The sequence below is a fragment of the Rhopalosiphum maidis genome, chromosome 1 (assembly GCF_003676215.2).
Source record: "Rhopalosiphum maidis isolate BTI-1 chromosome 1, ASM367621v3, whole genome shotgun sequence".
NCBI lineage: Eukaryota > Metazoa > Arthropoda > Insecta > Hemiptera > Aphididae > Rhopalosiphum > Rhopalosiphum maidis.
Window position 1 is genome coordinate 79,081,660 of NC_040877.1, and position 130,442 is coordinate 79,212,101.

General features: G+C 31.0%; 5 protein-coding genes and 1 non-coding gene across 10 annotated transcripts; 2 read left to right on the forward strand and 4 right to left on the reverse strand.

The window, feature by feature from the left end:
* Positions 1 to 7,208: 7,208 nt before the first annotated feature.
* On the reverse strand, positions 7,209 to 8,096 carry LOC113556897 (E3 SUMO-protein ligase KIAA1586-like). The gene is made up of 2 exons (XM_026962115.2): positions 7,785 to 8,096; positions 7,209 to 7,687 (listed from the first exon to the last, which is right to left on the reverse strand). Exons 1-2 carry the CDS (start codon positions 8,064 to 8,066, stop codon positions 7,256 to 7,258), a joined length of 714 nt encoding a protein of 237 aa, XP_026817916.1. The 5' UTR covers positions 8,067 to 8,096; the 3' UTR covers positions 7,209 to 7,255.
* A 39,968-nt stretch (positions 8,097 to 48,064) lies between these two features.
* On the forward strand, positions 48,065 to 96,084 carry LOC113559434 (homeobox protein prospero). 2 transcript variants are annotated; one of them, XM_026965259.1, is made up of 5 exons: positions 48,065 to 48,429; positions 85,528 to 88,795; positions 89,759 to 89,913; positions 92,487 to 92,631; positions 93,084 to 93,263. In XM_026965259.1, the coding sequence occupies exons 2-5, from the start codon at positions 85,577 to 85,579 to the stop codon at positions 93,261 to 93,263; spliced, it is 3,699 nt and encodes a 1,232-aa protein (XP_026821060.1). In that variant the 5' UTR covers positions 48,065 to 48,429; positions 85,528 to 85,576. The 2 variants fall into 2 exon arrangements, with proteins under 2 accessions (XP_026821060.1, XP_026821061.1); XM_026965260.2 differs by lacking the exon at positions 48,065 to 48,429 and having other exon boundaries at positions 85,577 to 88,795; positions 93,084 to 96,084.
* Positions 96,085 to 101,338: 5,254 nt separating this feature from the next.
* LOC113557848 (signal recognition particle subunit SRP72) lies at positions 101,339 to 108,437 on the forward strand. The gene is made up of 12 exons (XM_026963388.2): positions 101,339 to 101,649; positions 101,737 to 101,851; positions 101,918 to 102,055; positions 102,653 to 102,770; positions 102,835 to 103,031; positions 104,200 to 104,470; positions 104,531 to 104,740; positions 105,159 to 105,320; positions 105,394 to 105,552; positions 106,168 to 106,313; positions 107,419 to 107,625; positions 108,248 to 108,437. The coding sequence occupies exons 1-12, from the start codon at positions 101,553 to 101,555 to the stop codon at positions 108,366 to 108,368; spliced, it is 1,941 nt and encodes a 646-aa protein (XP_026819189.1). The 5' UTR covers positions 101,339 to 101,552; the 3' UTR covers positions 108,369 to 108,437.
* Positions 108,392 to 109,781, reverse strand: LOC113557849 (flavin reductase (NADPH)). The gene is made up of 4 exons (XM_026963390.1): positions 109,421 to 109,781; positions 109,150 to 109,314; positions 108,958 to 109,047; positions 108,392 to 108,881 (listed from the first exon to the last, which is right to left on the reverse strand). The coding sequence occupies exons 1-4, from the start codon at positions 109,491 to 109,493 to the stop codon at positions 108,592 to 108,594; spliced, it is 618 nt and encodes a 205-aa protein (XP_026819191.1). The 5' UTR covers positions 109,494 to 109,781; the 3' UTR covers positions 108,392 to 108,591.
* A 4,313-nt stretch (positions 109,782 to 114,094) lies between these two features.
* On the reverse strand, positions 114,095 to 114,213 carry LOC113559495. Its single transcript, XR_003405995.1, has one exon. It is a non-coding gene; the product is annotated as a 5S ribosomal RNA (ribosomal RNA).
* A 2,573-nt stretch (positions 114,214 to 116,786) lies between these two features.
* On the reverse strand, positions 116,787 to 121,101 carry LOC113557122 (N-acetyltransferase ESCO2-like). Of its 4 annotated transcripts, none has more exons than XM_026962441.1 (11): positions 120,982 to 121,056; positions 120,133 to 120,160; positions 119,714 to 120,057; positions 119,079 to 119,476; positions 118,782 to 119,011; positions 118,376 to 118,511; positions 118,123 to 118,320; positions 117,728 to 117,923; positions 117,485 to 117,652; positions 117,210 to 117,418; positions 116,787 to 117,124 (listed from the first exon to the last, which is right to left on the reverse strand). In XM_026962441.1, exons 2-11 carry the CDS (start codon positions 120,152 to 120,154, stop codon positions 116,995 to 116,997), a joined length of 2,031 nt encoding a protein of 676 aa, XP_026818242.1. In that variant the 5' UTR covers positions 120,155 to 120,160; positions 120,982 to 121,056; the 3' UTR covers positions 116,787 to 116,994. The 4 variants fall into 4 exon arrangements, with proteins under 4 accessions (XP_026818242.1, XP_026818241.1, XP_026818239.1 ...); XM_026962440.1 differs by having other exon boundaries at positions 120,899 to 121,049; XM_026962438.1 differs by having other exon boundaries at positions 119,714 to 120,160; positions 120,982 to 121,101.
* Positions 121,102 to 130,442: the final 9,341 nt, after the last annotated feature.

Sequence of the window (130,442 nt, forward strand, 5' to 3'; positions counted from 1 at the left end):
TTACCGGTGATTTTAGTCTGAATATTGGAACCTTTCTTCTTAATACTGTCATTATCATTAATATTTTTTTTGATATTATCATATCATCTATATTGATATCATAACCATTAATACAGTTTTTCTAGTCCTAAAATTCTTTTTTATATAATTATTATTTCTTTTAAACACTTTCTCTGTTGCATTTTTCACATTTTACAAGTATTACAACAGCATATTTTTTTATTCAGTGTACATTTTGAAATTAAAAAATGTTAAAAGGCAGCAGCACCAAGTCAACTGTTTTATTATATAATTCTACTTCATAGAGCAGAGCAAAAATAAGGTTTTGTTTTTACGCATCTCATTTGTGAAAATATTGCTTAATATCTACATTACTTATTGTATTTAAAATATAATTATAATTTCTTATTTGACCTATTTATAGCAAAATATATCGAAATCACATCCTGAAGTCTTGGGGATAATTTTGCTTGGCGTTCTTCAATTGACTAACGATGATGAAGAATCGATAAAAAATATTTTATAACGTATAAATAGATAAACTTCAAAAACGTCACTGATTGCTAACGAATTCCTAATATTTAATAATGAGCGTTTAAATAACGCAGTTACTTTACTTGTTGTGCGGAGATTTATACATTGGAAACGCATAACATTATAATATTTCATAGTTTTTTCTATGTAGAATACACCATTATTTATATATATTTACTATTTAAAATTATTATTATTTATTTAACTTATTTTTAACGAAAACATACTTTCATAATTAATTATTTCAACTTATAGTTATAGAGTTATATAATAAACTTAAATGACAGATTTAACATCGAAATAGTCTTACACTTTTGAGGTATCTAATATTATATTTTTATACAATGTTTAATATCATTTCATTTAAATATTTCATAAAATACTGTAGTATTAATGAAATAATATAAATATAATAACATTGATGATTTTTAATTAAAATAACTATGTAGATAATAGGTAAAATATTGTTGAAAACAGTGGATTAGATAAACTGTTGAATATTTAGATTGTATTTCATAAATACGAATTTAATATCATTATTGGATCCTATATTAAGTTTAACAGAACCATATATTCGACAATATGTACTAATAATGGATGTAGTTAATTTATCTTCTATAATATAGTTAATTATTTCGCATTGTACATAATATTCAATTCAATTTTTTCTTGAAAAAATTTAAAAATTTCGATATCATAAAAAATTAAAACTATTCGCGTAATGAGCTCAACAGTATATATTTAGACTTCAACAATACACTGTGTTATATTAATGTTTTATTTATCATCGTTGGCCGCCTCTATAATAGACAATGCGCTGCTTTCAATAAGCCATGGCTGTAACGTTAAGTCATAAATAATATACTAGATAAAATAATAGTCTGACAGTGATGGCTTACGCGTAATCATAACACCGCTTAAAAAGAAACATTATAAACTGATTAAAATGTTACGAATATATACACTAAAAATGATAGTATATAGATTAAGCACGATTTATAGAATAAACGATGACTTATTAATAAAATAACAATACATTCATATTTTTGGTATACAATATGCATTCAAATAGCGGTATTGAAATTATATTTCATGAATGTTATATAAATAATTTATACATAGATGAATATCTTTTTAGCTTATTAATTTCACTAAAAATAAACATGTATAGCTTTATTTTTAATTTAAGGTAGTCTGTACTCTGTAGTAACACTTTTTATTTCGTTAATAATGTTATAATAAAATGAAAAACGGGGTGAAAACTATATTTTTTTTTCATTAGAACGCAATAAATATAAAAGGTCACATATCGTTTAAAAAAATTAAATTGAATTCAAACGTACCCGTCTATAGTATTTGAATGTTTTATTTATAGGTAAGCAACCGTCAATACTAAATTGATTTTTGATTATCGTTTTTTGCAATTGTTTTATTTTTTTAGACTTCTTCTGTCAAGAAACACTTATGGGAATGATATTTTATCTATATTTCAAATAATTGTCGTCCCCAAATATAGAGCTACAGGTATTTTATTAAAACGCTATTCAAACTTATATTGTACGACTATTCGTTTTACGATAATTAAAATATTTAAACCATTATAATATTACTTCTGTAATTTTAAATTATCATAATATAACAATAAAACTAAAACAATTATATATATATATTCGATCAAATTAAAGTACATTTTATTAATTGTCTAATTTGTTTTTTAACATTAATACACACGAATTTTGAAATACTATATATGCATTATTAGTTTATTACCATCGACTATCATTATACTATGAAATAATTATATACATTTTTATTTTTGTTAGAAAATTTATAATAACAAACAGAAATTGTTGAATGTGTTTTCAATTTTTTATATCTTTATTGTTTAAACAAAAGTTTTTTTCGTAAATTAATTGAATTTATTTGAATAAAAATGCTTGATTTAATAATCTGAGTTATTTTAATACAAAAATAAAATCATTAGTTATACTACTTAGTACTTAGTACTTGGTACTTATTCTGAATTTATTTTTTATTATTTTATATTTAAAAACTTTCAATCATATGATGTAATAGAATGACACAATTTCTCATAGTCAAAACATCACTATATTTATAAAAAATATATTTAATTGATTAATTGCATAAATTGCAATATGAATTTTTTTACAACTGTGATTTTAATTCAATAAAATCATGTAGGTACACGCATTGTAAATACTATAGACTATATAATACATAAAACATTTATTCAAATTATTTAACATATAAAATTGAGTTTGTATTATTTGTGTATAGGTGTATGCTGTAAACTTGAGCGAATAGTGATTATAATAATTGTACCAAATTACTACTCTTTCTTTGCTCAAATCCTAACTAATCGTACAATGTAGAACACGTTTATAATATTTGTATTCATCCACTAAACATCAAAATCCGTATAAATTATAATATATATTCGAAAATAATATATACTATTAAAATATTATTTTGATTTTAAAAGTAAATATATAACTATTAACATATAATTTACGAAAATTTTATTATTGTACCTTGCAGTTTTTTAAACTTTAGGGATTTACACAATATTTGTAACAATTTTCTTCTAGAAAACAAAATTTTCACATACTTTTAAATAATCAGTTAAAATCGTTTACATTAAATATAATATTATTATGTACTTACTATGACTTGTTGCAATACTAAATTCTGATAAATTAAGTATTTCGTAAAATATTCAAACGCGTACATTTATACTAATATCAATATGATTGTAACTGTAATATTATCCGTATAATGTCAATATCTGCAGAAAGCTTTCTTCCGGTTTGAGAGTTGGTATTGACAAAGAGTTGTATCGTAATAGAAAACACTGTTTTAAGGAACTTAGGACTCGAACTTTGTTATGTTTGCACGTTTTTATATTTTTTTACTTATTATGCTTGGGTAAGCTAAAAACTAATTTAATTTACTTTAATAAATAACTATCAAAAATGTTTAGTTCATATTTTCGTATTTTATGTGTAGAATTTGTTATTATTAATGACATACTTGATTTTTCCTTTTTTCTAGCGCATATATTTTGATAAAGTACCATTATTTATCATGCCGTAAATTAAAATTAAAGATTTTGCTAACTCCTCTGACAATGCTATGTAGTTTTACAACCAGCAATATTCGTACCTTTATTTATTTGAAGATATTACGTTTATTGTTTATTATTAATTGATGAATTATTATAAACGACGCGTGAAAAAGAGTAAAGAATTGTATATGTATTAATTATTTATAAAACGTTAAAACATAAAACCTTACAAATCCTTTCCCCCCACAAAAAAAAATAAGTAATTTTAAGCGCATAATATTCAGTATCTACTCTTTTAGAGCCTAAAAGTTCGAGCCCCGTGTGTAACACGATAACTAACTTACGACCCACTCGGCCAGCGATTGCTCGGATCGCGGTGTGCTGCGGGACTGTTGTAGCGAAAGACTAAAAAAGAAAAGAAAGAACGGTTTGCTAATGTCCTTCAATAGTAGGTATATCGTGCAGTGTTCACACAGGATCGGGCTCGACGTGCAGAAAGTGTGGGAAACCGATCGGTTCTAGCCCATACACGCTATTGCGGAGGTGATAATTTTATGCAGAAAACGAAGGACGAAGAGACGAAGAAGATACGCGGCGCGGACTCGTCACACCCGGGAAACAAGTGCCGCCGGTGGACTGAACCGGTTGCGCGACGGAGAGAGACAGAGGAAGCGCCCGTTCGGGGTGCGAGGAAGTGTACAGTGTGCGACGGAGACGGTAGCTCGTGCAGTCGTGCTCGGCCGTGCAAAAACCACCCTCGCGCGCAGAGACGCAAAAGCGTAGGCGGCTACCTGCAGGAAATTCCCATGGGACCGGGTAGCAGGTTATTATTATTATTATTATTATTGTGCACGGTGACGGGAGAGCGGACGATTTTCATAGTGTTATAATATTATTATTTATCCGTATTATTATAATAATATACCTATTACAATAAATCGCTGCTGCTGTTGCAGCACCGTTGTTTTATTATTGTTCGTTTTCTGCAGAGACCTGCAACAGCACCTCGACACGAACGATTTTCTCACAGTCGTGTCATCTTCTCCGCCAGCCATTGCCGAATCACGTACAGCATCGTATACGAGCACCTATAATATACCTATAACCTGGTCATTGTAACCGCGATCGAGATGACTGGGATCATGATAATAATAAATATTTATAATATTGCAGTCTGCCGCAGCACCTCATCCGCGGATGAGTACGTTCCGTATACTTTTGTATAGTGTTGTTCGTGTCTACATTTATTATTTATTATTATTATTAAGTGTTTAACGTTGTCGTGAATTTTTCGCTTAATTTTTGTGTTTGTAACAACAAAATACATTTCTTCGTCGTTCGAATTACTTCAGTAATTCACTACATTATAATATACTGTGATTTTAGCAAAAAACAAAACTATATTTATTATTTATGACTTTACAAGTGAACGTACGGCTATTTTAATTTTTAAGTTTAACTCTACGTTTCTTAAGACGAATATTTCTTTGAAGATAATAATATTATTATTATTGAATATTTAAACAGCAGTTTATTACTTAAGACTTTAACTTAGTTAAAGTTTGGTGGGTGATCAAACTGTACCTAAATAGCAAACTGATACCAACTTATCTTCTAAACTTCCTTATACAAAATAAAGTCTTAAAAATATTATAGTTCAATGGTCGACATTTTTTTGAAAAATATTTTGTATGATTTTAAAATAGATTGCCATCTATTAAATTTTTGCAAATAATTCATGAAATTTTCTAAAAAAATTGGTTTTTTTAATAATGGTGTAGTAACATTATTAAAAATATTAAGCAACTTTAAATTATAAAAACTATTCTTTTTTTCTGAAACCCAAAATATTTACGATAAATTAAATGTTTTCCACAAAAATAAAACAAAGAGATCTACATCGTAATAATAAAATAATATTTAATGTGTGCTTTTTTTGTAACTTTATCAACTACTCTGCATACCGTGACCGGTAAGTGATGCGCGAGACTGAAACGTTCGGGGTGTTACGGGGTTTTCCCCACTTCCCCTTCGAGTATGTATTATTGATTTTATTCGGTTTTCCTATCAGACAGATTTTATTCCTGTTTACGTGGACGGACAGAAACGAAAAAAAAACGAGCACATCGTTTTTAAAATTTGCCCAGGGCCATATAGTATTTTATGGCAATTTTTAATTAATACGTTCTCTCGGCCGAGTGCACAAACCTAAATATATACGATAGAGCGTACATACATTATTATAAAAATAATTAACGTTCAAATTTAACTTTAATCACGATCGAGTCTATGTATTTAAAACATTTTTTAATGCATATGCTCTTCAATCATTTTTTTTTTTATTATTTACAATAAACTATAAAAAAAAAAAACCTATAGTGGAATATTCTTTGAAACAAAATATATTATATATTCTGGTATTCATGTGTATTTAATATACGCATAATTTAAGTAAACATTTTTTGTTTTGTTTTTTAATTACCTATAATTTATATATTATAGTAAATTTACAATTAAAAATGTTTTAAATCCTATCTTTACTAACTCGATTATTTTAATATGTGAATCCATTACATTAAATTATATTTTGAGTTTTTCAATTTACAGTTAAACAAAACAATTTATTTAATTAAACTAATACAGTTTATAAATATTTCTATTATTCACAAAATTAGTACGATCGAATTTTTACAAAATCAAATTTTGTATTAACACAACAATAAAAAATATCGTGAACGATTATGAACAAAAACATCATGTATCAATCGTTTAACATTTCCATTTCGCGTTTTTATTTTATTTAAACACATATTATTTTGTAATTATAAAATTTAGGTAGATATTCGTAATAGATACCATATACGATTATTTCTTAATTTCTATTTTTTATTGATAAATTCTGTAAAAATTACATATAATAGATATACTATTATTATATAAAATTATGTTTTTTGTGTTAAAATTAACTGGAAAAATACATATTTTCGTTTATCATCAACTTTTTAATACTTAATAATTAATTATTAATTTAGTGTTGAAGCTAATATATTATTAAACATTTAAAACTTCATATCTTAACTTCAACTATCATGGCAATATTATCCATTTATTGAACAGAAATTATCTAAAACCATTGTAAATATTCAAAAACACTTAAATACTGATGCGTACATTAGATAATGAATTATTAACAATCTTAAACATTTTTCATCTTATTAGTCTGTTCTGTAGCAGATATTTTATAATTTTAATTATAAATTAAATAATACCAATTGGTATTATTTCCTAGTATAAACACAATAGGTACCATATTATATAGTTATAAGCAGAGGTGTTCCCAATATTTTTTTTGAGAGTATACTAAGACTCTAGTCAAGGTGAAGATCCATGATTTAAACAAGGGAGGGTAGAATGATACAAATAGAACCTTTTTTTAAGTATTTAAAAATACTCATAAATCTTTTTAAAATAAAAGTAATAAACATGAATATTTAATAATATACAAATATTTTTACTGTGGTCTATAATTATAAAGGATGTGTTAAAAATATGAAAAAAAAAATCAAACTTTTAAAAAAAGCTTGAAATTACCTTTATAAGTCAATAAAATATGAAAATATACAAATACTAAAAAATTTAATTAAATAAATTGTTAAAAAATAATTTCTGCATCTTATTTTCGTCGTCTATTTCTTTTCTTTCTTTACCTCTAGGAGTGGAAACGGCAGAACGGTGATCTCTTAACCAAATTTTAATATAAGGTCTAGGATTAAAATCTGCAATTGAAGGGCCATTGATAGAGATGAACATCAAATCTGACACATTTTCAATGTTTAAGCTAGTCCTTAAATCAGTTATTGTCAAATTCATATCGGAAAACCCTCGTTCACAATCAGCTGTTGAAGTTGGGAGTATATTTAATGCTTTCATGAAACTAGAAAAAACATTTCTTGAACGGAAGTCAACTACACTTTCAAATTCAGAAAAACCTAATGTCCGTGATACTCTTTTAACTTCATCTTCTCCCTTTGCATCATTAATTGCTACTTTGAACACTTCATCAATTACCTATAAAATAAAAGACGATTTATTAAATATTCATTTATTCTGTTTAAATAATCAAAATATTGAAATAAATTATCAAAATAATAGTTTTTTTCTTTACCTGAATGTCTTCTAGCATTGTTTTATTTTTTGAGTCATCAAATAAGCGTTGACGCATTCTGTCTACTAAATTTTGCAAAAATTGTAACCTGTTAATCCCTCCTGATTTTGTCATTGTAATATTGACACCTTTGTTAATTCCTTTCTGAATAGCTTCTATAATTTCCTTTTCTTTTTCCCCAGGTTCAGCTTTCAGACTTTCTAAAATTCTAATCGTTCTATTTATCTCCGACTGGGCACGCATTAGAGTTGTTTTTCTGGACTGTAATATACAAGATAACATTGCAAGCTCAGAAAGAACATCGTAAAAAAGTCCAAGTTCCTCCAAAAAAGAAGAGGATTCTAATTTTTTTTTATGCCATTTGATGTCACATCATGTGTTTTACTAACATGTAAATATATTCCCGGATAATTATTCCATATGGCTTTTATAGTTCGAAAACTGCTTGCAGACCAGCGTACATTCAAAACACGACCTATTTTTTTCATTTCAATGCCTACTTCAACACAAGATTTATCTAAACCCATTGAATTTTTAGGACTTTGATGATAGTAAGCGTAGAGTTTGTCCATTAGACTTTGGAAACGAGAGACTCCAGTACAATCTTTTATTACGTCATGTACTGAGAGTTCGAGGCGATGACATAAACAATGCCAGGTAAATAGATTCGGAATTTTTTCGCGTAGTTTAGTAGCAACTCCAGCTTTCTTACCCGTCATTACACTTGCTCCGTCACTGGCAAAAGCAATCCAGTTGTTTAATGCAAACGATGTTGATATCCCATTACATTCTAAACTTAACCAAATAGATTTTTCGATAGTTTCAGCATCTTGTCTATCTAAGTCAATCAGGTCTAAGAATGCTACAACCGGCGATTCTACGTCAAAATATGATGAAATATACAAAATTAGTGTACATTTGGTACTCAGCGTTGTTGATTCGTCAATCATTATGGTAAATTTCGAATTCGACTGTATAAGGCGTAAAATAAGTCGTTTGCGCATCTCCTTTGCAATGACGTTTACCATTCGAGTGGCAGTTATTCTGCTATGTAAGGAAGATCCCATGTCCAATCCATTGATTTGTTGTAATTGAACAAGTTCTTCAAACTGTTTAAAGGGACGGTGATTTTTTGCCAAGCAATATACAGTTCTAAAAAGTCGCGTATTGGAATCAATCTCTACTTCAGATATACGTTCGAACATTTTATCTAATACTTTGTCTGAGCTTTTTTTCAATATGTTTTCAGCTAACACATGAGCTTTGCTTTCTGAATGTTGTTTAATTTTATTTCTTAATGAAGCCAGTTGATTTGTACGATTACACCCAGCAGCTATGATTTCAAAGCCTACCCACTCAGAAGAAATTCGAACTTTGCTATCGATGTTAGATTTTTGAAAATTGATACTATTTTTAGCTTGAATGCAATTATTACATCCTAGTTTCCCATTTTTGCTACTTAACCATGAGTTTTTCTTTTGAAACTCTATTACCTGTTCTTTTGTCCATAATGCAGGCCAAATTTTGGAAGTATCCCATACATCTTGTATTTGATTATCGATTTGACTATCACTAACAAAATTATCTTCATTGGGCATCACTAGCTCGTGTGAACTAGTAGCACAAATGGCAGTATTAGTCGCATTTTTAGGTTTTTTTTCTCGGGGCATAAAAAAACTATCAAGTGTTCCGCTTTCACGTTTAAAATTCGAACTCATATTTTGATAAAAATTTAAATAACACTTTATACAGTAAAACAGATTAGGATAGTTAATTAAACTCAATTAAATAAATTAATAAAACTGCTCAAATAAAATGAATACGTTAGTAAATAATAATTAATAAAAGAATTAAGAACTTATTCACGGTAAACACAAACGGTAGATCACACAACGCACAATCGATTTATAAAAATAATAAAATGTTACAAGTCGGCGGTAACGGATGTACTGATTAAATTAATCGTGTTCAGAGTCAGACGCATTTCCATCATCTAACGCGATAGTTCGTTTCTTGTTTTCTGAGAATCTAATAATAGTTGTAAGATATAAGTGTCATATTTCCGTTATCAGCGTCATAAATAATAATTGACTTTCGTAGCATTTTCTGAGTAACCAAAACCAGTTTTTTTTTGTATATAATTTGAGAGTATACGCAGTATACCCATATTTCTGACAAAATATCTTGAGAGTATACGGCGTATATGTAGTATACCCTATGGGAACACCCCTGGTTATAAGTTGTAATAGAAGTTTTAAAGTTTTCTCTAATACAGATGATATAGTGTCTCACCTAATCTTTAAGAAGTATTACCATATGAATATTAAATAATATTCAACTCATAAAAAGTTATGTAAAATACATTCGAATAGGCTATTTTAGATTTGTAAGACACTTAAAAACAAAAAAACAAAAATATTATATAGATTCATTGAAGATTATTCATAAACATAATATTTCAAAAATGATAATTAGAAAAAAACATTATCTGTGGTGTGGGCAAACACAGGCAGGAAAACCAATACAGTTTACACTACAATATTATAATATAATATTATTATATCACTGTAATTCTTTGATTATAGACTTCAGCAGTATTATACAGCAAGAGTCCGTCATGACACCAACACCGCCTGCAGAACGTATAGCTCCGGACATGACATATCGAACCGTAGTAAGTATACTATATACCTAAATTAATAATATATACATATATTTTTGTTTTTTCATGATATCGTTTCGATAATATTTCGTCTGCACGATATATAAACACACACACACACACACACACACACACACACACACACACACACACACATGCGTTTTAAGTACGTACACATGATATCGTCTATATAGTTTCCATTATGATTTGTTGTTATTATTATTATACCGGCTACTAATATACACGATATACACACTGACCGAGCCGAAGTCGCGATAATGATCTCCGTGTTAGTGGAAACTTAATGTCCTTTCCTGTTGGAAATCGCGTGTCGGTTCCTCCTATACGTATAAATTAGTGTGTACGAGAGACACACACACGCGCGCGTCATATGCACATAATGTCCACTTCCGATGTTCACATGCAAAACCCCCCGAAAAAAAAAGCACCAAACAAAAAACATACACATATAACCAAGTAATAAGGTCACAGGTGTCCTCGTGTGCTGCAGATCTTGCGATAAATAACATACAATAATAATGCTGCCGCCGCCAAATATCATTTTTATTTTCCTTAATGTAGTTTTTCGTGTTTTACCTTTGTTGTGTTGCATTCGAACAATAAAAGCGTTTCCCTCACTCCTACGTGAATAATCAATCGAAATCTCGTTATGATCTCGGGTATAGCGGTGGATAAGCATTTTTTTTTTTGTTTTGGGTAAAATATTTAAAACGCCTCACCAGATAATAATTATATAAATTGCATACCTCACAAAGCCGCAAACCACAAACACTAATCTTTCACGTAGACATCATTCCCTTGACTTAGATTGAAAACTATTTTCTATGGTGCGTGAAAACAACGTTTAGGACATTTAAAAATTAAATTTTCATTTAAACTAGTGATAGATATAACTTTTTTTTTAGAATAATTTTATAAAATTCATCAAAAAACAAAAAAAAACCAAGTGGTTATCTAATTCTTAGGCCATGTCAAGCATTTATGTAATTTTGCGTATAATATATTCTGTATAAAACATGTACGCAAACGGCAGGAGTTCTGCAAAAACATTAATCAAAACGTAGCAATAAATCGCAACATTTCCGCAATTAATATAATATTATTATTGTGTTATAGACACATATATCGATTTTTAGGTAAACCTATACACATAATTATATATTATTTTTCGCGATCCAAGTAGATTACCAGCTCTACGCTTTCAATTTATTTATTTAATTTTGACGAGAATGTCGTTAGTTTTTATTTTTTAATTAATTCAACCGCGGACATAAGCTGTGATTGATAGAATCACGTGTTTTCAAAAATTATCCAAGATTATAATAATATCCATTTATGAAAACACGGATTAATATTTGGTTGATTGTACGCACTTCTGGTAATATAATTCTTTTCAATTTCGCTTCTGTTATTGGTTTACGTGATTAAAAGATAATAATACTATACCTAACCTATTAATATAAAGGTATAAATTATTACTTTATTAGGTATACATGTACTACAGTAGTAGTAGTAGTAGTAGTAGTAGTACATAACTTTAACTTTGAACCTATTTCTAATATTATGATTATATTTGCGCATCTCTCATTTCGGATTCATAAATAATTTATAAATTATAATAATCTAAATGAATTTAAAATTGTAAATACAGCGTTTACATCGTTTGTCTTTAGTATTTTAATCTGTTTCGTTTGTTTTCTACGTGTACTTATTTTTGTTGTTTTTTTTTTTATTTTCTAGTTCTAATGTTTCATGAAATATTTAGTGAATTTGTTTAATATATTGCACATACCACAAAAATCTTCTCATTTAAATGTTAAAAGATCTTTTATAATATTTAACGAAATTGTTTATACATTAAAATTATAATTTTAGCAATTTAGAAAAAACTAATTTTTTACTTTTTCAATACTTGGTATTACGTACTCGCAGTAAAGATAAAATATTCATACGTTTATCAGAATATAGAGACAATTGCAAAGAATAATTTCTACAACCGTATTATTAAAACTTATTAGACATTTAAAATCCCTGAAGCAAGGAAAAATCATTAGTTAATTAGTTATTTTAAAGATTGGCGGCAACGAAGACGTTTGTGAAAATTTATGATTTAAAACTGCTTGATTCTCGCATTTGTTGTTGGTTTTTAATTTTTTCATATTATACCTATACATTTCGAAAACGACATGATAATTTATTTTTATTTTTTAGAAAGACAATTATTTCTATAGTTACGATTTTTCAACACCTGTTTTCGTTGACGTGCGTGCACTACCGACTAATAATGTACAAAGTATCTATTTCAAGGTTCCATTATATAATAATATATCACCCTACACCACACGAAAACAGTTTCGATATATTTTATACAATCTGGTATATTTACGGGCGTGTATTGCAGTCTGCTTTGATTCGGTTACTTATACTCAATGGTAATAACATGACGATGACTTAGTGTATATACATAGTTATATTTTATTTTTTTAATTACTTTCCTATTTATTTCTTCAAAATATACTTTTCGTTGCCACAAATGTACACTCAAACATATCACTAAATAACGCTGGATAGGGATGGGGGTGACAATCGCCTCTCAGAGCTTATTTTTTATTTTTAATCGATAAATTAAATGCGATTTATTTATAAAATAATAATAACAATTTATTTGATTATATTTTTTGAACCATATTGTAAAATAATCCTACGACATTGAATAAAGATACTTATTTAATTTTATTAGCTTTCATATGTAATTAATATTAAAAAAGGTTCAGTTCCCATCTCTAGAAAATAGTGTAAATATGTCCATGCAACAACGTCACGTAGCACATTTTAAACAAATATTTAATACTGTTTATAAAGTAGTTTCAACACTAAAATAGTAATAAACAAAGTCCATAAAAGTTACACAATGGTAATAACGAAACGTACCGATAGAAATTTCATATTTCGTGACTCTATCAAAGATAATTTTATAGTTTTGCAAACGCCTAGCATTGTCATTATAACATAATAATTAATATGACTACGTACCTATTATACGATACCGTATCGTCGTGGTTGTAGGGACACTTTGTACGGTCACCCAGAAAAAATGAAAACCGCGGACAGTTTGTACTACTTCAGGTAAAAAAAAATATCGATACATGAAATATTAGACATAATTTGTTATTACAAAACACAGGTAGTTAACAATGTTAACATACATAAATAATAATAATCATAATCAAGGTTAGGATTTGTATGCAATAAAAAATTGTAAAATATGCATTTCATTACCAAAATATGCAAAAATATGTATTTAAATAGTTATAAAATAAACACAAAAATATAGTTACAAAAAAAATATTTATTTATTAAAATACATCAGTGATTGGCTGTTTGTCTTAATATAATACAATTGAGAAATAAAATAAAATAATATAGAAATAAAATTTATAATTCAAATATTCAATAGTGGAAATATTTTTAATTTTATGTTTGAAAAATTGGAAATTTTGTGTTTGACAAAAAAACCAAGTTTTATACTTTAATCAGCAGAGCTAGAATTAAACACGAAGTATTAATAGATAGTACAAACTGTCCGTATACCTATCGTCGTATATAGTGGATTACTTTGTTATAATTGTATGTTGCAGCTATGCCTTCATCAGTAAATAAAATAATATAGACGTGGTACTTTACACGGTCTGAGGCGCGTAATACGCGTGCCTGGCATGTTATTATTAAGTACTCTGTAGAGTATACGATCGCGAAAAAGTCGTTAATAAAAATAGGTATGTTTCCTCCGTCGTTATCAATTATTGCAGTACTTACCTCCGAACGGTATAATAATAAATTATTTTAAATAATATACAATGCACACATATATATATATTTGTATATTTTACTAAAATCAAAACGTGCGTATTAACTCTAATATAATAATTATTCATAATTATAATTAGTTTGATCGATAAATGTTATAGATACATTATTTGAAATATCCGCGCAGTGACATAATCAATTACCTATAGTTATGGCTTATGAAATATACCGAAACTTATTATTGGTAGCAACAGTAGTACGATTATACACGTATTTCATCGTGTATTTCGTTAGCTGCTCATACCTGTGCTGGTATTATACAATATGTTATACTTTCAAATAATTATTCGATCTCGCCATCTCGGTATGCGCGTATGATAGGTAGGTTAACTCCAAAAATCGAGTATTTGAGTCGTCGACTCCGTTCTATGTTCAAATCAGGAAATTTCCAGCATTGTGGTATCTTTCGCGGCGGTTTTACACTGCTTACGCATATATTAACTAATAAGTCATTTTAACAGTAATTTCATTCTTATTCATATTGTATTATTTTGTTGTGCACAGCAGCAGCAGCAGCAGCAGTAGTACGTTATACACTTCCTGCGTTCGCGCCATCGGAACGGTAATATTAATTATAATTGTTAACGTCGCCGGAGGGGTAGGGGAAAAACCGATTCACCCTGGTCGTGCGCCCGGGCCGGAGATCGTAAGACCGCGAAACGTCTTTTGTGTGCTCGGCGTCTGTGACGGCTGCTGCTCGTCGGCACACGTCTAACGTACATCAGATCATCCGGACCGTGACACGCGGGAACGGTTGCACGCGCGTGTTCTTACTGCTCAGACTGTACACAAAACGCGTATTAAGATAGTGGGCGCGTGTCCAGCCAGGTGGATTGCCGCGCCGAGGCCAAGAAAGGGATGCGATCGTCTTGTATACATAATATGCAGTGTACGACGGTTAGAGCGGTTGGCGTTGTACTCGTATATATATTGTGCCATCTCAAGCAAACCTTATATCCGGCGGCAGGTTTCTTCGTAATAATAATAATAATGATAATACAATAATTGGCCGCCAATGACGAGCAATTTATTCGAAATCGAGACGGCAATCGCGCGTGCCGTTACATTATATTATTATATCTGTACCGGTAGATGGTGTAGTAGTTGTGACGCGCTACAGGAAATTGTAATTGTAATCGAATAAAGTAATTATAAAATATACTATTAACATAATATTATAGTATTGAGCTGATTAATGAGCTGTGCGAGCTTTAGTTGTTGACACTTATTGTATATGTTATACTACTGCAATTCACCGTATTGCGGAACCGACGACATTACCTTAATGCACGAAGATAGTTACAACAAGATTGTTGGACGTACAATAAGCAGGTGAATTATTATGAGTTATATAAAAATATCTATACTTAATGTTTCATCGTTGATATTATCAACTATACAACAGTTAGTAACTTCTACCAAAGCTACATAGCTATAATATAGTGGTTCTAGTTTAAAATTTATAACACATTTATTCATCAATGGTTTCAGTTCCGGCGATGTAAAAACATTTAATTTACTCCCGATTCGCATATATTTTTTAATAACAATTCTCAAAAGTTATAAACTATAAAACGGTATATTCGTGTCACAGATAGCTGTTACTCTATGATGTATACTACATAGGTAACAAATATTACATCCGTTGTTATTATACGTTTAATTCGTTTTTTTTTCTATCACAAACACAATTTTTTCTTCACTTTGTCATCGGAAACAACACGCCCGATGTAAAAACGTGTACAGATGGTATTAAAAAAAAAATCTATCGACTAGTCTGTGCGTATATATATATATATATATGTGTGTGTGTGTGTGTGTGTAGGTAATATTTTATTTGCACCCGCGCTTGTGACTTTGTGAGTATAATCAAAAGCTAACTCTCATACCCCTCTCCCGTCATCGTTCATTCACCCCTCTTACCGTTTTTATAACACACACACGCATATTTATATGTATATTGTGTAGTTCTATATATTCGATTTTATTTCCGTCGTTTTTTATTTTATTTTTTCACCCGTATCTATATATTATTATTATTATTATTATTATTATTACGAGTGCATACGTATATAGTCTACAGTTCTCGTTTTAATGGAACGTCAGTAGTGTTTAAGCGACTTTTTTTTGGGAAAAGTGTGTGTACGCCGAACCGGCAGCGGCGGCGGTATTATTATATATGATATGTATGCGTTCGGGATCGTCGGTCAAAAGGAGTGGTTAAAAAAAAATCTGCTGGTTGCCATGGATATTCGCCGGGTCGAATACCCGGGAGGCTTTTTAGTTTTTAGTTTTGTTTTTTGTTTTTTTTTTTTATGTGCGTCCGGTCTCATCCCCGGCCTTTTAACCCGATCCACCGCCACTGACACCACCACCCGTTAGCCCAGCCCCTTTCCACCTCTTCCGCATCATTCTACATAATATCGTACCTACTCCATACACTCGCCTCGCTAATGTGAATATACCTACGTTGCATGCATAATAAAAACAATTTCGAACGTTTCAATGGCCGAAAACTGTATAGAGGTTTTATATTTTTTTCATTTCGTTTTTTTTATTTTTTTGTTTAACGCACCCGAAACACGCCTAATCAATCGCTCTGCGGCGTATACTTGTCTGAAATTCGTACTTTATTCGATTTTAATACATATGTTTAATATTTTTCCCCAGATACATTGCGTATAGTATGTGTTATATATTTATATATCTACTATATAGCTGAGGCGCACAATTATTATTCGACCAACATATTCCACAGCTATATATATATATATATATCGATCGATACAATACGGTAACAATAATATTAGTAATACAGCCGAGTTCTCTTGCAGCAGCGTTATCCGACGACGGGGAATCATTAAAAACCGTTAACGTCACATACGAGACAGCTGCGTCCTCCGTCGAACCGACGCGAAGCGAATAACCGAATACGGAATGTACCTACTATATTATATAATATATATAATAATACATAATTGTCGAATAGTGTTTTATTGCGAGAAACTATAATTGAGCAAAATTTAGAAAAAAAGGTTTACTGTGTACACATATTATATAGTATATTATAAGTTACACTGTTGTTACTTGTTACAAGTTTGATTAGATTTTATCTTTTTGCAGGTGGGGGGGATAACTTTAACCAATTATTACTCGAAACTTTTGTTTTACTTTTAATTAGGTATATTAAGTAATAAGAGTCTTCCTGAATTCATTGTAGACCCATTTATCATAATTATTAGGGAACAGATTTAAATGCAAAATGCATTTTTTTCTGAATGTCCGAAATAATTGCTTTTCAAGCACAAAGTTAATTTCATACATCAATAAATTAAAAAATGTAATTTTTGTTTTGCATTTTTTGAAATTTTTTATGTTTTTAAATCATTTTTATATAGGAATTGATACATTTTAATAAAAATTAATCAGTCCCTGATTATACAGTGCTATTATGAAATGCAAGGTAAAGGTAAACAAATTGTATCTATCTAAATTGCATATTCATTTTTTGGAAATAATTTTCAGAATAAAAAGAAGAAAGAAGAACTAGAAGATGATGAAAATGATGAAAATGATACGATTAATAAATAACTAAGAATACAAATTTATATAATTAAACAATTTTTTTCAATATTCAAAATAATTTTAAGAGCATTTTTTTTAGAGCATTTAAAAAAAATCGGTTATAAATGCATTAAATCGTATTTTTTAAGTAATTTTTCTTGTTTTTTTAAAGCATTTAAATCCGTTCCCTAATCATAATATTCTAAATCGTCTACTACACGACTTCACAGTCTTTCTAATTCACACTATTTCCCAACATGTACAATGAAATTTCTTGCTGCACTTGAAACTAATTAAACAAGTTGTAAAATACTTCGGGTTTTCTTATCCCTTAAAATCCTTATCTTTTGTACTTGTAAAACCTACTATTCTCGAGGTTAGGTTTGATTTCTATTTAATATGTACATATCTGTACATCGAATATATATGTACTTAATAAGCTCTTGAACGATATAACTGACTCTCCGACTTTTTGAGTCTTTTATTCCGTGTATTATAAGACGAGACTATCTGTTTCATTTCATATTTCTGAAGTTACTAATCATTTTATGAACCTCTTCGTTGTTTTACACCACTTATATTTTTCTCATATCTAAATCTATCATTTATTAAGCAATATTCTTGTCATTAATGTCTATTATACTATTAACAACTTGTTATATTTCTTTTTACCGGATTTAAGTGCCAGCATTTAAAAATGTAATTTGTGTACTTCACAGTTGTGATTTCTATCTATAAATTTAAATAAGTAAACATTATACGACGTCACACTGACTTGTGCACTGTGTAAAGTGTATATAGATATGAACGGATTCCATATGTTTTTTTTCCAATTGAAATATACAGAACTGAGGTGAGTTACATACACAGCATGGTTACCGTATACAGACATACAGTACTATAGACAGAAATATTGTATGGTGAATGGTCATTATTAGTACCTAATTACATTATGTTAATTAAAAAAAAGTGTGAATAACATATGTTATATTTATAATAGTATGTATACATGTACAATGTTATAATTTATAACATATTAATACTATCTTTGTGTAAAGTACTATTTAATATTTATTACTAATAATTTAAAGATAAAATACGTATATTGGACATTTATATATATATATATTCCAAGTCGTAAACCTTACAATGTAAAGGATGATTTTAACCTAGCTCCCCTCCTTCAACCCCCATGTATAAAATAATACTATACGAACGTGTAAATAACATAAAGTTTTATATTGGTATTTGGCTAAATTTTTTTTCCTAGTACTATCTACGCGCAGGTTACGTGATGAGCGTAGGTTTACCTGATGATAACGATATCCGAAGGGCACTCGAGTACTCGACCCTCTCTAAACTACCAACATGTATATCCCATGGTTGTACATGATTGTACACGCGGTATAAGCATTGCCACTTCCCTTCGCTGTTTCGCGTCTGAGAACGGTTCCGCGGTCGCGTAATACGCCCCTTTGTTTGAACGCCGTGAACAGGCCGACCGTGTATTTTAAACTGCGTTCCACCAATTTCGCTTGTATGTATTATAATAATTATCATACATGATTATTGTAACAATTCTGCCGAAGTATGTGTATAGGATACTTAACGTGTCAATAATAATGTGATATTGTGATTATTTCGGTCGTTTCGTCGGAAGAGTATATTACTTGTATTAATATAATTTACGCACACTATATACGCGTATCGAAATTATACAATATATATAGACAATTTACAAACGATCATAGGCCAAACTAGACATTTGTAAAAGGCTAGATCAAAATATTTTTAAATTGTCTTCCTCTCTTGGTAAACAAATATTAGTAATTCAAATTTGTATATTTTTTAATGTTATAGATATAGAAGAACTTACCTATATTCATACTATTCATATTTTGGACTTTGTTTTTTGTATTAATATTTAATACACATTGATATTAGTACATTTTTTTTATATTGCATTGAATTTAGAGAAAATATATCAACAACTTTAAGTGCCACTGCCTATTTTCGATGAGGATACGCCTCAACGAAAATACGGCTTGTCGAAGTCGGCCACCAACGCTCTTCTTATTATACTTCTTAGTTGTTTAAGTAAATATGCTTATATTTAATGACAAATATATCGTACAAATCCCTTCACAATCGAACATAGTATAATAAATAAAATAAAAACATCTAAAAATAATTTGACTTTTGTAAAATATTCTAAAAACTTATTCCTATTTTTTATAAATTACTAATAATTACACCAGGTAGAAGAGTTTAAATTTATACATAGAAAAATACCAACTTATTAACTTGGTAGAAAATAATTTAATTACATATATTTTTATTATTATTATTACCTGGGGCACACTTCGCAGCGATTTTACAACTTACAATTTTTAAATAATAACTATAGTTTTATCCCCTTAAACAATATGTAATATACAGATTCTTGATAGGTTACAAAATTGAATCTTAAGTTTTGCTGTAAGTACACCGTTTCAACATTATACATCAATCCCATCAATACATGCTTACCTATTATTAAGGAATTACTCGAACTTAAATCGTTATCCAAACGTCGCAACAGCTCTAGCTGTCGCATTATTTAGGGGTTAACCAATGGAATCATTGACGCACACAACTTGTTAGAACGATTCAGCATTTATATCCCAGGTTATACCAGACTCCAAGAATTTTTTACACACTAGTTTACAGAATTTAATTTGTAAAAATACTCCATTAATTAAAATTATGTCAATAGCTAATAATAACCCACTATATTTCGTGCTTAAGACTTCAACAAACAATAATTTTTTGATACATTGTTGCTATTGTTACTATTGTCTGTATCCTGCTTTTTTTTACTAATTAACTGTAATTAAATTTACATTAATTTTGACAAATGCCAATTAGCGTTAATTAAATTAAAAAATAACATTTTGTTAAAATGCCTTCCGCTGTTCTTTTTTATTGTAGCTGTAGAGGTATGTGGAAATTACACGTTTATGTCAACTAAATAAATTAATAATCAATGAATATTAATTATTTTTTTAATTACAATTTAAGTAATTGTATTACATCATAGTTAAGCTAAGAAATAATAAATGAATAACTACTGTTATATAAATATCCATTTTATACAGGTAAACCTAGTGATTATTATTTTTATTTTAACGGGATAAATTCAAATTATAACTCTAAATAGTTAACTGTTAACTGGTTAAATGATTAACCTAAAAATTTGAAAAACTAACTACTAACTACTAACAAGTTTAATAAAAGTAAAAAAATTATATATTTAACCAGTTGTACCCTCTTGGTACATTATGTACTTGTTAAATTTCTGCTTTAGCAGTTTTAAATCTGTCTTATTAGTATAGGTATTACACAAGTAGTGAGCAATGATAAAAATGTGCATTTAGATATTATTATAATTTATAATACCACGGGTCACGAGTTGTACGCCATACTAAATAATAACGAAGAAGTAAATCTAGCACACACGAATAATTTTACTGCATCATATTTTATATGATTAATGATTATTTTGAATGTTGCACTAGATTTATGTTCTATATTATATAATTAAACGTGCGTACGATTAATATTATCCCCTAAAAAAATTATCAACAACTTAACGTGATGCGTATGTTACATTAATCGCCTTTGTCCACATCATAAATTATTTTGCAAAAAAACACGTTGTCCGCTTGCATCAATCAAGTGCATATTATTATGTACGTAAATGATTAAATTAGTTGTTCAACTGGGACCAATTAATAATCTAATAACCAAAATTGTACTAATAATATTATAAATGTATATAAATAATCGTCAATAAAGTGATTTCAGTATAAGGCTTCTTGGATCCGTCATTCGAGACATAATAATATTACGATTAAACGTCATTTTAATTTATTATTTTATTTTTAACAGATTTTGGATTATATTATAAAAAAAAAATTTATTCCACTAGTAACGTTTTGGTAGAATATTAAGTATTACATACATATTTATTTGTAATATATTATTATTTCAAATTCTAAGCGACGCGATTAATGTCATTTAACGTAAAAGTCTTAACATACGAAACAATTTTATTCTAAAACTATCATACTTTTTGATACATAACCGCATGCATACGTCATATTCACCACGCGTGCAGACACATAACCACGTACCTGCTATCATGATACAGATCGATTCCGGTTGTAGAGTCACACACATTTATAGTAATATTGTTATAGACCATCGCGGGGCCATGTATTACTCGGGAACAAAGCTCGCGCCATCGTCATGTCTGTATTAATTCGAAACTATCTAAAAACACGCAATAATGATAAGAACTACATGTGTCGTTTTCAGACCCCCCGTCGCATCGTCCAGCCGGGTACAGCAGTTCAATTAGGCTAAAAGGAAACTCGCGGTCCGTTCTTTCGTGACCACAACACCTAAACCGCGCTCATCCCCTCGAAGCCGCCGACGCACAAAGTCGTCGTCGCCCACACAATTTATTATAATACATACAGAATACAACAGTTGTTGCACTGTTATAGTCGTATGCTCGAATTCGAGTGTAACAACTATTTTTTACGAAAAAAAAAAATGTTTATGTGTCAATGTAATATAATATAACGATAATATTATTATCAGCGCCACTTATTCAATTTCATAGACAGGTTTTGCATTTTTTAGAGCTTGGGATCAAAAATATTTTGCCACCATTCCCTCTCACAGAATCCTCCTCACAATCGTTTGACATAATTATAAAAGTCCTAATTAGGCCAATATTTAAATGCATATGAAGATTAAATCTATAGTTTAAAATAAAGTAAATTTCAATTATATATATTATAATTGAGTAAATAATATATATTTTATACATACAATATATTTATATACATTATAATACTCAATAGTAATTTATCGATATAGTTATTAGATAACATACGTATACTAATAAATTGTTGATTTTTAATTAAAATAGCTCATACAAGATAGTGATTAATTCAACGAATGTAAATAATTTATAGTGACGTATTTTTGGAGATTTATCGAGGGTGTTTAAAATATCCTTTAAGGACCCGGAAAAGTTCGAATAATTCCTGGATATTCCGAATAAACTGTAAACTTAGCTTTGAAATATACCTCGAAACATGGTGTTGGATCTAATAAAAGTAATTTCATTTTTGCCGTTTGGATATAAATATTTTAATAGGCACGAGTAAAATACTAATACATTGAGCTATTTCTTTAACTCAGTGGTATCCACACATAGAGAAAGCCACTCCTCTCACAAAAAAAAAAAAACACTGCTGATTATATTTTTTCGATTGAAAATCTTAAAACTTTGTTAATTAGTTATCCATATTATATAGAATTGTTTTCTCTAGCCATTATTCACCCTTATCTACTTTCTACTATTTAAATTACTTTTTTTACTTATTTCCAGCAGTTTAAATAATATTATAATTATATACATTTATAGATATTATTCAAAGACTGTGGTAGCTGAATAATTAATTTTTAATTAATAACTTACATAAAATTGTGACAATAACAGTACAAATATATACCTATCATATAATAAAACCAACTTCTAATATGAAAATAACATTTTTTTTTTCATATAACAATATCAGAATTAATGTTGAGAAAGAGAAGAGATAACGAGAAATATTAATGAAATTAAGGTAACTGAAACACTTAATAGTTATATTAATATTTATTTGTAAAAACATGAAAAAATTTACCAGTTATGTAATATAAGTTAACTGTTAAGTAATGCAAATTTTAAGTTTATGCTAATAACCTTATTATTAGCCTTATTAATTATTTTATAATTATCCATCTATTATTATTATTACTTTTATTATTTGGGGTATTCTATACAAATCAAATAATTTATTTCATAATTTAATGCATATAACAAATAAAATAAATACAAAAATACAAATCAAATAATGAATATCGAAATGTCATACTTAATTAACTGTAAGTTTAATTTTACTAAAAAAAAAAATATAGCCTATATAATAAAATGTATACCTGTTTAAGGAAAATAAACACTAGTTGGTGTAACGTAACATAAATTTCTGACAAAGTATGAAATAAATTTTATACTATATTCAATATAGTAATTTTTAAAACTTGATTTTCGAAAAATGTTGAATGTTAAAAATCTTAAAAGAAAACTTTTATGCAATAAGGATAATAAAAATATTATGGGTGCGTATGCACATGTCTGTGTATACGATGTACGTAACTATTAACAATGTTATGCTCAATCAAAATTACGAGATTATTTACTTATTAATAACATAAATACCAAAATACCACACTATATATTTTACACAGCAGTTAAAACTGACAGCGTTGACTAAAAATGATAAAATATAGACAAAATATAGGAATATAAATATATTAATATATATATATATACCTAATTATTAGTAAATAAATACGTTCGTGTGCCGTTTCAAATGCGGTCGCGGGTGCAACACACCGTAACGTTGCAGCGGCCGCGGAACAATTATTAATATATTATAGTCTTACGGCCGTATAGGTCGATTCCGACTTCCGGATTTCACAGTGTTGATGGCCGTAGCTATAATATGTGTACGATGGCGACAATAATCTAGACGTGTAGGTCAGAGGAACTTGTGGTTTTTCGCGTTTCCGGTACGGATTCAGGATATCCTGAGACCGGTTATAGATGTATGTATTATACTTAAACAATACACATTACACATATTGGTGCACAATACGAAATTAAAACGTAGATTTGGTCAAGTGATCACTGATCGTCGTCGTCCTCGTCACGGTATATTGTCGGTCCGATCATCCGCGAAGAGGTTTGTTATAGTACCTATATGCCATATAGTTATTTGTTTTACCAAAATATTTTACTTTTATTCGTTTCGAAATAAATAAATAAAAAAAAAAAACGGTTATAAAATCAACGACACTCTTCCGGTTCGTATTATATGTACCAAATAAATGAATATCACAATAAAAGTATTTACGGTTTACAGTTGTAATTATAATAATATTATATGCCACCAAGGGGACTTGTAGTTAGTCTACATGCATTATTATAACATAATATGACAATAATGCGTGTATTCAAAATAGTTTTTTTTATATTATTACTATTATTATTTAAAACAACAAAAATAAGTAGCTTATCAAGTTTTCATGAATTTTCCATCTCGACTATATTATAGTACCATTATATGTATTTTGTTACATTAAAGTACCTACATATACTGCTCACAATAATAATGTAAAACTTAAAACGAAACATTTTGTTTTAAAACTATAATCGTCCATATTGTCAGTACATATAGAAATGATTAATTAATTAATTTTTATTTAAATTAACTGTATTTTTACACGGTAACACAATACCAACAAAAATATATACTTCCTTGAAAGTATGTCAACGGAATATGGGTTTTCTCTCTAAGCCCCACGTTCCTCGTGGTTAAAACGCATTCACGTAATAATTTCTTATGATTTTTTAGTAAAATTATCCATCCCAAAAATTATAAAGGATAATAATTTTGAGAATTTGGAATTCGGTTTAATATTCTATTATTATTTGACTCTAAAAATAAGAATTTAATTTGCAAGCTTAAATGGATATTAAATTTTTTTGAGACAATATTTAGATTTATTTTCATAGTGGATAGTTTTCTGTAAGATTACTTAAAAACAAATTTTGCGTGAATGCATTTCGTCTATGCTGCGTATGAGCCAGAGAGAGAAAAAAATAGTGCATTGTTAGTCTTCTTAATTGACAGATAACATAATATAATTTTGTATAACATATCATAACATTAAACTATTTACCTACTCATACATATAATACATATGTATATGTAAGGTAGTCTGTACAATGTGAAAACTGACGGTTTTCGAGTCGATGATATTATTTTAATTTTTCAAATATGCATTTTAGTAAGCCATCGCATTTGATTGAAGTTTATTTTGACCTTTTGTTTTAGCCTACAGGAATGAACAAAGGAATTAACGTCATTTACTAAACAGCGGGATAGAAAACAGTAAAAACTACCTATGTAATAAAAGAGGGTGTCGTCGCACGCTTACTTATATGTTATACGTATGTACCAGCTATAATAATGTTATATAAAATACAATTTATAAGTCATAATATTACCACTTTGAAGAAGTATGTTATAAGTATATATAATAGGTTCAAATATATGAATGTGTCGACTATTTTTTATTACCTCAAAAACTAAATAATAGTTTTTAATAATAATTAAGTAATAATATAATAATTTATATTATAAATTGATATTTAGCATTAAACAAATATTTTACAACATGTTATTTGATGCAAAAAATTTCGTGATAAAAAAAACAAGTATAAAATTATCTGTATAGTTTTCATAAAAAATAACAATTACTAATTATAACTATCCAAAACGTTTTTTATAATATGTATTCATCTTCTACTAGCAATCTGGTGTATGCATTGAAAACATTTGTTTTTGATTAGTATTGTAGTTAAAATTTAAATAGTTTATTGTACCTGCACTCTGCAGTGTATTTATAGATACATTCGAGTAACATTTAATTGGGTATCAATAATATTTTATGAATATTTACGATTTTATCCAGTAAACAAATAATTAATTAACAATAATAATAATGATAAAACAACAAATTACGTTATAACATAAAAAAAAAAACTAAAACTGTTTATTAATGAATTACATATTTCAAACACTTTATTATAGTATACAGGATTATTCAACAAACTTGCTCACCCTATTTTATCAATAGCTCAGTTGTTCTAAAAATCAAAATTCAAACGAGCAATTTTTGAGTAATTTAACTTGTGTACTAAGTTCTAAAGATATAATAGGCAAATGGGTTTAGAAAATATGGGGTATGATGACTTGAAAGTTTTAGTAATTAATATTTATAATTTTTAAAAATTAGTAGTTAATATGATTAGGCACAAGATCCAATAATATTACATTTTTTATATTTTTATAAAACCATTTTTGAGGACTATTATCCATCATAAAAAAAAACCATTTGATAACTGGGAAACTATTCATTCAAATTTTGTAAATCAAATATTTTCAAAAAAGATTCACATCAAAAAAGGGGGTTCCATAGTAAAAATAGAGTTTATATTCACATGGAACACTCTTTAATAGTACAAAAAATCTCAAAAATTTAAAAATAAGGTCTTTAATTATATTTAAAAATTACAAAAACCATAATATTATAAATATATTCATTATTATAGGAAAAAATTGCAGTGGTCATGCTTGGTGAATCAGCCTGCCTAATAATAACTGTATAAAAGCAGCAAAAATATTCAGTCATTCGATATATATATATATGATATAATATGATTAGCATAATTTTTTGGGTGAATAGTGTAAATGCTTATTGTAATTTTGAATAGTTATAATGACTATTACGCCTAAATTAAACTATAAACTTATATTGTAATATCTTAGACTTAGAAAACGTTGATAACTTTGCTGTTGGTGCGTATTTATAAGAAAAATTATTAAATATATGTATATACATATTATTATTATTAGACAATAAGGGAACTAATATAACCGTTGTTAAATACCAATTAATAATGGTTCTGAAAAAAAAAAATAATAAGCCAAGTAAAAAAATTTTTTTTTTTTGTTTTGTTTTTTGAAAGGTGAAGATTTTAGTAAAAACTTGCACGATTATTACCAAGCTCATCGTCGCGACGTCTATCGTTATTATACATGCACGTGACTCAGTGGCGTTTCAGATGATGCGGCAATATTGTATCCGATCGAAACAAATTGCACGATACAATACCGAACATTACTGTCGCGTATTTAATTGACAACGAAGACCGGTGCAGTTGTAGCATTGAATTATTAATCATCGCCTGACATGCGGTAATGTGATCGCCAAACGTGATAACGCCGCTCACCAAATTACCCTAATGCTCTATGTGTATCGTGTGCATACGAGTCGGATCGGGGTTTTATGGACTTTGGGTGTCAACGTGCCGTACAAGAAGGGGGTGGCGCCGTGGTGGACGACATATTATATTGTCCTAAGAACGCGAAACGTACGTGTATCGCATAATCACTATGCATCTATAGGTGGTATACACACACACACACACACGCGCACACATACGCACACTCGTATACGTATAATAGGCGAGTCTTTTTTAAAGTCGTCGTGCCAGTGATAATTAATTACAAAACAGTACCTACCTATTTGTTTCAGGTAACGAAAACGAAAAACTTCATTAATCTAAAATATGCACGTATTATAATACATCGTGACATGCTACGCGCAGTACAGCAATATTGTTATCATTATTTTCCATATACTTATAAAGGCTCCGACTACACTAAGTATTTTCACCCTACATCTTATCATTATAGATTTCTTATCGCACAACTTAATTTGACTTGAATTGATCGATTAGGGTTTGTGATAGTATTACAATGAATACCTCTGTATTATTTTTCATAATTACATTTAATATCATTTTTTTTTTTTCTATCGATACCGATTATTTAGTAATATTATTTTATAATGAATTGTCACCGTACGGCCGAATTAAAACATACAAATACAAGCACTGTCTTGTAATAGTATTATAATTTGTCACGAGTTTAATTTTATATAATTCGTATCGTAACACATTAACCTATCTATACTGTATACCTTTTCATACTGTTTTTTTTTTTTTGGACCTGTCATATTGTAATTGTATCTTTTAAATCCGTGTACATTATACCTATAACTTTAATCACCAAATAAATAATAAAAGCTATATTATTATTATTATGTATAATGGTGTTTAAATCGAAGTCCGTGTTATCGCGTAATACTACAATAGTGTGATTTATGTAATTATGTAAAATATTTGTATAAAATATTATAACAATGTTAAAATAGTACCATGTTTTAATCATTTTTAATGTAGAAAAACTACGTTTGGTTTATACGTCGTACAATTTATACGTTATAGTACCTTCTCTTTGAACTCGTCATTAATTTTTTTTTGTAATTGATAATTTTGTACGTACCTTGTATCGTGATGTATATCTATGTGTATTGTATATCTTTAAAAGTAAAATAATTAAAATATTTCCATCAAGTACCACCAATTATAAGTTTTTCCTATGTGTATATAGAAAATGTATATGGCACGATGATACGAAGACAAATACGGTGAGACACCTTTCTGTATAAAATTATAAATATAAATCACAGTACTATTTTTATAATACTTTTGTACGAGATCGAAGTGAATACATACATCGTTTAATGCATATTAAGAATGTATGAAGTATTGAGATAATATATGATATGGGACGTTAATTATTTATCTACAAAGGAGTAATATTATAATTTTTCACCAACTAAATTAAATGCTTTAGTATAATAAGTTTAATATTCTTTTTTGTTTATAAACAATTATTTTTTAACTATAAGTATTAAGTACTATTAGTCATTGGTTTACCTATATATTTAGTGTAGGCATACTTTTGTTATTTAAAATTAAGAATTTTAACAAATAAAAATATTTTGTTCTTTAATAATGTATTAAATCTGAGTGTTACTGCTGGATGACTTCTCTATTCACGTTTTTTTTTTATGTCATATTGTTATATTACGCACATATGCGTATTGTAAACTACATTACAGAATGTATATGTTATAATAAATGTTAAAAATAAATAAAAAAAAAGGAAGATCTTACACATGCTCCGTACCTATAATAGAATTTCAAATATTTAATTTAAACTAGGATTAGTAATAAAATAAATATGATTACCACCAAAATTATGTTCTTGAAGAATATAACTAATGTTCTAAGTTTTTTTTTAAATATGTGCCCATACCAAAAATAATTTCTATAGGTAAACGCCATTGACTGAAGAGATACAATTATTCAAAGTCAATGTATGTGTTTCAATATTTGTTGAAATATCTTCCGGAAGGCGAAAACTATACTATTGTAATAAATATTGTATAATTATTATTTATAAACATACCAATATAATATTACATTTTACGTTTTAGGCGATTTATACTCATTCCCAAAAGACGACTACTAAGTACTTACATAATTGTATACTGCTCGCTTAAAAAATATGTTATGTCCAACAGTTGTTTAAAACGAATAATTTATGACTTACTAAATTATGTTACCGTCAGTGCCTGAAAAGGGCGATGAACATGTCATTAAAATAACTATAAATCTATTCTATTTAAAACCTGAAATACTAGATACTAGATACAACCAAATAGTGAAGATTCTCACATTTTTATTAAAGTTTATAAAATACACTTAATAAAATAATTAACACATTTTATTTTGTGTTTATATCTCTATGTATGTTGACACACATGATCGATTTCATGTGTATATTGATCAAGTATTGAAAATACTTTAACAAATTTACCTATTTCTCTGTTTTCAGAAATTTATAAGCACGTTTTATGACTTACAAGAATAATATCACAATTATAAGACATATGGTGAACGTATTTGATAAATCAATAATACAGTATCAACATAATAATATATATATTATTTACACGTTTTTTATATTTCTTCAAGGTAAATTATTATACAATATGATTTTTAAAAGGTTAACACTCATTTTCCAGAATAATTTTAACATTTTCAGAAGTTTTTTGACATAATTTTAAGTCATTAGATATACATTTTCAATAACAGCATAATTGTTCTATGTAGTATTCTTATATAAACAGAATTTTTTTTTTTTTGAAAATTTTAATGTTTATTTGTAAATTGAGTTTTGAATAATAGCAATTAATTATTCGTAAGTAGGTAATCATTAAACGTATAAAATAAAAAAATCCATGCAATTATTCTAAAAGATAAAAAACTTAAAGAAATAATTACGATAAAAACATTTTTTAAATATTATTGTATTTTTTTTTTTTTTAATGATTAAATTATATCAAAAATATATTTCCAAAAACGTTCATACTTTTATGGAAAACGAGTGTTCTTATTTAAAAGATTCACTTTATATTTAAGTTGATATTTTGATATAATAAGTAGTATAAGGCCAGTTTATTGTTTTATGTTTACCATGATACGCGCGAATTTTTCATTTCGAGTGTATCTACACAGAAGTCTTACCTAATTATGTTAATCTGTAGTGGTTATATCCTCATTCAACAACCAGCGAGGTTATCAAAACCGCGCTCTCTGCAAAGGAATGGATATCATGTCCCGATATCTATATAGTAATTTTATTGACGACAATGGAGAGTAGCTTGTGGATACGAATAATACACATAAATATCATAATATAATGCTATTGTTACAGCTACCCGAAATCCGTTCCCCCCGAGAACCCAATATCCGGTGATGCGCTGAAGCGATGATTTTCTATACAGACACAATATATTTTACCGGAAATCCGCGTTTGGCGTAGCGTTTTCCACCTACGACGAGGCAAAAACATTATAGAAATTTCAATTAATAAGATATCGATAATACATAGCTAATTTTATTTAATATATTATAATAAATTATTTTGAGCACAGATAAAAATAACTTTAGAATTATTACAGCCGTATATAGACGTGATATTATCTCAAACTGCAAATACGTATATATTAGAAAACCTGTGACTTAGTCTCATTGCCCCACACTGCGTATGGACATTTTTCGAAAAGAAATCAATTTAAAAACCACTCTGTTTGTATGATATTATTTTACTCTATAGGAATACGCGCACGCGACGTCGTATGACGCACTGCAACTGAAATATTATTGAAAACGATCGTCCGTAATGCGTTTGTCGTTAAGTGTGTCGTGTTTTCTTATCGATTTTCCGCACGAATCATCACAAATGGGGTTAAGGTGCTAGTTGGCCGTTCACAAACGGTCATCAAGTGCGCCTTTAATACGGTTTTCCTTTTTACAATTCACGCGCCGGGGCGCAATGTAAGGTCTCGGTTTGAAATTGCCGTTCCTTGTCCAACGCCACTGGGTGCCCGACGTGTATATAACACGACGACTTGAACCGAAATAAAACTGAAGGTCAATTTCATAAGAACTAACGTTAAGAAATAATACAGACGTTTTCGTAAAAATGAATGTATTTTGGGACGTGGTATACGGTTTTCTGCAGCAGGAAACTACAATAAAAAATCTATTGCAGTGATATTTTGGCCAGTGTGACCAAAAAACGTTCATGAATCGGCACATAACTTATTCAGTTATACGCATGTAAGTTGGTCACAACTATTACTTTAAGTATTTTAGAATCTGAGTATTTATTTTACAATGATGTATATGTTTTTTTGTTTTCTTTTAGAAAAAATGCTCTGATCATCAACTTTGATTTCTGGTTGAAAATTGTAACAAGCTTGTACTTGGGGGTTGAAAGGGACTGAAAAGTAGAAATTTTCCAATACTTTTTTAAATAATGGGGGAAAATCAATAAAAATGTAATGCATTTATAAAAAAATGTTGATATTACTATTAAAATATTTTTTTTACATTGTAGACAAGAATATAATGATGACATACATCTGACGCCTACTATACTACAAACGATTAATTAATTGCTTTTTATTTTATTTTTATATATTAATTAAGTAATTGTTTTCAAAAATATTGTCGTCATCATATTAATTGTATAATTATTGGGCGAGTACCACGGTATGAGTACATTGTTATAAAGTGCTACAGCCTTTACACGGTCTCTTGTAGTTTCTCGAGCATACTTACTTAGTATATAGTAATATTATGTAATATATATATATATATTAGAAGTACCTATTATATTTTTTTACGACAACCGTAAATTTAATTATTACAAAATTCGTCTTTGCTCATTCCCGTGATTTGCGTACCACGTGAATATAATAGTTTTACTACGGTCGTACTACTCCGTATAGTCCGTCATTAAAATATTCCGTCGTCCAGACGTCTAAAATACGGTCAGGGTTACACCTATATACAGTATATACACACTTTGCTATTATCTTTAAATAAAAATCATATTATTATTCTGCTTCAACGACATGCCCCTTATTGCTATAATCATACCATCGTCGCACATGGTCGGCAAAAACATCACAGAATAATATATTGTATAATTATACCTACTGTGCATCGTCATAAGATAAGACGAATATTTTCCCTAGAGAGTGGGTGTGGTGGTGTCAACGGCGGCGGACTAATTAGATTATTATTGTGTATCTTTTTTTTTTGGGTGTGGTCCAAAGTTGATAAAAGTTTGAAACAAGACATAAACGGCCCGAACGCGTGTCTGTCTGTTTTTCGGAACGTATCGCATTCTTCTGGTCATTTTGTATAACGTTATTAATTATTATATTGATGTCTAATGACGATGATGTGATACCTAAATTGTTTATATATTTATATATGTATAATATATTATTATAATATTATGTCATAATATAATCGTCTTGAGAATGCATATTTTAAGTTAAATTTAAAAAACCTAAACGCGCCATGTCTTTTTATGCAAAACTAATAGTCAACAATACCGATATTGTTTTTTATTTTTGCTATAAAACAAAAATGAATAGCCATAGATACTTTAAAATTTTAAAAATGTTTATGTCTGCATTTTCTGCACGTAGAATAATTTTAAAAATATTTGAGTTATTTTGAGCTAGGTATTTATAGACATTTGAAAATTTTAATTTTTTTGTTTTGTTTTTATTAATGTCAATAAAAATTTATTCATCGAGTCAAAAATCTTAAAAATTTAACACAAGATCCCACATAAGTCCTTATTATTTATATCTGCATAAAAATATAGAATATACATAAGCATTTTTATATGTTTTTGGAGTTTAAATGATTTCGTCAAAATCACAAAATTTGCAAATTGTTTTTGCAGTTCAAATTTATTAAATGTTAAATAACCTTTAATGATAAGTAGTTTATACCAGAACTAAAAATATATCATCACGATTATTTCAAAGTACAAATTCGGATTTATTTAAATGTTGAACAACGATATTAATTATTTTGTTGTGTTTTAAAAAAAATTTTCTTGGATACTTAAAACTTTTACAAATATTATGAATTTTACTATACATCATTATCAATTTTCAAAATATTTAGAATAATCTTAAAATATTACTTTTTACATTATGAATCTATTCACACTGTTTTGCTGTAGAGTGGTATTAATAACTTGAAAGTTAATGACAATTATAAAATACGGTATAAGTATATATTTTTATAACAATTATTATTAATAATAAGATAATAAATTGAATTTTTTTTTTTTTGGAAAAAATCTTATTAACTTCTCATACAACTTGGTAAAGTAAATAACTTAAATAGCAATATACTTAGTTATAGGTACATATAGACTGAAAAAGATAGTAAAAATAAAATTTTATCGCCTAAAATTACAATCATCCGCATGGATGATACTTCTTAATAATGGTATACTATATTATTGTTATGACCTCAGTTACTATATATTATCGCAATTTAAAATGTCATCGTCAAATAATCATATTATACATAATATATAGATGAAATAAATCAAAATCTATAAAATTAAGTTTTGAATATTTTATTAATTCTGAATATTATGCAGTTTTAAGTTATACGTTGCCACGTCGATCATCTTATTTTTTATTATTTTAATAATTTTTTTTTCAAATAAAAAGTTCTCATTAAAAATGTTTTACTAATTATATGTTTACCTATATAATACAGAATATACATTTATAGATTTTTTTGTTGCTAAATTTACATATTTTATAATAATATAATACCCATATATATCTTGTATATACCATACATGTATATATCAAAAAAAAAAATATTATAATAAGTTGATTTAAATTTGAAAACAAATTACAGATATAATGTATTTTAAGCGTTTTGATGTTTGAATATTACGCATTAATATAGCATGTTTAGTTTATAAAATTTGTATATAATCCATACATATATAGTATTACTAAAAATGCGAAAGTATTTATATCTATCTGTTAAGTTTTCACAACCAAACCGCTGAACCAATTTTGATGAAATCTAAAATGGGTAAATATCTTGAACTCGGAGAAAGGATATTAGCTAAACTTATTTTTAACTTGCTCGCTCGTCACCACTCAAATTATTGATATATGAGCGAAACTACGTGTCTACTGTATAGTATATTGTATATAATATACAACAGTATATATATAATATAAAATATATAATATCTATGGATACGATCATTACTTTTTTTATACAGCGAATTATTTTGGTTAGATATATGATATATGGTATATAATTATACCATGTTGCAGTCAAATATTCATATCGAAACGCGTGTCAATTATATGCGATAAATATTAAATGTAACATGGTATACATGCATGCATGAGATATACGTCAACGCCACTACAAACGAAGATTGTACAAATGAAGATTACGTGTCGAAAAGGATGAGAAAAATGCCACCACCGGACTACCGGTATCTATATATAAGTATATATGTCCAATGTAATATTTACATCAATAATAAAAACAACGATAATAGCATTTTAAATACATATCGTATCGATTACACGCGCTATCGGTTTTCGAAAAGACATGGGCGTGATAAGACCGCTGTCGCCGTTTCTCGCCACTCTCTCGTTTCGGACTCCCACGGCGAAGTGGTGATTCTGCACCAGATGACGACATTTAAGCGTGTGTATATCATATCATAAAATATGGTTATGGCGTGAAATACAGGATTGACGACAGTGACACACTATTCGTATATAATGTCAATATGTATTATGTTCAATTTTCATATATTATATATATATGATATATATATATATATTGTTATTATTATTTCTTCGTTATTTCGTCACATTTCGATATCGTGTTTTATATGTACATTGCTTTAACATATGATAGCACATTTTACTTGGCCGAGTGCGTTATCGCCTCCCAAGGACCCACCGCCGCAAACGGCACTGTTGCACAGCATCAATAACGCATCATGTGTGCTCTCTGCTCATGTTCATCTCCGTCCGCCGCGCCGCGCAACATCTGCAGACGTATCGTATCGCATATTTTACGTTTGAAAAAATAGATAAACGGACCACATAATATAATACACACACCGGATGGCTCAAGATATCTAACAAAAAAATAATAATAATAACTATGTTTCCTCATTTGCAGTAACCAATAACCATGCTGAAGTATTGCGCATTTAATACATAATCACATTATACATAAACCTTTAATATTATATATATATATATATATTAGGTTAGGAATTTCAAGCATTGTTATTTATTTAAGTACGTTTAATTTAAGCAGAGTGAAATTAAAAATCTTATTTGGGATGTAAAATGTTATTTTGTAAGTTTAAAGGTTTTACTTATTATTAAATTATATAAACAACATATACGCATTATCTAGCTGTTAACAAAATGTTTAAACATATTTAAACGATAAAACTTACCGTGTAATTTAAAATTTATAGAACATAGCTTTGGATTTACACCTAAGTTTATAAAATCTTAAAAAAAAATTAGTCTAATTTATTAAAAGTTATGTTCAATTTACATAATAAAATAAACGAATGAAAATGTATTAAACGCAAACTAATCGCAAAGAAGCTAAATTACGTTTTAAACAAAAATTCCGATTTTGAACTTGTGTCGAAAATTTCAAAAACTTTCAAAGGCAAAGCTGAAAACATGAATAATGGTTTGACTGAATAGAAGACAAATTATGATATACTTTAAATACGCGTAAGTTTCTTGCGTTGATGTGAAACAAATCCTTTACCAGACGAATAATCACTTCAGATTTACATTTAAAAACATACAAATGTATGAATATATCTCGTCAAAGAAAAATTAGGAGTGAATATTTGAGCTATCAATAATTGTTTGTTTTTTCATGTATTTTAGAGAAGTTTTCATACTTTATTATTATATCATTGAAAACCACGCTGAAATCGTGCATTTGTATCCCGACGGCAGTAGCGGTGGTGACGACGACGTAGACTATAGATAAAATAAAATATTATAGTCTTTATTTTGCTCGCATTAACATCAATAATAATAATCATAATCCTGCTAATATATACCGTCCGTCGATGTGATTTATAGCCCGCCCGGTAGTACATATTATATACATATAATACATCGTGAAATGCTCGACGATAACGTCGCGACTCTGGATAACGTCGACTTATTATTTTATATACTCTTGTTGAGCGATGGCGACGTTTTTCTAGGGAATTTTTCGAATCGCGCGGCATGTGTACGTAAAAGATATGATAATAATAATATGTTATCATATCAGGAGACATCTGCTGTGGCATTTTTATTATTATTATTATATAGTCGCGTGCAGTACATACAAACAGAATTATAATGTATAATAAATAATAATAAAATATAATAATAATAGTATGTAGATTATATTGTAAAGTATGTTATTTGAAACGAAGATCGAATGTTTACATTCATTTATTAAATGTTGCCCCGTCCAATCTATACATTACACTATGTAAACAAAATTATCTTATTTTTCTTCTATTATGTGATGAAGTAATCATACATTTAAGGTCAAAATCTTATTTATAAACGATTATCTAATTAAGAAGACGAAAACCGAGTATAAGATTAAATTAAACATTTGTAAACAATTAGTAAAAATATTACCTGTAATGTAGACATAACAAAATACATGGAGGAACGCAAGGGTGAACATTAACTAATATACTTAATTATTTTTAACTTGAATATTTTACAAAATATCCATCATAATAACTTCGTTTTTTTTCGCTACTTTAAAAAAGTAATATGTTGATTTGAAAACGTGTTAATAAATATCCATAACTTAAGTTACAAGTTACAACTAATTTTCATTAATTACTTTTTGTTTAATCACGTTATATCACTGCATAACCACAATAACATAAAATTAAAATTAAAAATTAAATGTATCTTTATTTTATCATTTAATCAATAAAAACCTGTAATTTCCTACCTAATTTCCTAATTACCCATTTCGGCGATTTTATATATCTATAGTGTAAAATATAAAGAAAAAGTAATATGGACTTTTGACCAAATTGTTATTTATTACTTTAAACATTTTTAGAATATAAATTTAAAACATATATAAAATTTGCAAAACTGAAATAATTCATACCTGTATATTATTAAGAGTTTAAGTTTAATTCAGCTAACGATTAATATAATATAACCTTAGTTATTCGCATTTATTTTTATTTTTTAATTTAATATCAAATTGATGAAATTAAAAGATATCTGAATACATATTTCTCATCTATCATGATTAATATAAATACATTTATAAAATTCAAATGGAAATAGAAAATTCAAGGTGCAATAGGTATTTGTATAATTATTCCTTTTATATTTTTTAACACCAAAAATTTTACATTAATTCGTATTCAAATCTCATAAAAGAAAACATAAATAAATTTAGATCATAATACAATAATTAATTCTTACACCGTAACTATAAAGTATTTATGCATCACCTCATCACAAGTTCATCTCAAGACTATATGACATATATGATAATAAATTTATTTCTAAATAATCATTTTTACGTTGTAGATAACTTTAAGAGATTGCGGGTATTTTTAGAACGCACAGTTATTACATATATTATTAATTATATTATACATTAATTTATTATTATTCTCATTTATTCGCCATCATTCACATTGCTTACATAACCAGGTCTGTTGTTAAAAATGTAGATAGTTCATAATCGCATATGAAATATTATATTTTATTTTATAAATTTACAACAGTCACCCCACCCCCTCTCCCGCACGCGTTAATAATACGTATGTGGATAAATATTAAATATAGGTAGGTGCGCAAAGGTCATTGAGACCAAAAAAAAAAAACGAATGCACCCTTTTTTGAACAAGGAGATATCATTAAATATTGACAAAAAAGTGTCCTGTTTGCCTTATAATATCATAATTATATCTACGAAAACTAATTTTCCAATATACACGTTGAAAATAATATAATATACAGTGTGATTCACAAGCAATATTTAAGTGCCCTGTGGTGATACGAAATTCATATTTTCAAATGAAAACAAAGCTTTTTTTTTTGCTGAGTAAATAATTTAAATTTTTATACTAACGTCAATAGTCATAAATTATTTTACAAAAATATAAAATAAGTGTATTATTGGGTCTAGTATTTATTGTATACTATGAAGGAAATTTTTTACAAAATTACATTATATTTTAATAGATTCATATTAATTACTAAATATCAATATTCAAAATAACATAGTCCTCATTCTTCTAAATATAGAATGGTGGGCTGGTATTATCTTTAGTACATAAAATAAAATAACTCAAAAATTATTCATTCAAGTTTCAATTTAAATATTTACATCAAGATTTTTTAAAAGTCGTTTGAATAATAATTCATAAAATAAAAGGGTGATTCTCATTTGAAAAAATTAATTGGAATTTCCAATAAACAAAAAAAAAATAGAACACTTATTAAATGGTATAAAAATCCAAGGACTAGAAAAATGGTTTTAAGTGTACTTAAAAATTCCAAACATCAGAATTTAAATAAATTTGTTATTAAAGGAAATAATGGAGGTGGCATACTTGGTGAATCACTCTGTATATAAACGCATAATATTTAAGTACACTTTTGTGACCATACGAATGCGATTAATACCACAGATAAAAAATTGTCAATGTTTTTTTCTCATAATAACATAGATATACAAAATATGGAAAATTATGGTGTATCGAAAAAATAATAATGATGGAATAATTTCTACACGTAAGCCCAACACGTCAAATAATAGCCAAACACAGTTTTAGGAGGTAAAGTAATAGGTACCTATGTACTCGTACGTATAATATATCAATATCATATTTCTAAAATATCGAATCAACAAAACTAGGAAAGTCCTCGCTATTTATCGTATATAAATAATATAATAGCCCCCGAAATAATTATACTTTTTTACAATGAATCGACAGAAATTGATTTTATTTTTTAATTGCAAATCTTAAATTATTACAAAACGAAAATTATTGGTTGCTTTTATTCATTATTATTGATGTTATATTTTTCTATCATAAAGGTCATGCCTAAAACGGAAGGAGTACTTTTACATTTACATACGTTTCTTTCGCATGGTTCATAAATACCTAACTATCAGAATGAAATATATCGGATACATAGTTTTTAGAATTTTCCTCAGAAATTTATTTTAAAACCATAGATAGATAAACCTATTATAACCGTATAACAATTAAACAATAGCAAGATACAGTCCGTAGTTGGGTAACCAGCAAGTATTATATACTCGCAAAATATTTTTATTTATTAAATATTTTGAATTCCTAAATGAGATATTTTGTAGGATAAGCACTTCTATGGCCATTCATATTTGTTTCTACCGCTATACTTGAAAAATAAATTCAAATACATCACAAAATTAAGTTATTGTTTTCTTTTCTTATATTTAATAGTTTTCAACATAATAATTTTATATTATTACATGTATAACTCATACTTAAATTAAGTTAATATTAACATAACATTATATGTATATCATATATTGATATATTAAATAGAATAAAAAATTTTAGATAAGAAAAAATTTTTATTACGTGTAAATGGATATTTACTCGTATCTTCCGGAACCGGAAGTTAAGTTGACGACTGGCCATTCTCGTTATTTGAATAATCGTGAGAAGCCACTAGAATCACACGGTGGTTGATAAACAAAGACTGTCACCACAATAATATATTCGACGCTACTTGCCGACTTACCATATCACTCCAGAAATGAATCGACATATTGCAGTTAAATAATTTAATAGTTAAAATATAATTATTATATGGTACAAACTATTTGATGGCTTTATGTAGGTCCGATTATACATTTATTTAAATTCTAATTTAAAAAACTTAAAGGGGAATTCAAAAACTATCATACTTCGAAATCCGTTAATTTTTATATCTTTTTTTAAAGACTTTACCTTGAAAACTGATAAGTATATTTTACCGGTATTTTTTTAAAATACTTATGCATACTGTAAATTTGAAACTGAAATGCGTACCTAGTTCAAATTAACAAAAAGATGAGGTCCTCTTTTGAAAAAAATGTCGTCTACCACAAGTAAGTTCTAAACGGCTAAAATATAAAAATAATAAAAGTATTATGCCTAAGTATTTAAAATATGGTTTTTATATTAAGTTTACTAGAGCTCGCAACGGTTAAGTATATATTTAAAAAATTTTAATTTTAATAAATACATAATTTTCTATAATACGAGTACATCACACCACATGGCTTGTAAATTTAGTTTTTAATCAAGTTTCAAAGTTATCAAGTAAATTTTAAACTGTTGTTAATATTGAGTATACCTATATATTATAGTTCATAATATATCTCTACATAAAATTATAGAGTAGAGATTGATCATCCCCAGATAAAGATCACACGTTGAACCGGTATCCAAATACTGTATTGTACACAAAATGCTATGTGACATCGAGAAACGCGACGAAACTAGTTTATTCGTGTGCCGAAGGGGAGTTATTATGTTTTAAGGGTTATGCACGATTATATGTGCGTAAACAATAAGGCACGTGCTAGATACATTATATATATGGTATAAATAGGTACTTAACAATGTTGCTGAAATCAAAACATGTCGTATAGTAAATTAGTGTATACATTAGCACAGTTAATGAATTTTAGACCCTCATAATATTTTCGAGCTTTATTTTTTACATTATAATTTTAATTTATTAGCAATTTAAAATGTAATATTTATAGTATTGATTTTTAAAATATATTTATATACAGTATACTTAGAAGTATAAAGTTCGGGCTTTGTAAGTATATAGATTTTTTTTTAAATGGTTTAATAGGAGTAGTATATTATGTTAAGTATAAATTCGAATCATAATATACAACGTAGAACAGAATACACAACATTTACGAGATATTATAAATTTTCACGTATTGCTTTTTTTCTAGTTATTATAATTTTTTATTGCTTATCTGGAGTTTTATTTTTATTTTTAATAACTTTTTTTAGTATAGTTAAATCGATAGATAATATCAAAATATTAAATTTAAAAGAAAATAATAATAATCATTTTTAATGCTTTTTTTATAATTTTTATAGACACAAAATCCTAACAAAAATTTCTTAGTTATAATAATAAATGTATTAACGAAGATCCGTAAGTAGCCAAGTACTAAGTAGGCACTTGTTTTATTTATGTTAAGACAATAATATCTCTATATAACATAGCAAATATATAATACAAACCTACTTCAAAGCCGACCTAGGCGAGAAATGTTGTGAAAACTATAATAATAATATTATATACATAACTACAAGAGTGATGTAATAATATTATCATTTGACGGTGTAAACGCGACACACAACACATATATAGTATTGGTTTATTATAACATTTATAACATTAGTAGGTATCTATATCATGATACGAGAAAACCGTTTGGTGTTTTCTTAGCCAGTCTCCGACCGTCGTGACTATATAATTATGACTCGAGCTCTATCCTTAACTCTCTTCCTAATTTACGCGCTGTCTCAATTATTATTGTTATTTCAACGAAAATATTTTATGTTGTTGAGTTGTTTTTATTTTTTTTTTTTTTAACGGCTCCTCTGTCCACGGACGCGTGTCACGCGCGAGCGCGAGGAAACTCACCGGACCACGGCCAACACGAGCGGCGAGCGCGTGCTAGTAAAATAATAATAATCTAATATAACAGCGGTATAAGGATGAGCGGGACGGTGGCAGCGCCCACGCGAGTCTTTTCTGGAAGAAAAAAGAACGCCGCCGCCAAAACCGTAGTCCGTAACGCGACGAGGGGCGGCGCGACGGCCCGTGACGTCAACCCTAACGCACCGCAGCCGCAGCCGTATCTTATCTTCCGGAGACCGTTAAAATAATAATAATAATATGCGCGCGTACGTACGACTTCCTCGCCATCGACTCCGTGACGACGTTATGCGTATTTTTTTGTCGAGTCCGTCTTGTTAGTCGTCGTCTGACTACACCCCGTGCGCGACTTCCTTGGACCACCGGCAACCAGTGACCGAACGACGCACGTGCGGTAACCGTGGTACGACTGACCCGTATCCGTATTATACATAGTCCATCATCTTACGTCGGTGCTGTCGATACAGACGTCGCGTCCGCCACAGCTCGCGGCACAGTGTTCTAATCGATCCCTTTTACTCGCTGACAGTTATTTTTTTCCTACGTCCGCGGCCGTCCGATCGTCCGATACACGTCCATTTGCAGGTAAGTCATACTATTATAATATTAAAACACGAATAATATTACAGTATTACGATTATTTTCAAAAATATATTAGATTATTTTATAGGCTGTACCTTGGCTAATTCATAATAATGTGTATCAGCAAATAGTCCGATTTTATCGCAGGTCATCTCTTCGGTTTGTGGGATTCGATTATTCGTACACTTCAGAATCGATCATTGCTCAAATTCTTTTTCAACATTTTAATAAAGTATAGTAATAGACTAAAGTAATACCTGTTATGACTCCATTTGAAGAAATCAGCTATGAATCTTATTGACGCAACATATTTCTTACGTCAACCATACGCATAGGTGATATCAATTAAAACCATTTACACATTACTGCAATTAATATTGCATTGTATTAAAATCGCTTAAATTGTATTTAAATTTATTCTTCAAATGTACACAACCCTCAAAAGATAAATTCCAATTAGTCGTATTATACATATTTTCAATAAAAATATTTCTTTCAAATTCCTGTAATCGATGTCAGTAACAATCACAAATCAATAAAAATATTTTTTTTATATTATTTTACAGATATAAATAAATTAATGAAATACATTGTATTATGTTAAATATATTTGTATGATAAAATTTAACACCTAACAACAATTTATAATTATTATTATACCAAGTAGCTTTATCACATATTACTAATATTAAATTATTTATAGTATTTAATGTTTTTTTTATTTATTTACAATAATATGTTTTGCACGCGTAATTTAACACATGAGTATACGATAGGGTAGTATCTATTCACTACTCAGTGCGAATCGTGATTTGGTGTTGTCGATCAGTAAAATGTAAATTCTACACTCCGTCTACCTTTAATTTTGTGAATTCGAGTGATTCACCAAACATGACCATCCTTATTGTTTCCATTAATTATGCATTTATTAAAAATTATTATTTTTTAAAATTTTAAGTGTATTCAAAGATCATGTTTTTAACATGACTTGAGAAAATTATTAATTTGTAAATTTTTATGCGATTATAAAACGAAATTCAAATTCAAGTTTCTAATTTAAAATAGGTACTAAGGAATAATATGAAAATTTTAAAAATAATTAATTAACACTTTATGTCAAATAAGTACTAAACTAAATATTATATATATCTTCTGTAAAAAGGGCTTTAGTAAAATTATTATTATCCTTAGTACATAAAGTTTAATAACTCAGAAACTAGGTACTCTTTAAATTTTAATTTTAGTAGGTATACTTACATCAACATTTTCATAAAAATCATTTACTTGACAATTTGTAATTAAAACTTAAAAGTGTAGTTTTCATTTGAAAAAAAAAGTTTGTATCATCACATGAAATTCTTTGAATATTAAAAAGGTTCTTGAAAGAGTATTTTAAAATATAGTTAAATTAGGATAAGCACAATTAAAAATTTCAAAAATTAAATTTTAATGAATTAATAATATTTAAGTAAAAAGAGGGGGATATTATGCTTGATAAATTACCCTACTATATATTAGACACCTACTTACATATCGTTACATATTTTATTTTAAAAATAGGTGTCGTTATTATAATTAACTTAATTACAAATACATATTAATTTAGAGTGTAAAATTGTCTAGTTTAAAACATCTGTGTAGTTCAAATATCTTAATGATGTATAATGTTATGCATACATAGAACAATTAACATTTAAATTAATATTATCACGTGTATTATTTTTTAAATAACAAATCAAACAGACGTTTCTTAAATGTTGTTAAAAACCCATAATTTTTATAACTATAATAAATAGTTTTGAAAATATCATTAGTAATAGCAAAATAAATACTAAATCCTTGATACACTAAAGTAAAGTTTCAATAAATGTACTTTTTCGTAATTTAGAAACAGCTTGAAATGATGTAAATATAAAATATTTACAATAAGTTGATAAAAATTAAAATTATAAAAAAAATTGTATACAATCATATACATAATTATATACCTTAAATTAACGTATTCGTAATAATATATAATCATATCTATAATAATACCAATACATGAATAGGTATTTAGATATAGTTACGTTTGAATTTCGGGTAGGTAGGGATTGGATTTTAACCGGAAATGGTGGTAAACGAAGACGGCTAAGTAGCGGATATCAAATTACCACTAGTCAAGGGTGACTTCACAGTAGGGTGATTCGCATACAACTCCGTGTATACGGCTTATATGGCACAAAAGTCTTGAGGTTGCCTATATGGGTCCCCTTACACTAAGACGATCGATTCGTTCCAATAAAAACAATAATATTCTAATATCATTACACATCAACGAATTTATTACGTATTTACTTCTATTACTCATAGCCTGAAACTACGAATATTATATCAAACGTTTATAATTCATTTTAAAGAGTAAATTATAATATATTATGTATATTTTCATTTTAGAATCATATGATCATTTTTTTTTACACATTATTTTATTAATTACACTTAACCCATGCAATCTTAATAAACAAAAATGTATGAAATAAATAAATTTAATAATATAATTATCACAATATGTTTTAAATAAAAGAATATATTAAATAACGAATGTATTTCTGAATACTGTCAGTTTGGTGAATTATATTTTAATCTGATTAAAAAACATATTATATGACTGTGACTACAATATATAGGTAATATTGATTTACATAAATATTATTCTAGAGGACAGATGTCAGAAATTTATTGAAAATATTTGAAATAAATTAATATAATTAAGAAATCCTTAATGCGATTAAACGCTAAATACACAAAGAATATATTTATCGGGTATATGATGATGATATTATATTAAAATTTGAAAGCTGGACTCAGCATTAAAATCCAACATTAGGCCAAACTATTATTTTTACATTGTATCTGATAATTATTGTATTTTTTTTTTAATACACGCATATTACTATGAATAATGTTTTTGTAAAATTTAAACAATTCTAGGTCCTAAGTAAAACTAGTTAACATATAATTATTATAAGTATGCACAAATGTTATCGGTACATAATATATAACAAATATATTATATTGTTATCAATTATATTATTAGAACCAATTGTTTATTTTTAACCAATTTAAAAATTTATGAAATAATTTAATTAATTTAAACAGATTTATTAATATTTTACGTAACCCCCGAATTCGTATTTTTGTTTTATTCTAGTTTAATAGATCTGATTATAATTATTATATATATATGTATTGTCATAATATCAACGCGATATACACTCGTCTGAATTCTGGATAATAGTGAATATATTAAAGTAAAATCGGTCAGCCTTATCACAAAAATAAACGATACGTAGATGCATAATGATGTATCTTATCAAGCAGTGGGCGGACACTGCACGATAATATTACATCATTTGCACGCTGATTTGAATAAAATCAATCTAACGTGATTTTCTGAAAATATTTAGGAGAATATACGTATAATATATTATACTAAAATCGGTCAGCTTTTTCGCTTACAAACATTGTAGAAAAAATAACAAAATAAAACGATACATAGTCACGTAGATGCGTAATGATGTACCTTATCTAATAGTGGGCGGACACTTCAAGATAGTATTACATCATTTGCATACGGATTTGGATAAATTTAATCTAAAATGGTTTTCTGAATATAATATACAGAAAAAATATGCATAAATTATTTAGCACTTGAATTAAATATTTAAAAATCTGTCAAATTCTACAAGATAATAATGCTGTATGTCTATGAAAAATATCTTACTCATACGCTTTTGTTACACGGGAAAAAAAATAAACACTTGTGTTTTGAATGGCGTGTAGAAAGTAGAAATTCTTTCGTTGAAAACAAATATCGTAGTTGTCCATATATAACCTATTATATTATAATATTATTATTCGAGTGAGATTAAAAGAGCCTTCGCATAATATAGTTATTTCTTTCTAAAAATCTATCTTACCGGAAAATATCAATTGTTTATTATTAATCTACCATTCTCAAATATTTAATTTAAAAGGTAAAAATTTAATCTGATTGTAGATATATCAGTTTTTATGATTTTTAATAAATTATGAGTTATGACTTTATGAGCATTTTTAAATTGCAACAATTTACGTGTACATAACTTGCTAAAAAATTAAAATATCGTTGAAAATTAAAAAAAACCTACGTATGAGCACTGATAATTTTCTCACTTTTTACATTATAAGTTATTTGATTAAAGCAGGTCAAAATTGGCGAATTCAGATAGATCTTATAATCTAAATCGGAATTAGAAATTTGGTTCAAAATCTTAATATTACATTAGAGAGATAGATATTATGGAATATAATATTATGGGTATCATAATATAATAGTGGAACATTCATTTCACAGAATCATTCGTATATTATTATTATTATCGTCATTTTCCTGATGATAGGTCGGCGCAGAACGGTCGTAACGACGACGTTCTCAGCGTAGCGCTGGCTACTAGCGCGATCGCGGCCCAGGTGGTTCGGCCATCCAGGACCAGTGTTTTGCGCGGCCGTCGACCGGTCGAACAGATGGCGCCTGAGTACCGGCCCACTGCCGCCCGCGCACCAACACCGCCTGCCCACGCGTCTCTTTCTTGGGGCGGCTTTTTTCCGCAGCGCGCCTGCCCGGAAAAGCTGCGGGTAAAGCCCTCCGCGGCGCCGCGCGCGTCTTGTCGGGCGCCAAAGTCGGCCGAACACCGCCACCGCTGCCACCGCCACTGCCTACACCGGCGGCGGCGTAAGTCTTAAGTGTCGCGTCAGTCTCTCACTCGGTCCGCGAACGTAATGCCGGCACATCGTCGTCTTCTCGTTCCGTCGCTCGCGTGATCCCGCTAAAACAATTACATACCACAAACTCGTATCACTAATATTATTATTTTAAATTTTTTTTTTCCATTTCGTCGAAAACTCGCGAATTGTACACTCGGCATTCTACCATCGTCTACTATAATACGACACCTGTTCTTTTTTTTTTATTTTCGTTCGGTTTTTTTAATTAATTTTTTTCAAAAATTTTTAATTTTTTTTTTTTCTAACGTTCACGCGCTCACCGCAGTATTGGCGAAAAATCGTGGAACGCCACAGTATATTCTCGCCGTCGGCCGATCACAAGTCTACTATATTACATTATAATAATTCATCAGTCGAGTAAGTGATTTTTTTTTTTTTTTAATATATATTATTAATCGGTAAAAACAAAATATTTTTTTCACGATGCACCTGTTTGAGTCCATTTTGTAAATTTGTTTACTTAAAAAATAACGATAGGTATTATTTTTTTTATATTTAATATCTTAGGTATTTCTCATTATAATAAAAACCCTGTTTATTTTAGTTGACACGCGACAAAAAAAATAATAATTAAAGTATTTTTTTTAGTATTTAAAACCTGATTCTTTGCAATTGTACGACTCACTTTTTGCAATCATTATTATATGTTATATGTCTAATACAAACAAATCTCTTAACAATAAAATAGGGTAGAACCGGTTTTATTATTTTTGAATAATAATAGAGCAGGAAGGTTGGTGTCTAACCTTTTATGCTAAAACAAATGTTAACATTAAAGCACAAGTTAACTACTGCGTTAGACTTAAAAAAAAATCATACTTAGCAGCTAACTGTACGAACAAAACAATATCAACTTGTAATTTTTAATTTAATAATATGATATGCATTAATTAAAAACTGGTATAAATTTATAAAAGTTCAAAATAAAAATGAATTAATAGCCCATAATAATAATATAATATAAGAACATTTTTTTTTCTTACAATAGGCAATATAAATAATTTTGTTAAGTATATTATTGAATTCACAATAATATAAAATATTTATTAATACTTACTTAAAAAAAAAAAATATAATTTACAAAATGTTATAAAAAAAAAATTGCGGTATTCGTATATTATTAATCATTCTTAAATTTAAGTTAATAAATATTAATCTTTTAAAATAAACTTGATAAACGAAAATATATTTTTGTAAACTAAAGCATATCTTAAAAAAGAGACAATACGATTGATGATATTTTTTCGTGACAACAAAATTATTTTCGTATTTCAAAACAGTGTATGAATAAAATGCTATTGGTACATTTTTATCAATAAAGAAAGTAGTTTTTATATTTGTGTAATATCTAAAAATTAAAAATTAAAACTAATGGCAATATAAGTGCTATTTTAGAAGATCGCATATAGAAATAATTAAACTTGCAACCGTTACAAATAATTTTTTTTTTTTTTTAATAAATAATTGTCCGTTAAAATCTAACCTATAAACGCCATATAATCAGTCTGAAGATATTTTATTTAACAGATATTATATTATATTGTTAAATCAAGTAATTTTTCTAATTCAATAATAACGGAATATGATAAACTTGTACACTATTCGAGTAATTTCCACTGAGCGATACTTTTGCCACAGCTTGCTACATTCTTGCAATTTTTCTCCACTAAAAAAAGGCTTGCCTATATAAGTATTTTTAAGAATGTGTTTTAATGATATTTTGGTAAAATAATTTAATGTTATTTAATTTGTATGTATAAAAAGGAATTATTTTTTATTTTTTGTTATAGAATATTATAAGTATTATAATCTTAGGTAGCTAATATACACACATATTATATATATATATATATATATATATATATACCAACATATTCAATACTTTTTTTAAAAATTTTTAGTGAGTAGTTAAAAAAAGAATTTCTAATAATTTTTATAAATTTGTAAATAAATATATTTGTTACGTTATTCTGTGTTTTATAATAAGAATTACATCATACGGAGGGTAGTTTTTAGTCTAACATATTATATGTTATATTGGTGGCGCGCTCTAGGAGTCATATTTCATTTAAATTAACAAATTGATAATCACAGACATTAAAGTCATTTTAAGGCAACTTATTATTTTCGATTCAAAAAATCTTAACCTTTTAATGGATAATAATAATTTGCATACAAATAAAATAATCTTTTTTTATGTTACCAAAAAATAATTTTATACGTTTATAACATAACACAGACCGATAGTAATTACAATTTTGTTTCTCCGGTAGATGTCACGACACGTTTAGTGTTCTTCTAAGATTAATATAATAGTAAGATGAATATTAAAAAAATCAAATATACTATGTGTCACAACTTTTAAAAATTATATGAGTGTTTTATAATTTTACCGTACAATTTTTTTTAACACTTCCGAACCGCATCGATGGAAATTGGCTTTATGTCTTGAACGATGAAAAAAACCATTAAAATACTATTATTTCACAAGTTGCCCATTTTTAAACTTTATGTTAGTATATACGGTTTCAAACAGGATTAATCCAATTTGTATTACAAATAATATTATAAAATATGTAGCGATTCTGTAATACTCTGCTAAATTGTATCGGTAAATAAATTGTATTCTCATGCCCATAATATCAAATTATCTCGATCGAAAAAGTAATCAATTAATTAAACTTATATAATTATATATCTTTATGGAAACTAAAAATTACATAAAAAATCGCAATTAAATTACTGAAGTCAATTTTTGTACATTATATAATACAAAGTTTAAATTGTTGAAATATTTTTGTGTATGAAGGTATGAGTAGACAAAATAGAAAAAAACGTTATAAGTTTCGAAAGAGGGGATTGACAAAATCCTTTTATATACATCTACAACATCAACAACGAGTCTTTACAAAAAACGCAGCACCTCTATGCAAATTCACTTAGTTTAATAATTACAAGCAGTTCAACATACCTCTGGATTGCCGTCAGTCGTCTTCCGACCTGTTTACGGATAATAAAAGACTTATAAAGACAAAATAACAAAAAAACAGTATTGTTATATAATATTTGTATGTGTAGTGTACTAGTGTTACACTAGTAGCCGTACAGTACAGCGTATGTAGGCACGTGAGTTACGCATATTATGAGTAACTACAGACGTGGCACGGCCGTACGTTTAGTTGCCTCGTCCCATCCAGTCTAGGGGTAAACCGATTTGCAATGGAGAATTCCTAAAAATCCGACGAAAAAAAATCATAATATCGAATACGATTTAAAACCGTTGTATGGCTTTGAAGCGGGGTTGATTCGGTGGCAGACGGTTATGAGGGAGTATGGGGGAGGGGATGGAAAGAAAGTTATAGCGACGGCGGCGGTGTATGCCGGAAAAGACGGTAACGGTAGCGAACGCTGACCAATAAGAACACGCGGGCGGCGGCCGGTCGAACAAAACAAGGGAAGTCGTTAAAGTACGCGGAAATTTCCGTCCGCCAATCGCGCCCCTCCCGTCCTCTCCGCCCGATGAACCCGCTCCTCCCACGCACCCTTACCATCGTCATAGTCGTCGCTACCGTTGTCATCATCTCTTCGTACACACACTCACCCTCACATATTATACAACTACGACTTTCTATTATTGTCGTATTAACTACCTGCTCTTACATGTGACTACTATACACTTCCATATATTCACCCATACAGAGTATATTGCGATTCCGCAAGTGTGTGTGTGTGTGTGTGTGTGTGTGTGTAATGATTTGCATGCACAACCTATAATAGTAATAATAATATCTCTTGACTAGTGTGTATGTATTGTAGTCAGTTTCGGGTCGGATGTTCTTTTAGATGTTTTCGCACTGCGGCGGTCTGTAAGACGTACAAATAACATCACAATTAATTCTCTTCTAGTCGACTTTCTCGTTCAAACAAAGCAGGATCATTGTTTTTTTATATTTTTGTGCCATTTGACTACAATATTTCGATATAGATATATTATACATGTCATTTTTTTGAGTATTTTTCTTTACAATTCAAATTGAGTAAAGTCATATAGACATAATCGTTTCTAACATATACACATCGGTTTTATTTATTATTATCATATACTTTTTAATATTCATAGTATATTATTATTTTTAGTCTTTTGTCACAATAAGATTATAATATTCGTACTACATATAATCACATATATAAATAATATAGGACGTTATTATACTCTCATATACCTACATACTTACGCTTTACCTATATATATATAGCATTAAGAAATTAAAAACAAATACGAAAACTCTGCAATGACATTAATGCGTTCTCCATGACGTTTTATAGTTTGGGTGCAAAATACTCGAAGCGTTAAGTTAAAGACCCTTTCTTGCATTGTTAAACACATTATAGCGTGTATTAAAAAAAGTATAAGCTATACCATACTTAATTTGACAAACATAAAAACGCAATGCTCCTTAACATTTTTTTTTGTGTGTTAATAATTAATATTTGATTTCATATAATTACTTCGCGCGTATATAATATTTAATTATTAAAATAATGTTGTTGATCGTTATAAAATTACATTTTTTCTACATTTACTTTACAAGGAAAAATAATAGAACGCATAAACATTAAAAAATCTTAAAACACTTTCAAGATTAAAACAGTGACAATAAAAAATTGAATATTATAAAGGTAGGTAAAGGTATATCAACAAAAAATCCTTTGTATGATTTTTCGAATTGTCTTAATAAAAATTATTATACGTTTCGAAAACGTGTTAAAGTACTCAAAATATTATAAACGTGTCAAAGTACGTATATAAATATTAAAAACATTATAAACACTTAGAACGAGTTTGCGCACAACTTAAAAAATATATTTTTCATTGAGAATATTCACGGATTTTGACACGTAGATGAAATTTTATAACACACACACAAAAATCCATAATATACCTATAGTGTATTTTAATTTTTGATATACTATTTTTTTTTTTTAATAATTATTTTTTCCCAGTGGTTTTGTGTAACTCACGCGCATATTGTAATCAAAACAAGATATTATATTGTATAAAAAAAAACTTTGATGCGTTCCTCCTTCGTTGGTGAACTTTGACATGCTGTTGGATTATATATATATGTATATTATAATATTGTATAAGAAACAATGCGTCAATGCTCTACGTATTTATAATCGTATGTATATATATAGATCGTATGGCCATGACGACGACGACGACGACAACGACAACTATTATAGTGACGGAGGTAATACGTGAATAAAAACAAGACGATGGCGTGAGGATATTAATCCGGGTGGTAGGGAAGGGAGAGGCTTTATTTTAACGCGAGGGCATTATTAATGTACTACCTCTCGCGTGCGCACATAATCATAGGCCACGCTGAAGAGATGAAATCTTTAATGCGAATTTTTTTCCCCACATCTTTTTTTTGCACTCTTTTCTGTCTCACTTTACTCTTCTACTCTCTTACTCTGTTTTTCTCTGACACTCTCTCTTTGCTGTTTCTCTCTCTCTCTCTCTCTCTCTTCCACTCGTTTTCTCTTCTACGATATACTTGTCGTCATCGTTGTGGTATATAGTCGTCGTCGTCGTCGTCTCCGTCGTAACCCTCCACCCACGCTATATACCGATGCGCAGTTAAGACAAAAGAAGATCACCCCTGTGCAACTGCAGACGTATCGATATCGGAGGAGAGAACGCGCGCGAAGTGTCAGCGGTGGTGGTGCAGTCGGCTAGAGATGACGACACCGTTGCAGACGATGAGTGGGGTTGAGGGGAGGGGTTGACGAAAGTAGGCAGTCGACGTTAAGAGGTCTATATAATATACGCGCAGCGTATACACAGAGTGCAACGGCGACGACGATCCTTAAGGACCTCGTGCATCGGATGACTAAAAAAAAATCTCCTCTCCTACGCATACCCTGTCGTGGGGTTCGGATACGATGCCTACTCGACAGTAGTTTTTTTTTAAGAAGTGCACCCGAGACACACAAAGAGACACGTGATAATAAGACGGTCACGTGAGATAGATGTGGTGGTGCAGCAATATATGTATATACGTTATACATGCATACACATAATATAATATACGTATAGCTGGTGTAGCTATATGTATATCATGTACATTGAGGTCGATGTACGCAAGTATACTAAAGCTAAATAAACGATAAAAAAAAAAATGAGAAAAAGTACTTTCGCGGGCGTATTTTCTTTCCACTCCTAATTTTTTGAGTCGCCACACAATTGTTTTTGCGTTGTGGCTTGCACGGTTGCTGCCGCTGTGGGTTGTAGCTTGTCGCCGCCGCCGCTTGGCTTACCCGAAAACGTTTTTCATTGAGTACGTCGACATACTTTTATCGCCAGAATAATATACACAGTACACACCACCAAATCTAAACCGAAATAATACCGACGTAGGTATATTCTAATATATGTTAATATAAATAGCAATTTCGCAAACGAATTCGTTTAAATAAATTTGAAACGTTTTATCTTCACAAATAAATTGTAATTTTCAAAAATATATAATAATACCTATCTATTATAAATATATATTGTTATACGTATTATGCAATACGCACAATAATGTTCTATAGACTGATTTTCCAACTAGAAAATGTATTTCCTTCTGAATGACGCGATAATAATTTATGTATATTTATATTGTTACGTTACAATAATATTATCGGCGAAATGTATAATATTTTAAATATTACAGACTTATTAACACACGCGTGGCAATTGATAGTTTCGCATCGGTAGTGGTATAATATAGCTTAATTACGCATACAACTGTAAGCCAAATACTTATCATATAATGTGTAAGCGCTCGCGTGTATATATAATATTGTACATACACCTACGGGCAAAAGAGAAATTTTACCGTTTCAAAGATACTCAGTAATAAAAACTTCCATCAATTACGTAAGTTACGAAACACCCGTACGAGATTCATTATAAAACCCCAAAAAATAAAATATATTCTAAATCTTAAACAAAATATATTTAAAAAAAAGATCGCAGAACGTAGACAAGTTGTATTTTTAATGAACGGAGCATATTTTTTTAAGTAGAATCTTATTTTTTAAAATTATTTATGTGTTAATAATTAATATACATATTATTATACATTTCTAAAGTATATAATATTATATATATTGGTATTTGTCTTTTACTTGTACAGCGCGCACATATAGTACCTACCGCTTTGTCTATAGAACATAATAATATAGTGATACTACTTTTTTTGTATATATTAATTACATTTTCAGTCTTTTTTATACTGAATGAAATAGTTAGAAAAAATGGCTCGTGCGTATATGATATTATTAACTAGGTTTATTTAACGTAAAAACTGAGTCAGCCTATTAAAACTACCATGTCAATTTTAAGGACGTCGATTATGAAAGAAAAAAAAGTACCTCAGTCCTTAAGAAATGAATTATAATATTAAGTCGAAGTTGACATTTAAATCCTATGTTTTTAAAAAAAATGTTGTAGAAATTAAAAGAGTATATTATAATATACTATAGGCATAGTCGATGCAGCAGCAGTACGTGGTTATTAATATATACATATTGTATGTAAATTGTAGGTACCTACTTCAAATGTTTCTACCGGTAAATTACTTAATGAATATAACTCATGTACAAATAAAGTTTGTTCGTCTCGTTTGTCCCCCCCACAGTTTTATTTAAATTTTATCGTTGCGGCGTAGTTTATTTAATGCCGACCAACTGCAAGTTATACGTGCTGTACCACTATTGTTTTGGACCCCTGCTATAATAATTGGTACTTATAATGGACACGACGATTATTTCGCAATATTCTTAAACGCAAGGGTTGTGTTATTAATACATCGAGAAATAAATGTATCGACCGTAATATCAAGATTTTAGGTTTGCTGTCAACGAACGCCTAAAAGATTCGTGTATGATATAATACTTAACTGCTTTATTCTTATATTCTATATACATAGATTAATAAAAATAAATGTATTTGTATACAAATCACATACGTACCAAACGTTCCTTGTGGAAACCTTTTTTTTTCGCGAGAGGCCCTTCACATGATTAAATTAATGTTTGTTAGTTTAGGCTTATGTGATGTTATAATACATTTAAATAGGTATATTATTATTTATAATAGGTAATGCAAACACTTTTTTTTGCGGTAAGATTTATTAGGTTTAAAAATTATTAAAAAAAATAAATAACAACTAGGTACATTATAATAATATATATATTTTACCTACGTCTATAATATGTTAGTTTCATTACTTCGTTTTCGACTTTTACACTCGCTTAAATGCTTTATTAAAATGTGTGACAAAGAAGACCGATAAATTAATTAAATTGTTTTGTAAACATACACACGCGTACGTCAAAACGTCGGTTATTTATTATATAGAAAAGAAAACGCGAACGATTCAATACGATCGATAAAGAAAATCTCCAATTACATTTTTTAATTCCATTGGAAGCCATATCACATTAGTCTTTATTAGATTTTATAATCCATTTTAGATTCTTCGAGCTTTTCGACTCACTATAACGTATTGCATATATAAATTCGTATTTTCTTAGAATTAAAATTGCAAACGTTCACTATACGTATGTATATTATATATTGTGTTCATCCAATCAACGATGATAACGTACAAAATGTAATCATAATCTTTTTATATATGAATTTATACGACGATTTTTAAAATCATTGACTTATAGTTCAGTTACATGAGCAGCAATGAAATTAAATTTAATGTACACAGACGAAACATATTTAACACGACAAATAGGTACGTCATGCCTACAATCTTCACGTCTTCACGTATACGCTATAATAATTGTTATTATTACAGACATATGTCTCTACTCGGAAGGACCACAATATAAACGTTTGCCTAAGGACGGTATATTATACAGACGAATTTGTTATTTCTCAGAGCACATCCGCTTCTTAATTTTATTGTTTCGTCGTGTTTTGTATGTGTGTATACTTATTTGTTTTAGTTTGCCATAACAATTCATATTACATTTAAGACACGTTTGTTCCCACATATCGTTTGCACCGCATATTATTGCGTGTGACAGTTGTCATTATAGTAGTTCAGTATATTTGAGCAGTCTGCGGGCCCCAAAACACTTCATAATATATTGTAGACAAGAGGAAAACATACATAAATGGAGAGAAATAAACGTAACGAACAAATACTGATCGTTTTAATTTACTGTACAAAATGTTTTAAATTAATTTTTTTAAATCATCGTTGGTTTATAAATCTCTATATAGGGCAGTCAAAGATAATGTATTTATGACGATAAAATAAGAATATATTTAGTGTCCAAAGATAGCTGATCAAGTATCTTAAGGTTTCTAGTTTTAGATAGTAGGTGTACGCACGTCTCTAAAAGTCTAAAACAAATTGATTTTATGTGACGCATATATTTTCTTTTTTATTATTTTATTTTACGTGCTATTGTTGTTATTGTTACATTAGCTTTAATTTTATTGGATACTCGACAAACGACAAACCTAACACACGATCTGTAAAATAATCTTAATCATCATAAAAGCAAATAGACTTGTGGCCCAAAAGCGTACACCTAATAGTATACACATACGCACTATTACATTGTGAGGGAATAGTGCAAAGGGGAGTGCACCTTTTAGGAGCACTGGGGTGTGACGAGTATGGAAAAATAGGGGACGTTATGTTATATAGTTTGCAGCACTAGGCCAACTAACGACACGACAAGGGGTACGGCCGTACGGGTGCAGTGTGGAAGAAAGCAGCTGCAAAACTTGGGTCTCCAAGGTCCGTGTCTATATACATTATTGGTCAGAGGCAGTATCAATTTTTTTGGACTATGACGCGTATAGTTTTTATGTGCCGGAGAAACATACAATATAATGTTTATTATTTTATCATCGTACGCATTCGGGACGTCACTACAACGGGTGATTACACTTACCTCTTTACGTTTTTTATTAATATTTTCAATTTCCGTTGAATCAATAAAAAAAATATACATTATTGTATTTTACTTGCATATGATAATAATAACATAATACGACTGTTATATTCGTCTATATACAAATTATCTGCGAGCATAAATATTATGGCGGTAACTTGAAAAAAAAAACAAAAAAAAAAACGAAAATGGATCACAATTTAAATTTTCCACGTCTATTTAACAAGTGTTCAAAGCCGGTTGTGCAAACAGTGTCTAATATATATCCTGAAGCGTGGAAAGATTTAGACAGGTGCGACAACTCGACAAAAGGAGTGACAACAGTACCTATGTGATATGTACGAGTATATAATATATACTCGTAGTTATATACATAACCACGTCTATTGTAATTAACACCGCGCAACACTTGTACACCGACGATTATATATACCTCCATATAATAATAATATACCAAATAACGATAGAGGAAAAAGACTGTACAACTTACATAGTGTTCTAATTACTTTGTGACACACCTTCTGAGCCATATGTGTCGAAACAAACGAACTTCTGTCGACAAAATACAATATACTTATATTGTGCGGCGTATGCAGGGCTTTTACTATAGGTATATTTTGTTTGAACTTTTTTTCGTCTCCAAATTTTAAAACATACGTTTTTTTAACATTAAAAACACTCGTTCGTGGCCTATATTATACTCTCTCGTATATCTTGAGAAGTAGCACCGCAGACATTTTTAGTTTAACATAATATTATACATTTATACATATATACGCTGCTGCAGCAGCACTTACGGATGTACCTACACACTAAGAGGATAATATATATATATATAGTCAAGCGACGCGCGTATATCCGACGCGCAGTGATTGGACGAACGCTAAAATGTTTACAGACGGATAGGCGGATCTCATCACCGGATAGCGGCCAAGTCAAGCGCCGTCTCCCAAGATAAACTGTGTAAACATTGGACGGTTGCTTACGATTAACATCTTGCCCCCCTAGCATAAAACACGTCGTTCGAGTGCTTTCTTTGTGAGTAAAGTTTTTTTTTTAATTTCAAATTTCGAAGTGTATGGAAAAAGAGACAATCGTTGCGAGACTTACGTGCCATTGCTACAACAGTAATTTTTTTTTGTCATTGACTTTTCAAAACCTAGGTATATGATCTCTTTATAATATATGCGTGGTAAATGTTATACCTATATAAGTTTCCGGTTCTCCCGGGGTCAATACGTATTTTATAAATCATATTATTAATATGTTTATTTTTATATCATTAAAATATTGAATCGCCGAACGTTTTTTTTTCATTTCAAAGAGATTTATAAGTAGCTAGGTATATCTAACTACTTATAAATCTCTTAACATGCAAATTTTAGATGTGAAACATAATCACTTTTTTTCTGGTCTACCGCAGAGCATTGTATTTTTTTTTATCGATTGTCGTATTTGTGCACTGTTGATTGTTAAAAATATTCTTCGCATCGATAGTCAGGATATGCAAAACATCACATGAAAAGACGATTGAATGTAGTGGCGGTATCCAAAGAAACTAATATATAGGTTCGATGATCCTTAGTAGGTATCGCTGCAGGTGAACAGAAAAATAAGATCAATGACGGTTCTTAAAAGTAGACATATGTGTCCGATAGTATTTAGGTCGACCACAAGTTAACCAACAAAACACGACCAAATGGTTCGTATCTGGTTACTGCTGAAGACGTGTGGAGGTGCGGGCGGTGTGGGTATGATATTTACCCAAAAATAATAATAATAATAATAATAATAATAAAAAAGGTGCAACTAGGGATGAAAAAGGTAATATACATATATATATATATATATATATCCATTGATATATAATATTCATTGTCTTGGGACCGAGGGGCGAACCTCTTAAAACGTTTTTTTTTGATTTCGCGTGTTTGTTGTGGTGGCGGTGGTGACACACACATGTCGCGTGAACGTGTATGAAGTAGGGCTGGCTGCGGGGGTGGATGCGCCGGCGGCAGCCGACTGACGAACCGGAACCCATAACGCTTTATCGCGGTCACGTCGTCTTCGAGAAATTATAAATTGAAAAAAACCCAAAAGGATATTATAATATATTACTGCTATAAAATATACCCCGGACATCGTATAAGAGCCTAGAGAACGATGAGTTTAATAACAATTTGGGATGTTTGTGCACCACTCGAGTAATTAATTATACGAAAGATATAAATATATATATATGGATTTTTTGCCGGTAAAGATACGGATATACGAGGAGGGAAACCGAAACTACTAATAGTTGTAAAATAAAAACCGTATACGCACAACAATAATATACGTTGTAATATATAATGAAAAAGGAATGTGCCATATGCGAGGGCGTACGATAAACGTCGGTTTTTTTCTCTACCTAGGTATACATAACACACATATATTATATAAATCGATTGCCATGGACCGTATCGTTGAGCTGAACTCGAGTCGAATTAACGAAATACGTACATACGTACCTATAGAATATACGTTCGTACTGGCCATATGGCACTATCCTGTTGCAACCATCACCATCGTAGTCTGCTGTTGTAGGATTAAACGAAACCGTTCTTCTATTTCTCTCTGTTATAATATTATTGTAGTTGTTTCGCTTTTTGTGCCCACCTAATACCTATTATTATTGTTTTCGATTTGATCGTCGAAACGTTTTCCTCGAAACGCGAAATTATATTTTATTACATATTAATATTTACCCATACTCTCATTCTTACACACATATTATAACCAAATCGCGAATACTAAACAATCTGTGGTGGAAGCGGCAGTGACGTTGAAATAATACCAAATACGCCGCCGCCGATGTAATCTATATAAGCGCGATTTTCTTAATTGTTTGGGCCGCAACCCCTCTAGTATATGATGGCGTGTTTGTCGTACCGTTAAGAACTCGCAGATTGCGATCGAACGGTTAATTGATTACGCACCAACGTGTGACTTCCTTGAGAACCGGCCAAAGTCTGTCGACGAGGGGTAGGGTAGATATCGATCTCTTCGTTCGTATCGGTGGTAGCCTGAGTATATTATTTTCGTAAACGTGAAGTCGGCTGAGACGAGTGCCCCAAGGGCCAGACGAGGGCCACTTGATTTCGTTAATTCGTTTTTAAACGGCACTTGCAGACGGAATATTTTATTATATACGCGCGATAACGCAGGGTGCCTTGCGCCCCGCTAGATTTGATTTTCGTCTGCAAAGACATTCACGGGGATTTTATAATCTCAACGCACTCGTAACTTACAATATATATATATATATATATTGTACCCTTTAACCCGAGGGTGTTGGAGTGGTCAAAAAAGTAATAATAATAATAATATTATTCCGCGCATAATTCGACAGTTGATTGGTATTTTCGGCGGCAGCGGATATTATTAGAGCGTGCGCGCGTGCAAGGGTGGTATGCGCGACGAGGGTCGATTCAAAATTCAGTTTTTCGAAGATTGGAAAAGTGAATGGAAATCACTCACAACATCTGCAAATCATGAAGTATAATATACACAATATACATTATATAGATCTTACTTTCTAGGCTTTTGTGCTACGTCGCCGTCGCTGCGTACTCATTGTTCTACAAAAGAAAACACTGACCGCACACGCCCGGACCACCAGGCCCCCGGGTGGTCATCTGTGTTCGAAAGCAAACAAAAAACCGATACCAAAATTATTATTGTTATCGTTATTATTATAATAATCTTTGCGGAAATTTTCGATTAATTCCTCGGCGGCGATCATCGCACCTGCAATGGGGCTGCTGCTGTCTGTCCGACGGTTCGTTTCGATTATATATTTCGCGATTATATATAATTTTACGCATTGTCTGCCGTTGTTTTCGCTTACGTTTCGGCGAAATACGATTTATGAAAAAAAAAGAAACTCCGACACTGACCCAATGCACTGGCGTATAATAATATTATAATGCCAACTATGATAATATATTATTATTATGTCAGTTCGCACTAATCTAGTCGAATGATGAGTACGTGTGAATGCAACCGGAAAACTTCGTATGGACTTCAACGAAACTCATACACGTAAAATACAAAATTTTAGTTATGTTTTAATCTTAAAAATGTAGCTTTAAATTTATAGATATAATCTAATAAAATTTGACAAAATAATGGACGCCAAGACAATAAATAATTATTGCCGACAATACAGGCGGTAAATCATCGATAGTAAAGATGACAAAAATTCTTTACAAAAACTCTTCCACTCATAAATTGTTTTAAATTGAAATGATTTCTATTTTATTGAATATATCTCCATAATAGGAAATCTTGCCTTATTCACGAACATTAACGCTATGTTAAGTGTTTAATTTTCGGAAAGACAAATTAGCCAAAGAGAAATTTATTGCGATGGTAATGTTTGTGCGGTTTGTGGTAGCCCTGTTGGCACTAATTTTTCCTAGCCGATAACCGTATATTATAATAAAAGAAAATAATAATTAATACGGTATATTCAATATAATTATATTGACATTTTCTTTTATATGTGTTATAAATGTTATAATGATATAACATTCATGACATCATGAGTTTATTCCTTATGATGTGTAAGTACCAAATTCACAAAAATGTCTCACAAATAAAACATATTAAACGATATTATTTTATTGTGAGTTGGGTGTAATATTTTCGTGGAGCGTGTTGAAATAATATCATCGTCATTTCGTGTATTACTTGAACATCAATACGTCATGCGATATAATATTATACACCCGAGTATCGACTTCCGAGTTTAGGTAAACAGTACCTAGTTACTTATTCGACGAATATATACTCAAGGATAGACGTCAGTCAATCCTAAAAGGAATAGCTGCTCGTATTTCATATTAGTAAATGATTTGTGTGTCATAGTTTTAAACTTCAACATAAGCTAAAGTTGTTACTAAATTATTATTATTATTATTTTTTTTTTTGATCAAAAATTCATATAATTTGGTAGGACCGATTGAAATATTTAAAAGGGCACCTCAAATATGTGTATTTATTCATATGTACATACATTCATACACATATTTTCGTAGAACAAAACTGTCGTTTAAAATATTCATGTGTGACTCGGTATACGTTCAGAAATATTCTGTGAATATATACACCACAAAACGATGAAAGCAAACTGAACGCGTGTAATAGATACGGACACTGTTTCTTACCACAACGTTGTTTAATGTACAAAAATATAATATCATGATATTATATAGATAGGTTTAGTCGTTATTTCGTCGGCAACCATCGGTTTTCGAAATCCTGCTGTTGTGTGTAATCAACGCGAAGAATGTTAATGCGAATTCTTTTGTCCGTGTACATATTAATGACAAAGCTTTTAACCTGACTTCGCGAATACGGGCCGGAGAAATTACAAATTGTTTTAATTTCGTACTTTTGATGAGAGTACGATATAATATATATACATAGTATACTCAGTCGTAGTGTTGTGCCTACTCTCGCTATATAGGTATACATAAATACGCGCATATCGGAATATTCAGTATTCTCTCATCTTAAACGCATATTATTGTGCATATACGTGTGTTTGTTTATACAAAGTGAAAAAATAATAATTTCAAGAATAATAATTTACGTGCCGTTTTGTTTTGTATTTTTTTGTATTTTTTTATGTGCTTCGCTGCTGCGATTAAGTCCCGAGAATATTATTACTTCTAATGAACCGGCAACGGTGACGGCGGCCGTGCTTATGTAGAATGCGAAAGGATTGCATCTAACGTTTAAATATGGATCGTGAGGGCGTTTATGCAAGGGTTGTCAGTATATGTGTGTGTGTGTGTGTGTGTGTGTGTGTGTGTGTGTGTGTGTCATCGAGACGGAGACGAGACGAGAGAGAGAAAGAGGAAAAGACAAAGGAACTTGTCGGGAATTTTTTTCACCGCAGATGAGTTTAAGTGTTCTGTCATTTAAATTCGCAAAGGCGCGCATAGAAACGAGATGCCGTCAGAAGGAAACAATATAATAATATCCTATACACGTGTACAAGCTATGTCGACGCGAAATATTCAAATATACACGACATATATATACATAATATAGACTGAGGCTCAATCCTCTCCCCTTATCCCCTCTCCTCCTACCAGTCCAGTTTCCGGGCACATCAATAGCGTTATAATAATAATAATAGTTTATGTACAGGCATATAAGCGGGGGTACTTCTCTGCAGCGGGCACATTCTTTTAAATTATTTTTTTTTCATTATTTGTTTAGTGTACAGCTTATACGTTTTGTCGCGAATAAGAAGTTATAAAAAAGTATATTATATTATCATCGAGTGGTATACAGTATACTATTCGGTGCTTACATCGTATTGCGTCTAGGTGGCCGCTCGTTTACCTACATTATATTATTATGGTTTGTCGGTGTCATTATCGCGTTTCCTGTGACGGACTGTCAAACGAAACGGGATGGAAAATTAATTACGGGGTATATCTTGATGGAATATTATTGTTGTTTTATAACCACGTTCGATGATACAACCGGAACCGCGTCTTCTTATGGTCTGTTGGCCACTCGTGATACCCGCTCGTCAGCGTATGTGTACTATACGGAGTCGGAGTGTCGCCTACTCGCCTGTGCGGTGCTATGTGTGCATATGTGTGTGTGTGTGTGTGTGTGTGTGTGTGTGTGTGTGTGTGTGTGTGTGTGTCTTGTGCCCGACGCGTGTCCCGCCGGAAATTAAAACGTGTAATTTCGTAGTCGTAAACGTCCGTCGCGCGTGCGCCCAACGATCGACGAGATATTACCGGGCCGGGGCACAAGCCGCAGTCATGTAAAAAATTGCTTTCCAACGGGACGAATAGACTGATGAATGCCGAATTACACGGTGTACCCTAATGACTTCGGTTATCGGCGGCTGTCTACGTGCATATTACGATGGGTCGGGTCAGGGATAAACGAAACACATTTCATCACGTTCTTGAAAACGTAAATAATAAAACACAATAACGACAACAATATGTGTTTTCGTCGGCTGGGAGACATAATAATAACAAAATAATAATGATAATATTATATAAAATGTGCACAGTGCGTTCGGTGGCGGTCACTCAGTAAACGATGGTTTCCGCGCCGCCCAAGGCAACAATTAGTCGACGTAGGTACATCGTCTCGCGGATATTATTAAAGAGGGTCGTTACTCGTTATATTATTGCGTGACGCGCTAAAGACGGAGAGCGAAATTGTTTGATCTGCAGCCGACCGCCGAAGTCCCATTGTAGTCATTTGTTTATTAATTATGTCGTCTTCTTTTCATTTTTATGATGCGCTCGTAGAATATAATATGTAACAATAATTACGTTTATTCAACTCTGTTGCAAATAAGTAAAAATTGAGAGGCGGCGGTAATCTCGGTTCTACAACTGAAACGTTTGTGTGTGTGCGTTTTTCTGCACCATGTTTTGTCGTTAGCCAGCGTCATATTGTGTTTTCATTAGAATTTAATATGGTTGAGGGGTTAATATAACTTGTGTCCCGAGCAAAAGAAACCTTGATCGAAACCGTTTTGTGGAAGTTTATCGAGAACAGTTCACTTATTATTTATATATTCGTATAACCAACAAAACGATTCGATAATTAACGTTCTATCGTCGTCGGAATCTATAATAATTGTTATACTCATTTAGTATACTATAACTATGTTATGATTGGTTCAGAATCGACAGTCGTGAAAATGCACGACGATTTGTGCCTATAAGAAAACAATTGAAATACCGGGAGTCGATTATTGACCAGCGTATGATATAAATATAATATAATATTATGTTTTCAGGCGAGGGGACGACGGGCAAAATGTATAATTACGCGCGCGCCACACGCCGTGAAATCCAATCTTGAATAGAAAAACATGCGGCGCGTTCTGGACGAAATAAAATGTATAAGACCCCTCCCCGCACGTATATTTTCATTGTACTTAAGCAGATCGTAAATGTACATACATACGCAGGGAATAATGCTGCAGCAGAGTCTAGCCACCGCTGCCCTTTTTGTTTGTAGGCACCTAAATATATACATGCATCTAGAAAACCGTTAAAAGGTCTTTGTTTGCTTCGAGTTAGGGGACCATACGGTTCTGTTTTCGCTCCCTTCTCGCACTCCCTCTTCGATCCGAACCGGTTGTTCGGCAAAAGATATACTATCCACGTGCCTTACGCGTGCCCCCAAACTCACCCCCTGTGACGTCAAATCTTTTTTCCTCTCTCTCTCTCTCTCTCTCTCTCTCTCAAAAACACCCGGTCGGTCTTGCAGTGACGTCATTGCGAAATGAGTGCCGTGAGGTCTGCAGGTCTCCATAGGATTCAGAATTATTATTATATTATTATCCGCAAACATTGTTGTACGCACAAACGCACATTGTATATAAATAGGTATAACTGCTTCAGTTCTTTCGCGCGCGCGCGCGCGCCCTTTGCCTCGCCTCTTTATATTATAATTGTGTATACGACTCGGTCGATTTCTGCAATGCACCCGGCACCACAACCCTTTTACTATATTATATACTTGGGATATTTGCTAGAAAATTACCGCGGCGACCGGTGCACGTTTGAGGAGACAGAGGGGCATGACGACGAGCATGTAGGCAAGCTGCAGCGCACCGCCAACGACCAGGTGGTTTTGGTTTTTTCCGAGGGTGGGCACGTGGACGCGCGCGTTGTGTGTAAAGGTGCCAATCCCGAACTTGTAGGGAGTTTCGCCACCATCTGCTGTCTATATGTCTAATCGGAACTGTCCGTTGACTCGCCGCCGCACAGCAGCAGCCGTCGTCAATCTTATCCTTTCATGCTGCGCAGGCCGTCGATAATATTTAATAACAGTAATATACCTAAAACATAACAATACGCCGTGTCTGTACACGGTATCCCCGTTAAATCCCGATTGGAAAACGCCGATTCAATAATCACTTGAAAGCTGTAGTATGCACGTATAAATAAGTGAAGAGAAATCGTGATCTTTGAAATCTGATTTACATATTTTAATAACACTGTCGGTAGGCGTGGATCGTTATAATATGTCTTTATATAATAATGTCACAATGCATTTGGATTAAAGCATGTTGATTTTACGACGGCGTCAGAAAAAAAATCGGTTGCATCGTCGTGGGGGAAAATGTAGAGTAGGTCGTCTTGAACTAAGAGGGAGGAGGACAGAAATCGTGAAGACTGCCATTTAACAATATAATAATGACGTCACAAACACTCCTTCGACTACGTCAAACCGGTCTGCACAGCTGGTTTGTTTCTTAATGCACCGATCGCGTTCTTTCCCCATTCATGGTGCACAACACACACGTACACACGTGTTTTTACTACTAATAATAATATAAAAGTATAAGAGTAGGGATCTTGGGAGGAAACTCAAGGTCGTCACGCACGGACGGTGCGCCCCGACTACATTCATTCATTTTACACGACGGTGACGACGACGACGTCGTCGGCGGTGCACATTTATTCAATAAGGTGTAGAGGCGCCGGAACGTTTTCTGAGCTACGGGGTTTTATTTCTCAATACCTGCGGCACAAAAGCAACCCGTTTTCTTATGCGAGCTAAAAGCACGTAAAAAACTATATAACAATTAATTACCTATATCGTTTGAACATTTACTCTACACATCACTCAAACGGAATAATTATTTTATTAATAGATTTAAATGATAAAATAGTTGTTTAATTTTTTTTACACGAGGTCAAAATTAATGCAAAATATTTTTATATTTTATAATTATAATTTTCTGAACATTAATAAATTATTTAATTTTAACTGTAAATGGATTCTCACAATATTAAAATACAACATTATATATTATTTAGACACATAAATATCAGAACTGAAAATTATGAATTATTCATATTGTTGATAGGTATTACAGTACAAGCACAGTAATTTTTAAAGCAATGACTACAGTTTTTTCGTCAACAAATATTTTCTATTTTTTTAAATCATTATTTTATGGCAGAATTTTGTCAAATATTGAATTTAAAATTATGTTTTCCATTTTCTCTTAGAGTTTAATAATAAATTGTATACTACATCTTACTATTCTGTAAATAATCTATATTTCTTCAAACCGATTGTTTTTTTTTTAAAAAGCGTTAGTTTACTAACGAAACGTTAGCGTTATTTATTTTGGTCTATAACTTATATTTTGTTAATTTGATATAGTGAAAATATACTATAGGAGCAAACTACGCATCTACGCCCTTCCCGAAGATTTATTGATGGTTTTTACTCGTTTTCGCAGAAACTGTCTTCGTTTAACAGTATTTATTCTGTGTACTGTGTACATATTATAATATAAAATATTGAGACGTCTCTTCGGGACCCCGGAGTGTCGTATTAACGACTGTCTCGCTTGTGTGTAGACGTGCAGTACATTCCTCACGAATATTCGTGGACATCGCACTGCCTATATTATATTATATATATTACATTATATCGTTATATTATATATATTACATTATATCGTTATATCGGGCAATGGACATGCAAGCGCGTTATATGATATATTTATTTAATATATATATATATGTGCTTATGTATGTCTGTGTTTGTATAACACCCGCGTGCAGATTCTCCTCATATAGGTACCTAAATAATAATATGTTCGTTGTCGTAATGCCATTATAATCCCCGACGATTTATTGCGGTCTATCAATATACGTGTTATACCTGCAGCGGTAGAATTGCATACGTACATAGGTATAGATACGCACTCTTATACGAGTTATTGTATCACGGTGCGCGTCAGCCAAAACATAAATGTAAAGACACGTTTTTTTTCTTTCGCCTCCGCTTTTGCTACTATTATTGTTATTTTATATTGTCGTTCTGTGTCCGTAACAAGCGTTTAACAAGCAATCCGCACAATGACGAACGCGCACGTACCATCGAGCGGACAACAAACGCGGGTGCTAAAATAAATTACGCGATCGTGATAAATGCCGCCCCGACGATAGGGACGTTTCTTCTTTTTTTATTATTATCTAAAGAATTCGACCGAATGGCTCAGCACGTGCGCTTTGTGGCCGCGAATAAGTATTATGTACGTAGTACTACGTTCACTGTCGGCGATCATTGTCGCGCATTGCATGTGTAGGTATTATAACGCGTAATGTGTATTATAAAACACCCAAGACTCGCGTATATTATATCATATTATTATACTTGGACTTGTCCGCCGATTTGTCGTCAAACAGGCGTTACCGGTCACTCTTGTTCACGCGCGGGTAATAATAACAACACTCACCCCCAATAGAGTTATTTACCCGATCGGTAGACGTATATGTTACTTATTTGTTCGCAAGTTTTTCCGGATATCTTTAGAAAAACTGACTGCATATTTCTGGATAAATCCATAAACATCCTCGTGATTATTACAATGTAATAATAGGAGCCAATAAATTTAATCGGGCGACGTGTTCGCCGAAAATGTTACGTCTTATAATATATATTATACAGTTGTAACGATACAAATCGTAATGCCGCCAAGTGGTTTTTCGAAAAACCTGATTTTTCGGTAAGTATTTTCAACCGAGGTTTTTGTGTTACACAATATGACGTATGATTTATATATTACGATATTGTTTACGAACGGATGTCGAAGGTCTGCCAATAAATCGCTTTACTCTGTAGTATAGTGATTTCGCCGATATCAATCTGTTACGAGTATTGTTCGTAAAATTTGTATACAATAATATATCATAGGTACATAATATTATAGGTACCTATGCCGTAGTTCAGCAAACGGAACTATGGTCCAGTAGTTATTTTTTTTCGGATAATTCTCAAATCTATCCGGAATAAGTTTAGGTTAGTAAATTTGTGTCCTGCCAAACACCATCAATCTGCGATTGCATCACGCGATAATACAATAAATCGTATTACTTGTCTCTTCGGTTGATCGCCATAATTATAATAATATAATACAAAAATACGCATTGTATAGATAAGTGAAATGCATGCGATGATAATACCGCAACAGCAGCTACGATCTCGATTTTCGATTCCTTTTTGGATCTGTTAAAAAATCTCACCGACATCGCACATAGTTGCGAGTTCACGCATACTTTCAGAAACGTGCAATTGTTTTCGTAATAATAATATTATTAAAATTGATGGTCACTATAGATTAGTACATGATATGTACATTACACACATTTGATTATTTGAAATACCTCGTTGTACATTTTTATTAACAAGTCTATTATTTTATTGTTAACTTCTCGCTGTCGCTGAACCATTTCAACCATCGCTGTGTTTATGTGTGCCTGCGCGCTAGATGGTATTATAATTAGCCTACAGGAACTGATGAATATAATAAGGACACGCAGCCGGAGGTGTGTTTCCGTTTCGGTACCGCATCCGTGTATAATCGGTATATTACGTTCAGAGAGAAAAAACATATAATAAAAAAGATCGTGCGGTACTTTTCGGTGTATAATAAATATATGTACATTATACATATATATCATATATATAGTGGCACGGAAGGGGTCTGGCAGAGACGCGAAGTTCAGAGGCGGCGGCAACGGGGCCGGGCCCAATGATTACGCGTGTGGTCAGCGGTCCTTGAATCCTTTGCGCGGTTTCCGGTGCGGACACAAAAAACGGAAGTAGAAAACGCTGGTCTGAGTAAATAGTGCTGTGTATATAATATATAGTAGTGTCGTCTGATTGGCAGAACGACACAATCGGCGAGCATACACATGCATACATGCGAGTAGTTGCGGAAAGAATTTCAGGAAACCCGAGGTCATGTCCGCCTATATATACGCCGCTCGATTGAAAAGTTCCTCGTGTACCTTACCTGTGGCACTGTGGCAACCTCGATCGTGTACTATATACGAATAGACCGGGCACCATTGTTCGTTCGTTAGAAAACCAGCTCGTGTAGTTATAGTACGGTGACGACATTTGTTTAAAAGAAACAAGTGACACTTATTAACGACTGCCGTTGCTGCTGCCACGAGTAATTACTTGTTTAATTACGGGAATTGACTCGTAGCGCGCTGTAAAAAAAAAAAAAATAATAATAATAATAATAATAACAACAATAAATGGATACATATAACGAAAAGGGAAAAATCATCGTTATTAGCTATATATTATATATGCGTGAAAGGCGACTGACAAAGCCGCTGTGGGAAGGAAATCCATATTTTTTCTTAGCCACACGTGTATGCTTGACATTTTTCAAAAAAATATTGCGAAAATTGTCGTAAAAAATATGCAATATTATTTGTCTCCATTGCATATAGGTTATAGGTAGACGATATTTTATTATTGATCTTATGTGAGAATTTCTGAGACACTCTTTCTCACGTTCTTTACAGGAATATAATATACAGTAGTCATTTATACATATGTATACGATCTTGTAAGGATTCTCTTTGTGCAAATTTTTTTCTTTTATGTGGAAACGAACAATACAATACGCATACGCCGTCGTTTCGTCGACCGGTGTTTGCTGGACCTGGACGTGGCCAAATCGTCGATCGGAAGCGTCGATATATGCACGACTGTATTATAATAATATATATATTATATTGTTATCGTTATTCGCGGGTGGAGTGTGAGTGCCTTTCCAACAGTGCGTTTTGTTCGCTAAACCCTTTTCGCCTGCACCCGTTCTATATCGAAACCAGGAGCAGATGTGTCACCTCGACACTTGCAGATGTCTTGAAGACACCTCGTTGAGCTGCAAGAAACATCTTATACAGTACCCGCAAAATCGATATCGAGGCGAAAGAAAAGAAAAAAGGGTTTTTATGTACATATATAGTGACGGGCAGACCACTTTTCGGGTCGTTGTACCCGTATTATTTTCCACAGGTCATTATATCGTGCATGTGTGTGTTCGGCGGTGACGACGACGACGAAAACGAAGTGTAGGTACGGAATATTGTTTTTTGACCCACGGGGGTGCCTCCAAAGAAAGGGTGTGTGCGATATTCGTATATATGTATAATAATAATAACATATTATGTGTGTGTATATATGTACGAGTAGTCCGCATCTGCCTTCCCGAACGTGGCAGATGTCTTTTATAGAAACCGGCACACGCGCGTCATGATGGTATTTTTTCTACATATAATGATACGTATGCGCGTCTACACTAATGTAATATACATACCGCACATCACCGTATAACCGGTAATTACTCTTCATATACCATTATAACACCTTTACGTTTTCGTTTATTGAAAGAGGCCGGCGCCCAAAACATTCAGTATAGATATTCTATTATATAGCCCTCAACGGTATTAGGTATGGAATATTCGACGATACCTCAAAGCGCTTGAAAGTATACTAATAAGTACTATTATAACAACAGACCATTGCCGCGACGATCGATTATAGAAAAATTATATAGCAAGAGCAATAAAACGCGTCAAGTCGCTTTGTACGCCAAACGTTTGATAATTATATTTTATCGTCTCCGGATCGCGGTGGCGGGTTACGCGAAATTTATTGTCCCGTAAAATCTCCGTGGACGACAGCGCGTCTCCGCCGGTTAGCGCTGTATAACAACATAATAATATGTATATATACATGATTACGGTGGGGAGCGCTGTTGCAGCACAATAGCGATCCATCATGCGAAGCTCGAGTGTCCGACATTGATCTACTTTGATATAGTTTTTTATTTTTAAGTTTATCGGTCTCGCAGATGCGCGCGCGATCGCGTTATTGTTCGCGTGAATACTCACCGCTCAATGGTCGCGTGTCGGTCGGGGAAAAAAATGAGATCGAATCAAGTTTAAGGGCAGATGTCTGCTGGGCCTCCACCACCGCCGACGGCTGCTGCTGGTATATATAAGGGATGTAAGTTAGTAGGGCATGACGTCACCCCTAGTGCAGCAGCATAAACGCGGACACGGCGACGTCAGACAAATAATAGGAAAATAAAAACGAAAAAAAAGAAAGGCTAAATTTGGCGGGGTCCTTAATGAAACGGCTAGCGTAAGGGGTGTGCGGTGCAGAAAGCCCCGCGGAGAGTTGTATATACGTATATAATATATAGGAGAGCTAGTCGTGGCGCGCGTCACACACAAAAGAGCCCAACACAATATTTCTTCCCCCTCATCCCGTGATTTCGGGAGGGTTCCCGAAAACTGGTCTCGTCGCCCTCCTCCCTGTCCTCCAAGATGGAAATTTGCAACTTTTAAACGCGCGTATATATACATGCATGTTGGGGTCCGTCTGTCGACTTATATATATTATATACATACATACATATATAAATAAGCGCGCATTCAGGAGTTGCAGCTGCCCCGACGTGCGTGTGTCATTCCCCCCAAACGCGTCTACTATATATTTACTACTAATAATACTACGTACTACATTTCTACGTCACTCATTGCAAAAAAACTATAGGTATATGTTATCGCGGGGTAGACACTATTATATATATATATATATATATATAAATTATATGCATATATTTGTTATTATATATTGTATACACACGATGACGTCGATTCTTCAAGACATAACAGACATGGCTTTAGAAGTGGTAAGAGGGGGTTAAAAATCCGTACTTATCGCCGTCTCCTGTACGATATAAGTGACTATATGAGAGATTTCTCTACGTTTACCGCGCAAAGTGCATACACTAATATTATTATTATTTATTTATTATATATTGCACATATATTCTAAATTCTAATACTTAAGTATTTGACGAGTCGATTTTCTTTCCAACATGGATATAATTCCTGATTTTTCTTGAGGTATTTTTTTTAAGACATTTTAATTTGATCCGCCTCAAAAAATTCTGACTTAGATTGTCTTGTCACTGCAGCCAGGGCGCAAAACTATGACAATTATTTTGATGTGATGTCGGGTTAGCGCAGTAATGCGTCGTAATGTACATACTATTATGTATATACAGCTGGGTATACCGGTGAAGTAAATCAGAGTCGGGCGAGACGACCTAACGGAGAGGATAGAGCGTTAAACGAAAGTTTCCGCGTTCTGTGATTGATTGTTTCAACGCGCCGAGCGTTTATCACCATACGCATATTAATATAATAATAATAATAATAATAACAACGTACGTATATTTAAGAACGGTTAGCTCGCGCGCACTCGCTCTCTCACGTAATGAGGAAATGACAAGGAAACGGTGTACGTATATGGTGGCGACCCCGACTCAGGGGTCCTGTGTGATATCGCTTAGACCTACTCTTTATGTATGTATATATATATTTGATGACGATAGTAATAATCGAAAATAATATATATGCGTGTGTATATGGGAAAAAGATGAGGACCGGACAGAGCTAGTTGACGACTACGGTGACAAAAACTATATGGCGCGCGCGACTTGTGAGCACGCATAATAATAATATTTTATTAGCATATATTATTACATGTTGACGACATGTCGCAGTGTTATAATATGCAGACTATGTCTGTATATTTGTGTGTGTACGTGTGTGTGTGTGTGTGTGTGTGTGTGTGTGTGTGTGTGTGTGATGGTTTATTATGGAGAAACTAAAACGCCAGACACAAAACACACGCGTACACATTTATACAATGTAATGTGTCAATCGCCACTGCGGTTCGCGGGGGTGATGGGCCAGCTCATTGCGATCATCGTTTAGCGGAAGTATATATATTATAACATAATATACCATAATTAATAACATAATATTAGGTACCCTTTTGCGCTACCAGTCGACTCTTCTTGTATAAAAGTAATAAAATAATATATATAAATAAGCCCGTAGAACTTGCTTCGAGGGGAAGTACCCCTATGGCTTATATATATATATATATATATATATCCAGTGATAGATCGCGGTCGGTTCCAAAATATGTATACCAATCGTATCAGCTACTTTTAGTATTTTACGACTTGTGTACATAAATCCGTATAGCCAGGATATTACACTATTAAGAATAAACTCGAAACGTTGTGTAATTGTTGTCGTGTAGAATTTATTAATTATAGTTCATTCGAATACTTAAATCGTACAATATATATACATATAATTAAATTAAGTTAATATACACTGCAAATGACGGAAATCATACTGAAAGTTTAAAACGCGAATATTAATACCTAATGTCATATTTTTAAAGATTTCATTTTGTTCTACTGCAGCTATATGTTTGTTACGAAATTCTTAGGTCTACGTAATGTGTGATATATCATGATACATTATCGATACTGATTGATAGAAAATTTATACGGATTTTTATCGTTTATCGTTTATTATTTTCTTCCTAAAAATATGAAAAAACTGTACTCCAAGACAATTACGCGTGACATTATTTCATTAACAAAATCTTTAAACCACTCGGTAAACAAATCTATATTCTATAATAATAATAGAAGAAGTAAGTACGTCGGAAAAAAAGAAAAACAATGATGTTCCAAACTTTGCACCGCTACTGTACTGGTACACCAATGCGCAGTATTTACTGACCTGCCTTAACTGGATGAACATTTCATAATATATGCACGCGATCGTTTCTGACAAAAGTTTTTCCACCCATCATCAGTCCACCGCTATACCAGTGTGTAGACTTCGGAGAGCGAGTGACAAACAAAAAAAATTGTTATATACGTATTTCATATTTTCTTTCTTTATATATTTGTATGCATATATACATTAAAAAAAAAAAATCACTAAAACGCGACTCAAACGACAGTGGCGACGAGATTGGTAGTGGTGGTGTGGTGTGAGGAGAGGGCAAAAGTCCACGAGAAGTAAGACATTACACGGGTAGTTTTCCGTCTCCGTTGCGCGCACGCAAGTACTTATAATCAACGGGGTGAATCGAAAAGAGGGCGAAAACAAGTTCAAGAAGAGAGGAGGACGAGGATGGAATAAAAAAAGTAAAAAAAAAAAAACCAGAGCCTCTTTTTATAATTACAACACAACCCCTTCTTTCCTTTGACTTGTGCTTCGCATTCTCGTCGTCGCCGTCGTCGCCGTCGTCATCGTCATTAATCCGCAATTCATACACTATGCTGTTTCTTAAGGCCGTGGTGTAATAATTATCCGGCATTAATATTACACTATATTATATTATACTGCAGCAACGCGTGGCTGTTGTTGGAGAAAAAAAATTATAATTTCAAAAAAATAATCAACTTTATAATATATCGTCGTAATGATAATATTTATACCTTGCGCTGCGGGCTCTCTCAAACGAACCATATCGCGTCGCCGCCTTCGATATGATTTCGATTAATCCTCTTTCGTTCGTCGTTAAATTTAAATTTGTATACAACACATGTCGATTGTTTCTCTCGTTGCGTTTCACAACTTTTATTCTTCGTTTATAAAATTTTATCAATTTGACTAATTGCATTTTCATGTTTTATAAATTATAATTCAACATATAATTTGATATTCCACAGAGCAATAGGTACATATTATATTAAACGACATAATTTACCTTAAAATTTCAATTTTCGTCATAAGATCTTAAAACAATTTTTCGGTTAATAATTTTTATTTTACATTGTTTTATATTCCAAAATTAAGGGCGAGAGACTCCAATATTCCGTGTATGATATGACCAAATTGTCACCAGTCGTAGACAGTTCGATATGACGACGATATCAATTGTTTTGAAGGAGTTGGTCGTTTTATTTGCGCATCTGTCCGTGTAAAATATACGATAATTGGTAACAGACGTTTCCCGGGTTTACGTCATCCTCGTTTCCGCACGCTGTGACCTGGCAAGCGTTTAATATATTTTTAACGACAATAAATGAAAAAAAACCAAATAAAACTTTTGCCGGCATATAAGCCATCGTATCTATACGCTTACATACATATACATAGTGTATATTTATACGCGTTGGTACACGGGCCGACTTAAAGGAAGCGTGGAATATCAATTTATTCATTCCCACATCAGTTAAAAACAATGCTATTGATCTTACACGCATTAGACGGTTTTTTTAGGACCGCTCCACGCGCGTTAATTGAGTGGTCACAACAAGTAGTAGCGGTGTAGTGCAAGTATATTATATAGTAGTCATGCGGTATACGCTTCCACTAAAATATATTATTTAATGTTTTCTCACACAGTTTCGGACAGGTAGTTCGGTGCAAACTATATCGTAGTAGTAAAATAATACACGAGAATAGAAACGGTAATTTTAGTTTTTTAATTTTTTCACGTTCCCGCGGTACGACTACTACGACATGTGTGTGTGTGTGTGTCTGTGTGTATGTGTAGACGTGTAGTGTGTACAACGGTTATCCATCGTTGCCATGGACACACATGTGCACACTGTGAGAATTCGGTTTTTAAAATACCTTTTCGTTATTTTTAAACATTTTTTTTGTCATGCCGTTGTTCTGTTGTTATCCAGAATCCAATCTAATAAGAGTCCCACCAATAAGGCACCCCGCCCTCAGCAGAGTAACGAATTCTAATTTATTTGCGTGAATATATTTTTACTGTGGCGTATAAAACATAGGATATTAATATATTATTACGCGTCGCGTCCGTCTCCACTGTCAATTATCTACTTCCTTCCTGGTCGGAATATATACACGCAGCCATATGTTACCTGTGTGGACCAAACTCTCCCTTATCGACAGACCGTATCGGTCCGTGTCCGTGTGTGTATGTGTGTGTGTGTAGGTACATGTTTGGTCAATGACTACGACCGGAACTTTCCGGACAAAAGAGTATTGCGCGTAGAGTAATTTCAGTCGTGTGTTTTTATTATTTTTTTTCACCCGAACAATAAACATTGAAAAAATTAATAAATTAATGAAATGAAAAAATAAATAAATAAAAAGGTAAGGCTCTGTCGTAACAACGCAAAGTTTGTGAATTATCCCTTGAAGCATGAATATATACACAAAACTATAGGTATATAACGTAATATAGGTACTACGTGAAAGGCAATACCACCGACCATTGTGCATATTATTATATTTTTATAAAAATAAAATATTATGTATATGTATAAACATAATTATCATCAAAGTACTCTCCGCGGGTAAATACATATTATATACAATGTTCATCAGCTATCGAATAGAAAGTATTTATATTGTTCTTCTTAGTCGATTTTGTTTTATTGTTGTTATACGGTCGTTTTATATTTTATACTCCACGCCATTCCCGCGGACGATGACAGTGGTCGGGCCGAAATGTATATGCGCGGGTGAGAGGAGAGCAACAGTTGCATTTTAATTGATACACCATGATTCAGCAACAGCAGCAAACCGCGACCAGCATCGCATGATATGTACGTACAGCAAATAACGTATTTCGTGAGGGCTCGTTCGCAAGATGTGCAAAGTCTCAAAACGCACATATACGATATTATCTAAGTGTTATATTAATCATATCGATATAACGTATTGGCGGTCTGTGATGTACGGATGACAGTTGTAGCAGAAAACAATAGAAGCCGATTGATCGTCAATAAGTGATAAAGAAAAAATTCCGAAAATAGAATGTTTCTAAAAGGTACCAATATATATGATGTGCGCGGTGTACCGGTGCAACGGGTTTAATGATTTGGCGAAAAAAAGACGATCTCATAAGACCCTTCCGCGTCTCACATGACTAAGTCTCCTGTAACATACTGCAAATCGCCGTTATATGTTTTGGTTTATTATAGTGATAATAGTTTATACGTTTAGTGTGTATATTGCGCGCGGGGGCCGCAACGAGGGATTATATAAACGGTCGGCGGTGCGAAAGACCCATTAAGCACGTTAATATTAAAACGGTCTCGCGGGTACCATAAAAAAATAAACAATTATCGCTAAAATGTCGTCTGCCGGAGCACGCGTCGTCTTGCTGCAGCGCTCATCGGTTAAACCATTCATCATGTTCGAATTTTAAATCTACGATCTGCCGTAGGCGCAGACCATATATCATAATAATATATTGTATTTATAGGTGATATTCCCGGGGTTCGTGTAAGTAGGTTTTAAAATGAGCTGGATTTATCGTTGTGTATTTATGCGAGTATGACGTAAATAAAAAATTCACCAACTTACGTCGAATTAAAACCGGACGAGAGTTGTTTCCTGCGCGAGTGGTAGAATATTTTTCTTTTTTTAATTTTACGTTAATTGGTTAGGTACACTTTTTTTTTTATTACTCGCTGTTCCGTGCGCGTGCAAAATCAATCGGATATTTATTATTATTATTATTATATCATTATACGCACACACACACACACATATATTTATTATATTTTGCGGGCTGCAGTGATGGTGTCGTGTTCAATTAGAACCGAGAACGAGTGCTCTCGCAAGAGGTTAAGTCTGCGCTGGTGGGTGTGTGGACGCGTATGTATATATATATATATATACGTTTTTCGAACCCTTTCCCCTTCTCTTGACGTACCCACTCCTCTACGTGTACACGTACACCGGCATATAAATCCATATATATATATATGTGTGTGCGTGTGTATACGTGTGGCACAGTTGTTCATTAAAAACTGCGAAAGAGCCGCAGAAAAAATAAAAGAAAGTGGACAAAAGTCTTTAAGAGCGAATTTGTACGGCCCTTTTATTGCACTCGCTGCACACCGTATATATATACATAATATATATGTACACCCCGCCAGCACTGCACAACACCGTCCCGTGCTTAAAAATATTTATACACACACGAGTATGTGTTATAAGCGTGTGTGGGTATGCACGCAAATAATTAATAATCATTTTTTAATTAACCCTTTTCCCGATCCGACGCCACCACCGCCGTTGATCGGCAGTCGAAAGTCGCACGCTCGCGATTCCTCTGCATTAGCGCCCCGCATGTGTAAATAGTCATAGTAAACTTATGCATGCGTATATGTCGTAGAATCAAAATGTTCCAGGAAATTATTTTTTTTTATACAGAATTTAAACTTTAATAAACTTAATCTCATTCGAAGTATCGTTCTTAGTACATATAGTTAAAATAATTAGATTTTTCTATAACAGGAGTTATCTTTGCGGAAAACATATTTTTATAATCTTCTTTCAGAATAGCCCGCAGAGTACAGCTGTGTGGTTATTGTATCATGATGACGCACGACGGACCGTGTCATACATCTCTTGCAGTTTAGAACTTTTTTGATAAAAACAGAATTTCCACAATAACCTCCAACCTTCGTATTCGCGAGATCTTGCGTCTTGTGACTTCTAGTTATTTTGATTTTTAAACCTAAAATTTGGTCTCGAAGATGAACATTATATACGGACTGAAAATATCCAAGCCAATACCATACCTATGTATTTTACTATAATTCTCTCATCCAAAAGTGACAGAAAAAGCTCTCCGTGGCTCATGCATTAATCCCATTTGTGTCTACGTATCTTTGTAAATCTGGCTTTTCCATACTTTAGCAAATAAAAAGTAAATAAAAATATCGTTTGTATTTAGAAAATTATATGCGTTGCGCGTTATTAAAAATATCCCCGCGGATTATAGACTTGGTGAGAAAAAAAAATCTTAAATTTCTAATTAAATTTATTTTACTTAGAAGTTATAATATTCATAAAATGAATGTATTCAAAAACATAAAAATAATATTATTAATTATTAAGTTGATTTATATTTTATTTTTAAAATGATGAAAAACATAATGAAGTCATTAGTTGTATAATACATATAGTTATTTTATATCACTAAAACAAAAAAAAAATCTTCTAAACTCTAATTTAAGGAGAGTGAGATTTTTGAAAATTTACAAGTGGGGAGTGGCGTACAATAAAAAATTTGTCTAGGCCATCCTGGTCCAACCTACGGTCCACAGGTCATTTTTTTAATTTTTTTATTTATATTTATTTTTTGCGGCATTTGAACCCTTTTTTGACCTTTAGAAGATATATTATGTACATATAATTAATAACTATAAGTAACCTAATCATCATCATTAAGTATTCATTTCAATCTGTGATGTAATAACAATCAACGTATATGCTTTATAAAATATATTTGTTATGAAATAAAATATAATTAATAATAAAACTAATTTTTCTTTTGACGGCCTTCAGTATTTATAGGAATCACGCGTGTGAAATTACCCACCAACTACAATAGGTTAAAATGGTTAAATCACTTACTATAGTCTATTCGAATTAAAGAATAATCAAAGATTTTTTAACAGTAATTACAAATATTCGTTGGATTTAATGTATTTTTGTACTAACGGACACGATAACTTCATGAAAGAAATTTTAAATTGTACTCCAAAACTCAAATTCAGTACATTTTTTGAAACCTTTACATTTAACCTATACATATATTACATACTAGATATATGTATGCACTCAGACTGGGTCAGGATCTTAAGCAATCATATGGTAGTACGTATATAAGAAAACGGCGCGCTTAAGTCGTAACGGAAATAATACACAAGTCTTGTGTAAATATATATTATATATATATACATATTAAATTCACGTAATTTAAGTGCACCACGAGGAAGAGGTGAAGAAAAAAACGATCGTTTCGCAATATACCTATATAAGTATTACGTACGCGCCGTGTATACCTCGCGTCAAAAGAGCGCCCGCAGAAAAACCGGAGAGAAACGACCGTTAGAAGGGTGCGAGCCCCTATGTGAGTGTATGCGTGTGTGCGTGTGTGTGTGTGTGTATGGTGTTTGTATGTGTATATGTGAGTGTGTATGTGCTCGTGTGTACACGTGTATGTATGTATGTGTGCGTGCCTCACGCGTCTTGAAGATATTATTATTATTGTTGTCGTCGTTATTGGGGTTGGAGGGGTACAGTCGTTGCCGAAAAGACATATTTCGCTATTGTACGCGCCCGGAACAACCCTCGGTGACTTCCTCGCCAAGACGCGCGGCGTTGAAAGAAAAAAAAAACCGTTATTATATTCATAGGTTCGCGCGGTCTTGGCGCGTACGACACAATTTTTCCCACGAACCCGCAAAGGCACCACCTGGTTCGGGATTGCACGACGTCCGTCCCTCTTTCTTATGCGGGTATTTTTTTTTTAGCTTTTGCTTCTTGGCGTTCGTCTTTTGCCCGCGGACCGGTTTCCTTTATTCTATAATATTATATATTCTCCGTCCTCTGTTGCAGTACATAATATCGTGTATAATATGACCGCGCGAGTTATATATTATTAATATTTATATTATAGAAATACGTCTGCTGCGAACGCGATGTAGGTGTGCAACCCGCTGTATTTATATATATATAAATATACGGAATAAGTCGTTTGATTGCTTAGTCTACTTGTATACTAATATTTTCGATTACTTCATTTTACAGTTTTAACACAATACTAATCATATTATATTCATATATTTTTATATAGCCAACAGCAATGTCGTGAAATGTTTTAATATTTTTGTCCATTGATTCTTTTTACAACTTAACAATTTTTTTTAAATACTATAATGACAATCACAAAATCTTTTTTATTTTTCTATACCTATCATGTTTTTATTTCATATTTTGTTATAGTACAAAAATCTTGTACAACTATATAAATATAGACATAGATAATTTCGTTACGTAACAATTATGTATACACAAATACACAATAATACTGTAGATTATATTATTCATGAAACGTTATTTATGAGAATAAAACACACACAGCACTTATAATAACACACCAATCGCTGATACTTACGTGACACTATATACTGCAGCAGTTGTACCTACAATCAATTTCGATTCACTTAGGTACTATAAATCAGATGGAAATATTATAAAACCAAACGGGATCGACGTCGAGTTTGATTACAAATTTACAATACATGACGATATTGGGTCGTTCTCGCCGACGTAAAATAGATTAATAGATGTCATCAGATGATATTATAATATTATACCTATAATAAGCTATGCTATGGTGATGTATTGGTATATATTATTATATTAATATAAGTTTAATGATCATTTATAATTATATTGTATCTCTTTAGTTTTGTTCTGTTTAACCAATATGCTAAACTTGCTTTAACAAAAATAACGAAAGCGTTTAAAAACGAAAAAACACGTCTATTGTATTAGATTGGTTTAAATAATATATTACACAAATAGGCCGCATACATTCTATAGTGGATACATTTGAGGTGCTCGTCAGATGTCAATACGGCATGTTTTCGATGTTATAATATAATATGTGTACTTGAAGGCTTGTTTTCGAATTTTATTTTAAATTCAAACGTACATCTGCAAAACCTCGAACCAACTTAATTATTATTTTTAACAGCTCTCAATGTGAAATTATATACATATTGATATTTGTATCTCTATTAATAATTTGATACATAGTAGCGATTTTGATAGAACTTCAAATTGAACGACATGTGAACGATTTTAATACCATGACACAAAAATTGTTTTCATTCGTGTACTGAATAATGTTTAATAGACTATAGATCTACAATTATATATGTTATGATTTTTTAATATTTATCGATTGCTCCAATCCGCATAGTAGGTGCAAAGGGTACATATTATACATAATATTACAAACACGTATCTAGCGTAAGTACACACTTAATATAACGATAAAAAAAAAAAACGTTTACAGTTTTCGGTTTGATGAGACAATAAACACGTGTCTCGTCGATTCTAGGTGTCAGTTCAGTATTAATCAAAACCTATTATTGAAACATCGTTGTGGTTTCGATTTCGACGTTTCTTCTTTAAGCGACCAAATTAAATACAAAATTCACGATACGTAAACCTTTTTTTTTAATGTTTACAATCGATTTAAATAATCGACAGCGTGTACAATGTACATACCGAAAAAACAAGTGGAATACAATTTAATAATATAAAAGATTTAGCGTTTATTGGTGGCAATATATTATTATATCATGGATTAGGGAGTAAATCTTATCAACACCTATGCGCGGAGCTCGAGACAGCGATCAACATTTATTGTTAAATATTATTATTATTAAAACCCCGAATACTTTATTATGTGCGAAAATCTGTTAATCGTGAAAACATATTATGTAACGTGAAAAAAAACTTTGAAACAAATAATTGTATAGAAATAAATTATGACAACGAGACAATTATACACGTACCCAATTACTGAATTTTAATATTAAATATTTGTAAAATTATAGTTAAATAGCTCTGCAGCTGGCACAAACTTACTGTACAAATTCAAGTCAAGAAAAGTGTGCAGTGTGTAAACGCAGTCATTTGATTTATGAACTAATCGGGAAATATTTTTCGAAATAAATTTACTACGAGTAACTACCACGGGAGCGCGTGTGTATGTATTAGGTGTGTGCACACGCAGCCGCGTTAATTAAATACATTGTCAACAATTATATTAACCTAATACATTATAAAAACACACACCATGATTTGGTTGTATACACTTAGGTATATAATATTATATTTGTTTTTACTGTTAGAAAAAAAATCTGTGGCGTAAAATGTTTTAATCGTTCAACATATACTATATCCTCTCAGAACATAATATAAGGGATTTTAGGTACGCTGGTCCGAGATTACTTATTTTTTTCTTTTCGGGATTTCGTGAATGTCTTTACGTATAATAATATAGATAAGTACACTCGGAGGAATCGCGGTTGAAAAGTATCATGGTTTTCAAATAAAGGTAAAATATTGTTTAAGACTAATTTAGGTTCGTGTAGATTTTATAAACATAATTGGGAGCCGAGTGCACTCGAAAACGTCACTATCAATCGATTGAAAAAAAACTTGTTGCCGTTAATCGTTATTATTAGGCGGAATACGCCTCGATAGACGGCATTCGTTTAATAGCCTACCTACCTGCAATTATTATATTAGAGTATTCAGCCTCGTAGATCTCGGGTTTTGAGACGCTATACAGTGATGCCTACATCATATTAGGCGTACCTATATAATAATACAGTTCCGGCCGCGAGACTTTTATTGATTGGGCTCGAGCGTAATATCGTGTTTGATTTGATTAAGTACGTCGTTGTGGGCGCATTAATAATAATAGTCGTATATTAACGTGTACATGTATATATATAAATAGTCGTGTACGCGGGTCGGAAGGAGCAGATGCATTAGGTTTTTGACATAAGGCACGAGCCGCAGGGTATTGTATACGCGTATATAACTACAGCGTGTTGTGCTGCAGTATTTATTGTACCCACACACACACACACACACACACACACACACATACACTCGCGTAAATAAATTCAAATGCACATAAGTTTATGTACAAATGTTAGAGTGTATGTGTGTGTGTGTGTGTGTACGAGTATATAGTAGCAATTGTAGGTGAGTGACGGCGGCAATAATATTATATATTATAACGGCGGCAGCGGCGTCGTCGCGGGTAGTCGAATAAGCATAAACGGGGTGGGGGAAAAGGGAAAAAAAACAGTTGTTGTATATTATTATTATTATTGTATCTTTATATGTGTGTGTGTATTAATCGTTTGCATTTGTGCGTGTGTGTGTGCAGGTGATCCGGTTGATGCGCGAAGGAAGGGGACCGCCAATCGGAGCCGGCTATGTCATCTGAGGAGGACGGCGGCAACCTCGGGACGACGGCGGTGGCGGGGGGAGCAGAGTGTTTCGTCGGCGGCGGCGGCGGCATCGGTGGTGGGGGTGATCCGTTGGACGGTTCGGCCGACAAACTGTTGAAGAACAAGGCAAAGCGGAGCAGACAGCGCGTGGATGCCGGCGAGCCACGTAACAGTTACTCGTCCATTCCGAATTTCAGTTCGCGACCGATCGTGTCCTCGGCACCACTGCTCAATCAGGCCGCCAGCTTCTACGGAGCATTTTTTGGCCAAGGCCACCAACAGTACTTCTTCAACCAGGGCTTCGCGCCCGGTAAAATGCTAAACGAGTTCATCGGCCGTCAAGTCAAAGAAGAAATGGTGACCATGGACTCGTCCGACTGCCTTACACAGCCACTGCCCGGTCTACCCGGTTCGCCGGCCACCGGACCCAACAGCGAGCTGGCTCATCACATGCTCCGTGACATACTACAGGGCAGAAAAAAGGAACTGCTCGCCCTAGAACAGGAGTTCCGCAACTCCGACGACCCGTCGTCGCCGGACAACAGTATCATGAACAACAACAACAACATAAACAGCAACAAAAACGATATCAGCGGCGCGGACGACTGCACCGCCACCGCCGCCGCCAAAAATTTGGCCGCCGCGGACATCGTCGACAGCTGCAGCGGCAAGCCAGTTGATCCAGTCGAGGTAAGCTCAGTTAACAATTTTATTAACAACAACAACAATAACGCGGTGACCAACGATCACGACGCGGACGACATTAATGACGGTACCGATTCCGAGAGGTCACTGGGCTCGCCTGTGTCCGACACCAAAGAAATCGCGGCCGAGGAACAAAGTAAAGATTTCGAGGTGAAAGTCGAACAAAACGAGTTAAAAAAAGCTAGGGTCGAAAACATCGTGTCTACGATGAGGTCTAGCCCGTCGTTGCCGGTCCAGGTCAACGGCTGCAAGAAACGCAAGCTGTACCACCCTCAACAGCACGACAACAGCGAGCGGTATAACACGATGGACGTGGACGACGACGACAACGACGACGATGACGAAGAGCTGAGCCCCAACGAGCTCAGACAAAAAATGGTCGAGAAAAACGTGCTGAAGGATCAACTGCGCACCATGCAGGAACAGTTGGCGGAAATGCAACACAAGTACGTTCAACTGTGCACCAGGATGGACAACGACGACGAGCCCGAAGACGGTAGCGATGTCGAACAGGAACAAGTTGAAATATCGGCAGCGCGGCACAGCCCGCCGGCCGCCCCGAAGTGTACTACACCGCTTCCGATGATGCCCTCGTCGGCCCAGCAGATCAACCCAAACTTTTCAAAAATGGTCAAATTTCTGCCACAAACGCACATGCCCATACACCCGTCGTTTAACGGGGCACTGACACTGCTCCAGCAGCAAGTACTCCAGGAGCAGCACAACACTCACAGCCAACACCACGCGATCAACAACGCGGCGGCCATGTACCTGCAGGGAGTCGGCCACAAACTATTCATGGAACAGGAAGCCAGGCTGGCCAAGGAAGCCGCTATCGCAGCCGAACAGCAGCTACATCAACAGCAGCAGCAACAACAGCAACAGCTACAACAACAACAACAACAACAACAACACCAACAACAACAACAACTACAGCAACAACAACAGCAGCAACAACAGCAACAACAGCAACACCATCACGCACACCACGTCAACCAGATGAACGTGCCACCGCCCATGCACCCGCAAAAAGCCGCGTCTGCCGAAACCCCCGAAAAGATCGCGGCGGTGCCCGGGTCCGGCCGTCAGCCAGCTACCGCACAACCGTTCCCAGACCTCGACCTGTTGGCGGACGCACTCAAGTCCGAAATATCCACCACGCTAACCGGGCTCATCGACACGATAATGGCCAAGTTCGCGCAACAGCAACAACAGCAGCAGCGCAAACCGTCCAAAACGGCGGACGCGGCGGACATGCAACTGTCGTCTAAAGACGTTGACCGCAAGTCGCCCAGGACCAAAGTCATCGACCGCGGTAGCCACGGAGCCGACCGCGGCTCCGGTTTGGTGAACGGCCTGTCGAAGATGATGAACGGCGTCGGCGGCGGCGGTTACGGCGCCACGAGCCAGGTGCCGGTGACGGGCGGCGGTAGCGGCGGTAACGGCGGTAGCAGTAACGGTCTGCTGCAGATGCCCAGCAACGGACCGACCGAATTGAGAAACGGTTTGGTCAACACGACGTGTGGCGCCGGAGCCGGCCTTTACAACGGTGCGGACGCCGTCGCGGCTGCCGCGGCGCTCGGACACGTCCGAGGCGCTCAAATGTTTGCGCCAAAACTGCACGGCTCGGCCGGTCTGAGCAACGCGGCCGCGGCGGCCGCCTTGTACTCGTCCATGAGCGGGCTTCCGTCACACCTGAACCCGTTCTGCATGGAACGCGAACCGGCGCCCGAACAGAACGAGGCTCTCAGCCTGGTGGTGATACCCAAAAAGAAACGGCATAAGGTCACCGACACCCGGATCACCCCGCGCGCCATCAATCGCATACTCACTCAGGACTCGGTGAACAACAACAACAGCAGCAGCAGCAACAACAATAACAACAACAGTGGCAACGGAAATCCGATACAATCGTTGGACGGCAGGGCGCAGCAACCGGTCGGCAGCACGCAGGCCATGCAGCAGTCCGCCGTCATGCAGCCCACGGCTGGCGACTCGCCCCCGCCGCCGCCGTCCCAACAGCGGCCGTTCCACCAGCAGCAGCAGCAGCAGCAGCAGCAACAGCAGCAGCAACAGCAATCGCCGTCGGTCACGCCGACCGCTCCGCAGCCGCCACCTCCGCCGCCCTCGATGCCCATGTTGCCGGTGTCGCTGCCCACTTCGGTGGCCATACCCAACCCCAGCCTGCACGAGTCACAGGTGTTCAGCCCGTACAGCCCGTTCTACACCAGCCAGCACCAGGGCGTACCGCACCACATCCCGTCGTCCAGCCCGCCCGGCATGTCCGACTCACCACCGCCGCCGCCACCACAGCACCATCACGGATCGCTGCTCCACCCCGCCCTGCTGGCCGCCGCGCAGCACCACAACTCGTCGCCGGACCTGATGAGCATGAAGGCCCGGATGGACATGTCCATGGGCAACGGCGGCAACGACAGCGTCGATCGCATTTCCGAGTGCAATTCCGGGGACGGACCATACGACGGCATGTCGCCTATAATATCCTTTTTATACAAAACAAAAAGCTATTTAACATTTTTTGGTAACGATACGTACAATATAATATTTATTAAGTTAATATTAAGTTATTTCGTTTCGGTTCTATATTATTATTATTATTATCATCATTATTAGTTACTTACCGTGTACTCCGTTTATATTTTATTTACCTGAACGCGGGTAATATAATATTAAATCGAGTGTATTATGAAATAATATATTCCGTAAGAAGTATTTGGGGGTAAAAGCGATTCGCGTGTTTACGAAAAATTATCGTAGGATTTCCGAAAAACACTTTTGTGTCCCACAAAAAAACGATCGAACATTAAATGACGTGTATTGGGCTAGTGCTCTCTCTCTCTCTCTCTCTCTTTCTCTCCCCTATCCACATCACCTACATCACTTTATAATAATAATGTATTAAAATAAAAATATATTATACTATAAGCATACAACTTTCCCCGAAAAATCTGTTTCGAATCAATAAGTTCTAAATTTACAACATCGGGGACCGGGGTGCAAAACATTCGAAAATAAAAAAAAAGCGGATAAAAACAACGGGGAACTCGACACTTGCGACGTATACGGGGAGGTTTTCGGGGAGGACACTGGGAAGCCCCAGGAAAATACATTACACAAACACGCGCGGAAGACCTACAAAAGAAACGAAACTTTCGCAATTAATCGAATTAACGGCTACTAAGATTTGAAAACGATACCGCTTTAAACGCGTACGTGCGTGTAAGTCTATACGCTCGACGATGACGATGATAATTGAATAATAATAATAATAATAATGACGACGATTAACTGTCAGTGTAATGCAATATATATTATAATGTTATTACAATGTATCGATTAAATGATTATATGTAATATAATATTAATCTATTAATATATTATATATTATTATAATACACTAAGAAAATTGAAATACGATTTTTCCCTAACTGTTATGTTTACTCGTCAACCCTGACTCCAATGCACTTGCGAAAAGCCAAGCTGATGTTCTTCTGGGTCCGGTACCCCAGCTCGGCCATCCTAAAGATGTACTTCCCCGATATCAAGTTCAACAAGAACAACACCGCACAACTAGTCAAATGGTTCTCAAACTTCAGGTAAGCACCTCAACTTTCTGCACAATATCTCATATAGCGTTAAGTAAATTATGTAGTAATGCGTAATCGTATGGAAGAGAGTCGTCGTCGTGACGTTTTTGAATCGAAACGTGCAATTTATTTTTAAAACCTTATACCCATTTCGTATACATATACGTACGCGCACGGTTGATAAAACACGAAGAAAAGTAATTCATCCGAACCATGTGGGTGTTAAATTAATTCCAGCTTTCTTTTCGTCACCGCATGCGGGCCACGTCCCATTTTTTAAAAATTTATATATATTTTTTTTTGTAAAGCACCTGCTTTAAGTGTTTCCCCTCCCATCCACCCCTCGACATAATAATGCGCAAATAATTATAATATATTTTATTATTTTAACTCGGTATGCACGATGTGCGCATATATATATATATATATTATGTATACATAAAACACGCACCCGTGTGAGTGCGCTCATACTTACAGCACACAATATAATAATATATTGTATTTGTTTATTGCTATTATTATGATTATATTCGAAGGACGGGAGCTGTTGCGAGATTATCGTCGGCGAAAAAAATTAGCGAAACGCGCAATACGTGTATAATGACAATAATATAATCTCGTTTATGTCTCGTTTCCTTACCCGACGCTTGTGGTACGGGATGGGTTAGGGCCGCGGAGATGAATTTTAACGCTTTATTTAACATTTTTGTACAATATTTCTTTTGAATCAGTCGCCTAATTAGCGCGAAACGTTCGTGTCGCATATAATATTCTTGAGCACATCTGTTTCTTATATTTAACCGCATACGTGTGTATATACTAGTGGTTATAGCCATATAGTGCAGGTCGTGTTTACAATATAATAACGTACGTATTATACACAAACTGCTGCAGTTGTAGTGACATCGTGAACGAGACAAATATGATAATAAACAATTTATTATGACTACAGTACATATTATAATATTGTGTAATAAATTTACTGTAAAGTGTGCGACGTTTCGAGGGGGCAAAGTAGCGATTTGAACCTGCAGTAAACTCGGATGTGAAAATCGCGCGTAAAAAAACTAAAATAAATAATAACAATAATTATGTTAACACCGTTCGTAACACTTGAATGTTAAAAGGCAATGTTAGGCATAAACGAGTTAAAAAGTTTAAAAATAAAGGTAGTGTTTACTAATTTGTATTAGCTTATTCTCGATTTTAATGATTAAGAATAACGTTAAAAATAACGAGTCACGTTTAATTGTAAATAATTAAATAATAAATATTATAAAAAAATGAATAATGATAATACACAATAATGAGTAAATAATATTTACTGTATTTGAAAAAAAATAACTTAACTCAAGACGTTAGTAAAATCATTGTAAGTTGCTCATAACTCTTCCGTTGTATAACCCCTGACTTTATTGAACTTAAAAAAAATAGCAAACCGTCATAACTCGAAACTCTTTCAAATTGTTCCCGTAAACTTTTAACCAAACTCTCCGTTGAAAAAATCTCGTTAACTTGCCCGGCAGCCTTGTCAAGAGGTACACGTACCTATATCGCCGCATTCGCGATTTTCCTCGATACGCACAGCATACGCCGAACGAGAGGCATAACCGTAATATTATAAACACACTCGTAAATAGTAATAATAATATATTACAGTATTACACGGGTATACGTTATACACGCACACACATATATATATATATAGCGGTGCACGAAGCGAAAACGGCGAATTTGTTTTAACGCACAAGCATCTGTACTCCGCCAGCCACCGTAGAAATGATTGGCTTTTCACCGACAGCCACCGTCGTCCGTCTGTACCTTCGTATAAAATTATAAATGTATAAATATCGTATTGTATTAAATTAATATCATCATCATCGTGTATATCAATGCATATTATTACATGTACTCGTGATTCGCACACACTATACTTTCGTTCAGGCGTACTCGTCCGTCTTCGAGCGGCGGGGCCGTTCTTCGCCATTATATATATATATACATATCTACCTACCTACACGTTGTATTAATATTATTATCATTCAGGGCGCGTGTCTATTATATTATCGCGTGCATAACATTACATGATGATGATATATTATAATATGATGTATTGAGTGCGAGCGTAATCGGAAAAGCGCAATGTTGTACGACGCATTGTGCACCGCACTCGAATCGACTCGATCCGCTGATTTCAATATTATTATTGCTATCAACATCACCACCGTCGTCGTGCAAGTAGTAAAATAATATACCTACCGTATAATATTATTTATTGTATACAACTTTTGCGCCGCGTAGTCTTTTCACCGCAACACATCGTACAACGTTCGTAATAATAATAATAATAATATTAACGATGACGACGATGATATTATAATAATATTATATACCTAGTAATAACATCCGTGCGCTCCGCGGTGTTTCCGATGTGTGCTCGAGACGAGTGTGCCAATTACGCGTACAACGATGATGATAAATTATAATAATATCATGTTATATATATATACGTAACCCATACCCATCATGGTATTATGATTATTATTGTATTAACGGTGTCCGTTTTTTGTCTCCTCGAACAGAGAGTTCTATTACATTCAGATGGAAAAATACGCACGGCAAGCCGTCAGCGAGGGTTTGCAGAGATCCGAAGATATACACGTCAACAAGGACAGCGAGATCTACAGGGTCCTCAACCTGCACTACAACCGCAACAATCACATTGAGGTATGCCTATGCCGCCACCACAAAAACGAGTGTATATATTGCAATATACCTGAACCGGTAATAAAACCGGATATATTTTTTTCTTTTGATTTTCGCGAACATTTTATGGGCATCATATTATTACAATAATTATTTTCGAACTCCCCAATGAGCAATTTATAAATTCTCCACGTTTATTTATCACAATACATCCTAGGACTAGGACTATATAAATTCGAATAAAATCGGATTAACTTCGATAGCATGCAGCATTATTATTGCACGAGTAAATTTACATGTATATATTTATACCGACATTTTCCGATATAATAGTTACATTCGGAAGTATACGCACATATCGCTCGACCAGTCGACCCTAACCGTCATTATATTATATTTTATTTGTTTACGTTTATCGTATTTTACGGGCAGTTCACGATTTTTATTTATTTTTTTTTTTGTTTTTCCAACAGGCACCTAGCAATTTTGAGTATGTGGTCCAGCAGACCTTACGCGAATTTTTCGTGGCTATCCAAAACGGAAAGGATACGGAACAATCGTGGAAAAAGTCTATATACAAGGTCATCTCTCGTATGGACGACACGGTGCCAGAGTACTTCAGGTCTCCGAACTTCCTCGAACAGCTCGAATAAACGATATATAATATACATTATATATTTATATACACGCATTCGACTCGCGTCTGTAAACTGTGCTTTTTTTAAAAATTTTAATAATTATTATCGTTTTCATTAAAAAAAAAAACGAAAGCTCAAAACAATGAGTTTTTGTGATGGGTTATATTATATTCTATTTATGCATTGTTGTGTACAGTCATTTTGAAAACAAATTTTATAACATTCATTATGTTTTACTTTTTGGTTTCTAAATATTTTTATAAAACATTAAGGGCGGTCTCTTTGTACAAAGGAAAAATTAATATTATGTTGTACAAAAAATTTAAATTTATCTTTACTTATTTTATTTTTATATAATTATATATATATTTTAAAAAGAAAAAATTATAATCACCTATATATTGAAATTATATATATATGTATATGGAATAGTCTAAATGTATATAGGGAACAAGAGACCCACCAATTTTTATTTATAAAAAAAATAACCAATATTACGATGTATAGTAGAGATATTATTGCCCCAAATATGGGTCGGTTAATGTACACAACATATTATTTATATATATTAATTGATTGTTAAAAACTACATTTTATTCACACGGGGTACCCATTTTATTATTATTATTATTATTATTATTATTATTATTACTATTATTATTATCATTATTGTCATTATGATTATTATGTACCTATTATTATTTTTAATTTTACATCAATGTTTAGGTTAGGTTATATTGTTATTTCACAATTTTATAGCACTTGATAACAAACTAAAAACAATTTTAAACAAAATTAAATCCGCCCGCGACGGCGTTCAAATACTCCCTCCCCCTCCCCCCCACTCACGTGATCTCACATTATTCCAATTATAATTATCTAGCGTAATTTTTATTTTTTAGTTTATTTTATTTTATTTTATTTATTTTATTTTTATTATTATTTTTTTTTTTTTTTTGGTGTGGTGAGTTTCTCCTAGTCAAATAAATTAAAAAATAAAAGGATCATATATATTATTAATAATAGTTCTTACAATATTATAATTTCGTCGTTATTATTTTATCGTTGTCGTTATTATACATATAATATCATTATCACCGTTTATAGTTTTCCCCATCCGCTCGCGGTACCTCCGCCCATAGACACAGACCACTTCCAATAACATAAACTTTGATATTATAACATATTAATGATATTCAGAATACAATCAGTTTACAGACAGTTTACAACTCGCAACACAAATATTATAACAATATTACAGCAATAATATTCCTATACAGCCGATTTATCACACGATATATACATACACACGTGCATATTTATACACACACACACACTCTCACACATACTCAAATAATATAAGTACATACATCGAACATGTTTTACAATCGAATACAATATCGCATATACACACATAATATTATATACATCATACATCATCACACACACATTTAATATATGTATATAATATATTATACGAATAGAGTACCTATATACTTATACAACATTATATTATATTATATATTATTATAGACACACACAGGCGCAAAACTTATATACAACACTCGAAGGACATCGCACACATCATACACATATACGTGTCCCCGCGCGGGACCTGTATAATTTGAGAATTTTTTTTCGTTCCGTTTGTTTCGTTGTTTTAGTTCGCCGCGCGTATCAGACGAAATATTTTACTTCTTCCGTCGACAAGATATTATTACGCTCGTGTATATTTTATTTTCCACGCATATCACGCATCCGTATATACAAACCACCCTCGGTACACACACACACATACACATATACACACAAACGGATATATTTAGAACAGACAGATACACCGATAATATATAAATATATTATCGAATTATATACATCACACAGACAGTTTATACAATACATTATAATATTATTATTATTATTATTATTATACGCTACACGACACAATATTAGCAACAGAAAGAAAATACACATTATATATATATATATATATATACACACACATATATTATATACGCGCCGAATTCGGTGGGTGGTGAAAAAACGCAAAGACTTACGATTCGCCGGCGTTCTGCACAGTCGGATTTCGGCGTTTAGCGATCCGCCCCGTCCCCCCGTCACGCGCGAGTTTCAAACGCAGTTTCAGTATTATAGTTACAATAATATAACAGACGCGAGTCGCGAAAGTCCGCCGCAAGACGGACGGTACACCTACACCCGCCCACACATACACACACGCACACACACATACAGATCGCAATCACCCCAGTTATTATATACACCATCGCATATAGACGCAGACAGATAGACAGACAGCCGAAAAGTTATAAACATAAATCATATAGTACACAGCGATAGACTTTCGGTAACTCGGGAGTTCGTGGGTTAGAAAAAAATAAAAGCCGTCGGACAGTTCGTTACATCCGAAAACTGATGAAAATTACACGACTATCGCGAGAGGCTTAACGAGGAAAAAAATTTAAAATTCCAGTTACCGACGAGAGTCGACTGCAATACATATTATACATAGACACACCCACCCACATACACACACACACACACATATACATTTGCGCAGGGGATTCGTATATTATATAATATTTTCTATAGATTTAAACCGGTACAGACGCACATAGGAAATATGTGCGACAATTATATAATATACAGAAACAAAATAGCGTGTTTGTTGTACGACAAACACGTTAAAAAAATGGCATTGTAGATTTAAACAATAATATGATATATTATTATTATTATATTATTACGATATAACTCTAATATTATTTTTTATTCGATTTTTTCACTATTACTACTACTAATAATAATAATACTACTACTACTAATAAATATACTACGCATAATACATACATTATAATATAATAAAAATAAAATAGAACGGATAAGGTTTCAGGTTGAAAAAAAGTCATTTTTACTACATATAAAATATTAAATAATATTATATACACAGTGTGTTAAATTTGATTTATTTGATTTTTGCCGGTTTTTTTTTTCACGAGTTAACTATATGTTTAAGTTTTGATGGTTTTTTTCGTTCGGGAGTGTATACCTTAAATTCATATCTGTGTACACGAAAAGAATCTATAAGCTATGTACTAGTCTTTTGTTTTATAATAATATTATTATGTTTTACAATTATTATTTAATTATGAAAATAGTTGAACAGTTTTTCGAGTGTGTTAGGATAATATTATATTTACAATAATTAACATATATGAAAAAAAAAATTACTCATAGTCATACGCATAATAATAATATAATGTAACATTTTTAATAATAGTTCGATGAAAGCAAATGTGCCCTGGGCTCGATCACTATATGTAATAATAATATTAGGTATAATTAATACTAATATAATATGATATTACTATAGATTATACGTTCATTATTGTTTTTATTCCGATTACGTGTTATTTCGTTTTTTTTTTTTACTCATCTTCTCGTCTACGCGCGACAGTGCGTTTATTATTATTATTATTATTATTATTATTATTATAGTTTTTTGTTTTCGTTTCCCAAGACTGATATGATTTACCCGTCCGTCGTTCAACGATAATGCATAATTTAATATTGATATAGGAGGCGCAAATAGGAGTCGGAGGGCTCAGGAGAGGGGGACTATGTAGAACTTCTGAAATTTATCACAAATACATCCGACTTTTTACATGTCGATTTTAACGTATTTATTGTTTGTCTCGCTCCTTTCCCGCAAGATAGTTTAAGCCGTTTGTGCCCATATATACGTATTATATATATTTAAGCATGCTTTATCCTACAGTTTCTGTTGTTTTAGAATATTATTACCCATTTTTTTTCCGTTTCCGTTACATAACGAATACTAATCATTATAAAATGATATAAATCTAAACACGATTTTTTTTCTATTTTTCGTATACATTTTTACGGTATTGTGTACGGCGCACACGTTGCCGAACGATCCGGCGAAGCGGTGTCTTAAAAATGTCGCGTGACTTTTGTTCAAGTTTTTTTCCTTTTCCGATTTGACATATTATTATTATTAATTATTATTATTATTATTATACAGAAAACAACGACGAAAAAATTGTGGCCCGGGGTATCTGTTTATAATACGATATTAACAAGGCATTTTTTATTTTTTATTTCGTTAGTGTTTTTTTATACTATTATAATTATTATTATAACATTAGTCAAAATTATTTTCTTGTATTATTATATTGTATATATATATATATACATATATACACATATATTATCAATCACGATTAACAGTATATATAGGTACTTATACCTAATTCAATTGTAATAACTGTCAAACCATATTAAGCTAATCGTAATGATGACATGTATATTATATTTATATATATATATATATTATATGTGTGTATATGTTCCGGAAACACGCGCATTACACGTCACACTCCTCATTTATGTATGAAATAATAGTTATTATCGCATTATACTATATAATATAACTATATTATATGTCAATGATGATGTACATGTAATCCTCATATATAAAAATTGTTTATTTTATCTTTTTTCGTTTGTTTTGTTGTTTTTGTTTTTATTTTTTTTTTATGATAATATGTACCTAATAAAAAAAAACAAAAGTAAACTAATATAAATGACCTAAACATAAAAGCCATGTGTATCTATGTATTATGTTGTTGCAGTTTCCACACCTGTCTATATGCACTACTCTTTTATTCGCGATGTCAGTGTATAATACTTGCAACGGGCATATATGACATTATTATGATAATGTATATTTTTAAAAAAGGCGGGAGAGTTGTTTAAAAAACTAATTTGAGTTGGTCAAAAAAATTCAGTTACGTTAAAAACGTCGAGTTATGAGTTAACATATCGTTTTGACAATACACGTTTTAAACTTTTAACTCTAAAATACGTGAAGAATTAATACGGAGAAAAATATTCGTTTCAAACGAGTTATACTGATTTATTACACTTTAAGTGCAGTAAAGAAAATTGGTTTAGAATATAATAACGCTACAATGATTTAAAAATTAAAATAATTAATATTATTTTTTGAAAATGATGATTTGTCAGTTTGGTCCAAGTGTAACAATCTAATAACAAATAAATATAAATAACTGTTGGAAACAAGAAAAGTTTGTTGGAAACTAATGGTTCGAATTTCAATCTCTGTGCATCAACAATTGAAAAAATCATCTGGTTCACAATTTAAAGTATAAAAAAAGATTGGTCCTCATTTCAAAAACAAGGCTTATTTAACGTTATATTGAGGGTACTTCTTCTTCTTCTTCTTCTTCTTCTTCTTAATAAAAAAAAAAATGTATTTAAATACGTAAAATAATGGTTTTAAAGAATTATACTTAAAAATTCCAAAAATCAAAATTTTAATAAATGTATTAAAAAGGAGTCGAGAACGCTTGATAATTGTTGAATGATTCTTTGTACACATCTGTACTCGGATAATAATGAAAAAATAGTTTGAAGCCGTGTAGTACTGCATCAGTTAAAACTAGTTAAAAGTAAAATTCCTATGATATACTGTCGATCGGAAATACATCAGTCCTGCTCGTTTGCGGGTGTATGTGGGTGTACTGGTGCAGCAGGATCTTGGCGTTTGTGCAAACTTTTCCGAAAAGAAACGCATTTATACATAGTCGCCGGGAAGTTTCGACGCGCTCGGCAGCCCGACTCGTCGAACCTATAACCCGAAAAGAAATCAATTAAACTCGAGAAGAATCCTACCCCTACTCGTGTAGCGAGCGCGAGGGACCGCATCGAACGTGCATATGCCATGGCACGTTATATACATATACCTACACACTCAGCCTCGATCAACATTCCTCGGATTAGTTTTAAAGCGACCAAATTACTTATGGCCCTCGACCGCGAGCTCGGGAGTGGCTGGGGGAGAAGACGAAAAGTCAACCGAAAAAACCTCGTGCGTTGTCTACGTTAAGACGACGTCGTCTTGGTAACTCGTTCGCCGTGCAGACGCGGAGGTCGGCAACCAGACGTATGCCTTACGTGCGTGATTTGCGTATTATTAATGACAGACCAAAAACGAAAATATTGATTTATAATAATGTTGTACAACCTAATATTAATAACTAATGCTTATAAATAATTACAATACCTAAATAATAAGTGCATGCAATTTTGTCGATTTAAGTATTCTTAGTTACAATTGATAATATTAATAATAGTAGTTAAAATGGTTTAATCATAATTTTAAGAGTTTTCTAGACAATGTCTACAACACCTATAGTGGCGCCTTATTTATTTTTTGCGGGGAGGGGCAGGGTGGTGCATTGGCCCTCATTTTTTTTTTTTTATAAGTTAATCTAACCAATAACCATACAATATTTACAATACTACACTGATGAGCTATATGCATAAAAATTAAAATATATATTTATTATTTTTTATTATGTAAACCGTATAATGTGCTAATAATATATTACGCACATTACGCATTTCAACTAATGTACGTATGCATAACAAAAAGTAAAAACTATATCCAATCTTCCAGAAAATTATAACTTTTTTTTTGGTACATTAATAAAATTAAAGGTATACAATACATATAGACAAAGCTGGAAAGTAAAAAATTTATCTTATTTCAACTTAGCTTTTGTTTTTTTTTTTTTTTTTAATAAACGTAAATCAATAAATTACATTTTCGTTTTAAAATGTAGTTAATTTATATTTTCTTTAATTTAATTTAATTATATTACCGTTCAATCGATTACGTTTTCATTTAAAACATATTTCGGGTAATGTCTTGGATAATTTTTTTTTTCTGTGACGAAAATCTTCATTGAAATACTATATATAGAAACACCATACAATTTTTATTTGTTAAACAAATAAATTAGACTATGATATTATAAACAATATAAGCAAAAACAAAACACTTTTTTAACTTATAGTATATTTTAGTCTGAGTAGCTTACTCGTGTTTTTGGGGAACATTACAAAACCTGTCGGTGAACGTCACATTCTTATGGTAGCATTATTGGTGCTTAATAAAATATATTTCTGGAATGTCTATAACAGTGTTTTGTACAGTGGTAAGTATACGTACTAAACATATCGATGAGTAGAAATAATATTTAAATTTTAAATGCAAGTTAGAAAATATTTTAAGAAAAATATTCAGTATTAACAATATATAAATATATTAACAATATTAACAGTACAATGGTATTTTCATTATGTATCACAAAATATATTGCGTAAGGTCGACCTTGATTGGAACATCCTTTTGCAGAAACCTTTGCGAATTTATAATCCAATACAAAATACCCGAATTGAGCACTCTACGTCATATTTATTTTAATAATATATGTTACTTATGTTAGTGATAAAAAATAAGATTTTTTGGAATAAATATGTCTATACAGTTTTTATAATTATATAAATTATTTATTTATTATTGCAGTACATGTGTCGATAACACATTTTGATAAATTCTTCAAACCCCAAAATTCGGGATCATCTGTTATTTCAAAGAATACATTGAAAGAGTCGAACAAATTTGTGGCAAAATCTTTTATGTGGAGTCAGTGTCAATATAACACTAATATAAATAATGACATTTACAGTTTATTATAATTTATTCAATTTATTGTAACTCTATAGTTAATCAATATATTAATTCGATACACCGTCATTGATACACTATTTATTTATTTACATTATAATTAAAAAGATAGCAATTTATAATTTTTAAAATCAATAAATCATTAATTTTAATATTAAACATTTTTAAAATAACAAAATAAACATATTTTAAAACTATAATAACACGATTGTACAACAATAATAAATTCAAATTAATGAAAATAATATAATGACAAAGTATGTATCATTACACCAGAATATCTTTAACGTGGTGGGTTATTTTAAAGTTAGACGATGTCGCATATATTTCGAGATAAGTGGACGAGCGAAATTTGAAAAAAGCGGTAAACGAAACATGTTTAGCACGTTTCCGACCACGGTAACGGTAAGTAACACTCGCTCCGAATGACGTGATAAGACGTCATCAAAAATATGATATCACCATTCGTCTATTGATAATATTATAGAATTTTCATTAGTTTTTAATAATAAAATAAAAATATTGTTATTATGCAAATCCCGTATGATACTTTCACAGTTTCATTATCGTATACTGTGTAGTGTACGTAAATCGTTTTCGTAATATATACCTAAAGAGTACGATTTGATAGGTTTTAAGAACCCATCGCTTGTAACTTAATGTTGGTTTGAAATAATCCTTTGGCACAGGGACATCTCGTAGCGATCATGTCCAAGATATCCATTTTGAATTCCGTATTTTCGGAAATCGAAAAGTTGGACTCGGCCGAAGAATACAAAAGGATCATTAAACTTGTCGAGAAACGTGAGTAGTTTTATAGTTGTTATTATTATTATTATTTTTTTTTTTTTTTTGTCACAAATATTGATTTTGCATATTCGTTGTTCGTAGATATACCCCAATTTCCTGAAGAGTTGTCGTTGGTTCAATCAAAAGTCGTGTGTCTGATCCATCTGAATCAGATTGAAGACGCATACAACTACATACTGAAGAATGAAGCATCACAGTAAATACTTTATATTGACTTGTTCATAATCTTCATTTATCTAAATGTTGTGTTATCATTTTCTAGAAAGTTTTCATTTGAAAAAGCTTATTGTTTGTATCGTTTAAACCGCTCTGAAGAAGCATTAGATCTAATAAATGAAGAACCTAATCCAGCACAGAGCTTTAAGGAGTTAAAAGCTCAAATTCTATATAAATTGGAAAGGTAAAATAATCTACTTAATATTTTATATTTAGCTTATGTGGTCGATAAACAATCAATGGGTATACTACTTACAAAATATATTCAAGCTATCTCTTAATCCTTAATAATAAATTATTTTGACTAAATAGGTGCCTACTAAGTAAACAATGATTCATTGAAATTCAAAATCCTTTGAAAATCACCAAATATTTTGTTTTTAAATATGTATGGTTTGTGCTACCTAATAAGTACACTTATAAATTATATTTTTTATAGTTAATCACTTTTCCTTTTTTTTTTCAATTAGTCCCTAAAAAGACTAGTTGTAACGTAATTGTGTTTATTTTTATGTCGTTTCAACCATACAACAACATAAATCAAAAACCCAAGGTTCTTAGTCTGACTGACCATAATTGAGATTATTATTTGTTTAAAATTATATAAAACCTATACATTTAACTTTATCTAGGTTAACTATTTATCAATATGTGAAGTCTCAACACAATCTTAAAACTTACCTAACTAAGTAGACTTAATAGGTATATTATTATGTAAATAAAATGTACTAAAGAGTATGGTATTTTGTAATTTATACTACATTGTTCTTAATAATTTTAGGTACAATGAATGTTTTGATATGTATCGAGATATTATCAAACAAAGTAAAGACAGTTTTACAAACGAAAGGGAATCAAATCTAACAGCCGTTATTTCTCAACTCTCTAAATTAGGAGAGGTAAGTTGTTTAGTTTTTTATAAGTCATACTAATTCAATAATTAATTTTACATTTTGTTTTTAGAATAAATATGACATTCCAACTGTTAAACAACACAACACTTATGAATTTATGTATAACATTGCATGTGTGCTAATTGAAAGAAGAGAGATTGAAAAGGCTCAAGATTTACTCGATCAGGCTGCCAAATCATGTAAAAGTACATTGGAAGAGGAGGAAGCGACAGAAGAAGAAATTCAAGAAGAGCTGACAGCTATTAAGTAATCATAAATTGATTTATTTATTTATATAATACAGAGTGATTCTTTTATTATTATACACTCATTATTTTGTCAATTATTGACTTTTTTTTTTCAAAATATTTTGTATCATGCATTTTCTCAAACTCTAGGAAATTTTTATTTTTTCACCCTTTTATTTAATAGTGAAACCACTATCAACTTTTGATTTTCAAATGGTATCCTATTTTTAAAATGTCATAAAATAGTAGGGCTATTTTTTTTATGAATTTTAACGTTAGAATCATTATTTTCTAATGAACCATTATTACTGGTCTTTAGAAAAAAGAAGTATTATAAAAACCGAAAACCACTGAACTTTCAAATGCTATATCTCACTAAAAAATCAACAAAAAATAATAATTTTAACGTTAAAATTCATAAAAAAAAAAAACAGCCCTATAATTTAGTACATTTAAAATGTAGGTTGCCATTTGAAAATCAAAAGTTGATAATGGTTTCATTATTAAATACAAGGATGAAAAAAATAAAAATTTCATACAGTGAAAAAAGCACGATACAAAATATTTTGAAAAAAAAATTCAATACTTGACAAAATAATGAGTGTTTAATGATAAAAGAATCACTCTGTATGTAATATGTAAAATTCATTTTGTGTAATTTTTTTTGTCTTGAAATAGACTTGCTCTTAAACCTCTACTACTTTACATTGTTTAGTTACATAAAATCATTAAATTTAATTTAGTATACAAGTTACAAATTCGGTGTGAAAAACAATATAGTATGCAAATTAAAAATTTGTTAATTAAACTTAGATATTATTTCAAATACAATTTAATTTTTGCAGTGATCATATGTATTGTAATTACATACACTGTTAGGGAAATAACAATAATAGTAATTATTTTTAAAAGTACCTTCTAACAATATATAAACATATTGTTATGATTAATATAATAGATTGCATATTACAATTTTCAAACTGTATTATGTTAATCATCTAAAAATAAACAACAAAACTTTATTTTTCATACTAAATAAAATATAAGTGTAATCAATAAATATAATATATAACTAATTTCTATATCATTTTGATAGATAGATAGATTGTATAGATTTTAACATTTGTGGCATCAACAAAACAATACATTTTTGTTATCAAAATTGAACGAATCCATTTTTTTTTCAGAGTACAAGGGGCTTATTGCTTACAAAAACTAGGCCGTGATAAAGAAGCACAATCTGAATACACTGAAGTATTAAAATATAAACCAAAAGATATTGGATCTTTAGCTATTGCTTCAAATAATTTGGTAGTTTTAAATCGAGAACACAATGTATTTGATTCGAAAAAAAAACTGAAGTCAACATTGTCTGATGAATTAACTCAAAAGTTGAATACCTGGCAGTTGAAAAGAGTCATGTTAAACCATTGTCGTTTTGCGTTAATCACTAATCAAGTAATAAGATAGTCACATAAAATATAAATGATAAATATTTATTTTATTTTTTATTTTTAGTTAGACCAGTGTACTCAATTGTGCAATAACATTGAAAAGAAATATCCAGATCTAATTGAGGATATTACACTATTAAAAGCAGTAATGCTATGGCGTCAAAACAAAAATTCCGAAGCTATTGACTTGTTGAAGAAGTTTGTTTACCAACAAAAAAATCCCACTGCTAAACTTAATTGTACCTTGGTGGCTGTAAAATTATTATTAATGCAGGTAAAAAGTTTTTACATTAATGATGAATCAAAACTAATCAATGTTATAATTGATTTCACATCCTAATTCCTTATTTTTATTATATTTCACTATTTCAAGATGACTATAGTTCGTATTTAAAGCAAAATTTCCCTTGACCTTATGAATTTCACACTATGGACATTTTCCTTGATTCTGTTTTTAGAATAAGGCCCTGTTCCCATTATCTTCATATTGTTTTTTATAACCACAGTCGTTTTGAAATTAAGTGTTAAAATGTTAAAATATTAAATTAAGCACTAGATTAATACCTTTTAAATGTATTATGTGATACATTTATCCTACTTAATTTAAATAGTTAAGTTAAAAAAATAAAAGAAATGAAAATTTGTTTATATTGACTACTTACTATGCGTATATATTATTTTTTATTTTCTAGAATGACACTAATGAAGCGATTACCTTACTGGAAAATCTTGATGAATTTAAGTATAAACTTGGAATTGTGAGTACACTTGTAACACTGTATTTAAATGTTGACAATTTTAAAGCGGCATCTGACTTGTTTAATGACACTTTGTCTTGGTACAGTCAAAAAGAGGTAACATTTGATTTTTATTTAACATTAAACACAACTATTTAGAATGAATTATAAACATTTGTATACTTTATAGGTGGATAATTCAAAGATTACCATTTTATTAAAACAACTTGCCAAATTACATTTACGGGAACAAGATCCCAAGGAAGCAGCTAAACGGCTATCGCGACTACTTGAATTAAATCCTAATAATAAAAAGTTTTTGGCGCAACTTATCATCGCTTACACACAGGTTTAATAAATATATTTATTTTTAACATTTAATAATCATTATAAATTGTATTTTTCTTTAAAATTAATATGAGTAATAATCACAATTAAATGTTAACTGTATGATATAATAAAATTATATAGTAGTGTTCACGCTGAATTTTCCTGTCTTAACTTTATGTAAAGATGGGAGTATACAACAGCTCAGTTTATATAAACTAGTAGTAGCAGTAAAATTTGAATAAACCAAGTATCTCATCCAAAATTTCAAACATACTAATCTTCTGTATGTATAGAAATAAGATTATAAGACACACCAGTATTTATATCTAGGTATCAGTGTTGTTACATTTATGGCATGTTCTTTATGGTTATTAACAAATAATTTAGTTGATATGCAATTACTTAAGTGAAAAAAAAGTTGACTTAAAATAAAATTAATATTTTCATTAACATTTATATCAAATTAAATGTTTTATCAATAATTCTTAAAATATAAATGAAGGTCTACACTATAAACTAAAATACATAATATCAAAATAACCACTAATTTAACATAGATTAATTATTTAAACTTTGAAATGGTCACATGCATATTTTGAAAAATGTAAAATTTTATTATTATTTTTACTTCTAGTTTGACCCGGAAAAAGCTCAAATGTACAGTAAACAGCTTCCACCATTGGACCTCCAAGATACTGATATAGACTTACTTGAAAATACTAACTGGATGATGGGATCTAAATTAATCAAAAAATCCACATTGAAACCAGACTTTGCTGGGTAATTATTCAATAAAAACTAATTATCAATCAGAAATAGGTTGGAAATAAAATTTAGTTTGAAAATACAATTTTTGTTCAATAGTGCATATAACTCTGATTGGAGGTTTGTTTAACTACCATATTAACAAAATGCATTTATCTTATTTTCTGTTTTGATAAAAAGAATAATATTTATTAAATAAAACTATAAATACAAATAACCTTGTATTAAATGGTTATATATGTGATCTTTAAGGCTGTCATATAGTATGTACTATGTAGTCTACCAATGAATGAACAAATATAGTATGAGATTTACCATTTATTTAACTAGTATTCCAAAATCAAAAATTTAAATTAAATTATGATATTTTTATTAAAATTTCAAAAAAAAATGTATGTAGGATAACAATTACTCCACAAAAACTTCTATCTCAAGATGCAAAATTTTAATACTAATCAATGATAAAAATATAAAAATTTGTAAAATAAAAAATATATTATAATAAAGATAGCTAAACACTATAATAAAAAATATGAAGATAAAATATATTTATTAACTCTCCTAAGCTATAAGTTGTTTGACATTATTTTCATTTGTAACATAGACTTTTTCTTTCTTCCCTTCTTCTTACATCCTTCAAACTCATTTCACTTAAAATCTTGTTACATTTAGCATTTTCATTGTTTGCCCCAACATTTTTATTAATTAAAAATTTAAAAATTGATTTATTATTATTATTAAATCATAAACCATATGTATTAAAGATAATTATAAGTCTGTATAAAAATTAGCTGCATACAAACAACATCCAGTAGAATATTGCTGGTGGATCACATACTATAAGACATTAAGACCGCCATCTTTAATACTTAAAAAAAATTTAATTGAATCTATGTCATTAAACATTTTTAAAATATTTTAGTTCTAGCTATAAAAAAAATCAGAAAAGTGTAATTTTAGATAATACCTAATAGATAAAATGAAACTGTCTAACCTAAATAAATCATTGAATAATAATAATAATTATTATTATTATTATTAAGTTACTATTTGTGCCAATTTATCTCTAGCCAAAGTCAATATTTATTTTATTATTATTAATGTCTTATTAATTACATAGATCTAAGACAGAAGTGGAGAAGAAACGTAAGAAGAAGAGAAAGATTATACTGCCCAAAAATTTCAACCCAGACGTGCCTCCTAATCCGGAACGTTGGTTGCCAAGACACGAACGTACTGGATATCGCAAAAAGAAAGATAGGAGAAACAAAGAAACAGGAATTGGCAAAGGAACACAAGGGGCCAGTAATGTATCAAGTGAACAATTGTGAGTTTAATTTTTATTTAATTACGACCAATTATTAATCAATCTTCTCTCATCACATCAATTATTTTTAAGTCATAATTAATTTTTATGTTAGACATGGTCTGTATAATTCATTAGCTATACGTTTTTAAAAAAAATGTTATGACTATAAATATGTTTGAATTGGCAATTATCATTTATCATTTATATTAATTATAAAAAATAAATGACCATAAAGTCGGTATATAAAATTAAATTATAGCCAACTATTAAATTTAAATTAATAATTTCATAGTTTCAAAAAATACTAAAAATGTTAAAAATTGGTTGAGTTAACTCATGACCTAATGTATAAAAATTAATTTGTTTTATTTTATTTTTAACTTCATAATTATCTAAAATTATAACTTCTATCAAACATGATATTATCTTTAAATAAATACATTTTACTATTTTATTAAATTTATTCTTTAAAACAAATAAAATTTGCCATTATCAATAAGAGTATATAACAAATATAATTCAGAATATTTCGTATAAAATATGTATTTATTTAATTTTAGTACCAACCAACTTACATACTGCAAATTTCATAGTATACGAAAAAAAATTAAGTACTATATTATATTATTATTTTTCTTAGCAACATCAAAAATATTGCCGCTCAACCCAAACCTCAGACTGCTCAAGTGCCTTCCGAGAATGCACCCAGACTTCAACACCGAAAAGGTGGACAATATAAAAAGAAGAAGAAGGGAAAATAATTGCATCATTTGTTACTAACCAATAAACAATAATATATTATAATATAAATATCAGATTTTTCATCAACAGTTTTTTTAATATATTATATAATATATTTCCTCATCTATTCCATTACATATTGAGTTATTGTAAAATTATAGATAACCATTTGGTCTTAAAACTTTGATTCCATTATATAACAAATTGAATTTCCTAACACACCGCTTTAGTTAAATTTTTAATTCATGGAGCCGGTACTTTGGTCGCCAAACCACATCTCTGCTTGTAGTATTCGGGTTTAGATAAACATTCAATCATAAACTTTCCAAGATCATATTTCGATATGGCACGACCAGGTGATGAGCCGATTTCTATGCTGTAATCGCCTGACGGATTGCTGCCAATGTGTGGTGGCATCACAGCAATCCAATTCAAAGATTCAGTTGCCTGTAGCAAATGCAACATTCGCTCGTGATCATCGTTAATGCCATGGAACATTGCTGGCACTTTAGGCTTATCATAGAATAAAAATGCTGAAAGTAACCAAGTGTTTAATGGTGATATCGAAAAAAAATATATACAACTTTATAATATTGCAAAAATAATTACTGGATAAGCACACCGATACGATTTTCACATTGTTCTTTTCCATCGCTGTCAAAATGTTTCTCAACCCATCAGACATCATTGTGGTAGGAGCTGCAAAAATAGTTTCATTATTATATGTATATATGATTGGCCACATATGGCTAGTAACCACTCAAAGTCAACCTAATTTTGTTTTATTTAATACTATCTTACCCAGATCGTTTCTGGTTCCTAAAGTCACAACGATCGCATCTCTGCCCTCGACGACCTTGTCCACATCTTCTTTGACCAGAACGTCACCAGTGACTACTTCCACTTGCTTACGAAGTTCTTCGGGCATACGACTGGGGTCCCGCAGGAGAGCCCTGACTTCCAAACCTGCGCAAACATAGTTTTTTTAGTGTCGTATTCCGACAAATCATCAAAAAATCTTTCAAAAAACCGTCAACTTTGCATATTCTAGATAATTTTCTTCAATTCTTACCTAGTTTCAAAGCAGCTTCAACGGTGCACAGTCCCGTCATGCCGGTGGCACCAAAAATCGCGATTTTCTTCATTTTCTTGATCGTTGGAGTATAACTACTGGGCAAACCACCACTTGATATACGGACACCGACGGCTGTGAACCGAGAAACGTGGACGTCGTCGAACAAATTGACGATTAAATGCTACTTCAATGCCGACGGACGATGAGTCGACACAATTTGAAAATATTTATAGGTATGACGATTGACGGGAAAAAAAACTAATATTAATAAAAATCACGTTTCGTTTTAATTTTTAACGATATGTATCCGGTCAACACTTGACCGCCGTCGGTTTTTTTTTTTTTTTTTACTGTTATCACTTGACGTGCCACCCAGTACCCGCCCGTCCGGCCCAACAAGACGTTATCACATTATTCCACAGACATATATATATATATATAATTAATACTCGTGTACTACTCCGAGTTACGATTGTTCCGACCACTAACATTTTAATATCAATAATAGATAAGTAATTCATATTTGAGCGTGAAGTGTGCAAGACCATAGTCGGAGATTTGATTGAATTTTAGGGGGGGAGGGCTTAAATATTTCTTTGCAATATAAGCCGAGGGGGGTTTGCCCCCACATCCCCTCACTAATATCAATGTATACAGGAGACGCCATTTATGAGACTCACGGATATAAGTCGCTTGTTGGAATCAACATCGTCTGTAACGATCCGGACGTATCTAAATACATTATAAAAAAATTCGGTTATGAGACTCAAATTTCGTAAAAAATAAACATTCTTGGTTAAAATTTAGAAATAAATTGGTTTTTAAAAATTACATATTTTTGGGTTATTTCTGGTTTCAATTCATGCTTTTCAATGTGTGTATTTACAACAAATTTTATCGCATTTTTTGCAATTATTGTTATTGTAATATGAGTACGAGAAATATATTTTCGAAATATTAATACTCAACTCAAACCAAAATTACAATTTTTTTCCATAAATAATAAATACACTATACATCTTTTATAATTTTTATTAGAATTTTAACTTTTTTATTAGAATTTTTAAACGTATTCAATAATAGATATGTAATACGTAATATTACATGTATTAAAGTAGATTAAAATTAAAGCAAAATATATAGTAAAATAAAATTCATAAATATGTAATTCAATTTTTTTTTCCCACTTCGCCTATAAGATTCATTCGGTTATAACACTCACTTTGTGCTGGTCCTAAAGTGAGTCTTATAAGCGGCGTCCACTAAATTACCTCGAATACGCGTTAACTATACTAAATAACCAACTAATAATTACCAACTAAAAAGAAAACCTATTAAATACGCAATTTTTCAATCCATTGTGACTATTGTAGGTTTAGTATGTTGTAATAATTATTATATCGATTAAATTTCGAAAAAAAAAATATTTTGTAAAGTTCCAAGATTTTGGCAGTTCTTGTAAAATAATCGGCCACATGACTGAAAAATGTTCAATGATTTTGGGGAGGCCAAGCACCCCCCAATCTCCGCCTATGTGCAAGACGTCATAGGCCCATACCCGATAACATTTCTTATTTTCTTTATTCTTATTTGGTCTGAGTGCGAGTACGCTCATAAAATACATACCTATTACCATTATTACCCATTACACACGACGTCACATGTCGATTATATGGTACGACCGACGATAATATCTTAAAATAATTTCATGTCTATGACATCGACATGTGTCATGTAATCGCCATTGCCAGTTGAGATTCGAGTATATATTATAGAATGTAATGATAAATATTAATAATGTCACGGATTAAATTAAATTAATAACACTAGCTGTTTAATAATTTATTTTATATTGTGATAATAATGCTATATCCATTGACCTTTTATATTGAATTTGTAACAAATATGAAACAACTAATACAAGCTTATACCAAATTTGCTCACGTTCTCTTACAAACTGCTTGTATTGAATGTGTTAAGTTCGTGGTTCATGAATTAATCATCCAATACAACTGACAGAATATATGAATACATTATGATAAAGGAATGAAAAGGCTAAAAGTAGATGTACAATTCAAGCGTGAGTACGTACGAGATGCTATACCTGCCGAATAATTATTATAATGAAATAATAAACCCGACATGCAAAGTAATTGGATTTGTCATCACTGGGGTTCGGATTTATATGTATTTATGAAACCAAAAAATATGTATTTATGCTACCAAAATATGTACATATAAATATGTGCAATAAAACTACAAAATATGTATTTTTTAATATGATTTATTTGTTAATATTTATTTATAGAATATATCCATATCTATGAGTTTCTAATAAAACAAATTATATTTTAAAAAGTAAAATTATTTTTTTTAAAAAAAAAGGTATTAACAATTATAAAATGTAAATAAAAATGACAAAAAAAAATTAATACTATCTAGATCACAATTTATGATAACATGCATTTTTAAATTTTCAAATTCAAAAGAACATAATAATTAACGCATTTAACCAAGTTCCCTATCTGGTTACAACTGGTTGTGGAGAGAGGCTTAAATCCGGATTCCGGGTACTTCACTGAACTAAATATCTAGTTCAGCGGGGAACATATTTTTAAATATTTCGATACGGGTAGGAGCTTTTAAAAATATCTTTTGGACTGTAGATATTAATTCGTCTACTTTTGTAAATTTTGATCGGGTGGTTTCTGCTATTCGGTGAAATGCATGTGCTAAACACGTTAAATGGATCATTTAATGAACAAATTGTCGAAATATGTAAGGATAAATGGAGTTATTGAGAAATATGTAAAAACATGAGTACACGACGTACCTACTTATGGTAAAATATCTAAAAACATGTAAAATAAAATATAGTTCATTTCATTGGAAATCCATTGAAACATTTTAATTAAACAATCTCATTGATTGCTGAAAAAACCTTGGCCCATGTAAAAAAAAATATTTGCCCCACTCTGCCCCCCCCACGGAAAAAATTTATATTGCTCCGCTTGAGGTTATATTTAAAAAAAACGTTTGTATGTTATTTACCATTATTTCATATACAAATTAGACAAATTAAGAGCAACAGGTACACATCATTTACAACGTTTCGGTATTTGATACAATTATGGTATAACATGATATAACGAGCTATGTAAGTACATAATTTGTTGGTATAATGAACATTTTTACTGTTTGTATTGATGACCCACAAAAGTGCTTATAATAAGTAATCTATAGCTATAGATGTTGCTCTAAATTTGACTCTAAATTTTGCTGAAAGATCGCCGTCTGCTGCGGTCTGCCCAGCGATGCTGTCGAATCCAGCCAAACCGCTTGATTCGCTTGCAAATGGCGAGCCCCGAAAAGCATGCCGCGCTTTCTTCGATTCGGTGTCAAAACAATATGGATCGGTTCCCAACGTTGCACTGATGTCTGGTGCAGGCGATGCGCTGGTGGTCCGATCATCGTCATCATCGGGTTCGACGCCGAACATTCGCGTAACGTTTATTGGTGTTAAACCGAAACAACCGGAATTGAGTGCATTCCTGTGACAGTTATAGTAGCCGAGGTTGAAAATGCAACATGACTGGCCCATGACGTGCACGTTTATTCAGATCCAATAACCGGCACCAATCATGGAACCGCCACTGAACGCAGACGCCGTTCGTGGTGGAAACGCACGAAAAAATTCGTACGTCCAATGTTTTGCTGTGCGTAGTATATATATATATATAGCCTATAGTTTAGAGTTTAATACGGTGTGATTATTTTAACTTGTACGCAGTTGTATAAGTTAAGTATATGTATTATACATTTCAATGTTTGAACCTAGAAAAGTTCCTTGTGGCTCAACGCAGCGTTTCTTAAACTTGTGTTATCCGTGGAACCCTTTTTGATGTCCACTTTCATCGCGAAACCCCTACACTTTTTTTAGCCTTTTTTAGGATTTTTTGCAAATAAACTATAATCATATAATAATATTGTGTTAAAGGTATTTAATTCAAATAACATGTTAAAATAAAAATAAAAATAATAATAATTGTATACACACACACACATATATATATATACATATAATAATAATACTTCGATTAGACTAAGTATACATTTTTATGGGATAAGTGAAATTGCTTTTTATTTTTACAAATGTTCCCAATATTGGGCTTTATTGATGAAAGTTGTATTATAATATTAGGTTCGGCATCAAGTCTGTTGCGGTATTTTGTTTTTGTCCATACATAGGTGGAGAACCCAGTTTCACATATATAAGTGGTTGCAAATGGTAAAAGTCTCAACACAGCCTTTTGTGACAATTGAGGGTATTCATCTTTTGAACTACACCAAAATTAGATATAGCTGATAGGCTATTCCATACGGGTTACACTATTATTTAATAAACAAATGTATTTTTTCTATAATGCAAACTTTTTTTCCCGCCACTGATCTTTAGTTGGATATTTTAAATTAATTTTCTTGAAAATTTTGAAAAAATTACTTAGGCTTCGCGGAACCCTGAAGTGATCTTCGCGGACTCAGTTTAAGAAACGCTGGCTTAGCGGGTTAGGTCAGGTAAAAATATTTTTCTATTGTGCAATTAAAAAATTGACAAAAATATATTAATATTTTTTAAGTTAAAATAGGAAATTAATATATATAAAAAAAGAGAGCCAACGGCACGTAGTGTTCCCAAGCGGTCACCCATCCAAGTACTAACTACGCCCGACGTTGCTTAACTTCAGTGATCGGACGAGAACTGGTGTATTCAACGTGGTATGGTCGTTGGCGAAGAATCGGTAGAAAGTAATACTAATTAAATACCATAACCAAATGTTTAAATTTTTTGATGATGGTATGTAACGAAAACTGAATTCAGTTAATTTTTAATGTTTTTTAAAAATACTAAAAAGCAAACATTACACTTAACGTAAATGTATAATATATAAATTGAGTTTTGATTTTACAGTAAAACATAGGTACCTACCTACTTATTTACTTATTATACCTACACTAATTTAATACTATCGATGTCGCCGGGAATCGGTAAAACATTTTGTCGAAGTACCTACGACCTACCTACCTACTAGTTAATAGTCACATATGTCATGTTGCACAGGAATGTCAATTGAATTAGAACTTATAGCGGTTGAATATTCCGTAATCCGTATCAGGAAATTACCCGTCTATAATATTATGCAACTGCGTTAATGTGAACGTCATGCGTTAGGCCAAATTTTTAAAAATTGCAGTGTGTTTGGGCGAGTGATTTTAAAACATTGTAATGTGTTTGGGCGACTTTTTTCTTTTTACGGCAGTTTTAACGCACTGATCAGCTGAATTATGATCAGTAGTTGATTAATGGTTGTGTATATTATTATTTGAAAAAGATCGTATTTTATCGATGGACGATGGTAGAATTCACTAAAACACTTAGTACCTACATTTGTTGTTGGTACACCGAGAAAGAAAAGACCAGGGGCGTCATTTGGGGAGGATCAGGGTGTGCGGTTGCACCCCTTACTTTTAAAATAGTTTCAATTGGCCTGCACCCTGATGAAATAATGCACGATTAATAATATGATTTAAATTAAATTGTATTTTTAATATTTTGATTACAACTTTAAATTACATTTGTTATAAACAAATATTGTGCTATAAATCTTTATTGTATTTTAGTTTTTAAATTGATTTTTAATATTTATGTTAATGCATTTATTTGTTCCATAATGTATAGAAATAATTGGAAGCAGAATAATGTACATATACGTAGTACATCTGTTTTTATATAGCCTGGTAAAAATGCGTAAAATTTCAAAATGGCCTGCTTGATACTTCGCACACCCGAAAAAAAACCAGAAATTACGCCCCTGGAAAAGACCCGTTTTTTAAAGTGGTTAGACTCACGAAAAATATTATTTTCAATTGAGATGCATCGTTTATTTTGTTTTGTATTAAAAACATATTCAATTTTAAAATCCATATTTGACATAAGCTCACTAATACGATAATACAATAAGTTCAGTTTGTCTGGCCCTAACACATTATTTTATTATGCGAGTAAAAAGGCAATTCGTCCTAACGAAGACCTGTCCCGCGTTCACGTACAATATTAATCGACGGTTATTATAAATCAATTGTCATAATATAATCATATCACATAAAAACTATAAATGTATAATATAGGTAGGTAGTGTATTTAGCGTATTTCTAGTGTATCATTTGAACGTGTACGAAGACGCACAGTTTATTAGTTTATTTTATTTTATTAAAATACGTTTAGAAACCTGGGATTTAGAATGTTCGTAGAGCCGTATTACCGCTTAGACTGTTTAGGCTAAAGCCTAGGGCGGCAAATTTTAACGGTCGAAACGAAATAGCTTTTTTTTTTTTTAGGTGGTAAATTTATTTCAGGCTATGGGCGGAAAAAACCTTAATCTGGACATGTAATATTAATATATAAATGTATAATTACTACCGATCGCCACCACCAAATACCGTAACAAACTAATAAAATCATAAAATTACGCGTATCTACCGACTACCGCTTTACATGAAATAATAATTGGTTAACAAAAAGTGCCAAAAAAATGTGGCAACTTTTGTCTAATCCACTAACCAAAATATAAACGCGTATACATAATACAAACAAACAATCTGAACAAAGAACTTCAAACATTCAAGGTTAGGCCAAACAATTTCATTCATTTTTATTTTCACTAATTCACTATCACACAACAACGGATCTTTATGGAAGTCAATATAAAATTAAATTAAAAAAGAAACAGTTCCTCTATTACTATTATTATTAATGTTAATGCTAAGCATAGAGTACTCTATGATGCTAAGTAACTCCTTAGCTATCAGTAGGTATCAACAGTATCTACTATCTATATATCACTGACAAAGTATCAAGTAATGATGAGTTATTAACTTAAAAATTTTAAAAATGTATACAATATATTTTAATAAAGGCCAGAGGATTAGTAAAATAGAGGCACCAAACTTTTTACAATCTATGGGCACTATAGATCTTAATCCGGGTCTAATTATAGTACCTACATACATTCATACACATTTACACTTAACTAATCCAATGAAAAGAAAAAAAATGAAATGTATGCATTAGAATAAGATATAACTAGGTACATTTATAAATAAAAATAAATAACAAACATTATAAACTTTATTTTAATGTATTTAAAAAGTATAAATGATTACATGATTAATAATTATTTATGTCATACATTTGACAGACTTTATATAATCCAAAAAAATTTAAATAACATTTTTATTTTCATGAAAATATAATGATAAAAGCTGAAATAAATGCTTTTATTTTCTCATTTAATAACTCTTTAGAATGTAAATAACACTTGGTCCAAAAACTAATAATAAATGTATAACAATTAACAAAAATAAACTATTTTTTAAATACTACATCAATTGACCTTATTGTCTAAGACTAATCAGGACAAAACTCTGTTAAGGAATACAAAAATCAAAATAACATATTGTGATAAAAAAAAATGTATGTTATACCATAAGGAATAACAAACCACAATAATTTATTACCATCCAGTATAAACTAAAAAATCATTTTTCTTTGTATACTTTTTAATGAATTGTTTGCCAGCACGTGTAGGCACTGTGAAGGCTACTTCATCAAGTGCCAATATATGACCAAATGCATAATTCTTACTAAAAAATAATAGACTAATTAAAATTTATCTGTACATAAAGCATTCATTATTTATTATTATATTTTTATTATCAAAAACCTCACCGAAAATAGTCGAGTAGTTTTGTTGCGATTCCAGTTCTACGGCAATCCCATCTTATCCAGATACTGTTAACACCTGCTTTCACTGGATACGATTCTTCAGATACAACAACCATATCTTCTGATTCAGTTTCTACATTATGATAAGCACGAGACATGAGATCTATTACTAGGCATCCAATCACTTGTTTATTTTTTATATACAAATAAACCTGAAAGTAATAATCATAATTTTAAATAGTCCTTTTTACAATAATTGGATACTACAAAATACATACTTTTTTAGTTTCGGCTAAAACAGAACGTTGTGTACTACAGCCAAGTTCTTTGTCAACATATGACATCACCTCTAAAGCTTTTGAACTTAACATTTTAGTATCTGATCCAGATATTACAACAATGCGTTCATCAAAATCTTTAAATATAACTTTTTCATTTTTTATAGTCTAAAGTACACAAACATAATATTAAATTAATAAATATTAATCGGGAAAGGAAAAATTTTAATTAAACTAACATACCTTATATTTGAAAATATCCTTGGCTTTATGATACTTGTCATGTTCTGCTTCATCTTCTAATTCTCCTCTTGAATAATAAAGACCACATTGATTACACAAAAAACCACCAAATTTCTTTTGTCCTGCATAAATCTGATATTGAGCGTTGTCTATAACTCTTCTTCCTTTTCGCACTGAACTCTTTTTTTCACTAGGACTAATAATATTAAAATTCAATAAATAAACAAATAAATACAAACATATTTTTTTGTATTTTTCAACTACTTGAGTTATTATCTTGCACTTGTTGTACAATTAGATTAATGTAAATAATTCATAATAAAAAAAACATGTTTATTATACATAATACAATGAATATTATGACAATGATACTTGGATAATTTATAAATAATTACCGAATAATGTGACTAGGTGGAGGTGTTTCATTAGTGAAAATTGGGAACAAGTTTGATCGTGGAGATTCATTTACACTAACTGAAGTATTAATTGAAGTATCAGCAAACACATCTATGATTGTATCATTGAAATCAATTGAAGTGTCAACTGATTTATTTAAGATTGTCTCATTAAAATCAATAGAAGAACTTGATACACTAAAAAATATAAATATATTTAATATTTAATTTTTAAACAACTTTTAACACTCACTCCTTAAGATGAGCAGCTGTCAAAGAAATACATTTTTCTCCATCATAATCCTCATTAAAATCATAAGCATTTTTAATTAAAACTGGTTTTAAAATAGTGCTATGATTTTGGACACTTTTATTTAAAGATTTTGGACCTTGAAAAACAATTAATTAAATTTATTAAAACTATAATATAATATGAAATACATTTTTTTTTATTTATTAAATACTTTAAAAATAAAAATATGGGCTGTGATGTACATGATCTATCAAAGTAGGTAATATCTATCAGTAATTCTAATATTGAAAAACATTTAATTGTACCTATACACCCAATTAGATCTAGTCCCGGATCTAGTATTATTAATAATAAATTTGGTAAATTGCGTTTGATATCATAACTAAATTATTGATTATTTTTATACCTTTATGATTTCTTTTAAATGTTGGAGTCAAAAACAAGTTTTGTACAGCTGTCAAATGACTATCATCTAACATTTCTATTGATTTATTTATAAATTGACCATTTTCACTGATTTTGTCATCATTAAATATTTCTGGACCGTTTAAATTAGATTCCTTGACTTCAACTGTAGAACTTATACTATTTTTATCATTCCAGTTTATAACTTTTAAGTTAAAGTCATCATCTTTTCTAAACAATCATAAATATTATTAAAATAAATAACAACAGTTGATATTAATTTCTAAGAAAACCTTACTTTTTATTTAGTATATCATTATGATCTACTTTAGACTTGAAAAATTTTCTGTTGTTTTGTTGTTCAATTAGAATACGTTTAGGTTTATTTTGATTCATGTATTCTGTCCATACATTTTTTTTTGAAGAAGATTGTGTAGGAGTCTTAGTTTTTTTAACTACACTTTTTTTAGTTGAATTAGTTTCATTTTCATTTTTACATAATTGCATATCTATAGGATTCTTTTTAAATGGTGATATAGCATCCGGAAACAAATTTATTTTTGTTTTTAGTGCTCTGCTGGTAGATCTAGGTCTTTTTTTACTTGTAGACATATTATCTTTAAATAATGTTGTTTTTACTTTTGGATTATAATGTGAGCGAGTAACTCGTTCGATACCAAAATCTTTAGGTGATATCTGTCAATAAACATTAGTTTAGGGTATTAAATTTCTATTAAAGTTTGAGTATGAAAAGGCAATGAAAAATACATAGTATAAATGTTTTTTTTATTTGTTATTTGAATAAGATTTATGTCCCAGTTATTTTTTCGATAATAAAATTATACAACATTAAACATTTTTACAAATATTTTATGTATATTAATTAAATATTTAAATATTTAATAAATTAATAATGAAAATTAAATTTCTTACCGTTTTATAATCATAAGAACATGAAGCTTTTACTTCATACTCAGCTTTGTTATTTTTGATTTTATTTAAACTAAAGCTTTTGTTTGAAAGATTTTCGTCTCTTTTAACTTTTTCTGTATTCAATGGTGTTGTGGTATTATGTTCTATTGGTTGAGAACTTGAAGATTCAGCTGTAGTAATTGATGATAAACATAAGTTATCATGCTTTGATTTTGAAATAAGACGTTCAAATTTTTCACTTAAAGTAGGACTTAATTTAGTTGAATTTATATTAAAAGATTTTTCAGGAGAAACATATTCAAAATCATACACTCTGGATGGAGAGATATTTTCGTCCGAACTTTCTACGGAAAATAATTTACGTTTTCGATTTATTGAAAATGGTGATGATTCAAGTTTATGTAACTGAAGAGACTTACGAGGATTTGTATAAGTAAACATTTTAACCTAAAACAAATTACAATATTAAATTTAATAAATGTTAATTACATAATTTACACACTACAAATAAATATGCCTTTAAAATAAATTTCATGAACCTGCAATAGTTCAATTGGAAACATTGTAACTTTACTAGGCACACACCATTATTTTAACCATTATTTGGAAATAACTCTTGTATTTTAGTATTTTGAAAATGATGGCGAAGTCAGAATTTGATTGTTGGTCAAAGTTATAACTATTTTAAGTTAGCTGTTTTTACAGCACAATATTAAACAGCTTTTTTTGGGCTTCCAAAATTATTGCACAATGGGAACACAAGTTCAAACAGTACATAGATAGTACACATAAATTCAAACAAAAAAAAGTCATCTGGTAGCAAAATATTATCAGGTACACCTTCAATTGTAAAATATTTATGTATCTTTAAGAAATAAAGCATAAATTGTCAGTAATAATAGGGATTAAATATTCAATTTCATAACCTGATTTTCTTACATAAATAGAAAAAAATTAAGTTACAATTTGTAATTATCATAATGCTTTAAAGATCTCAATTAGTTACTACTCTTACGTCAGATATTTAAATATATATTTTAATATAAATTATACATTGATACTCGTACGTCGTAATATCTAGACGGTTGCTTTTGATTTTAGTTTTATGCAACATTTTTGCAAATGATAAATTATTATACCTACACTTGAAACTTAATAGTATGAAATATTATTGCAGGTACTTACGTCGGATCTTAAACCTTCCTCAATTACACTACATTACTACACTACATTTAACGTAGTTAATAGTTATTAATAAATAAACTCACACGGCAGCCGTCACTCCATCAGTACTCTACGCATCAGTGCATAGTGCACCACCGCTCAACTCCTGTGAAAACGTGGAAAAATGTAAAATTAGATTTTAAACGATTTGGTAAGTACAGCTGAATAGTGACAACACTGACAACAATAATACAACAATAACAATACAGGAAGTGATAATAATATTATTTATATTTCAAGGATATTCCAAATTTCCAAGTATACAGATTTACGATACGATCTAATTCAAAATCAAATGACACTAATGCCGATACCGTCCTCCCGTAATAATCAAGAATAACCTAGAGCTTGGTCAAAAAAAATTTGAAGGATTAAAGCTATTGATCGAATACTTATCTAGTCATATAAGTATATAATATCTAATTTCAGTTATATTTCCTTAGTTTACCTTAGTAGTTTAATACAATAATAATAATAGATAGATATAGATTAATAATACCACGATGTAGAGAATATCTATCATCCATCTTCTCTACATCGTGAATAACACTTATGATATACATAAAAAGCACATTTTAAATAACAATTTTTTGAGGGGTTCAATGTAGGCAACCTTGACGACTTTTTGACAGTAAATGAGCAAAATAATATTTGTACATGAATTATGAATAGAACGTTTCAGACTATCGAAGTCGTTTGTGATTTACACAAAAAACCGTTTCTGATAGTAACATTAGTAACCACTCAGTGGACAGTGGCTTAACGCGTAAGCATAACTTTGGGGGAGAAGACCAGTTAGTGGCAGTACCGTAGCTAGATATTTATGTGCCCCGGTGCTAATTGGTCTAGGAGCCCCATGAATTTAAACGCTATTAGTACCCTAAAACGATTTAGATTTGGCTTTTCAAATTGCGCTTTTGCCCTGCCCATAACAAGTTTTATTCCAACATAAAATTATACAAGTTAATTTTGGAATTAGATATGAAACTTACTAGATGGCAATTCTGTAAAATATAAAAGTAGATTAGTAGATATCGAACGGTCAAAATGTATCTGTAAATTTTAATTACTTAGTTAAATAGCCATTTATAGTGTTACAATGACAAATACATGTATTATAATAAATATATGGAGACAAACAAATTTACATAAGTTTTATATAATTTGATGTAATACCAAAGAATTTTATTAAATTAACATCTAAAACGTTATGAAGTACGTATATTATAATAATAAATAAATTATAATATAATCTAATATTATTAGGTATTCACATTTTAAAATTACTAGATCACTAATGTCAATGATTCATATATATATATCCTATACAGTATACCATTGATTATAAATACTACCTAATATTTATAATCAATGAGTATACACACGCACATAAAAAATTAAAACGAAATACTTAAATACATGATATTATCTTATAAAACCTGATACATAATTTAAATTTTATTTTGTACAAATTTAAATAAAAAAATTAATTGAAATACCTACAAATTATTAATAATTGTGGTTATAATTGCTACAACATATTTTTTTTTATCCTATTTGGTTTAAAAACATCGATACATATCTATATCAATCTTTATAAAAAAACGTCAAATTTAAATTTTACTTTGTAAAAATATTTATAATAATAATAATAGTATTAAATAATTATCAAAATCATATTTGTCGTAAGCCAGATATTAACTAATATAGTAGTATCATTGATTTTAAAATCAATGGTAGTATTATTAATACTAATTGTTCTAGGGTAGGCCGAACTCGCGTCTCATGTTAACGACATTATTTGTAACTACCAATTACCGTCTATACGCGTCTACCTACATAATAACTAAAAAGATCATTCTATTATTCATCATCTCATATTATTTTATTTTTTATTTGTTATATCAAATATTTTTGGTCACATTCTTAGGTAATCGGCAAGGCTCTTTCAAAATCAAGTGCCTTGGTTCAATGCACTGCCTACACCGAAGGTTTCTACGGCACTGGTTAGTGGTAAAAAACCTAATTTATATAAGTACAATAAATAGGTGGTGTAATACTTAATAACATATGAACCGAAACTTGAAGAACACAATTGCTAATATGATGATATGCTTGAAATGGCCATATGGGGAATGAAAGAGAGCAGGAAATGTGAATGCGGCGAGAAGTTAGATACAGTTGATGCGAACAATTTTTTTACATGTTCACTATCACTATTATCGATTAGGTGCAGAAAAGTAGAATTATATCAGAGACACAGACAATAATTTGATACAATAACTTATTGGGAAGGGAAGAAAATAAAAAGCCGAAGACTTACACATAAAGTAGAAGGTGGCTTAGTGAATTTATAATGTCCTAAAAAAGATTCAAGTTTCACCAAAATGTAAAGGCATAACTGCATAACTATTGTAATTTGCAATGAAGTAAAATCAATTTCATATGGGTTGTAGCTGTAAGTAAAACATAGTATACATATTAAATAATTTAAATTATAAAATTGTCTTCTTTCCATTTTTCTAATTCATCATTTATCTATAATGGTTATATGTTTATACTTCATAAATATATATATATATAACTGTACTTCAGCAACAGTGCAATGATAGGAATATCGTATTTTACTGTTAGCGTGTACACCCGATAAAAAGTAATGATGAGTTCGATGATTAAATATTATTTTGTCTGTGCGCTAGAAACCACATCCTTTAAATGAACACTCTAAATTGACATAACACGATTACACGAAAAGAATGGTCACCCCAATTGGCTGATTATCCTGCAGTCGAGTAATCAACACTTTATATGAATTGACGCGTAGTCATTGGTACATATTATAGTTGCAATTTGCAAATAGTTATACTGTTCAACGTTCAACTGTTTCAACTGACAACTCCATTGTAAGATAATCAGATTAGATAGCTTATACTCAAAAAAAATCAAATACAAATTAATATTCAATAAAAAATATCATAGGCACCTGTAAATGATAAAACAAATATTTATAAACCAAAAATGTTACGATTTCATAATCATTACAATTATTAATGTGGTTCATTAGGCGTACATGCGTAATTTAATGAAAATTATTAATTACAACAATAATTAATGTCCACTGATCCACTGTTAGCCAGATATTTTCAATAGCATTTTGCAAATAATCAATAAAAATAACATAGATTTTTAACACAGTCAAGTAAATGATTTAATAAATAATAATTCATTTTAAAAAGAACCTGTTACGATCTAACAGATGGCGCTCTTATATTTGTATTTCTATTATATTACCTGAACATTTTTTAATGCTTGTTCAACTTGGTTACCAGGAGTGGCATACAACAGATGGTACGAAAAAGTATATACATTGGCTTGTATCGCCGTGTCTATCAATTTATGTCGTTTTTGGGAATATGTAGCGAACAAGTAAATACCATTAATTAAATATACTAATAAACATATTAGTATATTACACATAAAATGTAACTTTAATCAATGTAGATACTATACTCCTAAATTAATAAAATGTAATTGATGTACCTTTATATTACATTTAAAATATATATATATTACATTTTAATGGTGTAGTATCTACTAATTCACTATCCTCACTATGTGAGAAAAAACTAGGCGTGATGGTACAAACCGATGTATACAATATACTTTCTCGTATTAGTTATTGCATTCGATCACGCCTGGCTACCAAGTAAGTATTTATAGGCAGACAGTGATAGAAAATAATAAATAATATCCCCCCCCCACGAGATTATTCTTGATTTTCATATTATATTAAATACATTAGCATTATATGCCACTGATATAATAATCTTCTTTCTCTCTTATTTAATTATAATATACCTAATTTTTATTGTAATCTTACTATTATTATATTTTTTAATTATACTTTTCATTTACATATAATTTCAAGACAATTAATTTGTAAAGAAATGATAAAACAGAATTTTTTATTTAAAATATTATATTTATATTATGTTAGACATTTATATAAAGTGTGGTGGAAAATGGAAATGGACCCATGGATCTATTATATTTATATCTAACATAGTAACATTCTTTATAACTTTTATAAGGTGTAATAAGTATATTTTCAAATGGGTCTCATAGTAGTTTCTGATAATTGATAATTATTATTTACTAGTTTTTATATTTATTTAACTAAGTGTAGTTCGTCATTGTAGAAGTATGAGTATCAATCAAATTTAATTTTATAATTTATATATATAGTAAAAGTGCTGGTGAAAAGAGAATAGTCTCATGTGTTTGTTTTATCACATTTGACTAGTCCCCCCAACTTATAAGTTAAAAATTGAAATCGAGACCATACTCTCCTTACTCTTAAAAAATATAAAATTTTATAAAAGAGTTTTCTTGAAATTTTTAAGTAATTTTTATTACTATAATACATAATCGTGGATTTTGTATTAGCAATAATATGTAAAATGTACATGGAGTTTTGGCCAAAAACTATGTTAAACATACATATCATAGTTAATAAATACAACTTATATAAATTTCAATAAAATATGTATATTCATAAAACTTAAGGATAAATAAGATTATTTTAATAAAGATTATAGTAAAACATGTTAAATTATTTAAATTATATACATTATTTATGGAAATCAAAATAAAATAGAATTTTTAAGGGTATACATCCCATATTTTCAATAATAGACTTAGAAATTATACGGAATTTAAGGGTTGAGCTATATAAAGTATGACGACATTCCAAATTTTGTATTTTAAAAATATACCTACTACCTCTTTTTATTGGTGTGAAACTTTAATATTTTAATAACTCTAGATGTCCCGTTTCTACAATCAGTATACTCCAGTAGGCATTCACGCGTCTATTTGCATCACTATACACTGGTCAGTGATCACTGATCAGTAATGATATACTATATAGGTAAGCGACGCGTAGGTACCCGCGGTTAAGAAAATTATATGATAATATTATCGTTGTGTTATAGCCGTTATAGGAGGTACCAGTACTCACATGCGATATATTCACAGATAAATTGCATAATACACATATTATACATAAATACAATATATACCTATATATCGTTGTCCATATCACAATAATTACCACTACATAATAATTAAATGATAATTATTTGTAAAAATAATATTTTGCATATTATATGGCGCGTACACAGATCACGCGCTATAGATCCGACACGGTGATTACACAAACAATGTGTGTGGCATACTCGGCTGACAATTCCGCGTAAAACAACTTACTAACCTAAAATAATAACTTAAAAGGAAAATCTCCCTTCGTACACAACGATATGCGGGCTCGCGTACGGAACTACGGAAATTTATCGTTATCGTGACCGTTTTTTTCTTATGCTACAGTACACTGATACCGCCGCTAAGAAATATCATATATATATATATATATATTCGCTAACTACTTACACGCCCGGCGGTCGAGCGCAGTCAACTGAACGGAGTTCTGTCCGTCTTTGTCCGGCTGTTCGGTGATGGTATGCGTCCGGGTGTTGCACGGTAGGTACGCGCGTGTGTGCTATTCACTGTATATTATAATGAATATAATGTTATAGTAAAATATTATAAGTAGTTAACAGCAGTGTGAGCAGCTATAGACAAGTTATAGGTGCATATAGGGCTGCACGCGAACTCGTTCTAAACTTGTAAATTGGTATGCATAATAATATGTAAATAGGTACTGCATATTATATGATCACATTATAGTCAATATTATATTATTTAATATTATACCTATCGACCTATCCATTTATTTCATTTAAAATATGTAGATAAATTGATAATTGTTGCATATATCAAGTATAATTATACCGATGAATCTGTTTAAAAAAATAATAATAGTTTGTATACTGCAAGATTCTTTTGCTTTGAGAAATTAAGTTTATATGAGCTTAATAAAGTAAAAAACACAGCGTAATTCGGTCTAATAAATTTTATTAAATTGGAATTATTTTGATCATTTTTTTTATCACGGTTAATTACTTATTTCACTGCACAAAAGGTAATTCTTTGTTATTAAGCATTATTTTAATATTTCAAAAAAATGAAAATCGACTATGGAATTCATTATAAGGAGCATGTTAAAATTGTACTAAATTGTTCTGCTCTAGAATATTATTATATAATCTGGTCACCCTTTGCCAATATTCACATACAACGCCTTGAAACTATTCAAAATCGTTTCCTTAGCTCTTTATAATATAAATAACAAATAATGTGGTACTTACTATTTAATGTCAATTATTTTTAAAATATAAGCGATTGCTATTTGTTAGTTAGATACATAAATAGTTTAGGTGTTAAGGAAAATGTTGGCGATTTTAAATTATTGCTTATTTGTTATTATTTTAGGCAACGTACATCATTGGAATAATTTTCGACGAAATTCTTACTCGTGTCATGCAAAAGGATATAGGCATAAGGCATTTAATTTAATTTACACAAATTATCAAATGAAAATGGATTTGTAAACACAAAACGAATAAGAAATTTTTGTGGAAGTGGTGAGATGATAGAGGGGGGCTTAGGACTAATAATTCCTTCCGGCCATGTGTCGCAGCTCACCCCAACTCATGCGAGTTCCACTATATATATATATGATTGCTCAGTGTTTTCGCGTAGTCTATGCAAAGACCAATACAGTTCGCAGTTTCGCACGATTAAAAAAATCCGATGTAATTGTTACATACGTATTACGTATCAATATATATATAGTAAATACTAAAATACTAAATAGTAATGGTTTTTATAATTTTATTTTCATGACACGATTGTACGACTAATTTGCGTACCTAATGATAATTATTTTACGAGCGGTGCCCGTTATATTTATCGATGACTAATCCTTTTGTCATCATATTATACGCATTATCAGTAAATATATATGCAACTACGAAAGTGTATTAAGAATATAGGTATACATTTTTAATTTCTATATAAGATATAGTACACGTAACTTCTATACATAATTATAATAATGTTTAGTATATACAGAGTGTTGGGAGTATTATAATTTATAATACAGCTATTCTACTATTAATTCACATATCGAAATAATGTCAGACATACATGATGCACATCCTGTACACGATATTTTAGGTAACTATATCGCGGTATATCAGTAAGTTACAGCAGTACAACCATATAAAATTATGTTTTTATACAATATAGAGGGTATAATATTTACACAGGTTCGTCTGTAAAGAATTTGAAAAACGACGGTATAAAAGCATTAATATTATATGATGCCGCAACTGCAACAGTTGTCACACTCATGCATAGATAAAAATACAATATATACAGGTATATATTGTTAATTTAATGTTGAAATATAAGTTAACGTCTAAATGTATATAGTATATATATACGTATATCGATTATACCTGCATGGCTGTATAGATTCATAACGAAGTAAGTATATACAATGCTATTCTTAAAGAGAAAATGTATACAGCATATCTATATAATGTAATAATTGTATACAATGATATACGCTGCATATGCGACATTATTTTATAACGATGTGACGACTGGAGGAGTGTACAATATAATATAATGTCGTTGTCGTGGAAAAAAATTTAAAAAAACAGTACGAGTCCTCTATAGAAGTTTTTTTTAACAATATAGGTAGTTCTCGATCGTTTTTCGTTTCATACGTTGCGTGTGTTCACTCGGTTAATATCAAAATATCACGTATTAAGGATTTCTACACCTTTGTAGGTTTTATACAATTTAAATTGGGCACATTTATCGATGAATTGTTGAACGGCTACACACATAATAATCAATGGATCAACTACAAGTTTTCTCGAATATGCAGGTACATGGTATAGATATGTTATGTGTTATAACCGTAAATCGTATGATCCTGTTATATACATATATATATATATATATATAGGTCCTTATTATATAGGTACATATTACTACATTATACTGTTTACTTTGTATGTAAACATATACAATATAATTCCAATGCGCTCTTGTTTTACTCTAAAATAATGCTCAAGTAAATTTAGTAAATACAATAATCCTTATATATATTATATATAAAAGAAGAACAGACATTTTTTTATATAACAATTTAATTACTTAACTTTTTTCCAATTTTTTTTTCACAGAGATATTCCAAATAACCCTTCGAGTATCATCACGTCACCTGATTTTTCATTTTTTTTTTTTGCCAGAGGGAAGGGAGTGGAGAGAATTTTATTTAAAGGTTACTGTTTTTTAGCGTGTCATTTAAATAATTTAACGATTTTTTTTTTACAAGGTTGTACCATATGAGCCTACGAGTAAATCACTCTTATTATTTCCAATTTAATTTTGATTGTTATTTCAGTTATAAATATTATAAATTAAGTTAAATTATAAAAAATATTATATATTACGTGGCTAGGCTTTAAATAGTTTAACTATAAATTATAATAAAAAAAAACAATTTATATACGAATCGATTATTTAACACACGAGCGAAGCCGGGTTATTCAGTTAGTACAGTAAAATATAATATTTCAATATTAATAAATTTTAAAATTGTCTTTTATTGAAATAATAATAAGAATAATACGCTTTTCGCGTTAAAAATTGTTATTATTATAGAGATATTGCAGTATTCTGTATTTTAAGTATTATTTTGGTCAGTTTATTTCATTCAACCTGTGAATAAATAATACCGACTATTATAATATCGCTGCAGATTTGAGACCGTTGTCACTCAATGTACACTCGTCGTTCATCCCTTGTACCGACGTTATGTTTTGTTAAAGATTTGAATGGATGCTATTAATTCTCAGAATTTCGTTGTTATGTGCATCATATGACATGGCGGAATAAAAAGAAATCACCTGTTGCACCTATATAATTCTGAATACTTTTCATTTCGTGGTTTATTATTCAACTTTCAAGAGTTTATATTGTGTATATATATATTATATGGGACATACATGCATACCATATACACAAAGACCTTTTAATAAAAATTTTTTTTAAATAGAAACATGAGGAGTGATTAATTATTTATTTATTTACTTTTTGAAAGCGCACTTGTATTATACATATATAGTCACTATAGTCTATACTTAGATTATAAAATAATAAATTAGTACCTAAAGGATAACAAATAATTTTCATACGCGAAAATTTGTTATTCCAAGATTTATGTATACATAACTCTTACTCTTGTGTTATTAATCATCATTATTCTTATACAATAAAGTATACAGTTTTATCTAACATGATAGCTTATATTATATTATATTATATTTATATTAATAAGATGGTATTTTTTATTAAATTGTAACCCAAGAGGTTTTTTGATTCTTTTACTGATGTTGGATTATTGAGGATTTTGCGAATTGAGGTATATTTTAACGAACTATAATTATACGCATTTGACTGATTTCACTAACTTTATGCCTGTAAAGGTTATAGGTTTATATAATATTAATTAAAGGTTATAAGAGAT

What these genes read in the sequence shown, in the direction of transcription:
- LOC113557848 (XM_026963388.2), top strand. Translation starts at nt 101,553, where the DNA reads ATGTCCAAGATATCCATTTTGAATTCCGTATTTTCGGAAATCGAAAAG. An exon ending in TAAAATTATTATTAATGCAG is followed by an intron (nt 104,741 to 105,158) that starts GTAAAAAGTTTT and finishes TTTATTTTCTAG; the next exon opens with AATGACACTAATGAAGCGAT. An exon ending in TTATCATCGCTTACACACAG is followed by an intron (nt 105,553 to 106,167) that starts GTTTAATAAATA and finishes TTTTACTTCTAG; the next exon opens with TTTGACCCGGAAAAAGCTCA.
- LOC113557849 (XM_026963390.1), bottom strand. Translation starts at nt 109,493, where the DNA reads ATGAAGAAAATCGCGATTTTTGGTGCCACCGGCATGACGGGACTGTGC. An exon ending in TGAAGCTGCTTTGAAACTAG is followed by an intron (nt 109,315 to 109,420) that starts GTAAGAATTGAA and finishes ATGTTTGCGCAG; the next exon opens with GTTTGGAAGTCAGGGCTCTC. An exon ending in AGGAACCAGAAACGATCTGG is followed by an intron (nt 109,048 to 109,149) that starts GTAAGATAGTAT and finishes CTATTTTTGCAG; the next exon opens with CTCCTACCACAATGATGTCT.
- LOC113556897 (XM_026962115.2), bottom strand. Translation starts at nt 8,066, where the DNA reads ATGTTATCTTGTATATTACAGTCCAGAAAAACAACTCTAATGCGTGCC. An exon ending in CAATGCTAGAAGACATTCAG is followed by an intron (nt 7,688 to 7,784) that starts GTAAAGAAAAAA and finishes TTTATTTTATAG; the next exon opens with GTAATTGATGAAGTGTTCAA.
- LOC113557122 (XM_026962438.1), bottom strand. Translation starts at nt 120,154, where the DNA reads ATGTTTACTTATACAAATCCTCGTAAGTCTCTTCAGTTACATAAACTT. An exon ending in ACAGCTGCTCATCTTAAGGA is followed by an intron (nt 118,321 to 118,375) that starts GTGAGTGTTAAA and finishes TATATTTTTTAG; the next exon opens with TGTATCAAGTTCTTCTATTG. An exon ending in AGGATATTTTCAAATATAAG is followed by an intron (nt 117,653 to 117,727) that starts GTATGTTAGTTT and finishes TGTGTACTTTAG; the next exon opens with ACTATAAAAAATGAAAAAGT.
- LOC113559434 (XM_026965259.1), top strand. Translation starts at nt 85,577, where the DNA reads ATGTCATCTGAGGAGGACGGCGGCAACCTCGGGACGACGGCGGTGGCG. An exon ending in ACGACGGCATGTCGCCTATA is followed by an intron (nt 88,796 to 89,758) that starts ATATCCTTTTTA and finishes TGTTATGTTTAC; the next exon opens with TCGTCAACCCTGACTCCAAT. An exon ending in AAATGGTTCTCAAACTTCAG is followed by an intron (nt 89,914 to 92,486) that starts GTAAGCACCTCA and finishes CTCCTCGAACAG; the next exon opens with AGAGTTCTATTACATTCAGA.